This window comes from Bos mutus, chromosome 19, assembly GCF_027580195.1.
Source record: "Bos mutus isolate GX-2022 chromosome 19, NWIPB_WYAK_1.1, whole genome shotgun sequence".
NCBI lineage: Eukaryota > Metazoa > Chordata > Mammalia > Artiodactyla > Bovidae > Bos > Bos mutus.
Window position 1 is genome coordinate 8,165,566 of NC_091635.1, and position 137,133 is coordinate 8,302,698.

Consider the following 137,133-nt stretch of genomic DNA (forward strand, 5'->3'; position numbering starts at 1 on the left):
AGAGTTTTCTCATAGGAAGACCAAGGCAAAAATAATGTGATTTGGTGCAAATGGGAAAAAAAAAATGGAACTTTCATTCATGAATCTTTGCTGTTTAATGAAGGAGTAGATGATTAAGGGTGCCCTAGGCAAGGATTCAATATTAAGTTGGCTTGCTAGCCTTCCTTCCATACAGAATGTTCTACCTCCTGGATGGTCACACTCAGCAAGTGTGCTTCTCTTGGACACTGAACTGGATCAAATGGCCTGTTGTGGGCCCTCTGAGCTGCTGGAAAGGCCAGGCAGACACTAATAGACTTATGTGATGACGGGTCTTCAGTCTCTGGATACAACTACGGTATGTCTTATTCTCTTAAGGCTCCGATATCAACAAAAAACTCGTGTTCATTTTCTAAGATCACAGTCCCCAGGGCTTTGGAGGTCATCTACCATCCCATTGCGTCTCCTTTTGGAGGAATAACTGAAGGACAGACACTTGGGCCCAGTGTCACCGGGGATCTAAGAGCTACATGACATGGGGACTTCCCTGGTAGTCCAGTGGCTAAGACTCCAAGCTCCCAGAGCGTGGGGCCCGGGTTCGATCCCCCGGTCAGGGGACTAGACTGCACACCCTGCAACTAAAGACCTCATATGCCAAAAATAAAAGACCCCACAGGCATGCTGCAATGAAGATCCTGCGCTGCAACTAACATCCGGCACAGCCAAATAAATACATTTATTATTTTAATTCTTAAAAACAACATGACTTGAAATCAAAGTTTTTGCTGGTGAACTCATTTAACTTGCATTTGTTGAGTGATCACTAAACACTGGACTGCTAAGGAACTGTAAGCTGGCGTGTGACCGTGTGGCAGAAGACACGTGGGTCCACTGGAGCCACAGAGGAGGAGGCCTGACCAGCACAAGTACAGCAAGGTTCCCCAGGCCTCATTCCCATCATGGCCAGTGAGACCCACAGAATGAGATGGGACACAGACTCTCAAAAGGCAGCACCAGGAAGGCTGAGGATAAGACTCTAGCAGGAAAATTTTACCCTAGCCACATCTAGCCCAGATTTCCACCAGGACCTAGAGAAGAAGGGTTGAGAATTAATGGCCAAATTGCACACAGGCCACCTGCAATATTAATAATTGTGTGGAAAGTGCCTTTGTGGAGAGGTTTTCAGGATGGTGGCTCAGATGGTAAAGAATCTGCCTGCAATACGGGAGACCCAGCTTCGATCCCTGAGTCAGGAAGATCCCCTGGAGAAGGGAATGGCAAACCACTCCAGTATTCTTGCCTGGAGAATCCCATGAACAGAGCAGCTTGGTGGGCTACAGTCCACGGGGTCGCAAAGAGTCAGACACGACTGAGCGGCTAACACTAACACTAACTTTTTCAGGATTGGCAGAAGCCTTTTTTTTATTTTGGCCACATCTCGAGGCTTGTGGGATCTTATCTTCCTGAACAGGAATTGGACCTGGGCCCTTGGCAATGAAAGAACAGAGTCTTAACCACTCGATCACCAGGGAATTTGCAGGAGACTTATTTTTAATTATTACTGCCCCTTTCATCAGTGGAAGGACTGATGCTGAAGCTGAAGCTCTAATACTTTGGCCAACTGATGCCAAGAGCTGACTCATTGAAAAAGACCTTGAAGCAGGAAAAGACTGAAGGCAAAAGGAGAAGGGGGCGGCAGAGGATGAGATAGTTAGGTAGCATCATTGACTCAATGGACATGAATCTGAGCAAACTCCAGGAGATAGTGGAGGACAGAGGAGCCTGGTGTGCTGCAGACCATAGAGTCGCAAACAGTCAGACTCTACTTAGCCACCGAACAAAAATAAATATCAAGCACCTTCAATGTGGCAGGTACAGTCATGAGCAACACAGATCAAGTCCTGACCTCACAGAGACTAACTTTCTACAGCAGAAATGAGTCAATGAACAGATAGTGGTCAGTGCTATCAGAAAAAATGATAGCACTGGGGAGTGCTCTCTGGGGAGTGACCAAGTTAAAGGAAGGAAGCCGAGTCACCAGAAATCTATGGGCAGAAACTGGGCTGAACCAATCGAACTAGAAATGTAGGGCCCTGAGTCAGGAGCACGCTCAGCACTTTGTAAGATGCAAACAAAGGTCAGCCAGTATGGCCGTGGCAGGAGCTGAGTGGGAAGGGATGGAGGGGGAGGGGGAGCGAAAAGCAAAATCACCTCCTCCTGACCCAGAAAACCTCCCCACAAAGGCAGGCAAGAAAGAAAACAATTCCGTTGTTGACTAAGCATTAAACCAGAATGTGCTGTGTATCAGAGGCCATCCACTAAGAAGTGGCAGAGACAGGAAGACATCCCGGTCTTTCCTACAGGTGAGCAGATACATCTCATGGAAAACATGTTCGCAGGATAAACAGTGACTGCTTCTCAATCAAGAGGCCTTGGTGGCACCGTTTATCACAGGGCTCATCCTAACTGCCCTTGGTGGCTGTGCTCACTAGTTGGCTCTGTCATTTTTTTGGCCACACCGTGCAGCACGAGAAACTTCCCCAACCAGGGACTGACCCTGTACCCTCCGCAGTGGGAGCATGGAGTTTTAACCCCTGGACCATCAGTGTGTTCACTAATTGACTTTATCCAGAGAGAAATACACGCAGGCTTCTGAGCTCCCAGAGACACTGGGACATGGGTGGCTTTCACTCATCCTTGAGGGTGACATTTCCAAGAGACTTCCCTGGTGGCCCAGTGGTTATGAATCCACCCGCCAGTGCAGGGGACACAGGTTCAATCCCTGATCTGGGGAGATCCCACACGCCACGGAGCAACAAAGCAGGGGGCCGCAGCTCCTGAGCTCACAGTCCTAGAGCCTGTGCTCCACAATAAGAAAAACCACCTCAACGAGAAGCCTGCCCACCACAACTGGAGAAAAGCCCTCATACAGCAATGAAGACCCAGTGCAGCCAAAAATAAAATTAATGAATTAATTAGTTTAAAAAAGGAGATTTCCCAGGTCTGGTGAGAAGATTATTTAGCTTTAAGAAGTCACATACATTTCAAAGAGACAAAGAATCTAAGTGTTTTCCAAAGCAAATGCTCTAAGAAAAGGGAGGAGGGACTTCCCTGGTGGTCCAGGGTTAAGACTTCACTTTCTGATGCAGGCAGTAGGGGTTCGATCCCTAGTCAGGGAGCTCATATTTCACATGCCTCATGGCCAAAAAACCAGAACATAAACAACAGAAGCAGCATTGTAACAAGTTCAGTGCGATGCTGTGCTTAGTCGCTCAGTCATGTCTGACTCTTTGTGACCCTATGGACTGTAACCTGCCAGGCTCTTCTGTCCATGGTGATTCTGCAGAAAAGAATACTGGAGTGAGTTGCCATGCCCTCCTCCAGGGGGTCTTCCCAACCCAGGGATCAAACCCAGGTCTCTTGCATTGCAGGTGGGATTCTTTATTGTCTGAGCCACCAGGGAAGCCCAAGCATACTGGGGTGGCTGGTCTATCCCTTCTCCAGGGGATCTTCCTGAACCAGGAATTGAACCAGGGTCTCCTGCATTGCACGTGGGATTCTTTAACAGCTGAGCCACCAGGAAAAGGCATTAAAAATGATCTACATCCAAAAAAAATCTTAAAAAAATGAAAAGTGGGGGAGAAAGGGTATCTCTTCCGTTACTTTCTACAGGGGAATCAAGCCTCTTATTCTTTCCTTGTATTTGCCCTTATCCTAGAAAGGCAGAACATGCATTATTCTACGTGTTAAGAGAAGCCACGGGGGGTGTTGAGCTGGAGTGGGTTCTAAATGTGGGGTGGGGGTGCTCGGCGGAGACTTGGCCCTCGGGTTTGGCCAGGAGGGGATGACGGGAGCTCCAGAAGGTTGTGGATGGTGCTGATTTCCTTCATGGTTTGTGCCAGATAATCTGAAAGGTCTGCTAAACACAGCACTTGTGATAAACGTGTGCTTCTGTTTCTTGTTTGGACTGCTGTATGATGAGTGTCATGTGGTCCTTAGAGAACACATCCCTCTTTCTTCCACGTTTCTGGCATTTCTCCAGAACAACTTCTCTCACACAACTCAAGCTTCTTGTAAAAGGTGGAAGTGAAGTAAAAAGCTTTGGGAAATAAATTCTGAGCAGTTAATTAAAAAAAAAAAATTCTCTTATTTGGCTGTGCTGGGTCCTAGTTGGGGCGTGTGGGATCTTTAGTTGCAGCAGGTGGGATCTAGTTCCCTGGCCAGGGATCAAACCCCAGCCTGCTGCATTGGGAGCGTGGAGTCTTAGACGCTGGCCCACCATGGAAATCCCCTAAGGAACTATATTTTTGATATTAAAAAAAATCAAAAGTTCAAAGCACGCAGAACAAGAAAATGCTAATGGGAACCTTGGTGCAGCAAAGTCAAGCCAAGGCAGACAGTAACTCGTGTTGTCAGGACCACCAGGCAAGGCTTTGACTGTGCCCAGAGCCTGAAAAAGCAGGTGAAGAGGGACAGTACCTAGATCAGAGGGGTTTTATCCAGTTTCCCACCTGGGTCCTTTGTGCTGCGCCCTCATTTATGTAACCACTTGCCGGTAGAATACGCCATTTAAACAGCTCTCTGAAAAGAAGAAACTAATTACATACAGTTTCTTTCATGCTTGCAGCCTCAACTCCACAACACAGAATTAAAATCGACAGCTCTGGCTTCCAGGCTAGGAGTTCTTTCTCACTGGTTGAGAACCACCTGGTCCCTGGAGTTCAGACCCCGCTTGGGTGTGTCATGTTCTCTGGCTTGGTTTTGGCCATTTGGTGGGACTGTTGGTGTTTATTTTAGAGCACTGACCCTTTCTCTGACCAGCAGGCTTTTCAGAAACAAGTTCATGGAATCTTTCCTCTGCCTCTAAAGGAAGATTTATTGTGTTTTGCTCTTAAGCTTTAGCCTGGCCTTGACTCTCAGAAACGCACATTTAATTGCACATAGAACATGGGTTTATAGTGGCTTTTCAATGGAAACTTTTATCACCTAATTGCACCAATAAAGGCAACTGCTGACAGAATCATATGATAAGAATGACTTACAACGGGACTTCCCTGGTGTTCCAGTGGTTAAGACTCCAGGTAGGAGTTCAGTCCCTGGCTGGGGAACTGAGATCCCACAGGCTGCATGGCATGGCACAAGCAACAAAAGCAGGGGCTTCCCTGGTGGCTCAGTGGTAAAGAATCCACCTGCCAATGCAGGAGACACAGGTTCGATCCCTGATCTGGAAAGATCCCACGTGCCTTGGAGCTCTGCAACAAGAGAAGCCACTGCAATGAGAACCCTGAGCACCACACCTAGAGAGCAGCCCCTGCTTTCTGCAACTAGAGAAAGCTCACTCGCAGCAACAAAGACCCAGCATGGCCAAAATAACTAAACAAAATTATGAACAAACAAACAGAAAACAAGGCGGCAGCAGGCCTGCCTCCAGAGAGCTCACTGTCTGGGATATGGCATGTCCAGCCCTGGTTCTCAATCACAGTGAGCCTCTGTGATTGGCATTGATAGTGATGCCCTCCTTGAGGGCAAATAGACTCTTCCCTTCAGTATCTCATTCTTTAGATTCTCATAAAGGGAACTTTGAGGTCTGTATGTTCACAGGGCCTATACTTTGCTTTCTCCGATTGCCTTCTGCTCCTTTGGACAATGTCAAATATTTTGTCTCCCCTTTCAGTTCTCCCCAGGATACCCTCTGCAGTTTTTCTATATTCTTCAGCCTTTTCTGTAACGGTCAGTCTCAGCTCTCTGTTCCCCTTCACTCTTGACGTTGGTGTGTTTCTTCCTTACTCAAGCCTGGTTGTCTGGGCCTCTCCACCGTTCCTTCCTGGCTTCCCACTGACTCCAGTGACTGATCTTAACACTCTTGTAAGTGTTGGGTCTGATAGTAAGTATATTAGTTAGCATTTCCAAGTAGCATTTCCTGGAGTTCTGTCATGAATTCAGATCTTCTAACAATACTTTCTTTCTCCCTGAATGCTGAATCTAGAAATATTACCCTTTAAAAAGACAACAGGGGACCTCCCTAGCAGTCTAGTGGTTAAGACTTCAACTTCCAATGCAGGAGGTGTGTGTTCGATCCCTGGTTGGGGAGCTAAGACCCCACATGCCTCATGGCCAAATACCAAAACATAGAACAGAAACAATGTTGTTAACAAATTCAATAAAGACTGTAAAACTGGAACACACACACACACACATAAATCTTAAAAAAAAAAAAAAAAAAAACGGTTTCTTGAGAATTTCTGTTTTAAAGGTCGTTCTAAAAGAGACTGATAGAGATTTTCCTGGTGGTCTGGTGGCTAAGACTCCATGCTGCCAATGCAGGGGGCCCAAGTTTGATCCCTTGTCAGGCAGCTAGATCCTGTATGCAACAACTAAGAACTAGTGAAGCTAAACAAATAAATTTTAAAAAGATAGAGACACTGGTAAATGATGGCACAACTCAACAAATGATTTTTTTACTTTATTTTGAATTTTCACCATTACAAGTGTTGAATTCTGCAACATCATAGCTAAAACTCTTTGGTGTGGGATATCAATTTTACCCATAAAGGCTAGATGAAAAAAATTCAAGTTTTGGCTCTGATAGCAAATTAAAATGCATATGAACACAAGATGTTTGAAACTTAAAAACAGTTTAAGTGATAAAAGCTAGATAATTAAATGGGCTTCCCTGATGGTTCAGTGGTAAAGAATCTGCCTGCAATTCAGGAGACCGGATTCAATTCCTGGTGCGAGAAGATCCCCTGGAGAAGGGCATGGCAACCCACTCCAGTACTCTTGCCCAGAGAATCCCATGAACAGAGGAGCCTGGCGGGCTGCAGTTTGTAGGGTTGCACAGAGTCAGACACTGTTGGGGCCAGTGTGAGGAAAGCAAGAGAGACTCCATCTTGAAGCCTATCATCCATCTTAAAGACAGGATGTCAGTGGGGCCTGAACCCTGCCCAAGAGTGAGGAAACCATTGCTAGTGAAAACCAGGTCTCCTGGAGACTTCCCTCCCTACAGATGGCAAACGGAGATTGTAGATGAGGTCAGGCTGCCCCTGCTAGATTAAGCGTGGAGACATCCCCCCTTCATGCATAATCATTGTTTCCCCCCTCTAACCTTAATTGTTTGTTCTCCTAACACCCACTTGTTGTAAAACTCAGTCATATACAACAAAGAGGTTGCTAACATGTAACCAGTCATGTAGTGGGGGATATAAAACTGGCCCTCTCAGAAACATCAGGGTCCTTGCTGGGAACTGATTCCCCTTGGACCCACTGGCATAATAAACTGTACTCCACCGTCTGGAGTGTCCTCTGAGGCATGCTTTGCGACTCCGGATTCCACAGCAACAGGACTGAAGGCAGTAAGCAGCAGCAGCAGATGATTAAATCTGCACTAATATAACTCTATCCTTTACCAAAAATGAGACATAAGGAAGAATTCAACTATTTTTATGTTTGCAAGTCAGATGCTGTCAAGCAGACTGCCGTGTACGATCCGGAGGCCTTAAAACATTTTAACCTAAAGGCAAACAGAAAGATTCGGTAAATTTTAATTTTCCAAAGGTTCTCAGAAGAAATTACCAGAAGCACCCTCCAGTTTATAAGGCACAGTTGGACAATCCATTTACCCCAAACGAACTACCTGTGTTGCGAGGTAGTGACGTGAGACCGTGATCTCTGTGGTTGTACCCTCTCCATGCAGAAGCATCGCTCTTCACGTGAAGAGTGCATAAAGAGGAGGAACACTCGCCTTTCATTATCGCCAGCAGCTACCGGCTTTGTCATACATAGCATTTTAAATGCCTGATCACAATTGGGCAACAACAATGACCACACCAATATTTATTCCAAAAGGGAATCACATGCCCCATGTTGCTGTTGTTTGGTCACTAAGCTGTGGCCGACTCCTTGAGACCCCATGGACTGTAGCCTACTAGCCTCCTCTGTCCATGGAACTTTCCCAGGCAAGAATACTGGAGCGGGTTGCCATTTCCATCTCCAGGGGATCTTCCCAATCCAGGGGTTGCACCCGCGTCTCCTGCATTGGCAGGCAGATTCTTTACCACTGTGCCACCTGGTTCCCCCTTGATTCCCAACCCAGGGATTTCCATTTCGTGCTCTCCACACCAGGGAAGCTAGGGAGTTAGGCCTTGAGAAGAGAGGGAGTGAGAGGCGCCATACCACACCCACGCCCCATCTCCCCTGTCCTCCCAGCTGCCAGGGTCAGGGCCCCCACTTGTGCCGGGAGAGGAGCTGAGGAAGCTCTGCCTCAGATATGCAAGTGGAATTTGAAACAACTGGCTTGAGTTTCCACAGCCTAAAGTGACTGAACCTGCCCAAGACATTGCAAGGGACAGGAAGGGCAGCTGGCATAGAATGGTGGGGAGGTTGTGCTTAGAAAATAGAGAAGTGAGCCGAGGCTCAGTGAAAAGGCTGCGCTTAGGTTCTTGTCTGGACCACAGTTCCCCTCCTCCCCAGTCTCCCTCCTCTCTGATACCTGCAGTTGTGTCCTGAGATGGCCCTGGAGCATTTTCTGCTCCGCTTCCATTTGGAAACTTAGCAGTCAAATGTGCAGGCTCCTTAGCATCCCAAGGGAGGCAACCTCTTCTTGTCCTTTGACTTCAGACTTCCCGTTTTTCCCTGGGAGCTGTGGTTCTTAGGACAGGGAAGTAGTAGAAACCCAGCACCCAGAACTGCACATCACTTAAGACGTCTGTTCTTTCAGATAATTCATGAGAGCAAGAGAGAGGATGGCTGATGGAATAGCCATTCCCCCTTGAGGAGCCCTTCTAAGCCACAGCGGGAAGGACTCTAACCAAGAACAAGGGTCTCCAGAGACGCACAGGCGGGCTGGCTGAACTGGGACAAAGCGACTCCTCTGAGGCGCTGGATGTGTTTATGGCTGGAGTTCTGTTTTGCTCAATTACCTGATGTTTATGCAGGTGTTCTGACCCTTCCTTGACAGACTTTGGATGCCCCAGGTCTGTTTTTGTACCTCCAGTTGACTACAATAAATTAACAGTGTTAGATAAGAAAAGACAAAGAAACCTTCCAGGCCATCAAACGAAAAATGAAAAATGAGTGTACTCAGGGTTTATACTAGCTGAACCATACCTTAAGCCACGCCAGTGAACAACAGCCATATGTTCCTCCCTGATTTTCCTCAGAAAAACTGATCCACAAAGGCCAGTCTGAAACTGCTGTTCCCCCAGGCAAGAGGGATGGGGCACGGTCAGTGGGGGGGGAAAGCCCGGCCCCAGTGGGTGCTGCTCACCCTCCTGCTGCCCCCACTCACGTCTCATTCCCCATCAACAGCAGCATCATCAGAATTCATTTCCCATCTCAAAGCCCTGGTTCCTATGGAAAGAAACCAGGGATCTTTAGAGAAAAGGTCATTAGGATAAGGAATAGTTAAGGTACAGATGAACTTGGGACATCTTGTTTTGCCAGAAAGCAAGGAAGCTATCAAAGACTAATTGTGTTAGCAGATCATAGAATCTACTAAATAATTGGCCTTTGCTCTTCAAAAATGTCAAGGTTGCGAAAGATCAAGAGACTTGGAAGCCATTCCAGATTGCAGGAGACTAAAGAGACAGATAATTAAACGCAATGCTTAACCCTGAATTGGATCCTCAAGTACAATTTTTTTTTTAAATAAAAGACTTGGGATGACTGGCAAATCTTGAATAAGATCATAGACTGAAGAATAGCATTGTATCGATGTTAATTTTCTGGTATTGACCGTTGTTCGTAGTTATTTCAGAGCATGTCCTTGTTCTTAGGAAATATACACTATCGTGTGTGGCTGCTCCGTCACTCCGTCTTGACTCTTTGTGACCCCCTGGACTGTGGCCCACCAGGCTCCTCTGTTCATGGGATTTTCCAGGCAAGAATACTGGAGTGAGTTGCCAATTCCTCCTCAAGGGGATCATCCTGACCCAAGGATCGAACTCATGTCTCTTGCGTCTCCTGCATTGGGAGGCAAGTTCTTTACCACCTGAGCCACCAGGGAAGCCCCCTATACACTGTTGTATTTGCAGGTAAAGGAACAGTATGCGTGCAGATGGGAGGGAGGTTCAAGATGGAGGGGACATATGAATACCTGTGGCTGATTCATGTTGATGTATGGCAGAAACCAACACAATATTGTAAAGCAAATATCTTGCAATAAAATTTTTTTGAGTTGTATATATGAAAGAGAAAATGATTGAGCAAAAGTGGTGAAATGCAAACAATTGGGGAATCTACATGAAGGGTCTGTGGGAGTTCTTTGCCCTACTCTTGTAACTATTTCATAAATCAAACATTATTTCAAAATTTAAAAAACTTACCAAAAGGGAAAAAGGCTCACAGGAGCCGATATAAAAAATTTTCTCTCCTGTTCAAACTGTATTTTAGTGAAAGGAAAGAACTGATAAAAGAAAGTGATTTATAGAATTTCAGTAATAAGTGCAGGAGAGATAACAGAATTAGAAAACCACCATCTTTAGCAACCCCTAAGGCAATAAGCATCAATGCTAAAGCCATGAGGTGGGATCCTGGAGGGATAAGACTGCCTCCACCCAAGTTCATTGGCCAGTCCTGGCACCGCTAAATATGGTACCACCTGTGAAGAGTTCTGGCCAAAACCAGTGCACTTGAATATGACAAGCCACTGGGGGTAACCACCAGGTCACAGGAAATGCAGGGTGTAACAAACTAGGGAAAACTATACCACGAGGTCCCCACCTGCCGAGTCCGGTGGAAGATTTTATAAGACATATGAATGACCTGGTTTCTTTAGCAAATCAATGTGATTTTTTTTTAATGGAGGAAAGATTATTATGTAAATGATTAGAGGCACAATCATTAAATGTGATGTGTAGCCCTTGTTTGGATTCTGATCTGGAAAAAAAAAAACAAAACAGCTAAGCAATCAGATTAGATGATACTGAGGAATTATTAATTTTATTAAGTGGAACAGTTGCACATGATTATGTTTTTTTTTTCAAATACTCATTAAAAATGCATGTTGATGTATTTATGGGTAAAATGACATAATGTCTGGGTTTGGCTGAAAAAGAGTTGCCGGGGTGAGGGGAGGAAATGAAATAAGATTGGCAAAACATTGGTAATTGTTGAAGCTGAGTGATTAGTGCAGAGGGTTTTGTTTTTGTATTTTTTTTTTTAATATAGTTGATTTACAATGTTGTGTTAGTTTCTGGTGTACAGCAAAGTGATTCAGTTATATATATATATATATTTTTTTCATCTTCTTTCCCATTATGGTTTATTACAAGATATTGAATATTCTATACAGTAGGACCTTTATAGTAGTTTATATGGAGGGTTTTATGACATGGTTCCCTCTACATTTGCATATGTTTGAAATTTTCCATATAAAATTACTTAAAAAAAAAAAGAACTTTAGCCATCAGGGAAGCCCAGAAATCTATTACCAAATGCTAGAACTTGTTCACATAAAATCATAAATAAAGTAAAGCTCCCTCCCTATGGTGAGCTGCCTCACTGGGGAGAACAAGCTTCTTCCCAGGGTAGCCAGCACCCTATGACTGATGGGCGAAGTGGTATTAAAAGCCGGTCCTCACACCCCATAGGCTCTGAAGGGCCATCTCATCTTGAAAACTCCCCACAGGGTCTGTTTTGGCCTCTACGGAGATTGTGTTGGACTTGAATTCTCCCTCAATCCAGTCCTGCCCCTTTCCCTTCTCACCACGGGTGTTGATTCCAGGAGGACTTCCTAATGAACCTCTTCTATGATGATCTCCACTTTAGAGTTGGTTTCCCAGGGGCCTGAGCTGCCACACACCACTTTTTCCGTGAGGACTGTATCACGTAGAACATCAAGTTCTCATCACAGCCAGGCACAAGCTCATAAGAAACCTTAGTTGTAAATTGTTACACACCCAAGGCATGTCTTTATTTCCCCCTCTGATGGTTATAGATTAAAAAAAAAAAACCCAAAGATTAAAGAGGCACCCACAATATGTGCTCATGTTGCCATTTGGGCTGGAATGCCACCAAACACAAACAAAAGCAAAAACTATATATATCAGAATCAAAAATATATATATTTCATATACCATGATTCATATACCATGCCATTCATCTATTTAGTATATACATGGAGTTGTGTAAACATCATCACAATCGATTTTGAGTGCTTTCATCTCTTCCCCCCAATACCGTCTTCCTCCTGAGCCAAGTCTCGGCCGTAGGCAACCACTAATCTCCTTCCTGTGTCTATACATTTGTGTGTTGTTGTTTAGTCGCTAAGACATGTCTGACTCCTTTGCGACTCCACGGACTGTAGCCCACCAGTCTCCTCTGCCCCCTGGATTCTCCAGGCAAGAATACTGGAATGGGTTGCCATTTCCTTCTCCAGGGGATCCTCTCCACCCAGGGATCGAACTCGAGTCTTCTGCATTGCAGGCAGATTCAGATTCTTTACCTTTGAGTCAAAAAGAAAGCCCCATAAATTTACTTACTTGGGACATTTCATATAAACCGGATGATGCAACACGTGGGGTTTCTCTTTTTGCTGCACTGGGTCTTTGTTTTGGGGCATGGGCTTTTTCCAGCTGTGGTGCGTGGGGGCTTCTCTCTAGTTGTGGTGCTCAGGTGCCCTGTGGCATGTGAGATTTTAGTTCCCCAGTCAGGGGTGGAACAGGCATCCCCTGCGTGGGAAGACCGATTCTTAACCACTGGACTACAAGGGAAGTCCCAAAGTGTGGTTTTTTTTTTTGTATCTAACTTTTCTCATTTAGCTTAAAAGTTTCAGGGTTCATCCATGCTATAGCAAGTAACTACCTCATTCCTTTTTATCACTGAATAATATTCCATTCACTTCATGGGAAATAGATGGGGAAACAGTGGAAACAGTGTCAGACTTTATTCTTTGGGGCTCCAAAATCACTGCAGATGGTGATTGCAGCCATGAAATTAAAAGACACTTACTCCTTGGAAGGAAAGTTATGACCAACCTAGATAGCATATTGAAAAGCAGAGACATTACTTTGCCAACAAAGGTCCGTCTAGTCAAGGCTATGGTTTTCCTGTGGTCATGTATGGATGTGAGAGTTGGACTGTGAAGAAAGCTGAGCGCTGAAGAATTGATGCTTTAGAACTGTGGTGTTGCAGAAGACTCTTGAGAGTCCCTTGGACTGCAAGGAGATCCAACCAGTCCATTCTAAAGGAGATCACTCCTGGAGGTTCATTGGAAGGACTGATGCTGAAGCTGAAACTCCAATGCTTTGGCCACCTCATGTGAAGAGCTGACTCATTGGAAAAGACCCTGATGCTGGGAGGGATTGAGGGCAGGAGGAGAAGGGGATGACAGAGGATGAGATGGCTGGATGGCATCACCGACTCGATGGACATGAGTTTGAGTGAACTCCAGGAGTTGGTGATGGACAGGGAGGCCTGGCGTGCTGTGATTCATGGGGTCACACAGAGTTGGATGTGACTGAGCGACTGAACTGACCTGAATATTCCATTATTTTGATTTATCACATTTTGCTGCTGCTGCTGCTGCTAAGTCACTTCAGTCGTGTCCAACTCTGTGTGACCCCATAGATGGCAGCCCACCAGTCTCCCCCATCCCTGGGATTCTCTAGGCAAGAATACTGGAGTGGGTTGCCATTTCCTTCTCCACATTTTACTTGTCCATAAATCAGTTGATGAATGTTTGGGTTGTTTCCACCTTTTAGCTCTGACAAATAATGTTTCCATGAACATTCATTTATAAGTTTTTGTATGGACATATCTTTTGTTTTTCTCCAACTGTATTGAGACATGATTGACATATAAAAGTGTGTAAGTTTAAGGCGTATGATGGGTTGATTTAATATATGTATATATTGCAAAATTATTTGCATGACCTCCATCATGTCACATCATTTTCCACCTCATCACATCACATAATTGCTGTTTCTTTTTCTGTGGTGAGTGTAAGGGTATGTTTCCGTTTCACTCAGGTATATACGTAGAATTGTGAAGTCACATGGCAATTCTTTGTTTAATACTTGGTGGAACCGCCACTGTTTTCCAAAGCAGCTGTATCATTTTACATTCCCATCAAGAGTGTGGGGCAGGGGACTTCCCTGGCAGACTCTGCACTTCCACTGCAGGGGATGTGGGTTTAATCCCTGGTCAGGGAACTAAGACCCTATGTGCCATGCAGTGAGGATAAAAAGTTTAAAAAGAAATAAAAATTAAAACTAAAAAAAGTGTGTGACAGTTCCAATTTTCCCACATCCTCACCAACACTTGTTATTGTCCTTTTAAATTAGGGTCATTCTAGTGGTCCTGAATTGACGGTTCCTTGTGGTTTTGATTTACATTTCATTTGCATGTTGAGCATCTTTTCATGTGCTCATTGGCCATATTTTCTTTGCAGAAAAGTCTATTAAGATCCTTTGCTCATGTTTAAAAATTGGATCATCAGTCTTTTTTGAATCCTGTTTTCTCCTGTAGGAGAATGTTATGTCCTTCACAGAGTTGTGAAGATTCATGAGAGAACACTGGCAAGGCACACAGTTCTCAGCATTCAGCAGTGTTCTGAAAAGTTAGGGAACCTATCTCGCACCTTGCCTTTCAACTAGGCATTTTGCATTACATCACCTAGCGTAGCGTTTGTGCTTGAAGCCAGACTCAATAAATGTCTGAGAGGGTAAATGTCCCAATTCACATCACTCATTATTCAGATCTGAATCCTGTGTGCTTTGACTCCCTTGCTCTCATTTCCTCCATTAAACCTTTTCTTCCTGGAACAATTTTCTTAATTTTATTCCCCTTGCCAGCTGCTTCCTCTCCTAAAACTGAACTTGCAGCATCATTGACGCTAATTACAAGAGAACCAAAGACACCACCTCACACAGTTCTGAAGTAAGTGTGATCAACCTTTGAAGAAGCTAACTGACAACCAGTCAGTTTAACCTGTCCCCTATTGGAGCGCTCACAAAAGGTAATTGAGGCACCAAAAGAGGTGAGGGGAAAAAAAAAAAAAAAGAAATGTATAAAGAAATCCTGATTGCAGACTGTGGATTACTTAAGTTCAGTAACCTCTGATGACTCGGCATGTTCTGAGGTATGGGTCGCTTTTTCATTTTGTAGAGGACCCAGGCCGCCATCAGGCCCAAAGATTCAATGTCGGTGGAACCCCTTCTAGGGCTGTGGAGCCTCCAGTGGGCCGGACTTGGGTGTCAGAATGGAAACAATTTGACCATTCATTCCAGGAGGCTGAGTCCAACTTGATCTCACACTTAGCGCACGCTTTCGTAAACCTCAGCTTAAGCGCCTCGGGCATAATGTGAAAGGGCGGGCACAGATGAAAAAAGGTGTGACTCATTTCACTTCGCCCCTTCTTGAAGGTCAGCCTAATACCAGACACCTTGGTGAGAATATATGGGTGTGCATAGTTGCCTGATCGGGGGATTTGTTAGATTTTGCCTAACCACCGAGGGAGGTCGAGGGTGTGTTGGATTCAGAGGCGGGACCGTGGCCTGGGAGTCCAGGGTGGGCTTGGAGAGTCACTGGGGTGCAGGGACCGGCTCGAATTCATCTTCGTATCATGGGTCTAACACGGTGGTCGGCTTGCTCACTTGCGGGAGCCTGGCCTCAGGAGGGAACGAAAGCGGCCGCAGGCGGGGCATGTCGCCATGTCGCACGGCTAAGCGTCAGGGATCTCGGTGAGGGGACGGATCTTCTGACTTGAGCCCAGTGGGCGTGGCCGCCGAGAGGCGCTGGACTACGAGGTAGCCCTGTGGGCGCGCACTGCGGAGACCTGGTCTCCGAACCCGCTCTGGGCTGCTTCCGCCGCCGCCCGGGAGCATGGCAAGGCCTCGCGCGGGCCAGATGAGCCAGTCTGCGCTCCTTATTGGACAAGGGCTCTTGTCAATCACTGAGGAAACCCGACCGGACACTGAGGATGCGACCGGACTCACCGGACTTCCCGCCTCGGAGGGAGGCGGGGAGCGATGGGAGGGTGCGGTACCCAATGACAATCAAGGGCTCCGCCTTTCGCGATAGATTAGCAGATGCTTGAGCCACTGAGGCGCCGCAAGGGATATTGGCCCTGGAAAGTGATTGGTCCAATCTGCGGGTGTGTGGTTCCTCAGAATATATAACATAGGCGGTTAATGACCGGATGAAATTGTGCCGCAGAAACCCCTGAATATTTGAGTGGACATGCAAACTTTTTCATAAGAAAAATGCAAATTAAAATTTTATTGAGCTAACATTCTGACCTATGTGATTGGCTGAAGTCCAAAATTCAACAAGGTTGTCTGTTAAGGACAATGCAATGGCCCTGTTGGAATCTAATTTTCTTCCTCCAGACGCTTATGATTGTTTCCTTTCGCTTTCAGCTTGCAGAGGCTATGTGTTTGTTGCACTGACTCCCAGAAACTTCTAAGAACAAGTTCTGATTCTGCAAGTACATTTCCCGAAGGGGCTTCAATTTTCCTGATCTATAGCAATATTGATATCTGGTAGGACATATGGGTGTCAATTGAAAATGGGTTTAAGTGGACTCTTCCGGTCACTGGTGTCCCAGTGAAGCAGATGAAGTGACAGAAATCACATAAACAGAAGCCAGGGCTTATCTGGAAATGGCATCAAAGTCACCCAATGATGGTATCAAGCCAGCAGTGCTTCTGCAGAGCATCAGAGGCACAGAGCCTGGGCAACAGAACCACTACCCAGGAGTGTCATGTATGCTGGGCACTCAGAAACTAGCTTCCAAGTCACCATCAGGTGACAGAGTGATCCTGTCTATCTGTAGCCTACCCCTTTCTCACAGAGCCCCAATGAGGTCCAGTGACCTGCTCCTCTGCATGACTATGTGCTTAGGGGATGCTGGTCCCAGCCCCAGACATCTCAGCCAACCATGGTAGTCCCATCTCCTTGCTAGTGATTGGTGAAGGAATGGACACAGGACATTCTGGCCAGCTGGTGTACCTGATTCAGGGGCACCTGAATCAGTTGCCTTACTCCTAGAGACACAAGCAAGAAATGTACCTTTTCCTGCTTCTGGATGTGACATCTGAACTCCTGCAGCCATCTTGCAACCATGAGGACAGCTGGTTTGTGACAAAAGTCTACAGTGCAAGGAAGTCCAAGAGAATTATGGCTTGGGCCCTGACTCTTCTGGACCTGCAGCCATTCTGCTTTTGGACTCCTCTCATGCCCTGGTTCTCCTCTTGTTTAAGACAACTGAGTTGGACTTTTCAGTTCTTTGCAGTTGGAACATCTTAGCTGAACCAAGTGTAGAAAATTTCCTGCAATTTACTTTTTCTGCAGTCATAAGAATTTTGACTCAAGTCCCGCAAGTCATTTGTTTGTTTGATAAAATGAGAGAAGGACTGGAAGAAGGAGGCGAGGAAAGAGACATGAAGTGGCTGCATGGCAGTGCAAGTTCTGCTGACATGCATTCAGGGCGGGCAGGAAGACAGAAAACCGCCTGGTTGTGGATGGGGGGGGGGGCGGTGGTGGTCCCTGGGACACGAGAGAGGAAACAATACTTAAATCATAACATTTTAAAACAGCGGTGACACAAAAGATAAAAATAATATTTAAAAAAAGAACAAAAGTACTGACATTTGGATATAACAACAAACACAGAGAGCAGACCCTCCTGTTGTGAACTGTCAGCAAAGAAGCTAAAGCAATTACTGTGACAGACGGGGGAAGGGGCCTGGGAAAAATGCTAACAAGCAAGAGAGGAGCAAAGAAAGTTCACTGTGTTCCCCGTGGTCATTATTAAACTGAGGTTCGTAAAACGCCACTGCTGCTTTTACTTTCATGTGTTTAGTTTTATTTCAGCAAATAAAAAATATTTTCAAGAACTTTCTTAGGTTATCCCTTTAGCGTACCCTCCTTAACTCAGTTGGCTATAGATTTTTCTGCCAGGGGGGTGATCAGAAGCAGGATCTGGACAGCATGGAAGAACCGCTGTTATTGTCATCATTGTGCATTCACTGACTCACAGAACTTTATTGACATGCTAAGGTGGCCCAGACACTCTTCATGAGGTCATTCTGGCATTTTATTGAATGCTAACTGGTGGTTTTCTTTTCCTGCATGTGCACCTGGCTTCTCCAAAGGTCTTGATTTTTATTTGTTTGTTTATGGCTGTACCTCGCAGCTTGCAGGATCTTAGTTCCCTCACCAGGAATTAAACCCACATCCTCGGCAGTAAAAGCACTGGTTCTTAACCACTGGATCAGCAGGCAATTTTCCTCCACAGGACTTTAATTTCTCTAAAGGTAGGGACTGTGCTGCATATTTTATTTCTATTGACAGTGTCTAGCACGGGTCTAGGTGCGTGATAAGCACTCACAGAAATCTTAATTATATACAAAGTAAGTGTCATGGTTAAATAAGAGACACTCTTAGAGGGTCCTAACTCTGATACCATTGCTTTGTTCCAGGAGGGAAGGTGAGTCTTTGAATCAGACTTGTTTGCTTTTTTAGTGATGCTCCCCTACGCCTTGCTTCCATACAGTGACAGAAGCTTCCAGAAATTCTTCCAAGGCAGAGGAAGGTGTAGTGTTAATAGGCTGGATACTCGGGCAGCGGGACCCGATACTCTTCCTCCTTACAGCATCCCTGAATCTTTTCCACACTGTGTGCTGGGTTGGAGTGGGGCGCGGGGTGGGGGGGAGCTGAGGCTTCGAGCCAGCCCTTCTGGGCCGCTGCTTGCCTAGGATCTAATTTGGATCAGATGACAGGCTCAGAGGGGAACCCATGTCACAGCTGGGGCCTCCCCAGCAAACAGAAGCCAAAGGACTCAGGGACTTTTTTTCCTCCTTTGAGGACAACTGTCCTGACTCCTGTAACATGATATCTAAACTGTAAGATCTGAGAAACTCTGTATATGCTACATCTCTACATCTATGTATATAAGACAAAAGGAAGCCTACAAGAGTCTGAAGATAACAAGGGCGTGGGTCCCAGGTTGGGGCAGAGTCATGGCCCAGCTCTCGCAACCCAGCTGTCATGGCGTCCTGCCAGGCGGAGGCGGCCTACATGTCGTAGAGCCGGAGCTGCTCCTGCACGTCACCATCGGACATCTCGCCAAAGGTCTCCTTGTTGTCCTTCATGAGCTTGAAGATGGCAGCCAGCTGTTCCTTCTTAACTCTGTCAAGAAGAAAGGATAAAGAGGAAAAAGGTGCCCCCAAGCCAGGGAGAGACAGAGGCTTGTGCATCCCATAGAGTCAGAATAAGGAAATGAAACAAAGACAAAACCTGCTCTTAACACAGGAGCTCGTTTGGTCTTAAAAAAAAAAAAAAAAAAAAAAACGAGACTTCTACTAACTGGGGTTCTAAGTCTTGGGGTCTACCCTGGAGATTTGGGGACCCCAGGTTATCACTCAGGTTCTCGTCACTGCACTTCCCCAAAGGCCTCCCTTTAATGTTGATTACACATCTCCCCAGGGGGTGGGCCACAAGGAAGGAGACGTGTTCCACTAGGTGACTGGAGAGCCTGTGAAGAGACATGTTAGAAACAGCCTTCGTTTAGCAGGGGCCCCAGCCTCCAGGATATGATGATCTGAGGTGGGGCTGATGTGATAATAATAGAAGTCAAGGGCTCAATAAATGTGATGTGCTCGAATCGTCCCGAAACCACCTCCTCCCACCCCTGGTCCCGGTCCGTGGGAAAGCTGTCTTCCACGAAACCAGTTCCTAGTGCCAAAAAGGTTGGGGACCGCTAGTCTAGATGGCTGAGCCAAAAGTGGAGGAAGATAAAACACAATTGGCTGGGAAACAGGGGCACGTACAGACGTGTGCGCAGGGTGCTTGGCCTGAGGGCAAGGGTGCGTGTGGGGTCTCACTGCCCAGAGGAAGGGGTGCCTTTTTCCAGTTTGCACAAGGACACCTTAGAGCCAGTGGGGGCTCTGCCCCTCCTACCGGGGAACAGCCCTGGCTAGAGATCAGTTTTATGTTCACTGCACCTGGGCTGGGGGGTTGGGGGCTGGGAGTGATGTTCTGTTGTCTCTGTGAAGCTGGGCCATATCATCTGACCAGCACAGGACACCTCCCAGCAATGCAAACATGAAAGGGTGGGGAGACGCTTAGCTGCCACGGGTTGCTTTCTTGTTGGCTCTGCTCTGCTGTGCTGTGCTGTCAGCCTGGCTGGGCCCTGCATGCTGGCACGGGCTCACCATGCCAGTTTCAGGCTTCTGTGATTCCTCCCTCCACCCTGTACTAGCAAATCGGCACGGGCCACCTTCAGAGGATGTCAAGCAAACGGCAAGTCTGTTCTGGTCCCTGCAGACCCACCAGGAGGCAGGGCCTCAGTACAGCCTCTGGGCACTCTGGCTTTGCAGGGCACAGCACTGCCCAGATGGCACCTCCATCCTGCCTAGAGGGGCTCTCGATCTATGTCTGGTCTTACACTTGTCCTAACATATTCCTTCTCCAATAATCCTTTATCTCCAAACAGCAGGCTGTTGGTTTTCTGACTAGAGCAGCAGCTAGAAGCTGAAATACTGAAGTCCCACATCCAAGCCTCTCTCAGTCACCCTGGAGAAGTTATTTCTACAATCCGCTTTCCTATCCAGAGGAGAAGGAACCTGTGAGAAGTCCGCAGTATCCTACCGTCTGAAGAAAGGAATACTAGGTCAAGAAGCTGTGAGTTGAACTCCTTGGATGGAATCCAGATGTACAAGTGTGCACCCCCCAAAGGAACACACATCTTCCCATGTGTCTCTTAATGGCCATGGGCTTGCACGTCCTGGGACGTCGTACTTTGCTGGAGAGTAAAAGGCACCAATTGAGAGAGAGAGCGAGCTTGAATTTTAATGGGTTCAAAAAGATTATTTTTGAAAGATAAAGCAAAATGGAAATAATCACGCAGTAATCAAGACCATCTACTCAAAGTTTATTGGACCAAAGGCTGAATACAGAAATCCAAGCCATAAGGAGTACATGAGGTTTGGTGCCTGCAAGCCACATTCAGAAAGTGTCCAGACAAACTTCATAACCTGGAAAGAGTCACCTATTTTTTCAATCAGACCCTGGCCTGGACAAGGACATCTCTTACTACCGCTGTGTGGGGCAGGGGCTACTCACAGGAGCACATCTGCTATTTGTTACGTGGTGCTGTGTGACTCTGCCTTTGTTCCCTGTTCCTTCCTAAACCCATGAACCTAAAGTACTAGACCCGGAAGAGAAGGTCCCTGGGAATGTAACCTGCCCTGGGAACTGACATTGAACGTTTCCCAGCCTTGCATTAGATACAAAAAGAAATTTTCTTATAAACTTAGTGCTTTAAAAAATGTTTAACCAATAAATCTAAAAACTGCAGATTAGTTTGGTATAGTATAAATATCGTCAAATATAAAATTCCAAGAGACGGATCTGGGACCCCACCTGATGATCTGGTGAAATTCTGACTCATCTATGAAACCGAGGAAAAGGCAGAATTGTTACATCCATTTTCAGCGAACACTATCGTTATTGCTTCTGCTAAAGCGAAGGTGGAGATGCAGCTGAGCTGGTAAGAACATGGTGAAAAGGCCTTTTCGCAACAAGAGGGCTGGATCCAAGCCTGCTCTGAGTGGAGGGTAAGGGCCGGAGGAAATCAACAGCTGGCTCTGGCGCTTTGCTGCCCACGCATCAACCATTGTCTCCCTCACCCCCCAATCCAGCCAGCTAAAGACAGAGGGGAAGCGGGCCCTAAGGGCGAGGAGGGTAGTCGACCCCCCTGAGCACCCAGTGGGCCCAGGCAGCACCCCATCATGTGTCCATCACACCTCAATGTCTCTCTTGGTTTGGCTTCGGTGATGAAAAGCGGAAGGGCTGGGATGAAACTATACTGATTTTAAAATGATGGCATTGGTGACATTGGTGATATCTCAGGTGTAAAGGGTGTGTGGACGACAGGAACACTGAGTGACAAGGAAAATAAAAGTCCAGGAAAATCCTTCAGCTAAACAAAGCAATCCACACAGACAGGGAGGAACGCCTCTGCAAGGGATCACCCCAGGCATTGTGGACCCTCCCAGCCAAGGAAAGTCCTGGAGTGGGGGTCGACTCCTGGAAGATTTATGTAGGAAAATGCACCCCAGGAGCCCACTTGCTCCTCTCTGGGGCTTCCACTGTATCGCTCAAGTTTTAAGATGCCAAAAGGAAAAGCCTTTAGGAGGAGCCTAAGGATAACTTCATTATTCCTCGGTTCTGTAAAGAGAAATAAGGGGAAAAGATCATTGATTTCACTCATATCATCTTACTGCGGGAAAAGAAGAGGGGAAATAGGGTGAGGAAGGGAATGTTTGGAATTGCAGAAGCCAGCCCAGACGCTAGGATCCAGACCCCAGGGGAGTCACCTGCAGCAGGATGGCCCACTAACCAGAGCTAGCCGGAGACTCTCTGCCAGGCCTCCCGGGAAGCAGGTCAGGCCCCACGTGTGGGTAGTTAGGCCAAAAGCTCCCACTTGTAGGTCAGTAGGCAGGTCAAGTCCTTCATGTATGTATTTAGTTCCGGTCCCACACATGGACAGTTAAACAGTCCCAAAGAGGGTCCCAAGTGTGGGGGGACTGAGCAGGTTGGGGTCCCACACATGGGTAGTTAGGCAGGGAGGGCCCTCAGTTGGGCAGTAGGGCAGGTAGGGGCCCACATATTGGCAGTTTCACAGTAAGGTCCCACTTGTAGGCAGTTGGTCAGGGTGGACCTTCAGTTAGGTAAGTGGGCAGGTCAGGGCCCACACATTGATAGTTGAGCAGGTCAAGGGCCCCATTATAGGTAGTTGGCAGACTGGGACCCACACGTGGGTAATTAAGCAAGTTAGATCCCTCAGTTGGGTATCTGGGCAGGTCAGGTCCCTGTGTGGGTAGTTGATCAAGTAGGGGTCCACGTGTAGGTAGCTGGGCAGGTTGGGTGCTACCAGTGGGTAATTGAGCAGATAGGGGTTGCTCACATTGGCAGCTGAGCAGATCAGGGCCCTCATTCAGATAACTGTACAGGTTGGGTCCCACAGCTAGGACAAGTAGGTGGTCAGGCAGGGCAGGTCCCACTTGCAGAGTGTTGGCAGTGAGTGTCAGACTTTAGTTGGGCAGGTAGGGTCCCCCACTTAGATATTTGGGGGTTCAGGTGTCCATGTAGATAGCTGAGCAGGTTGAAGCCCAATTGTAGGTAGCTGACAGAGAGGGTCCCACATTGGGTATTTGAGCAGTCTGGACTGCACATGTAGGGGGTTGAGCAGGTTGGGTCCTCAATTAGGTAGCTGGGCAGATTGGGGCTCACTTGTACCCAGCTTAACAGGGAGGGTCTCTCAGCAGATAGTTGGCGGGGAGGTTCCCCCAAGTGTCAATGAGCAGGGCGGCCATAGATGGGTGGGCTGAGGCCTCACCTGTATTTAGTTAGGTAGGTCAGACTGCAAGGGTCAGATTCGGCTTTGTGGCCGTTCTAAGCTGGTCCTCTCACCAGAGATTATTTCCTGTCCTTGCTAGGTGGGTTTTGTCCCTTCTGGGGACAGTGGCTTCTAAGGATATGTGCTCCCCAGATGAGGCAAATGGCATGTGTGCCTTTTCTAAGAGACAAGTTGAGCACTCTACCCAAGTGAGCGCTGAGGGAGCCCTGGGGGACCCAACTTTATCCCTCTGGCGCCCTCATGTGGACATAAGCCAGCACGTGTTTCTAGAAATTCACGCTGGTGGATGATTCACGGACATGCCAGGAGGTGGAAAACAGAAGATCCATTCCCCTTGCCAGTTACGCATTTCAAAACATCATCCACTAGAGCGGTGTCCACCTCCAAAAGGGTCGGGCCAGTCCTGGGGACACTCAGAATGGAATGGATACTTGGGTCCCGGGTCTTTATTATCAGAGCCAGCTGGTCTACCTCCTGGGTTCCACTTTTCCCTGGTCCGGAAGATGGGAAGAAGGGATGGTGTACAACGAAAGGAGTGCCCAATGGTCCCTTTTTTCTTTTGTTTGCTGCCAAGCTAGAAGCCAGCCAAGCTCTCCAGTTTCACTAGTCTTGGGTGTGAGCGGTGGTGTCTTGCTGCGGGGAACAGTCAACCTGCAAGTCCCTCATTCCAGCCATTCTGAGGCTGCATGTGGCACCTCCCAGAAGAGCTGCAGGGGGAATCCATACTACTGTGTTGGCCGGCTTAGTGAATTTAAAGTCAAGAATTTGCAGCATGGGCTTTTAACCTGCTTGCTACGTGATGGGGACCCTGAATGCCAGGAAAGGAATTAGAAACAAGCAGAGTTTGGTTGATCAGAATTTAACAGTCAGAGAAGAGCACACATTTTTCACTGGCCTCTGGTTCTAGTGGTTTGACGGTATTTTTCACCCTGACAATCCCAAGGCAGTTTTCTGAACCCAACCGGGACCAGAGCTGTCTCACACCTGTCAGCTCTCCTCGTCCCCAGGGGATCTATCTAACTGTAGATGGAAAGACAAAGCCACACTTGCCAGCCTCTGCAACCCCAAGCATCACCATGCGAGGACCATGCGAGAAGAGTGGGCGTCATAGGGCCCCATGCAGTGCTGAGTGGGCTGACCACGTGCAGGGACCACGTGCAGCTGACCACGTGCAGGGAGAGAGCAAGCAGACCCCACAGGCAGACGTGTGGGGCAGCCCCGGGAGCATGCTGGGAGGGACAGTAATGAAAAGGAACATGAACTCCAGCCCCGTCCTGGGAGGACCGTGTTCACGGCCACGAAGTCCGCCAGTCCCTCCTTCTCAGCTTGGGCAGGGCGGTGATAACCAAGCCTGCACGTGAGGAGGTGAGAAAACTTCACCCCAACAGCAGCACTCGGGCAGTCTCCACCCCCACAGAACAGCACTCATCTGGAGAGCCCCAGAGATCCAGGGGGGAAAAGACCCATCCCCCCCGGGCAACAGAGTCTGCTCTCTGGACACCATGGAGGAAGGACTTTCCTTCTTCCTGCCCGACGTCCCAGCTCTGAGCCCAGGGATGGTGGCAGTCTGACCCCAGCCTGATCCTGCCATCCAGTCAGCTAACTGGCCTTTCCCTTTCTAGTGGTCCCTCACATCTGCAGCAGACACAGAATAAGGCGAGGGTCCTGGCCACAGCCTCTGCCCACAGGGGCCTTCGAGGGACCCACAGCCACGTCAAGCCCCCTCCATCCTTAATGCTGGGCTGCACACCTTTTCTGGAAAGGGCCAGGTTCTGACTCTTTTAGGCTTTTTGGGCCCCACAGTCCCTCTGCTACTACTCAGTTCAGCCCCTGCAGTGCAAAAGCTGCCACAGACCACAGAAAAGCAAATGAATGCAGCCGGGTTCCAATCACACTGGATTTACAAAAACAGGGCCGTAGCCCTCTGCCAGCCCTTGCTCTGATCATAACTACCAGCCTGACCCACAACTTGGCACAGGGTTTCTGCTGGGCACTGTTCTACTTTCTTTTGTTGTTGTTCAGTCGCTAAGTGGTGTCCGACTCTTTGTAACCCTGTGGACTGCAGCACATCAGGCTTCCCTGTCCTTCACTATCTCCCGGAGTTTGCTCAAACTCATGTCCATTGAGTCAGTGATGCCATCTAACCATCTCATCCTCTGTTGCCCCCTTCTCCCCTTGCCCTCAATCTTTTCCAGCATCAGGGTCTTTTCCAATGAATCGGCTCTCATTGGAAATCAGGTGGCCAAAGTATTGGAGCTTTCTTAGGGTAGGACTAAGGCTGCAGGGGTGAACACCACCTCCTGGGGATGACAGTTTCCCCCCAGCCTCACAAGAGGGCGCTAGTCCTCCAAGCAGCTGGTTCATTAGGTCCAGGAGGGACTTGGGCCTCCAAGAACCCCTGGGCTGTGGGAAAGGGGCCTGCTGGCCCAGGAGCCTTGAGCTGGATGAGAATGAGCCGGCCCGGGTACACAGAAATGAATTAATCGGTTATGAAGGCGGCGGAGGAGGAGAGATTTAGATCACAGTCGTGATGGGGACAGTCACAGACAGGGTGAAGGAGGCACCAAGTCAATCTCCTTACCAAAAGGATTTGCAAGAATATTTGTGGCTCAGGACCTAAGGAACTTGCTACAGGGAAGTGAGGTCAGAAGTCAGCTCAATCCTGAAATATAAAGGCAGCAAACCGGGTCACACCCAGAGGCCGCGGCGCGTGGGCACCGAGAAGTGGGAGGACACCTCCCCCAGGCTGGGCTCACCCTGCCACCCCTCCGCCCCTGGGTGAAGAGCCTTCCGGGCCAGGTTTGGAAGGATTGGCGGCAGCTCCAGGAGGGGAAAAGGGGTTCTCGTGGGCAGAGCACCTTCTGACTCCTGAGTGATGCTAGGTGGGTTGGAAATAATAGAATCTAGATCCTGGAATAACAGAGCCTCCATTCCTGACCCTAGAACCCAGCTTGCGGGAGCCAGTGGGGAGTGATCGCCCAGCCCCTCCGGGTTACCGGGCTCAGGAAACACGCCCCCATTTGTTAATAGATATGTGCCTGAACAAAAAGGACCCCAGGCCACAGGCTGGCCTGTGTCAGACCACCGGTTCTTCCCCCTGATCCGTCCCCGCTATACTGCTGCTCCTTAGGAGGGAAGCCCATGGGTCTAAGGGAAGCCCATGGGTCAGTGTAGGTGTCCGGCTGGCGACGGGCGGGGGAAGAACCTAGTCCTAAAAATGAGTTGCTGCCGTGGCTACAGCTGCCTCAGAGCTCCATGGAGCAGAACAGATAAAAAAGGACTGCTGGCCCGGTGCTGGGGCGGGGGTGGGGGTGGGGGAGCTGGAGGGTGCTGGCGGGGTAGGGCGGGGGCGCTTGGCTGCCAGGCGGATGAGCAGGAAGAATCGTGCTCTGTCCTGAAGTGATGGATTGGTTTTGTCATGAACTCTCCGTGTACCGTGAACAGCCAGATCTGCTCCAGGCTCTTCCCAAGCATCTCTCTTTCTCCCTCTCGGTGGGGGAGGTGGGGGGCAAGAAAGGGCTCGGCCGCCCTCCCTCCTCCCTGTCACCCGCTCCTCCAGAGTTTCCCAAGGGTACTGTTACGGGGAAATGGAGCCAGGACAGGGGGGAAAAAACCTCTAAAACGGAAATGGGGCAGTGGGGGCGTGGCTTGTGGGAGGCCCGCCTCCTCTCCACACTACAACGAAGGGGCCTCCCGGAGTGGCACCCGAACCCCAGAAAGCTGAGCAGCCCGGAGGAGGGCCGGGCGGCCTACCTCTGTTCCTCCTCCAGCTCCTCCTTGGTCATCATCTTCTTGTACTGGTTTCCCCGCAGCTTCCCAGGGCTGTATTTGAAGGAGAAGGCCTCGCCCCCTGCAGAGACACCCAGTAGAGCCGGTTAGCGTGCTGGGCTCTCCGGCAAATTTAGTCCCCTTTCCCTTCCTTAGAAAGGAAAGGTTCTTTCCCTTCCAAAGAACCACGTGGGCCAGAGAGGGCGCCCCGCTTCGAAGACGGGCAGACAGGGGCCCACGCCCACCCAAGGCCTGCACCTGGAAGGATCTCCCCACACCCCTTCCACTCAGGAACTCTTTTTAGGAACTTGAACCGGGGATGAGGCAGCCAGAAAGAAACCTGCGCGCACACACACACACACCAGTCCCCCCAGGCCATTTGGTTCCATCCATTCTCCCAAGGGGCTTCCCAGGCTAGTGTTAAAGAATCTGCCTTCCAATGCAGGAGACTCTGGTTGGATCCCTGAGTAGGGAAGACCTCCTGCAGGAGGGCATGGCAACCCACTCCAGTATTCTTGCCTGGAGAATCCCATGGACAGAGGAGCCTGGCGGGCTACAGCCCATGGGCTCACAGAGTTGCACACGACTGAAGCGACTTAGCAAGCACACATGCATTCTCCCAAGACCAGGCTGGGCCATCCTCAGAGCTGCCTGTCGGCCCCTCTCCCTCAAGGACTCTGGCCAAACAGCTGTTCCCCGGGCTGTTCTCCCCCTCATCCTGATCCTCCCTCCCCAATGCTGCTGTGCTCATTACATGGTCAGACAGAGGGCACTTATCTCTGGGAAGCAGGCTGTGCCCGGGCGCTGCGTTCCCTGCCTCTTCTTGGGTCCCGGGTATAGAAGGCAACAGGGACCTGCAACCCTCCTGCCGAGGTCCTGGGTCTCCTGGGCTTGAGAGTGCCTGCCCTGCCATCTAGGAGCCTCATGTCAGCAGGCCCCTTCTATGCCCCTCCTCCCACCAGTGACTAAAAATCTAAAAACAAAACAAAACAAAAAACACATCCAGCCCACAATGGGACAAGGGATGATGTGGGCTTGTCCATGGTGTGTTTAAATAGGTCATTAAAACCAGTACTTAGGGGGACCTCCCTGGTGGTCCAGTGGCTAAGACTCTGAGCTCCCAATGCAGAGGGGCCTGGGTTCAGTCCCTGGTCATGGAACTAGATCCCACATGCTACGACTAAGGCTTAGCACCACCAAATAAATAACTATATTATATATATATATATATATGGCTTCCCAGGTGGCTGGCAAAGAATCCACCTGCAATGAGGGAGACCTGGGTTTGATCCCTGGGTTGGGAAGATCCCCTGGAGAAAAGAACAGCTACCCACTCCAGTATTCTTGCCTGGAGAATTCCATGAACTGTATTCATGGACTGTATAGTCCATGGGGTCGCAAAGAGTTGGACACGACTGAACGACTTTCACTTTCATATATATTTTAAAGTACTTATTACTGAATGGGTGTTTCTGGGTTCGCCAAACCCAGGGCAGCCTTCGTAAGACCTTGTAGCTGCTTTGGAATGTACAGAAGGGCAGTTCTAGAGACCTGAGAAGGGCATACCAGGGGGTCTGGACAGAGAAAAACAGGCATGTGTGATGTGGGGAGAAGGCTGCAGGGCAGAAAAGGAAAGAGCTGTGAGCATTCTCCTGGCCGAGTGTCCAGTGGAGAGCATTCCCTCGGGAAGCAGTGCCCTTACATGGACCTTCAGCTCAGCAGGTGGAGGGCAGACAGCCTCCGGCCAGCCTGGAGGACCGAGGTTGAACAGCTTGTCTTATCTAATTTCTGTTAATGTATAAAGAATTGAGTATGGGAAACGCAGAGACCAGCAAATCACCCTCCCACACAGATGTCTTCTTTTTCAGTTCTGTTCTATGTCACTCAAATGTCAGGTATCTCAAACACCTCCACATCCTGCCCTGGGGCCACCCAGACGGTCTCCAGCTGGCGGCTGTCCCCAGTGATCAGACAGGCTGGCGTGGGCTCCAGGCAGGAAAGGGCTGCAGCCTCTGAGCCTCTCGTTCTCTCTAGGCCAAAGGAAGAAGGTTCTGGATGCAAACTCAGAACCCAGGGGTTGTCACGGGGGCGGTGTTTGCTCTCACCACAACCTGACTGACTTTGCAGGAGAATCTGGCCCCCAGGGCTGAGCACTCCCTTTACCCCACGTCTGGACAGGGTTTAATTTGCTCTTCATTCATTCAGCAAATATTGATATTCAGTGAGCTCTCTGCTGGGTGCTGGGGGCTTAGCAGGGAAGAAAGCATACAGCGGGCAAAGATGAGTAATCAAAATAGCAGAGTTTGCAGTAGGTCCTGAGAGCTCTTCAGCAAAGGACAGTGGGAGGGGAGAGGAAGGTGGGGAGAGGGCTGCTTGGAAGTTTAATGGCAGTGGGGAGGGCTGTCAGGAAGGGCTTTTCAGGTGATGCTGCAGGTCTGGGGAGACGGATCTAGCAAAGCAAGGAAGCCAGTGAGGCCGGGTGGCAGGGAGCAAGGGGACAGGAGGACATGGAGTGAAGAGCTGGGGTGCCAGGGGAGGCCTTATTACATTTCTGGTAAGGTGTAAAGAATTGGGGATGGGAAATGCAGAGACCAGCTGAATATTTTTTGGTCTTCACTCTGCACTTGGCTCTTCATTCATTCTGCAGGGCTTGCTGAATGAATGAAGAGGACATTCTTCCTCCTGGTGAGCTGGGGCTGGGGCTTGGTGCTGAGACCGGATGAGCCCACCCCCCTCCCTGGAGACCCCACTCCCATCAGCTGCTCTCCCCTCCAGGCTGAGCACAGCTCAGGCTGATGAGCCAAGGGGCCGCAGCATCATTAGGAGCTTCCAACAGCTCAGGGCTTGGACTGTGACATCCGGGGATCTGGGACCCAAGCTGAGCAATTTGGGGCCGTCGTTTGAGGAGCCGGGGTCTTTGGTGGTCAGGAAAAAACCTGCCAAGGGACAGAATCACATGGAGCTAGTCTCAGAACGAGCTCGTGGCCATGCTGGCTTCTGGCCCTCAGGAAGAGGCAACGGACAAAGAAAATGGATTAACCTCGATGTCAAGGTCATGGTGTTGCTATGTTTTAGAAACATAAAGCAGAAAAATGCTGCCAGCTGAGTACTGCTCAAGGTTTCCAACCTGTGGGGCGGGTCTGATAATGCTTCTCTCCCGAGCCGGAGAGAACAAACCACTTATAAAGGCTTTTGCTTACTCCCGTAATGGTGACAGAGGGACACACAGCCACATCCAAGGCGGCTAGACCAGGGAGGGGTTCAACGTGAGAGCCTCCCAGGGAGGGGGCCTTCCTCATGCCGTCTTCTGTGAATCCACCCAGTCACTTAGGGAAGGCACCTTGGCGAACACTAATTAATTAGCAAGCGGAACTGCTCACTGCAGAGGGCCTGGGGGCCTCTCCTGTGCGCTTCTGACAGCTGGAGCCCTACACCTCTCGGGCCTCGGCCTCCAGAGGGCTGCCAGGAGGCGGCCTGGGGGATGGACAAGGTCCAGGAGCAGCAGTCAGATAAGGAGGGAGGGCCCTGTTGACCCTGCACATGGCTAGGTGTGGGGCTGCACGTCTGAGAGTGTTCCAGAAGAGGGGTCTGCTGAGCCTCCCCTTGTCCTGGCCCCCTAGGGCTACCAGCAGCCTTGGCTTTTGCCTTCTGCATTCCCAAATCACTAATAGGATCCAATAACGTGGCAGAGACAGGCCTCAGGGCCGTGGTTCCTGCAGACGATCTGAGAGAAACAGCAGCAGCGGAAAGGGAGCCCCTAGCAAGGGGCTGATACCCCCCCCACCTCAGCCTTCTGCCCCACCCCCTTCCTCTAAAGCTGTCTGGATAGAAACCCAAGGCCCTTTCCTGCAGGGCCTCCTGGTGGGGAAGCCTCCTGGTGGGGAAGCCTCCTCAGATACCCCCTCCCCCAGTCCCAGCCCAACCCTGGCCGCCTGGCCCACACCACCAGCCCCGGTTACTGCATTCCTGCAGCCCTCTCTTTCCGGGGCCCCTGCCAGCTGTTGACTTAAAAATCACAGCAACAATCCCCCCTTTTAAAAAAGCCTGAATATTTCAAACGTACACAAAAGTACAGCGAGTAATAAGTCCTCGGTGTACATGCCATATAGATTTGACCAGTGCTGACATTTTGCTATTTTTGCTTCAGCTTCTTCTTCTTCCTTTTTTTTTTTAAATAAAGAAATAAAACATGACAGATCCAGCAGAGGCCCCACCCTGTGTTGGGTCCCATCTGTCTGGGGCGCTGGTCCCCGTGGGTACCCAGAGCAAACACATTGCTTTCCACCCAGTTAAGTCTGAACTGGTCCATTTCCTCAAGGCTCCCGGTCACTCCCTGTTTCTCCCACCGGCTACCTAGGATCTGAGGGCCACACAGGTCTGGCTGGTCAGCTAGAGCTGCTTGGAAATCAGACATTTCCTCTCCAGGGAACCTTAACCTGCAGAACCCAAGAGGCGGCCCTGAAAGTGGCTTTAGTCTCTGTGAAATAGGTCCGAGGTATTTGAGAGAAACATGAAATGCACAAAGTCGGGGTGAGAAGGGCGTTAGGCACCGCAGGAAATAGAAGGTCAGTGATGGGCCGTCTGTATTTACAGACAACTCATATTGTATAGATGGGCTTCCCAGGTGGTGCTAATGGCAAAGAACCCACCTGCCAATGCAGGAGACATAAGAGACTCGGGTTTGATCCCTGGGTCAGGAAGATCCCCTGGAGGAGGGCATGGCAACCCACTCCAGTATTCTTGCCTGGAGAATCCCATAGACAGAGAAGCCTGGTGGGCTATAGTCCATAGGGTCACAAAGAGTCAGACACGACCGAAGCAATTCAGCATACAGGCACGCATACGGTATAGATAGAAAAGCGATGGCCAAAGGAGCAAAGCAGGTGAGCAGGGAGATGGGTGCGAAGGTGGGATCAGAGAGGAGCAGGCTCCGACCTCAGTGTCAGCCAGAGGCGATAATGCCGGCCTCCGGGGGCAGCACTATGCAACCTGGAGGCCGGGTCCCACTCACCGTCTTCCTCCTCAGGCCCTGCCTGCGGTGAACCCTCCTCACCGTCCAGCTCCTGCTCCGCTTCCTGCAAGACAAGGAGAAGGGTCAGTGCCCAGGCACCCGGTTTACTCTTCGATACCGTCATTCGGTGTTTGACCCCTCGGTTAAAGTGACCTGACCCCTGGATCTGCTGTTGGGAGAGATGTGCTTGTGGACTGGAAGTGGACCTCGGGGACATGGGGCGTCTTGGGGAGAGGCAGGGGCCGCCCAGGGACAGCTTGATCACGCACAGCACCCGCACTGTCCTTTGAGCGTGGTTGGGAGGTCCTTCCTGAGAAGGGGCCACGGTCAACAGCAGGTAGAAACAGGAACGTCAGTGTGAGTGCCGGTTGTCCGAGGTGACGGCGGGGAGACTCTAGGCCAAGGAGCCATGTTTTCACCTTGACACTGTGGCTCCTTTGCCTTTTCCAGGTAGGTCAAGTGGTGGGTGCCACTTTGACAAGTGGACTGGGTGACCCCCACCTCCCACTACAGTGAGCAGAACAAAGGGCACGCGGGACTTCCCTGGTGGTCCAGTGGTTAAGCATCCATGTTCCAGCGCAGGGGATGCTGGTTCGATCCCTGGTCCGGGAACTAAGATCCCACATGCTGCAGAGCAACTAAGCGTGTACGCCCTGGAGCCGGTGTGCCACAACTAGAGAGAAGCCCCGTGTGCCACAACTAGAGAGAGCCCACGCGTCGCAACAAAGACACAGTGCAGCCAAAAAACCCCAAACAAAACCCAAAAGGCAAGAGAGGAAAGCTGGTGGGGTCTCTGGAGGCCGGGCCGGGCCGACCATCACAGAGCAGCCGTGTTTGTGCTCACAGTCTCCATCTCTGCTTCCTCCAACCTCTTCTCAGTCCCGGACCGTTTCAGATCGCATTTTCCCAAAATTGGAACTCCACCTCCCTCAGCCCAGTTCTCTCCCATGGATGCACGGACAAAATAAACAGCAGGCTGGAAGGAATGTCCCGGGATGGCCTTGGTGGAGAGGAAGGGGTGACTTCAACTTGCAGGAATGTTGGAGGATGAGAGGGAGGTGGTGGGGGAGCTGAGGGACAGAAGGGCGCGGGGAGGAGACCGAGGAAGCCCAGCGGCAGACAGGGCAGAGGAGGAGAGGGGAGCGCAGACGTGAACGGCTGCCCCACAGGGGACGGGGCAGCACAGCTGACAAGCCAGACCCAGGCCTTCAGGCTCTGAGCCCCCGGGTCCAGCGGTCTGCAGCCTCTGCAAAATGCGCAGGCAGGCTCCCGGCCAAATCAGAGCAAGCTAAGCTGGGAGACAAAGTTTGCACAAGCCCAATAGCAAGTCATGGCACTCCCCTCGTGGTCCAGTGGCTAAGACCCCATGCTCTGGGGGAAGCGGGTTCGATGCTTGGTCAGGGAACTAGACCCCACATCCCCTGACTAAAAGATCCCACATGCTGCAACTAAGACCTGACACAGCCAAAATAATTAATATTAAAAAAAAAAAAAAGCAAGTTGTAAGTGGCAAACCCAAAAGGTTTCCCTTGGGTCTCTTGTAACTCTCTTTTGATGGACCCCACAAGATGCCTCCAGGAGGAGCAGCGTGGGAGGCGGGAGCTGGTTCTTCTCCACTTAGCAGTTTACATGCAGCTCAGCACCACCTGGGGCTTCCCAGGTGGCTCAGTGGTAAAGAATCCAGCTGCCAAGCAGGAGACACGGGTTCGATCCCTGGGTCAGAAAGATCCTCTGGAGAAGGAAATGGCAACTCACTCCAGTATTCTTGCCTGGAAAATTCCATGGACAGAGGAGCCTGGCTGGGTGCAGTCCATGAGGTTGCAAAGAGTCAGGCACGACTGAGCAACTGACACACACACATACACACTCATAAATGTGGAGAAAATGTTTTCTAGAAGCACGTCCAAGATGCCATTAACCGTGACTGCCTTTGGAGAGAGGAGCTGGTGGGGGCGGCCTTTCCTTCCATCTTACCCATTTCAGTATAATTTGGATTTTCTAATAATACACATGAACTGCACTTTTAAAATGCTACACAGGGATCGCTGAACAGTGAGCCTGAGGCTATTTTACATATATTTTCCTTTAAGAAAAGAAAGAAGGGAAAAAGAAAAAAAACAGATGAATCTAATCAGAGCTGTAGCCCAGAAATAAGCCTAATATCAAGACTAGAGAGGAGACCAATTCTCCTATTGTGTGTGAGGGACACGAAGGTTAAAGGAAAAACAACAAAAAAGCGAGCACACTCCCTTTGTGAAGGAACTCACCACCCAGTAGGAAAGATATAAACCCAGATAATTGCCATGCAAGAGGGGAAATTCAAGAACTGATGCAGACTACTTTAGTCCAAAGGGAGGCAGCGTCATTTGATCTGCCAACACTCCCTTGGGGAAAGGCCGGTTTACATTTGAATTCTGCTCTTGACTTTTGAAGTGTGGTGCTTTTCAAAACTGGACTTCCCTGGCGGTTCAGTGGTTAAGACTTCATCCTCCAACGCAGGGAGTGCGGGTTTGATCCCTGGTTGGGGACCTAAGATCCCACATGCCCCACCACCAAAAAGCCAGAACATAAACAACAGAAGCAATACTGTAACACATTCAATAAAGGCATTAAAAATAGCCCATGTCAAAAAAAAAAAAAAATCTAAAAAAAAAAAAACTGGCTGTAACCCATTGGTGGGTCATGAAAGCAACTTAGAGGTTGCTACTAGTATTTTAAAAATGTGCAGCCAATGTCTCAGTGTGGTTTTAAGACTTAATAACGTTAGGAGCACAAATGCTCCAAACATCTCCCAAAATGACATTTGAAAGGTTATTTACATTTAAAATATGTTGACGTTTCTTATCCAAACTCACATAATACCACCGTCCAGTGGCTCTAGTTGGTTTCTAGACTTTGAAAAAATATTCATGGGCGGATGGTCAGTGACTAACAGGATTGCCTTTGTGATTTCAGCCCCGTGATCTTATGGGATTTGATGCACACGTGACAGTTTGGACGTGACCTCAAGGGAGGTCAACCCGGTGTCTGAGATGCCCAGAGGAGACTCCTCTAGCTGCCCTGTGTGTCTGGATTCTGGCACTTACAAAGACTTAAAATGAAAAACACAGCATTCAAATGTCAGGAAACTAAGTATAAAAGGAATTTAAATAAGTAAATACTCAACCGATGTGTTTTGTAGGTTTGTAGCATTTACACTTCTTAAGTTATTAAGACTTAAAACTGCACAAGACTTTGGGGGCACCCTGTATCCCAGAATTAAAGACAAATACTGGTGTGTGTGTATGTGTGGTAGAGGTAGATACCGTTTTAAAAAACTTCTGTGACTTTATAAACGTGGGTGCAATTTAAATAGATTTCTTATGGTGAGACTTGATGTTTGGAAAACACTGCTGAATCGGCCATTTACTCTTTTCTGCCTGCACAGAAACCCCCTTCTTTCAAAAGGTGTTCCTTGAAGCCTGTGGTCCTGGTGGGAACTGCCAGACAGGCAGTCAGACCACCCCACCCCCGCCATGCCCTGTGATGGATTTGACAGGCGGATATGAACCATGGGCCCGATTTCTGCTTGGGCACAAAGAACCTCTGGTCCCAGAGCTGAGAGCTTGGGAGCTGGGGGTGACCCAGGGTCACCGGGTGGAGAGTCCCTGGCTGTGATTTGCCCCGAGGTCATTCTACCCCAGCCTCCCCGGTACGTGAGCGACTCAAATCCTGGTTCCATGAAAGCTCACCTAAGCTGAGTTTCTGTCACCAACATCCAGAGTCCTGACCACTGTCACTGTCCACTCACATCCCTCTCTGCAAGCCCAGAACATCTCAAGTTCTGCCAGGAGGCTGTTGCCTGTTTGACATACCAGCTGCTTAGCAGCAGGGGATGGGGAGTGGGGGCTGCTCCAGGGAGGTGGTTACTTACTGGGCTTTTAGATAACAGAATAATGGAAAGGCTTCCATTATTTAAAAAAAAAAAGTTTAAAAAAATATCATTCGTTGCATTTTGCCCTTAGTTTATTAAAAGTGTGCACCCGGCAGTAAGACAAAAGTGCTGGGGACCTCCCGGGCGGTCCAGTGGTTAGAACTCGGCGCTTTCACTGTGGAGGGCACAGGTTCAGTCTCTGGCTGGAAAACTTAAGACCCTGCAAGCCATGCCCTGGGGCCAAAAAATAACCCCAAACAAACACAGCAAACCCAAAAAACCAAACGTGCTGATACCGACAACAAGAGGGGCAGGTTTCAGAAACAGAGTGACTGAGACAACCATGGAAGCCCTTCTGGAGGTGGGAGCTCTTAGCCTCAGTCCAGTGCTCTGCGCTTCAAGATGGCGAGCTGTGTGCACAACCGCGAAGGAAAAGAATAAAGTGAGACCGTGTGCAAAACGTCGAAGCCTTTGTCTCAGTAAGGACTTTACTGGGAATTCCCTGGTGGTCCAATGGTTGGGACTCAGCACGCTCACTTCTGGGCCCAGGTTCGATCCCTGGGTGGGGCTAAGGAGGAGAGCTCAGCTGAGGCCGAGTGGTGCAGGCGAGGCCTCAGGAGGGACGAGAATCCCGAGCTGGGTCTGAGAAGAGCTGGCCAGGCCTGGAACATCACAGCTTTTTCAGTGACTCCTTGGCGTCTGGTGTGACCGCAGGGAGGGTGTGGGAGGCCAGGAAAGCAGGGCCTGGATCAGAGAACTCACATGGGACAAGGTACTGAGGAGCCACCGGGAATTTAAAAATGGGGAGAAAGAAGATAAGAGCTGAAGTTGGGAGCAGTACGTGGGGATGCGCTGGCAAGACAGGAGGCAGGAGGGACTGAGTGCAGGGGTTCATCATGCTGGTCCCCCACAGCAGGCCCGAGGCCGAGACCACACCCCAGTCAGCTCACTGACCAGCGTCTTAGAGACTAGTTTATATGCTGCTGAGGCTGCTGCTGCTAAGTCACTTCAGTGGTGTCTGACTCTGTGCGACCCCAGAGACGGCAGCCCACCAGGCTCCCCCGTCCCTGGGATTCTCCAGGCAAGAGTACTGGAGTGGGATGCCATTGCCTCCTCTGCTACTTTATATACATATATATAGAGAGAGAGACTCTTTGTGACTCCATGTCCATGGACTGCAGTATGCCAGGCCTCCCTGTCCCTCACCATCTCCTAGAATTTGCCCAAGTTCACGTCCAGGGCATCCAGCCTGATGCATGATGGCATCCAGCCATCTCATCCTCTTCTCTTTCTGCCCTCAATCCTTCCCAGCATCAGGGACTTTTCCAATGAGTCAGCTGTTCGCATCAGGTGACCAAATATCAAAGCTTATATATCTAGTTCCCGAACCAGGGATTGAACCCATGCCCCATGCATTGGGAGCATACAGTCTTAACCACTGGGCCACCAGAGAACTCCCTGGGTTAATTTTCTAATTCAGCTCTTCCATCAGTGAAGGCAGGTGGAGGGACAGCCTCCTGACAGCCTCACCAAGGCCAGGAGCCCAAGACAAAGGTCCCCGAGAGGCCAAGAGGGGAGGGGTGGCAGAGGGGACGGGTAGGAGGCTGTAGGACACAGAGGGGCTTGGAAGAAGGCTTCTTGGAGCCCCTAGGAGCCAGAGGCACACGCTGCAGACAGCTCATTGCCATTTATGGCTGCCCTGGCTGATACACAGGCTCAAATGGAGCAGAGATAGGGAGAGGTGGAGCAGAGATAGGGAGAGGTGCCTACAGAGACAGATGTCTTTTTGTCTGTCTGACTCTCTTTCTGCCTAAGGAGGTGAGTCTGCCCTGGGGTCCTGCAAACAGGGTCTGTTGGACCCTGAGACCACCCACCTGAGCTGCACCAACACCCCCGTCTCCACCCCCCTCCCAGTTAATCCAAACTGATTTTAAACCTGGAAGACCAGGGCTCCACCAGGCAGGCATCGAGGAGGCCCAGCTCCCCTGTGGAGGCAAAGACTGAGATAACAGGAAGCTCTCAGGGGCCCACAGCATCCCTTGCCCTGGGCCGCAGTCTGGGACAGGCCAATCAACCGCCTGGTCTCCAGAGAAGGTTTCTGAGAGAGGCCCCGAGAACAGGCAAGACTCAGGGGCTGCCTCCCAGCTCAAGCGGATTCGACATTGCTGGCAGTCCTTCCAGGAGGATTTCATCAGGCAGTCAGGCTGCTCATCTTCGGCACTCAGAGGGGAGCATCGGCTGTGGGGTGAGCCGAGACAGCAGCAGAGCTGGCGCCAGTGCTCGGGGCGTTGGTGATGGGCGGGTGCTGGGTGGGGAGGACGGGCCGGCAGAGGTCACGGCCAGGCTGCTCTTTGCCTGCACCATCAAAACAACTCTGCCACCCCTGCCTCCAGATGAGAGCTCCAAGCTGAGGCCACTCAGGCCAGCTCCACACGTGCAGCTAGAAAAGGCTCATCCCCTGTGACAAGGAACTTAAATCCCATGCTTCAGACTGGTCCTTCTCAACCTGCCTAATTTTCCCTGCAGTCACAGCATCTTGATTCTTCATCATGGCCTGGGAATGTAAATGCCAACCTGCCGTTTCCTTTTTATGGGGCCATGACACGTGGCAGGTGGGATCTTAGTTCCCTAACTAGGGATTGAACCCGTTCTCCCTGCCTTGGAAAGCCATCTAGGATCCTCCTCTTCCTTCTCCCCACTCCTGCCTCAATCACTCAGTACCTTCATGGGCATCACAGGCACTCCACTCTCCTGCCATCATCTCTTCTGAGGATATCTTAAAATGATAACTTTATCATGTGTTTCCTTCTCAAAGCCCCATAATGGTGGTTGCCACGTTCAATCCAAGAATCCCCTGGCTTTTGAAGCTCTCTGGCTTCCAGACTCAGTGAGGTCAGTGTCTAAGAGCTTCCTGGGAAGTGCTGTCCCCTCCCACCTGCCATGCATGGCTGGTGGGGAGAGCGTGGGCTGGAACACAGGGTCATCCTTGGGACCACAGCCTCAGGTACGGATCTGTCCTTGGCTGTTCACCCCTGAGCCCTCCTCCTTCCCCTGAACAGGGTCTTCTGAGATCACTGGATCCAACTTGGACGATCTTGAGCTCAGTTATCCTACCCTCGGTCGGCTGAGCCCTGGAGCCATGTGGAACTGCTGCAGGGACCACTGCGAGGGGAGAGGGAGGAGCCAAGGGGCTGAGACCACCCCCACCACCACCCAGAGCAGTTCCACTTTTCCTCCATGCACTGGACTTCCGTCTGTATAAGACTGAGGAGGGTAAAAGGTATTGAGGCTTTTAAAACGTCTTAGAAGGTAGGCTTCCCTGGTGGTCTAGTGGTTAAGAATCCCCCTACCAATGCAGGGGACAAGGGTTTGACCCCTGGTCCAGGAAGATCCCACAAGCCATGGCGCAACTAAGCCTGTCAGGCGTCACAACTAATGAGCCCAAGCTCCAAAGCCCAAGAGCCGCAACTACCGAAGCCCTCCAGCTCGAGGGCCTGTGCTCCGTAGCAAGAGAGGCCTGCGCACGCAACGGAGAGAAGCCCCCACTCGCCACAACTAAGAGAAAGCCCGCGTGCAGCAAGGAAGACCTGGCATAGCCAAAAATAAACGAATAACTCTTTTTCAAAAATGTTAGGAGGCCCCTGATTTAATGTGGCTTCTACCCAATAGAAAACGGCCATTGATCAAAACTTTGATGAATTGCCAGTTATCCAGTTTGTGTTTGAACTCGTCTTACATCGGGGGGATCACTAGCTTACAGAGCCGTCTGCCTCTTTGGAGCATAATACATGACTTTAGGGATGCTCTGCAGGCAGGCGACACGCAAGACCCTGGGCACATAGAGAAGTAGACTCCTGCTGCCCAGGGCGGTTCTGCGGGGAGGCAGAGCCTGCCTGTCAGCAGGAACTGACAGAGTTTTCTTGTCTTTTTGTTATTATTGCAGCTTATTCAATCAGCAGGTACTTTGGGGGTGCCAGTGTCTGCCAAGTCTGTTTAGGAGCTGGGGATGTGGCTCTGGACATGGCAGGCAAGGACCCTGTTCTCACGCACTGACATCCCGCCGTGGCCGACAGCATAGGCTGAAACAAAAGATGACCTCAGCCTGGGCTGAGCGCTGAGAAGGAAGTCAGCCCAGATGGTACGCCGTGTTGGGGGAATGCATATCCGCCAAGGTGGTCAAGGACATAGAGACTTGATACGGGGGGAGGAGGAGCAACCGTGAGGATCTAGGTCGGGGAGGGTCCGCCAGCCCTGGAGTGTAGGCTGAGCAGAGGCGGGTGGCTGAAGAAAAGTCTGAGGTGGGGTCCTGCTGGGCCTCAGGGGCCCGGGTAAGAGGGTGAGGTTTATTCTATCAGCCACTAAGGGGCTTTACGCAGGAGAACGGATTTGCTACCTGCGGTGCTCATTAGAGAGGACAAGGGGGATGTCCAAGAGGCCGCTGGGATGGTGCTGGGCTGGGTGTATATATTTTGACATCCTCAGCTATTTTTAAATTAATTAATTAACTTCAATTTTTGACTGCACTGGGTCTTTGCCATGGTGTGTGTGTGTGGGGGGCACAGTGGTAAAGAACCCGCCTGCCAATGCAGGAGACACAAGAGACTTGGGTTCGATCCCTGGGTTGGGAAGATCCCCCGGAGAAGGAAATGGGAACCCACTCCAGTATTCTTGTCTGGAAGTTTCCACGGACAGAGGAGCCTGGAGGGCTACAGTCCATAGGGTCTCAAAGAGTCAGACATGACTGAGTGATTCACACACATACACACATACACATGGGTTCCCTAGTTGCCTGTGGCACATGTGGGGTCTTAGTTCCTTGACCAGGGATAAAACACAAGCCCCCCGTGCAGTGGAAGGTGAATTCTGAACCACTGGACCACCAGGGAAGTCCTGCATCAGCAGTTATTGACCGGGAGGCCTGTGTTGGTCAATGTGTTCTGGGAGGCGGCAGGGGTGGCCCGGGCCCAGATGTGAGTCCTCCACTTGATATAATGAGCATGAGATTTTCCAGCAAAAGGAAAGCACCAGGTAATCCTTGAACTCAAGGGGCAGGGGTCGGGGGAGAGCAGAGCGAGATTGAGAACTTGCACATCGCCCCAGGGCACCAGGAGTCAGGCCGCAGGATGGTGTGGTCAAACGTCCAGACTAAAAGGACCATCCTGGACTCTGACCTCAGATCCCAATTGAGGGCACATTCACAAGCCCCAAACCCTAACCCTAAGCCACTCTGTCTGGCTCAGACATCAGCCTGCCAGATTCAATCCTATCAGATTAACGGGTTTTGGCACTGTTCCTACAAATAGGATTTAGAGGACATCAAAAGCTTCATTAAAAAAAAAAAAAACACAAAAACCCCTGAGGTAGCAATCAGGCATCTACCAGACCCTCAATCAGTGAGAATTAGGTTGAATTCTTGTCTCTACATTTCAGGATTAACAGAGAAGGTCAAGGACACGGAGGAAAACCAAGGGACTGATCAAATCAGTCTGACTAAATCATACTGACCAAATCCGAGAGGGTCAGAAGAAATGAGATCATTGTGTTGGGGAAAGCCAGGCTGAAGAATTTTGAGCATGACTAACTCCAAGGATAATAACAGAACACAGATGGCCAGCATTTAAGATCTCTACCCAAGGAAGGGAAACCAGTTTTAGATCATGAGGAATAAAGATAAAGGACTGTCTGACCCTAGAGTAGGCTTACTGATTTTCATAGGAGGCCACTGGGCCAGAGGTATTTTCTTGTCCTGAGATTGATCTCAGACTCTGAGTGTTCGGCAAGTAAGAACTTGGCCAGGAGAGCGTTAATGCCGAGGTCACAGAATTAGGCCCTTGCTGAGGCCAGGCTCAGGGCTGTGTCGGCCAGATGGTTAGCAACGTCTGCGAGGATTAAACAGGGACAACCACCGGTGGTCCAGCGGTTAAGAATCCGCCTTGCAATGCCAGGGAACTTGGGTTCGATCCTTGGTCGGGGAACTAAGATCCCACATGCAGCAGAGTAAGTAAGCCCAAGTGCCACAACTAGAGAGTCCACGTGCCGCAACCAAAGATCCCACGTGACCAGCGAAAGATCCCACGTGACCAGCGAAAGATCCCACGTGACCAGCGAAAGATCCCACGTGACCAACTAAGACTCTGAGCGCCAGAACTAAGACACTGCCAAATAAGCACACGTGCACACGCACACACACGCTTGCTACCCAGGTCATGAAACAAGAGCTGATGGCTAGAAAGCAAACAGTCCCGGGCTGCAGACCTCCTTTTAGCTCAACCCCTCCGTTTTGTAGATGGGAAAACTCATACCCAAAGTTAAATGGCTTCCCCAAGTCTCCAGGGCTATTCAGAGGCAAAAATACTAGATAAGCAAGTTCCCTGAATTCTTGCATTTCGATTTCCTTCAGGCCATTCAATCTCATTGGCTATTCTTTAGCTATTCACTGCAGCCAGCAGAAAGGGACCCATGCGCCCACCTCCCTGGCGAGAGAGAAGGAATGATTGGTATCAGCATCCCAGCCTTCCTTTTTGGTTCGGACCAAGCAGCGAGGTATCAGAAGGGCAGCCAGTGGCTCTGTGCATCAGGGCCTGATAGGAGGAGGTTTCCGGACTCCTGTTCCATTTATCTATCCTCAACAAGGGCAAAACCGAGCGTGGTCAGACTCAGGTTGTTCCAGAAATGCTCTGGCCACTAGGGACTTGGCATTTCTCAGAAAAAATGTCCACCGGAGGTCTAAGTTGGTCTCAGCCCTTCCACGTTGTAGTCTGGGAAGGAAAGGGCTACAGAAGAGAAACTGTCTAAAAGTGAGCACGCTCAATGTTTTATTTCTAACTCTTTGAAGCCAGGCACTTTTTTTTTTCCTTAAGGTATGTTCTTTAGGAATTTACTTTTCCCATTAAGCAGAAAAATTTTAACTGACAGCTACATTTTTCACATGCAAACAAAACTCTATCGCTGAAAGAAAGAACAAAATTTAGCTGTTAGGAAAGCCCCAATTTCTTTCTCATATGAAAAAAATTAAATTATGGGCTTAAAGAACTTTGGGCTCCCCTGGTGGCTCAGACAGTAAAGAACCCGCCTGCAATGCGGGAGAGCTGGGTTTGATCCCTGGGTCGGGAGGATCCCCTGGAGAAGGGAATTGCTACCCATTCCAGTATTCTTGCCTAGAAAATCCCATGGACAGAGGAGTCTGGCAGGCTGCAGTCTGTGAGGTCGTAAAGAGTTCCATGGGACTGAGCAACTTTCGCTTTCAAAGAACTTTACAAAACATACCCTTTTACAAGACTAAATGTTGAACTCTGCTTTCAGCCTTCTGCGTCATCTTGTTTTGTTGATGTTCAGTTCAGTCGCTCTGTCATGTCGGACTCTTTTTGACCCCATGGACTGCAGCACCCCAGGCTTCTCTGTCCATCACCAACTCCCGGACTTTACTCAAACTCATGTCCATTGAGTCGGTGATGCCATCCAACCATCTCATCCTCTGTTGATGTACATTGTTGTAATTATTGTGCAGAGACTATTCCCATGATCTTTTTTTTAATTTTTAATATTTATGTTTATTTATTTGGCTGTGCCAGGTCTTAGTTGCGTGTGGCATGCTGGATCTTTGATATTCGTTGTGCATGGGGGATCTAGTTCCCTGACCAAGGATGGAACCTGGGCCCCTTGCATTGGTAATGTGGAGTCTTAGCCACTGGACCACCAGGAAGTCCCATTATTCCAGTTTTGTGTTCAGCTTTTTTCCCTTACTTACTTCTACCAATTTGCTAACATTTGGATTATTTCTGTCCCTCCACCCCCAGAAAACCACTAGATCCATTGCAGACTGTTTTTGTATCCCCCAGAATTCATATGCTGAACTGGGGGTTCAGCATATGAACCCCAGTTCTGAACCCCCACTTGGAGGTGGGGCCTTCGAGAGGCAATTAGGTTTAATGGGGTCATGACCTTGGGGCCCCATGATGAGATTAGGCCCTTAGTAGAAGAGGAAGACACCTGAGTGAGTGTTCTCTGTGCTGTGTGAGGACACAGCAGTCAGCTAGCTGGGAAGTGGGTTCTCATCTGGAACCGAATTTGCTGGTACCTTGATCTTGGACTCCTCAAACTTCAGAACTGGCAGAAATAAATGTCTGTTGTTTAATGATTTTTTTTTTTTTGGCCACTCCACAGGGCATTCGGGATTTTAGTTCCCTGACTAGGGATCAAACCTGTACCGCCTATGGCGGAAACATGGATTCTTAGCCAATGGACTGCCAGTGAAGTCCAATCTATAGTAGTACTCTGTGTTATAGGAGCCTGAGAGGCCCAAAGGACAAGACTCAAAGTGGTATGAACAACTGCCAGATACCTGTTTGGCCACCCACTAAATGGACTTCTGTTAGGAGAACAGAAAGTGGGGCTACATTGACATCACAAAGCTCAGGACACAAAAGAGAAAAAGAAAAGAAAATACAACAAAGAAAAAAAATTAACAAAGGTCAGGACAGATGATGGGGGATGGGATTTACCTTCTCGGTCATTCTGAGAAGGCTAGGGGCTCTGCAGCTCCCTGGGGGACAGACCTGTGGTGACAAGGCTGGTATTAAGATGGGCCCAACAGCAAGATAATGTCCGTCAGAAAGGCTAACAGGGGCCCAGCTGCATGGTGAGGGCAGACAGAGGAGGCTGTGCAGCTCAATCAAATCGGCACCCTCAGAGTGCCTGAAACACCAAGCCCTTTCCTGAGAAATTCCCCATCAGGTTCCTTCTTTCCCAGCACTGGATGTTGGAAAGTCCCAAACCTACAGAGAAGAATAATACAATGAACTCTCCTATACCCTTCCACTTAGATTCACCAATTGTTAACATTTTTCCATCTCTGTACTCTCTCTCCATACACACCCATGACGTGTGTGTGTATGTGTGTGTGGGTGTGTAACTATCTGAATCATGACATGTTATCCCTAGATGTTTCAGCATGCATCTTCCTAAGAACAAGGACATTTTTCTATATAATCACAATGTCCGCATCATGCTCAAGAAAGTGAGCATTGATACAACAAAATGATCTAATAAATCATTCATTTGAAACTTGATCCAGTTATCTCTAAAATATTCTTTATAGCTTCCCATCCCATCCAGAATCCAATCAAGGACCAGGTATTTCATTTGTCTTTCCTGTCTCTTTAGTCTCCTTTAATCTCTAAGCATCTCCCTGCCTGCTGCATTGCCCAGCAGCCTTAAGGAAGTCCCTTCTCCATTTCTGAGCAGATTGAGGGCCTGAGCACCAGGATGCCTGAGTCCTGGCTCAGAGAGAGCGATTCGACCCCTCTACTACTGAGTGACTTTGATCCTCTGTCCATGACCACTGTTTGGCATCCTATGATACAGCCCTGCTGGAATCCATGTCTCCGTTAGGTGAGAGGTCTGCAAATCCTAAATCTTAACCTGTACCTTGTGAGCTTCCCAGGTGGCTCAGTGCTGAAGAATCTGCCTGCCAATGCAGGAGACACGGGTTTGATCCCTGGGACAGGAAGATCCCCTAGAGAAAGAAATGGCAACCCACTCCAGTATTCTTGCCTGGAAGATCCAATGGACAGAGAAGCCTGGTGGGCTACTGTTCATGGAGTCGCAAAGAGTCGGACACGACTGAAGCGACTAAACGACCTCAGCACCGGAAAGCACTGCTTCCTGGCCTTACAAGGGACCAGCTTTTGTTCTTGACATCATTCCCCATAATTCTTTGTGACGGTGGGCATGCCCGCCTCCATCCCTGCCCACTTCCATACTAATCCCTCAGAGAAATGACAGGCAGTTTAATAATACGACACTGCTCTCCGCTCAGCCTCCCTGGCCTGCCTGATCTAACCCCCTTTCCCTCAGCAGTTGCTCAGCCTCCCAGCCCATCCAGGGCCTTCATGCGACTCGATTCTCCTGCATCTTGGGGTCGCTTCCCCATGACCCACAGGCACAGCGGAAGGCGGCTTCCCTGGGCTCTGGATGCTTCTCAATAATCAGCTTTGTGAGCCCGGGCAGCAGCTGCCCCGGGGCCTCCCAGGCCTCGCCAGGAAGGAAGATGATTGGATTAGAAGGGGCTTGGTTAATGGAAAAAGCAGGGGGAGGGGAGAGGTGAGTTAAGTGCTGCTCTGCCAGGCTGGGGCTGGGCCCTCCTGCTCTCCCACTGCTGCTGTTCCCTTAGTGACAGACAGACCCGAGGCTGGCTGACGGCAGCCCCAAACCCAGACGTGAGTTACTTTTCCCAGCGGGCCTTCTGGCTTGCTCTCCAAGACGGGGCAGCACGGTCATCAGAAGAAAGTACTGGGACCTGCTCTTTTTCTCCCTTGCTGCTGCTGCTAAGTCGCTTCAGTCGTGTCTGACTCTGTGCGACCCCATAGACGGCAGCCCACCCGGCTCCCCCGTCCCTGGGATTCTCCAGGCAAGAACGCTGGAGTGGGTTGCCATTTCCTTCTCCAATGCGTGAAAGTGAAGTCACTTAGTTGTGTCCGACTCTTAGCAACCCCATAGACTGCAGCCTACCAGGCTCCTCCGCCCATGGGATTTTCCAGGCAAGAGTACTGAAGTGGGTTGCCATTGCCTTCTCCGTTTCTCCCCTAATATTTATTTATTTGGCTGCACTGGGTCTTAGTTGCAGCATTTGAACTCCTAGTTGCAGCATGTGGGATCTAGTTCCCTGACCAGGGATCGAACCCAGGCCCCCGCATTGGGAGCTCGGAGTCCCAGCTACTGCTCCACCAGGGAAGTCCCTGGGACGCGCCCTTGAAAATGCCCAAGTCCATTTCCGGACAGTTTCTTAGCACAGCTTCTTCCAGGGTAATCCCACAGGCAGCAAGGCAGAGGAGTCAGGAACAGCTGATATGTGTCCCCAGCACCTGGCCCCCGGCCTTATGCACAGTCGGAGTCACAGGGGCTTGATAGCTCAGAAGAGGCTGGAGAGCTGAACCCAAAAGGGAAGGGCAAGACCTCCAAGGGAGGAAAACAGATTTAATTCTCCTGTTGCCTGGATCATGTCAGGTCAGGACGTGGAGACGAAGGACGGACACACAAGCCTCAGCTCTCATGGTCATCCGCTCGGGCAGTGCATCAGGTTCAGCTCCGAGTTTGTGCCCAACACGTGAGCTTCCATAAGGTGCCTCGTCCTTCAAACCTCTACTCACCCTCACAGGGCTCACTTTCTCCCAGGGAGAGGCAGAAACGGCTGCTTTTTAAGCCACCACGAAACCCGTTACCTAGATATATTGCTGACAGCCTAGAGGCCTTGCAGAAACTTCTTTCAGAAGCACTGTAATCTGGAAGATCAGGAGATAACTGAGCACTACTAAAGGACTTTTTAAATTTTTCATTAATTAATTTTTGGCTGCACTGCACGAGTGCACTGCCTGGCATGCGGGATCTTGGCTCCCCAACCAGAGATTGAATCCAGGCTCCTGCAGCGGAAATGTGAAGTCTTAACCCCTGGACTGCCAGGGAAGTCCGTAAAGGACATTTTAAACTTCAGTCCAGAACCTGCCTCTGGATGAAAAGGGGCCAATGTGTTCACTGTAGGAACATGGCCGATTGAGAGCAAGTGGCAGCCTGAGAATAGCCCCTACGCATCTCCTGTTCCCAAGAGAATCCTAAACACAGGAGCAAAGCTAACACATCAGCACGTGTCCAAACCCTACCTGCCAACACCACAGGTGAGGGCAGCAAGAACAGCAGGGCCTCGGTGCTCCTTGGGAAGAATACAGCAGCCCTGCTCAAGCCGGTTAGAATACACTCTAATGACACAATTAGTCACCCTCTTGTCAAGCAAAGCACCTGCTCGAAGGGGGTCTGGAACAATTATCAGCATGCCTCCACCCAGCCTTGCTGCCTCCTCCTCCCGTCAAAGGGTTCTCTCCAGTATAAACCATTGTGTCCAGCAAAATTCAGAGTGGGCACTGCAGGCACGCTGACAACGCACCAAAAACCGCTCGCTCATGGTTTCCACCGTCCCGGCCAGCCTCCCTCACAAGGAAAGGAGCCCGGGAGTCAGAACAAGGCGTTCTGATCAGGCTCTGGGCCCTTGGCGCTGGCCCCAAGGGTCCAAGGGCGCTGAAATCCTGGGAATGTGCGGCTAGCAAGTAGATTTCTAATGTCAAGAGGTGCATCGGGGAATGCCCTGGTGGTTCAGTGGTTAGGACTCTGTGTGCGCTTCCGCTGCTGGGGGCCCAGGTTCGATCCCTGGTTGGGGAACTAAGATCCTGAAGCTCTTAGTTCTACTAAGGACTACCTCTCTGGCTATTCTGAAGCAAGACTGAGGGGTCAGGACAGAGCTGCAGGACAGCAGAAGCAGGAGGGTGGGCCTGGGGAGTGCTCAGCTGCACTGCAGGAAGGCTTTATCCTGCACACCGCACACTGGCCAGGCTTATCTGCAGCTCCAGGTGAGGTGTGCAGAGCACCATGCAGTTTGAAAAGGACAACAAAAAGGACTGCAATGGTCCAGTACTTTTCTTTCAGCCCCACCCAATGGGTTTCACACATAAATGACTCAGGAATCCGAATTCCAAATTGGCCTAAAAAGAAAACGCAGTTTTCCTTCTTTAAGTATTCTATTTTATCATATTACTATCAGGACAACCGCCATCCTTGAAGCCCTGGAAACAAGCCACATACACGTGCATTTGAAATCCCGTGGGCTGGAGGGTGAGGGGTGTGTGTGTGGGGGGGAGGGGGGTGGGTGTGACCCGTGCCAGGGGAGGAGAGGCCAAGCAGAGGAAAGCCAGCCTGGCGACAACCCACAACTCCGAGGCTCTGCCACACTTCGAGGGAGAGCTGAGAGTCTGCACGCCGGGACCTTCCCTTCCTGCCGATCGAGGGCTCTGCCCTTCTTGGGGCAACCAAGCCCGAGGCTGGGGGCCCGGTTCTCGGCTCGGCCGGGGGCGCCAGGGGGCGCCGAATCGCGGGGGGAACCGGGCCCCGGGGTGGGAAGGGGCGCCCGGGAGGGCGGGTCCGTACCTGCCTCTCCTCGGCGGCCTGCTCCTCCGCCTCCGCCGGCGCCGCCTCGGGCTCGTCCGGCGGCGCGGGGTCCAGCGGCCCCTCGGGCGCGGCCGCCGGCTCCGCGGCGCAGGGTCCGGGCGGCGCGGGCTTCACGCTGGCCTCAGCCGGAGGCGCGGGCTCTGGGGGCGCGGGCTCCGGGGGGTCCGGGCTCGCGGCCGCCCCGCGCCTCACCAGCAGCCAGGCGAGCAGCAGGGCCAGCGCAGTGGCCAGCGCGGGCAGTGCGGCCAGCAGCTCGGCCGGCGCCTCCATCGCGCCGCGGCCACCCGAGTGCCCGCCCGCGGGGACCCCGAGGGAGCCCGCCTCGCCCCGCCCGCGCCCCGCCCCGGGGCGGAGTCCCCGCCGCGCCACGCCCCCGGCCCGCCTCCGACCTCCCCGAGCCCCCGGTGACTCAAGATGCTGGGGACAAGAGCCCTTTGGGAAGCGCTCTTGAGACCCAGGTAGGCCCGACACTTTAGGCTTAGGCTTCTTTTTAAAACTAGGGTGAAATACCCAGCACTCCGGGGTCCTTTTGGCATCATTTTAGCCCTTCATTTTGGAATTTTGTAATTGCATTTTGGAATTGCCAGGGCTTCCCTGGTGGCTCAGACGGTAAAGAATCTGCCTGCAATGCGGAAGACCTGGGTTCGATCCCTGGGTCGGGAGGATCCCCTGGAGAAGGGTATGGCAACCCACTCCCGTATTCTTGCCTGGAGAATCCCATGGACAGAGGAGTCTGGCAGGTTACAGTCCATAGGGTCGCAAAGAGTCGGACACGACTGAGTGACTAAGCACAGCCAGGGAATGCTGAGGGCAAGGTAAAGGCTGTAGGACAATGAAAACGGAACACCAGCTCTGCTTACTTTCAGCCACTTTCTAGACCCATCGCCAGCGCTTTTTCTCTTTGGGGTTGCCTTGATACATTCATTCTCACAGAGGACATTTCCAGATGCTGGCCCGTGCATGCCCCATTCTGGTCTGGACCCAGCAGGCCTCCACACAGGCCTCAGGGAGTGGAGGCTGCCCCCAATGACGGACTTCAAGGTCAAATTCGATTTTCTCTACAGTCTTTCTTCTTTGAATAATTCTGTAATGTAGGAGAGGGTGGAATGAAAGAAAAGACGTCTACTGTTTTTGCTTCTCCAGACCCTGAACAGTGTAGATTGGAGATAAATGTAACAGAAAACCTTTTTCCCCTACCACTCCCAAACCCTGCCCTAGTTATTTAAAAAAAAAACAGCAGTGGACAATTTGTAAGGTGCCGTGCCAAACACAGGACTGATATTGAAAAACCAGGCCCTGGGTTTTTGCTTAGGATGCATTCTTTTTTGGGAAAAGCAGTGTCTGAGTTGATAGCTGGTGTAAGATCCTGGACAGGGGGGCCTGGCGTGCTGCGACTCATGGGGTCGCAAAGAGTCGGACACGACTAAGCGACTGAACTGAACTGAGTTGATAGCCGATGTAAGATCCTGGAAGGAGTGCTTCTTTTTTAATTAAAAAATATATTTTACTTTTATTCATTCGGCTGTGCTGGGTCTTGGTTGCAGCACGCTGAATCTTGGCTGCAGGTTCTTCAGTTGTGGCATGGAGACTCCTAGTTGCAGCATGTGAGGCCTATTTCCCCCACCAGGGATGGAACCCAGGCCCTCAGCCACTGGACCACCAGGTCCAACCCACCATCACCTGTCCCAGCCAGTGCCTCTTTTTATTTTTTTATTTTTTTTTTGCAGTCAGAGTGCCTCTTTTTAAAAGGAAGATGCAAGAACACTCTCAAGCTTCCTCTTGAGCTCTAGTTACGACAAACAAGATTCCAACAGCAGGGTGAGCTTAATCCTGCAATATCACATAATGTTAGGGGGACACACAAAGGGAATTTTAGCGGAGGTTGATAAAAATGCCCACTACTCTGAAATGTGGAATGAGGTTTTTCTCCTGGCTACTAGCTTTTGACCAGTGGGGGACTTTCACCCAAAGTGTTTGGGTCTTATTTTTGTTACCTGTCTCCCCTGTTTTAAAGTGTACAGTTGACTCTTGAACAACATGCATTTGAAGTGCATGGTTCCACTTACATGCGGACATTTTTCCATTAAACAGGAACTGCAGTACTATGCAATCCGAGGCTGGCTGCAGAACTGTGAAACTTGGATACGGAGGGCTGGCTCTCAGCTTATCTTGAATTTTCCACTGTGCATAGGGAGGATTGTACCCCTAAACTCTGAGTTGTTCAAGGGTCAAGTGTATTTTTAAGAGGTCCCTTTGTGCAGACAAACTCAGTACACTCTGTTGACTTTCATATGAATAAGAATGAAAACAAGGACAAGACAATGCAAAAAACCCAAACCCAAATCAAGTTGCTTTATTTAAAACGATGAACAAGTTTCATCGCAGTCCAAGTTAAAAATGCCAAACCAGTGGCGGCTGTCCCCCAGCACTCCCAGGCATTTGGTGACAGTCCCCACAGGAAAAACTACAGCAGAACCAGCAGGCGCTCAGCGCACTTGACTTAAATGACTGAGGAGGCACCAGGTACTCGGCAGATGGTCCCAGTTCCTCTGTAGTGTCCAGTCTCCGTGGCGAGAGCAGGCGAGGTCAGTTCTCCTGCTCTCAGGAGAACAAAGGATGGGTGTGAGGTGTTCCAAGTTTCTGAACTTGAACTACAGATGAGACAAAGTTAAAAGCCATCCTGGGAGGGCTCCTGCAGTTTTGATGTATCATCATGACAGAAGCTAGGGGGGCAGGAGTGAGGAGAAACCAGACTCCACGTGGAACCATCAGCAGGACCCAATACACGTGACAAAACACTTATTTGTGGAAACGCTACATACAATTCAAGAAATCTACGGTCGCGTGTTTAAATGCCTACTTCCTAAACAGTACTTTTTACATTTACCGCAGAATCCCTGTTCCACTCCAACTCCTATCTAGCATCTTAAAGTATACAGAGGCAGAACCTCTAATAAATTTGTAAAGCACTTGTACCAGCAGTTTTTGTGCTGCTCCTTAAATACCTTTAGCTGATTTACAAAGAAGCTGTGTCCTCAGTTAAAAATACAGCTAAAATTATAATTATGTTCCTCTATGAAAATCTCATTAACTTGTACTTAGTAAGGGCTAGACTTGCTTTTCTGATCATGGAGATGGACGTGTATGGTTCTCCCTGCCCTGACCCGTCCGTAGCCCTTATGAACAGCACCCTCACAGTCTGTGAAGATCTAGGGGGTCAGGGATCTGGGTTTGTTGTCCCTGTGGTGTCTCCAACACCTAGAATAGAGCCTGGAGCGCCAACGTTTGTTGAACATTTTAATAATGAACAAATGGGGATCTACAAGTTGAGCAAAATGTGAACGATGTTCCTGTTTTTGGTGGCTCTCCCCTCACAGGTGTCACCTTCAACATCACGGCACTACGGACCTCAGAGGCACCTACCATTGTGCGACACTGGCCACCTCGGGCTGATGGTAAAGCCTTTAGTGACCTCCCTCATCTCCACAGACCCAGATGTCCTGGGTCCCTGACTCTGGTCTCACCCACCCCGATCCTCGTCTTCAGTAGTTATTAGTCTAGATCCTTTCTTCTAGGACCCAGCTTGTTGGTTTTTTAACATTTATTTATTTGGCTGCACTGAGTTTCAGTTACAGCATGCGGGATCTTCGATCTTCTTGGGGTAAACACGATCTTTAGTGGCGGTATGTGGGGATCTAGTACCCTGACCAGGGATTGAACCCGGGCTCCCTGCATTGGGAGTGCAGTGTCATAGCCACTGGGCCACCAGGGAAGTCCCCACCCCCATCCCCCTGCTATTGGTTTTAACATCAGCTGTCATCTCAGAGAATAATCTCTAAAAATAGTTTAATGTTGTATCTTTCTCCTTACTGTCCTTGGCACCACTCACAGGAGCAGCTCATGCAAGGTGGGTAGAAGGGTTGACTTTAGAACAGATGGGCCCTTGGACCCCACTTCCTGCCTCACAGTGACCACCTGGCCACACTCCACTGCTTTCTTTCCTCACCTCAGCCCTACTTTTCGTCCACAGCGGTATGTTTGCCTGGCTCAGTGACAATAAAAGGCAGCTGCTGAATCTCACCCGGCTAAGACAATGAAAGAGGGTCCCATAGTCCTTCATGGGGTGGTGGGAGCCAAGTGGTGTAACCTGTGCCACCCAGGCACTTTCAGGACAGGGGACTGCGGGCCTGTCACACAGGCTGGATCTCTTATTTCTGGATGTTGTTTATCAAACAGGAATTACCTTTGGCATCTGGGTAAGTAAAACTGGGTGGCTAGTCTCTCCAGCGGAACTTCTACTTCACCATGCCCACCACGCCCCCTGGCGGCAGGCGGCCTGTCCGGTGGTTTGATCCTTTACGCTGAAGCTGAGGGAGAAGCAGTTGGTATGGATTGGAGAGGAAAGGGAGTGTGATAGCCCAGCAGCAACACTGGGGAAAAGAAAAGCACTTTGAAGATGTCAAGAAAAGTTTTTTAAAGAGGAGGAGGAACGCCATTCAAGTATGAATGCAATCTCTGGATGATCCCTTCGGGGTCTGGATTCCTCACACCTAGAGACACTTCCTGGGCTTCCCTGGTGGTTCAGTGGTAAAGAATCTGCCTGCAATGCAGAAAACTTGGGTTCAATCCCTAGGTTGGGAAGATCCCCTGGAGCAGGGAATGGTACCCCACTCCAGTATTCTCGCCTGGGAAATCCCACAGACAGAGGAGCCTGGAGGGCTCCAGTCCATAGGGTCACAGCGTTAGACACCACTCAGTGACTGAACACTCACAGGCACAGACATGCCCTGGAGCCAGAGCGGGTGTGTGTGTGTGTTGGAGGCGTGGGGGGGGGTGGGGGGGTGGGGCGGGGGGGACGGGTAGACTGATAGTAGGTAGACTGATACTAGGAAATGGGCAGAAGTTCCATCCAATCCACACGAGTTTTGGTTGGCCTTTTAGAATGCAAAAAATTGGGCAAAGACAAAATAGGGGACCAGCCTTCTAGAGTAAAGCCACATGACCATCCCAGGGAGTTAGGAAGGGATGACTGGTCTGTAGACAAGTAAACAGGATTCCCTGATCACACCCACTTAAGGGAGGATTCTGAGAGCCAACGGTACGACTCCAGTTGATGGCCCACTCCTCTGCGCCTGCTGGCGCTGGTGAGGCTCCTCCGCCTTCACCTGCTGGTGCCCTTCCCTCCCGCAGTCCAACCTGGAAATTCACTGGATGCGTCCTCGACAGCCCCCTCTTATTTTTATAACACTTTAGTTGAATTTGGAGACAGATGAAGGCAAGCAGGTGAATCGAGAGGGCAAGAGATGGAACCTGCTGGTCAACCTCTAAGTATTTAAACCAGAGTTATTTAGAAACCTAAACAGATCCCAAAGACCAGATGCACCACCTCTGCATTTATTCCTGGCTGCTAACAGGATCACCCACCTAATGTCTCCAGGTCCAAAATATGAGGCTGTTAATTATGAAGCCTTTGAGAGAGCGAGAAACTTCTGACTCAGGGGTCACGTACGTGGTGGGAAAGATGGGGACAAATTTGTAAGAACCTGGTCCTGTTTATAACTTTAGTTCTGTGATGACAACACGTTGAACACCTTTCCTGCTCTGATCATAAACCCAACAAGCCCGATGGGTCGTCCTTCCCCCACAAAACACATCACAGGAAAATATCCTTGGAATCTCACAGCCTCTCTGACCAGAGTAAAGGTGATGAATGCTCACCCACGCACTGGGCAGTGGGTGAGTGGCGCTGGCCCCCGGCCGGGCTTCTGCTGCCAACTGCATTTCTGGACAGATGACGGCACACAGGGAGGCGGCGCTCTCGTGGTCCTTCGTTTACATAACTGGTTCACATAGGACTCAGAGTCCACTCACCACTCTTGGCGTCTCTTGCTTTCGTGCAGCCGGCCACATGCGGATGGTGGGAGCCCCTCACCAACACCAGCAAGGCGACAAGGCGTTCAGTTTTAAAGAAGCACAGAACCTTCTCACCTGATGTCACAGCGGCCTTCAGTGCTTCGCTGAGCATGCTGAATTTTTTTTAACTTCTTGACAATCTAGTCTCGGTTAGCAGAGAAAAAACAGCATTTGACCGGAGACATGAGCTTGGGCCAGAGAGGATTATCCAAATTCAAAGAAGACAAAGGAGAAGGTAGGAGCAGAAGACAGGAAGACTGAGGTGAGTGGCTGCCAACAGCTGCCACAGGAGCCACCTCAGGGAGAGCTTCAGCTTAGGGGTGAGCACGGCCTCCACAAGTGTCCCTAATCCTGTCAAGGAAAGTACAACCGCCTGTGATCAGCAGGTAGACAGCACGGCTGCTGCAAAGGGGAATGAAAGGTTACAAGCAGAACCCCCAGGGCCCCAGGCTGAAATAACGGCAGGGCCTTCTCTAAAGACTTTCCTTATAGAGTACAAATACAAAACCATACCCCAGGGGCAGATATAAGTCTACAACAATAGAAACAAGGCAAGAAGAGAAATCTAAGGCTGGAAAGGACAAGTAGGGCTCAGAAATGCATGATCCAATCTGATCGATTCATCTGATTAGGACACCCGAATAGCCCCCACGGGATTCCAACCAGACCCCAGAGAATGAGGAAGAGATGACAGAAAGGAATGTGGGTCCTCCACTTCTGTCACATTTAAGCAAGTGCCAGGCTGCTTGGAGACACAAAGAACATAACAGGGGCATCAGCTGCAGCGGGCAGGGACTTCAGACAGAGTCGCAAGAGCCTCAGGATTTCACTGTCTGCCCAGAAACCATCCCTCTTAATGCCGCCCCAGTGACGCTTCGGCTAGCAGCACGTGGACAACAGGGCTCTGGGGTTTAAAGGCCCGGGACGCAGACAGGCCTCCCGGGAGCCGGGCATGTGTGCAGCGCTGGGGTAGCCACTTGCAAAAAGGTTAGCTTGTTGATTTTACCTCAAGTTTTAACTTATTTAGATCCAATTCCGTTTTTTTTGTTGTTGTTTAATAATTTAGTCTGTTTAGGCTCGTGGGATCTAAGTTCCCCAAGTTCAGGGACTGAACCCAGACCCTTGGCAGTGAAAGCTCAGAGTCCTAAGCACTGGCCCACCAGGGAATTCCCTCCCTCAGGTTTAACACAAAAACAAAACCCCGCTGGAGACATGATTAAGATTTTATTTAAAAATCTGCAAGTGCTCCATGCAGTGGCAAACTGGGAGAAAAAGCAGGAGGCCACGCCTCAGACCCTTCAGAAGCTTGGGGACAACTTCTCAGCGTTTCGCCCTTTACTGTGATAACGAACCATCATTTCCCCACTGAGGGCAGCCACCACCCGCCAGCAGAATCAGTCTTTTCTCCCAAGGTCACAGCAAGAAGAGCAATGAGAGGAGATTCTGGTGTTCTCCAGGGAAAAAAATTTCCAAGATATAAGATGAATTTAACTTTTATTAAATAACGTCAAGGTTTCCCTTGGCACCATTCACACGGATCCTCACCCTTATGCTTAAAACAAGCCCCGTGCGCTTGCATCGGTAGCGGAGAAGAGAGCTACTGCCGCAAACACTGAGAGAGAAGCTCCCGGCCCCGGAGGTCCTCATTCTCGGGCTTTCGGGGCCCTCCCGGGTCTGCGGGACCCACCGGGCTGCCCCGGGGCCCTGCCGCAGGCTGTAGGCGCGTCCTCGCACACAGACGACAGCCACGCGCGGTCACCTGGAGGAGCTGCGCTCTTTGCTCACGCAGTCGTCCTGCGAGGTGGTGTCCCCGTTCCCCACCATGCCGCACGTCCGCCTCTTCTTCCTGCGGTGCATTGTGCCTTCGCCTTCAGAGCCGGACTCGCACTGGACGCAGAAGGAGAAAAACAGGGCATCAGTTGGAGGCAGCCAGGGACTGAAACTGGGCCCTCAGCAGTGAAAGCAGAGTCCTAACCACTGGACACCAGGGAACTCCCTCTAAGCTTATTATTTACCATCCACGGAAATTCCTAACGTGGGCTTTCAGTCTGGAGAATGCTTGAAGTTTAAATCCCGACACCACTGTCCCCAGCTGTGTGATCCTGCATCATTTACTTAACCGAATCTTCAGCTACGTCTCACCCCTAGAGACTACTCTGCGTGCGTGCGTGCAAGTGAAGTCGCTTCAGTCATCCCCGACACTTTGCGACCTTATGAACCATAGTCCGCCAGGTTCCTCTGTCCACAGCATTTTCCAGCAAGAATACTAGAGTGGGTTGAGGGGATCTTTCCAACCCAGGTATGGAACCCGCGTCTCCTACATCTTCTGCACTGGCAGGCGGGTTCCTTACCACTAGCACCACCTGGGAAGCCCAGTGACTGTTTTAACGATTAACAAATGCTTCAGAGCTATAAAAGGGGCAAACCTCACCCCACAGAAGGACTGAGGACAGTGGCAGTTCTTGGAAGAAGAAGGTGAAACACGACCCCCTCTCTTTCCCTTCTGGGGAGGAGGCACAAAGTCCCCTCTGGTTTTTCGAGGGTGCCCTGCCCTGGAGGACTGGGGAGCGAGGGTGGCCTCACCTCTGAGTCCGAGTCGGACGAGCTGGAGCTGGAGGAGCTGGAGGAGTCACTGGAGCTGTCGGAGGCGATCCCCGTGGATTCCTGCAGGTCAACGGAGTCAGCCAGGACCGCCAACTCCGGGTGCTCCTGCTTCAAGATCCTAAGGGATGAGACACGTGCTCTCAGTGTGGCGACAGCCACCCACAGAGCCCCAGACTCAGGGCTGAGCCCTGCCTCTGCTAGACGTGCCGGCACGGTGCTGAGGACAGACACGGATGCGCAGGCCGGGCACAGAGCCCCCCGCTGCTCAGGCTTCCCTGAAAGGAAAACCAGCCGCACGCGACTGGCTGCTGCCTAGTGAGCTCAAAAGCCACGCGCGCGCTGCCCACACGAGGCTGCGCGCCCCTGAGTCAGTCTCGGGAGAAACCATCTCTCTCCCTCGTACTCTTCCCTGCACCTTCCTAGCTGATGTTTTTTAATCTCTCCTTTCCACAGCACAGTGCTCAGTGATGGGAGCTGGGCTCAGTTAACGTTCTATTTGTTAAGAGCAGAAACAATAAGGTTTGTGAGAGGTAAGAAGCGTCGGGTGATAGAGTGGGTCCCCCCTCACTGGAAGGTGAAGCTGGACAGGACTGTCGGGGGGCGGCCGCCAGCCCGCCCCTTAGGGACCTCGTCTGGTGGCCACTGCAACCGAGGACAAAAGACACACTGTTCGGGAAGGCCTTTCGGAAGGACCAGACGGCAGCACACAGCGGCCTGAGGGATGGAGTCAGTGGGCCTCGGACGCCCGAGAGTCCGGGGAGAACAAAGCCACCACCCTTGCTGGCCCTCTCAGCAGGGAGGCTGAGCACTGAGCAAGCCGGGATCCCTCTCTTACCCCGAGAGCTGGTCCCTCCAGGTCAGGGTTGGGACACAGTGGCACGGGGTGGCTGGGGGTGGCTTGCACTGCCGCTGCCCCTGCTGTATCTGTTCTGTGGATAAACAGAGGAGCTAAGTCTCCAGGGCAGTCACCTCACTCACGAGAACCGAAGGTAATAAGTTCAAATGGGGGTAAAGCTTTTGGAATAAGGAAAAGAAAACAACCAAAATCAAACCCAAACAAAAATGGCTTCCTTTGCTAGAGCTAGCTTTGAGGAAACATAAAACCAAAACCAAAAAAACGAAAACAGAAAATGAGGAACAATCCCAGTTATGACCGTGTTCGTTGGGACGCCTGGCCTCGATCAAACGTGCAGTCTGAGCCTGTCACCTCAAGGCTGGCAAGCATCCTGAGAACTGGCCCTGACCTTGGACCCACTCTCTTCTACCAGTGAGGTTTTGCAGCCCCAGTTTTTCCCAGGCCTGAGTTAAACTCAGCACATGTTATAGCAGCAGTAGACTCTTGCCATTGTATCTCTGGGGTAGAAGTTGGAGCAAAAGCAAAAAATAAGAAATCAAAAATGTCTCTCACCTATACCATTTCCTTGACAACTTTGGTCTCCCTCTTACCGTCTTGTGCCAGACAACAGGGAAGTTGGTACTGCTGGCAAAGTTCTGGGTGATGGCAATGGTGGTGTCAAGATTAAGGACAACGTGCCACCAGCCTCCTGAAATCCAACAAATAAACGGTTAAACAGGAATGGGCTCTACACACAATCGCCCAATAACACAAATTTCACATAACATGTAACACAAACTTCTGAAACTGGGGATTCCTGTCCACAAGGGACAGTCTTAAGAGAGCCAGGACCCGGTGTGGTTAGCACTCCTCCTGAGGCAGGAGCCACCACCCACCTGCTTGTGCTAAGTTTCACTGGAGCCTGGCCACGCCTGCTTTCCTGTCCCCTGGGCAGAGCTGAGCCCTTCCGACAGACACCATCCAGCCTGCAGTGCCTAAAATATTTATTCTCTGGCTCTTTTACAGAACAAATGTGTCCAGCCCTGTCCATCCAAAGCTGTGACCAAAACTGTAAAGGCAGCAAGTTCTTCGGTTTCTAGGAAGAGGGTACATATCTTAAATACCCTCAATTCTAACACTTGGCCTATCAAAACAAAGCGTAATTTTCAGGTGTGGGATTTCCTGCCTCTTGGCTTTTAAGTAACTGTTTCCTGACTTAATCCACCCAGTGCTACACTGTGTCAAAAACCCCATTTATGGAAATAAGCACAAGTCACTGAACACACACAAAGACACTGGGTAACTAGTAGGAATAAAAAAGAATAGGCTCTCCAGCAGATACGAAGTTTTTCAATAGTCGTAATACACACAGGCTACAAGAAAGGTGGACAGCAGCCCCCTGAGCCGGAGATTACGCAGCAACACATCACAGTCAGAGGCAGGCCCCAGTCAGTTCACTGGGAGTCAGCCTGCGGAGGGATTTCTTTGACTCACTGTATATAACTGTGCTCAGGAATGACAGATTACTGAAATCAAAGAAAGTATACCTGGTACAAAAACAGTCTCTCCTGGTTTCTGTAAGATTTCCAGGGGTTTGAATTCGGGTGGCCAGGTTGGAAGCTGCGTCCGGGGATAGATGATGTTAAACCAGGTAATAGCTTCATCTTGCTGGTTCCCTCCTTCTTCTCGGGTCACCTTGATGAGCTCCCTAGGCGTGCTGGTAGGGAACAGGCACCAGCGCTTGTGGCCCTGAACTAAGGCATTCCAGGCACTGGTTCCCAGAGGGTCGATGTGGATTCCTGTTCCGGACCGAGGTGGCCCCATCACAAACCACCTAGAGGATGGAGCATCCAAGATGTGCAGTGTGACTTGACTGCATACATGCCACAAACGCAGCTTTCAGTTTTATACAAATGTTATTTTGAAAACTATGCAAATTCTAATATTTAGAAATGCTGAGTAAATTGTACATGGGCTGATCCCTAACAGAAAAATCACTGATGTGGCTTATTGCTGGACTTTAGCTCTTAAAATGTCCCTTACAGAGACTTTCCCGGTGGTCCAGTGGCTAACACTACGAGCTCCCAATGGAGGGGGCCCAGGTTTGATCCCTGGTCAGGGAACTAGGGACTTCCTTGGTGGCTCAGCAGTAGAGAATCTGCCTCTTAATCCAGGAGACACAGGTTTAATTGAGACGACCCCCTGGAGTAGGAAATGGCAATCTGCTCCCGCATTTTCCCCTGGGAAATCCCACGTACAGGGAAGCCAGGAGAGCTACAGTCCCTGGGGTGGCAAAAAAGTTGGCTACGACTGATCGACTAAACAACAGCAAAAGGGAGCTAAATCCTGCATGCCACAACTTAAAAGAGCCTGCATGCTGCACCAAGACCTGGCACAGCCAAAATAAATAAATATTTAAGTGAAATAAAATGTCCCTTACAGATCACTGGTTCAACTTTGATTGCATGCTTGGATCACGTGAGGAAGCTTTCAAAAATCTGATGCCCAGGCAGCACCAGGCAGGAGTCCCTGGGCAGGTATGGGAAGCCCTCTAAGTTCCATGAGCGACCATGGCAGAACCACTCACTGTTTCAGAAAAAAGATTAGTTGCTGGAGACAAGATTATAACCACATCACTGCCCAGTACTTACCTGTAAGGGGGCCTGCGCTTCTCCCCCGCATACTGGAAAAGGTCATCGGTGAAAAACTTTGGCACCTTGTAGTCTTCCAAAAGTTTCCTTCTTTTGGGGTGTTCCCCGTAGCTGCTGTCAAAGATGTAAAGGGGGCTGTCATCGCGGGTGCTCTCCATGTACTCGATGTAGTATTTCATCTTCATCTTCACCGAGTACCCGTCGTTGTCCTCGCCACACTTGAACTTCTGGTTCCGGTATTTCCTTTTGAGGCGCTCCAGAGTCCACTTCTCCTGCGCAGACCAGCCCTCTTGGGCATTCAGCAGAACCACGGGCTTGTACGGTCTTTCATATCGCTCCACAAATTCTTCCACCGACAGTTGTAAAGCGTCTGCCCTTTCCACATTGTCCTGAGGGAATCAGAAAAGACCCATCGAATTAAAAAAAGAGAGAAAGAAAAGCCCGGTGGCAGGTAAGGGTGTTCCCCAAAGCCAATTAGCAATCATAAGCCCAAGGAGCCAGATTCTAGTTCTGGCTCCTCTTAGGGAGGGGAAAGGACTTGCGTGCATTCGGGCACAGCAAACCCATCGCCATCCTACCAAGGAAGCAGGGCTTCGCGTCTCCCACTTGTGGCCTTGAACACCTAGGTTCCCTATGGCCCCGCCGCCCAAAAGGGGTGCAGGGGTGACAGGCCTCGTGGAGGGCGTCAAGGGGGTGCGGCTCCAGCTGCCCTCGGCAGGCGCGGCTGCGGCGAGGAGAAAGGAGGCCCGCGCTGGAACGGGCGCCGACGACCCCGACCTCCGCGGGGTGCGGGCGAACCCATCGGAACTCTGGGGGCAGTGCTGGGCGGCACCTCTCCGGTCCCGGGAAAGGTGCGCACAGCCCCCGGTGGATGCCCGTGGTCCGCCCGGCCCGCGATCGCGGCCCGCTCACCGCCACGGCCGCCGGGTTCAGTGGGAAGCTCTCGTAGTAGTTGTGCCGGGTCCAGTCCAACGAGTCCTTCAGCTCCGGCCGCGCACTCCTCTTGGCCTCACGGATCCGCTTCTTGCTCTTGTGGTTCATCCTGCAGGGTCACCACCAGCTGGTTCCGCGACGACCTCAGCGCAGCTCGCTTCCTGCCACCAATGCGCCGCTCCCCTCTCCGCACACACACACACACCCAGACTAGGGCGACGGCAGCACCAAGACGCCCTTCGCTCCGGCCCGGCGCCTTTAAAGTCGCCTTCCAGAAGATTCACTCCCTAACCACCTTCCGAGCCTCCGGTTGGACGAGTGGCTGCCGTCTTCCCCCACCTCCGGCCTTTCGCGATAAGCCATTGGCCTCTGCGTCTCCAGGCCCAGCCCTCACACAGACCGGATATCCGCCATGTTGGGAAGGTCAGCCCAGTCGAGCTACCTCTTCGTTGCGGCCCCGCCTCTCCCGCGTCCGCTTCCTGTTCGTCACTTCCGGCCGCGAAGGGTGTCTCTTTTGGCTCTCTTCCGGCCGGCTACCCGCCCGCTGCACCTGTTCTGTGTGTCTCGTTTGCCTGGTGTTGGGGTCTGTTCTCGCCGCGTGGTCATTTCGTCGCTCGAGGGGTGCTTCCCCCGCTTGCTGTCGGGTAGTAGCGACCTGAAGTGCGCCGGGGAGACGGCCCGAGCAGACCCGGGGGCCCTCGCGCGTGCAGCTTGGCAGCCTGGCGGCCCGGCGCCCTCCCCTGCTCCCGGCCCGCACGGAGGCCACCGACTCCTCTTCGGACGAGGGTGGCCTCCGAGGGCAAGTGGTCCGGGCCCAGCGCTTTCGGTTCTCGGAGGGGCCGGGTCTGGGAGATGAGGGGGCCGTACTGGAAGTGTGCGTCCCGCAGGTGCGTGCCAAGGCACCCACCGGGAATCGCCTTAGCGCGGTAGTGTTTCTCAGCCGGCCTGGGGCTGTAGGGAGGAGTATAGGAGAGGGGGTCAGGGGCTTTTTCATTCAGCCTTCGGGTGAACCCGCAGAGCCAAACGGTTTGCTATGAAGCCTTTTGGCAGATTAAATGTCGAGAAGGGGAACCTCTCCGTACCTAATACTTCTTGCTGGGAAAGTGACATTCTTCACATCTAATTTTTTTAATCTTGTTGAAGGGCGTGTTAACTGAGATTTATCTGGGACAGGGGATTCCAACTCTCATTAATCAAATAAAGTTTCTGGGGCCTGGTCTTGCTTCCTTTCAGCTCATGGCTGCCCCCAAATTCTCAATAGCAATTATACGTCCGGTTTTTCAAAGCGTTTTCACGTTGCAGCGTTTCATTTGATTTTAACAACAGCTGGTGGGGTAGACATTGGCAGCAACGGTTTTGAATATGAGAAACAGGTTAAGGGTTGAAGGCTGGAGTGGAATCCATTTCTGGCAGTCTCTCAAAGCCTTCGTGTTAAAATTCCCCTTTGGATTTCTTCCCAGATTGAGGAAGTGGATGAAGATACACCTTGTGAAAAGATACACCTTTACTATAAAAAAATGTTGTAATTGGGGTATTGTTGAAGATATGTCTTTTTTCTTTTAATTACCTAAGTCTGGATAACTTACACTTCAGATCAGAACTCCTTCATTGTACTCCTGGGTAAAATCCACCAGGGCAGGCATTTTTGTTTTATGTTTTATTGTATGTATTTAGAAACACTCACAGACGAGAGTGGGCCATTTCAGTGGGCGAGCGCAGCCTGAGCACTCAGATTTTTGTTGAGTGTATCGAATGATTATGTTCGGACCTTCAGTTCCTTCACCTTTGGTATCTTTACCTTTTCAGCCTATCACCCTGGGAGGGGCACCCATTACGAAACAGACTTGCAGTTTCGCGGTTAAACAGTCACTAACTCTGTATACTTTGTACTAACTAGTTTTCATTGAATTTTCCTGACATTCTATGAAGATAGTGCTTTGGAGTTGAGGAAACGGAAGCACAGGTTAAGTAACTTGAGTGAGGTTACACAGCTAGTATTGATAAATTACATTTCTCAAGTTTGAACTCAGGCAGGCTTATATCAGAGTTGTGAGCTATGTTGCCTTGCCTACCTAAATACCATGCTCATGATTCAGTGCCTCCGCAAAGGCTTTACAAGTTGCCTGCCTTCCTAACTCCAGGACTCAGCTCTACTCAGACATCATCTGAGATGTCATCCTAGAATCACCCTGTTCCTCCTCAGCGTTAGCACGTTCCTGCCTGTGCTGTCGCTCAGTTTTGTCTCTGTGACCCCATGGGCTGTAGCCCGCCAGCTTCCTCTGTCCAGGCCATTTCCCAGCAAGAGTACTGGAGTGGGTAACCATTTCCTTCTCCAGGGGATCTTCCCAACCCAGGGATCAAAGCCTGGCCTTCTGCATTGCAGGTGGCTTCTTTACCATCTGAGCCACCAGGGGAGCCCATTACCAGGTTATGCCTAGCTTAAAACCCTCCAGTATCTTCTCACTGCACTTAAATAAAAAGCTAAACTTCCTGTGGCCTACCAGGCACCACAAGTCTGGTCTTTGCTTTCCCTCTGACCTATGCTTGTACTATGCAACCCTGCCTCCAGCCCTCAGGCCCACACTGCCAGGGAGAGGGCCCCGGGGAGGCCTTGGCCTTTGCCTGAATCATCCTCTCCCTATCTTGAGCAACCACCTTGTGGTCACTGCCCACCCCCATTACTCTCACATCACCCTGTTACACTGTGCTGGTAGCATTATTACTGAAAATACTTGCTTGTTGTCTCTCCACAGTAAGATACACACATACACACACACCTATATATACACATATTCCATGAGTTACATCCTCAGCCTAAAATAGCCACTAAGCCACAAGCCACTCAGGCCCTGGATAAATTCTAGTTGAGTAAGTGAATTATGAAGAATGCTTATCACAAAAAGGAAAAAAAAGTGCTTATCACATTGTATTATAGTTTTATATTCCCTCTCCCCCACCCAAGGGGCTTCTCGGATGGCTCAGTTGGTAAAAGAATCCACCTGCAATGCAGGAGACCCTGGTTCAATTCTTGGGTCGGGAAGATCCACTGGAGAAAGGATAGGCTACCCTCTCCAATATTCTCGGGCTTCCCTTGTGGCTCAGCTGGTAAAGAATCTGCCTGCAATGTGGGAGGCCTGTGTTGGGAAGATCCCCTGGAGAAGGGAAAGGCTACCTACTCCAGTATTCTGGCCTGGACAGTTTCATGGACTATAGTCCAGGGGTTGCAGAGTCGGACATGACTGAGCAACTTTCACTTCACTTACCCACCCATAGAATGTAAACTAGAGAACAAGGAATTGTCATTTTTGTAATGGATGCCAGTGCCAGGCACTCAGTAATTGGTGTATAAATATTCTGAGTTCCAGCATGTTATTTATGGCATACAAAAAATTTCTTTTCAGGTCCTGCATCTTCAATATGGAATGTATGTTTGGCCCTGTGCTGTGGTCCTGGCCCAGTACTTGTGGTTTCACAGAGGATCTCTGCCAGGCAAGGCTGTCTTAGAGGTAAAAGTGCCCTTGAGGTTTGCAAAAATCCTAGATTATAAGTCTGTATGCTGGTTATTGGGTTTCGTTAGATATCTATTTTTAAGTCAGGGATGATGTGGCCAGTCTCCATGGCAGGTGAGTTAAAAACACTTTAAAGTGTAAGTGAAACCCATGGACTAATCTTAAGGAACCTTGGCGTGGAAGCAGTCTTTGAGGCCATCTTTCTAGGGTGTCCCAACAGGGTCATCCAGACTCTACTATACCACTGCAGCCTTTCTCGAAAAATGGCTTTCATCTTTGGAAATCTTGAGATTCGTTTTAAAATGTATCCAGTGCTTTCTCACTACTCCACCTGGCTTAAGACTGCTGAAGGCTTACAGAAGTAAACAAGTCGTTTGCAGAAACGGTACTATGCTTAAACCCAAAGGCTGAAGACAAACCAGAAGCTTAAGGACACCTCTTAACTTTTGCAAAAGCATGTAAATGAAATGAAGGCATTTGGTGCATAATTCAGGCTCAAAGTAGTGATGGTTTTTAGCTACTCAAAAAAGGTCGGGAATCTCAGTGTTGATCCTTGAACAGGAAGCATGTTTCAATCCATAGCAATAGTAATTTTATGTAAGGATTTCTTGGTATTATGCAAAGTATGTTTCTTTGCTGTTCTAAAGACCCAACTAGAAAAATCCCAAGTCATGCTGTAGACCTGTCAGACTTTAGCCATGTAAATTATTTAAAATTGGTAGTAATTTAATGGCTGGTTGTACATTCAAGTCACCCACTGAGCTTCTAGAGACCTGGTGTCGTCATTATTAGGAGCTCCTTATAGATCATGAGAACCAAGTGACTGAAGGTCACTATAGTGCTATAATGCCCTGGACATCCTGAACAATGGAACTGCTCAAGATATGCTCCCACTTGGAAATCGTCGATCCTCAAACAGCTCAGTGATTGGAGCACCCACCCTCCACAAAACTCAAAATCCACATACAACAGGTGGTTGTTCCCACACCCCAGGACTCAAGAAACTGGATTGCAGAGTCCTAGTTATCAGATCGGATCAGTCGCTCAGTCGTGTCCGACTCTTTGCGACCCCATGAATCGCAGCACGCCAGGCCTCCCTGTCCATCACCAGCTCCCGGAGTTTACTCAGACTCATGTCCATCAAGTTGGTGATGCCATCCAGCCATCTCATCCTCTGTCGTCCCCTTCTCCTCCTGCCCCCAATCCCTCCCAGCATCAGTCTTTTCCAATGAGTCAACTCTTCGCATGAGGTGGCCAAAGTACTGCAGTTTCAGTTTTAGGATCATTCCTTCCCAAGAAATGCCAGGGCTGATCTCCTTCAGAATGGACTGGTTGGTTATACACCCTCCCAATTCAAACCTGTAGTTGCAGTTGAGGGCCCTTTAAAATGCTGAAATAGACCAACTCCTTTGACCCAGTTAGAACTGTCAAGTTTAAAGGGAGTAAAGCAGTGTTGAATGGAGTTTTATAGACATGGAAAATTCAAATTTACACATTGACCCTGTACTTAAAGGCCAATGCATGAAATGAGAAATCATTTGCCAAGATCCACAACTTGTTGCAGTTCTAAGCAAAACCTTTAAACTTGTTACTAGATTGGTGCTGGAGTGAGCCTTCCAGGAATTGTGGCTGCAAAATGTGGTGCTGAAGTTACACTGTCAGACAGTTCAGAGTTGCCTCACTGCCTAGCAATCTGTCGGGAAAGCTGCCAAATGAATAATCTGCCTCAGGTCCATGTTGTAGGACTCACCTGGGGTCATGTATCTCGGGATCTTCTGGCTCTACCACCACAAGACATTATTCTTGCATCTGATGTATTCTTTGAACCAGAAGGTAAACCTTTTTTTCTTCTCGGTAGTCAATTTAACCACAGATACAATGGAATTAAAAGTGTATTAAGAAGTCTTTTCTTCCCAGACTTTGAGGACATTCTAACTACAGTTTACTTTTTGATGCAGAAGAACCCCAAAGTCAAATTGTGGTCTACTTACCAGGTAAGAAGGTAAGCCTGAATCCTGGTTTACTCCCAGTTTTATTAAAGTTAATGCAAGCGTTACTACTCATTCAGTGTCTAACTTAAGGATAAAATGAGAACATATCTAAAGTAAAACAAGAAAAGCTTGGTTTTTTAAAAGTAATTTATTTTTTTCAGTGCTGACTGGTCACTTGAAGCTTTGCTCTACAAGTGGGACATGAAATGTGTCCACATTCCTCTGGAATCTTTTGGTGCAGACAAAGAAGATATAGCAGAATCTGCCCTTCCAGGAAGACATACTGTTGAAATGCTGGTCATCTCCTTTGCAAAGGACAATCTGAATTACACCTAAAAACTGTTTTGGGACAATGTCAATACTGCTTAGCAACCTGGCAAGCTAACTGTGTGACTCAGACCACTTCAGCTTCTTGAGTACAGTGGGTTTGAAGATGGTCAGATCTGCTGGCTTTAGACTGTGATGGGTCAGTCACATAACCGTTAAGACAAAAATTAAAACTATAAGAAAAAGGACCTGGACTGTTCCTAAATTATTAAAATAGGGCATAAATTTGATTATAAGAAGGGGGTTATTCAACTTTTAACAAAGTGCTACCTTACAGCATTGAGGACAGTGGGTGCTGAACTGGCATTTCCACTTTTTAACTTAGGGGGTAAAAAAAGTCAACTACCAAACATTCACTTTCATTCTATACAGTCAGTAACATTCACAAGATAATTGCACAGGTCTTTCAAATAAATGAGAAGGGAAAAAAGACCAACACATATTCTGAGAAAAGCTAACACCAAGAAAACGTTTTAATTAAACTACAGAAACAATGGCTATAGTACAGAATATTCATGAGCAAAAAGATACACCATGTTATAAGTACTTACAAAATTACAAACCATTTGTTTGCTTCCTTAACATTTTCCATATTTTAAGTTCGTACATGAAGATGATCAGATTTACCATTTTGGGGGGGAAGAGGAAGAAAAAAAAAAAGGTGTATTTATCATCGCTAGATGTGCTCACTGTATGCTCCATTATTTATATGCAAGGCCCGGGTGACTGGAAGTGCAGTTGTCAGGCATTTTAATAAACTGGACAGCCATTTGTTTCTGCACGACAAGGCATCTTTACACAGGAGCAATCAGGAGAAAACAGGAAACAGCCAAGCACTCTGCACTGCAACACGCCACCTTAACAGCTAACCAGCATTACTCAACTGCTACACAACTGCGCCTAGTGCACAAAAATACATAAGAGAAGAGATTAGAATTGTGTTTGGTAAACAATCCTTCCCAAAAAAAAAAAAATAAAAATCAAGTCTTTTCACCTGAAAAGTCTTTATACAAATTTGGGTTCTGTTTACCATTTAGACCTGAAGGTAAATAACATATACAAATAAATTTACACCAACTTTTGTAGGTTTTTAATTTTAAGGTAGGAAGGCAATGTTGAGTCAATCTCTTGACAGCTTTAGGCTGTGTGTAATGGCTGCACACGTTTCCTTAAAAGTCAGGAGGCCACAAATTAGGTTACCAATCTGTTTAATTCCAAACAAAAAAAGTCAGCACTATATAAACAAAAAGGAAAATTTACCTCAAATATCCAAGTCAATAATGAAATCTGAAGTCGTTCACCTTACTAAATTACAAGAAATTTGAATAACAGCAAAAAAATGGCACATAAAATGAGTTTGCCACCTGAGGCAAAGCTTAAAACAAGTAAAAAGTTAGACAAAATGTTACAAAATAACCTTTTCAATAGCCAGTTGCTTGTTCCAAGGACTCTTCTGATGGACTGAGTACTACCGAGTAAGTGGTCCTTTCCCCCAAGTCCTCCTTTATGTTGCTTGTCGACACATCTAGGTTTGAAAAGAAACAAGCTCAGTTTACCTTCCATTAACAAAATCACCAAAAGTGCACATGGTTTCAATTTCAGTACTTACTAAGGATCTGGTGAAACCAGTAGGTTACAGAAAGGTTCCAACCAGCCATTATCCATTTTTTAAAGGCCCAATTAGGAAAATTTCACAAAGGTTACCATCAGCACTAAAAACGTGTGTTTAGCTTATGTATTCTTGGCCAAATGACCAAGGTGAAAAATGGTAAGGGGGGAAAAAAAAAGAAAAAAAAAAAAAAAAAGGAGGGGGGGAGGGTTGGGCTGTATCCAAACAAAACAATTAGTCAGTATATTTTAAGTTTTTAGTTTTCAAATGAAACCATTGGCATTTTAGAATGCTTTAACATCTGAGCTACTTAGGGCCCTTTCCTTTTAAAAAATAGGACCAAACAATTTGAGAGTTAAAGACACACTATCCTTTCCCCACCCAGTGCAATCAATACCTGTAAACTTTTGATTCCAAAAGTTCATTGCTTCTTTTTCGCAATTCGTTTGCCACATCCATTAGAATATGAAGTCCCAGTCAGTACAACAATAGTTGAACTGATTGTTTTCTCTAAGAGGATAGTGCATCTTTAACATTTAAAGACAAACCTGCTCCAATACACGCCCACAGAAACTGGTCCCTGGAGGATCAGCCAAATCAGTTAAAATCTGCAATACTGGCCAATATTCTTTTATCAAACAGGAGACCGCAGCTTTAAAGGGGAAAATGCAGACGTTGGATAAAAACAGCAAGAAATAGTCATTTTCATTAATAGGTCTCAAAACAGTTCATGAAACAGCCATTATCTAAGCTTTATACACATCCTTTCTGCAGACCCCTCTTCAGTATAACTCCCAAAGCTGAGTTAGCTCAGAGCAGTACTCCTAACATCAGGAGCCATTTTTATGTTAATACGGAACAAAACAACTACTCCAAACCCCATTTCTGAATTCGGGCCGTGAAGTCTCGGAGTCGCGCGAACCTTACCATTTGCTTAAGAGGACACCGCTCCTTCCTCTTCCGGAGACTTGGGAGGACTCTTGGATCGCGACCTGGACTTGGATTCCCTCTTGGACACGGGTGGAGGACTTCTGGACCTAGACCTGGATCTGGACCGCGAGCGAGATCTGGAGACCGACGAGGACTTGGACTTGGATCTTCGCGCCGATCTGGACTTGGAGGTGGATCGCGATCTTGAGCGAGTGCGGGACCGGGACTTGGAGCGGCTGTAGCGAGATCGACTCCGGGACCTGGACCGGCTCCGACTCCGGGATCTGCTGCGGCGACGCCGCCTAGGGCTGCGGACAGGGACAGCGGCGCGTCAGGGTTCGGCGGCCCCGCCCGCGTGCTCCCGCCCGCCCAGGCCGCCATTATCTCGCCGCCAGACGCCCAGACGCCATTTCCCTGGTCGCGAGGCCGGGTCCCCGCCCTCCCGCGCCCCGCCGACTCGGCCCGACCGCCACCACGTGTCCCCGTAGGCCTTTGTGATGCAGCCAGGCCCTCCCGGAGCCCCGGCCGCGACTCCCGCCTGCTTACCTGCGGCTCCGACGTCCGTAGCCGCCGCCCCCGTACCTGCGGGGCGGGGGGCCCCGGCGGCTATGGTGCGAATCCGGGGGGCGGCCGTAGCGCGCCATCTGCACCCGCAGCTCGCGGCCGTCCAGTACGGCTCCGTCCATGGCATCCATGGCGTCCTCGGCGTCGCGCTTGTCGTGGAAGCGGACGAAGGCGAAGCCGCGGGACTCCTTGGTGTAGCGGTCCCGCGGGATGTACACATCGCCGACGCGCCCGTACTTCTCGAACACGCGCCTCAGGGTGTCGGGTGAGGTGCGGTAGGTTAGGTTATCCACCTTGAGAGAGGTCATGCCCTCCACATCGGGAGGCGGGCGACCGTAACTCATGGCTCTGGAAAGTCGGGCCGGGGCTGCGCGCAGACGAACTAATGCCCCGGCTGGCCCACGCGCTCGGCTGCAGCGGCAGCGGTTTCCTCAGGTTAGCTCGGCTCGACGCCGCGCCTCTTTCCTGGCGGTTGGTTTCCGCGTGCAGACGTTTCGAAAGGCCGAACTGGAAAAGTCCACAAGAGAAGGGCCCAACCGACTCCACCAGAGAAGCAACTGGGCCGGCGGTGGCTGCAGCGCCCGTTTATATCCCTCCTCACAAAATGGCGCCCGCGCCACCCGGAAATGAATCTTCTGATTGGCTCATCTCACCCCGCCTCTCAACGTCCCTGCCGCGCGCCCCGCCCCTGTCCGGCGCGCTTGCGCAGAGTAGGCGGGCGGGTCGAAAAGCGCGGAGTCACTGCTGCTGGGAGGGGGAGCGGGATTGGCCGACAGTTGGAAAGCCCGCGAAACGCTCCTTCCGGCTGCGAGGCCCGTTGTGACAGGAGGAAAGGGAGGGGCTCCCCTGCTGGGCTCCGCCTTCTTTTCGTGCCACTTTCTAATCTCGCAGCTTTTCTGCTGGAACCTCCGCCTTCTCTGTTCAAGGGGTATTCCTTCACCTTGCCCCTCTGTGTTTCTGTCTCCTCAGACCGGCTTCGCGGCCTACAGGCTTCCTTCCTCAATTCCTGACTCCTTCGCTGGGTTCCACTTTTTAGCCCCCGCCTTTCCGGAGCCTTCGAGGTCCTCCCTGCTCCCTCCGAGCGGATGCGGGAGCCCTAGCCGCGAACTTGCGCTTCCCCGGCCGCCCTGGACTACAATTCCCAGCGAGCCCAGCGGCCGGCGTCTCGGCTGCGGTCAGGTGACTGGGTCGCCTGACCTGAGGTGAGTCAGGGCAAGGCGGCGGGGCCGTACCGGCTGCTGCATCTCGCCCTTGACTCCTGATTCTCTCTTGGCTCCTCAACTTGGAGCAGCAACGTTCTTTGCTCTTCTCAGGGTGTTGGGTCCTTCCCTACTCAAATCGTGTGCTAGGAAGGTCCTAGCTAAGCCTGTGGGGAGAACTTCACCCTAAGCCCCGGATTCTACTCCAAGACCTGGAAGTTGACAGCTTGGCTGCCCTGCTCCTGGATCTGCCTCCTCTCACCATCTCATTTCTTCTCCCAGGATTGCAGTGGGTTCGCCTGGAGGAGAGCTGAGTGACTGCCCTGAGCTACTGCTGACCTCCAGCAGAGTTGAACCAAAATGTCCCCGGAATCTAAAAAGCTTTTCAACATCATTATTTTAGGAATTGCCTTTATGTTTATCTTCACCGCCTTTCAAACTTGTGGAAATGTAGCGGTGAGTTGGACTTTGTTCTCTCTCCCTCCTTTGCAGTGCTTGTCATAATGCATTCCAAAAATGATCATGTTATGTCTAATAGTACACTTAAGTTGCACCTTTTATTTTGTCACCTAACACTTCCTCGTTTTCCATGATAAGATTTGATTTCATGTGTCAGACATCTCTTAGTGGGGTCATTTATTTCTCTGATCTGATTTGGAGTTTATATGTTGACCTATTTATTTGTTATCTGTATTAAGGACTATATTAGTACTTGGACAGTTTAGGGAATAAACGTAAAGCCTAGTTATAGATGATCTTCAGCCCTCCCCACCTGACCTGCCTGCCATTGGTTTGCCTTCCGTTCTGTAGTCCTTTCCCTTCTCTCCTGTTGGGATTTCTGTATTAAGTATCCAGCATCTTGAATTTTTACTTTATTCTCACTACTTGGAGACAGATTTTCTGAGGGGGAGGGAGATTACAAAACGTTTTCATTGATTAGTTTTATTTTCCACACAGCAAACTGTCATCAGGAGCCTAAATAGTACAGATTTTCACGGCAGTGGATATACCAGGTATTGTACTGTATGATTGGTTCTACTTTGTATATCCTACAAGTTGCTTAAAAGTCACGGACAACGTAAGATACTGTGATTGGATTGTTTTTTCTTCTCTGTATCTAGACTGTTTAGGGGAACATAATGTGGTAAAGATGATGAGTTTAGTTTTCGAGTAGAATTAGACAATGAGGTTCAAAACTTAATTGCTGTGGTATTTTAGGAAATTGCTTCTATGTGATCAGCTTCCTTGCTTAGGTTAATGTGTGTAAAGCACTTAGCAGAGTGGCTGGCATTTAATAAGCACTCAGGTATTGTCATAATTACATCTTCCCAATCCTAAATAGGATGTTTTATAAGACTCTTGAAATATTTGTTGGTCTTCCTGTTTTTCTAATTTCATAATTATTAATATACTGTCATCAGGAGCTTTTAGATTTCAGTTAAGGTGTTTAGTAGCAATTTTACAGGTGGAGAAAATGAAGTGAAAGGCTCTTCATAGGTCACTAGTACATTGTGATTGAAGTTGGGACTGTAACTCAGTATAAACACAAACAGATTTCTTAATTTCTCTATGGTTAAATGTTAGATTGTGGTCAGCTCCTCCTCCCACCCTCCCCAACTCTTCTTATTTGGTTCTTTGTTATCTAACCTAAACCTGATCTTATGTATAATACTTGAGAGTATAAGAATGTTAAGGTCCATTTTTCTAAGTGACTAAAGACGCTTACTCCTTGGAAGAAAAGTTATGACCAACCTAGATAGCATATTCAAAAGCAGAGACATTACTTTACCAACAAAGGTCCGTCTAGTCAAGGCTATGATTTTTCCAGTGGTCATGTATAGATGTGAGAGTTGGACTGTGAAGAAAGCTGAGCACCAAAGAATTGATGCTTTTGAACTGTGGTGTCGGAGAAGACTCTTGAGAGTCCCTTGGACTGCAAGGAGATCCAACCAGTGCATTCTAAAGGAGATCAGACCTGGGATTTCATTGGAAGGAATGATGCTAAAGCTGAAACTCCAGTACTTTGGCCACCTCACGTGAAGAGTTGACTCATTGGAAAAGACACTGATGCTGGGAGGGATTGGGGGCAGGAGGAGAAGGGGACGACAGAGGATGAGATGGCTGGATGGCATTACCAACTTGATGGACATGAGTTTGAGTGAACTCCGGGAGTTGGTGATGAACAGAGAGGCCTGGTGTGGTGGGATTCATGGGGTTGCAGAGAGTCGGACACGACTGAGTGACTGAACTGAAGCGTAGCACGCCAGGCCTCCCTGTCCATCACCACCTCTCAGAGTCCACCCAAACCCATGTGCATTGAGTCGGTGATGCCATCCAACCATCTCATCCTCTGTCATCCCCTTCTTCTGCCCTCAATCTTTCCCAGCATCAGGGTCTTTTCAAATGAGTCAGGTCTTCACATCAGGTGGCCAACATATTGGAGTTTCAGCTTCAGCATCAGTCCTACCAATGAACACTCAGGACTGATCTCCTTTAGGATGGACTGGTTGGATCCGCTTACAGTCCAAGGGACTCTCAAGAGTGAGCCATTACGTTGAGTTAAATGAATTCTGGTTTAAACAAGTTATAGCTACATGATTATTTATAGCAGTGAGATTTCATGCCACTGCCAGGAGTTGTCAGCTAAATCTGTAGGGCAGACTGGTTGATAAGGGCCTCTGGAATCAGATTCCCAGGGATGAGATTCTGGTTCCACCATTGACTAGCTGTCCAGCTGCAGTTTTGACAAGTTACTTGACCCCTCTGTATTTCACTTCTCTTTTCCATAAAAAATAATATGTTCTTCATGGGGTGTGTTAGCTGCTATAATAATTCACTGGTATATTAAAAACCATATTGTCCAAGGCAGACTAATTATTTTCATTTGACAGGACTTCAGTATTTTAAACAAGTGAAAACTTTAATGTGACATTTAATGTAAGGATGTAGTTATAAATTCTGACTAAAGACTGAGTGGTTATTGCAAAAACAAAAAACAAACAAACTGTAGACTCTAATTAGGTTTGAAAAAAATTGAGCTTTGAGACAGTGTTTCAAGAGTTTTGTTTTTTTCCCTTTTGTGTGTTACGTGTGCAGCATGGCAATTATTTATGGAGTGTTCTCTGCTTCAAATTTGATTACACCATCAGTGGTTGCCATTGTAGGACCTCAACTCTCTATGTTTGCTAGTGGTTTATTTTACAGGTAAGTAATCCCATTTTCTTTCATTTAATTAGAATGCCTTCAGCTTCTTTCAAGCACATAGTAAACTTGTGCTTTGAACTTGCTGACTTGGTTGGAATAGATTATAGGTAGTGTTTTAGAGGTTTGGCTCTCTACTTGATGCTTAGCGGTACTGTTGTTTTAAAGTGATGGGATTTGTGTATATTTGCTTTTCTTTTTCGACTAATATATATAATATACAAAAATCTCTTTCTATAGGCTTGAAAAGAACTCAGGTAATAATCTTATTTTGTGTCAAGTAGATTAATGGGAATTAAATTTCTTCTGGGCTACAGAACTGTAGTCCCACTGTGTGCTGAGCTTTTTGGCGAAGGCCAGTTGCAAACCTTTATTCAATGCCTGAGTTCACAAATTTGAAATAGTAAGTTAAGAAATGACACTTGTCCTCTTTTTTCCAACACTGGAGAAGCCCTTTACAGCTTGAATTTTGAAAGAAGAGATCCCTCAGAATTGATTCCTAGAAGGCATAATTGACATTCTGTTTCAGGTATTGTTTGACTGTAATACGTTGACCTGTTATATTTTAGCATGTACATTGCCGTTTTTATCCAGCCTTTCCCGTGGTCCTTCTACACAGCCTCTGTTTTCATTGGAATTGCTGCTGCTGGTAAGCATTTTGATTTCTATTTTCTGAGTCTAAGAGTATTGTTTATATGTTTAATATATAAAGCTAAATGCTTTCATTCCCTTGATAAACTTTTGATTTGAATTTTAGTACTTTGGACAGCACAAGGAAACTGCCTGACGATAAATTCAGATGAGCACACTATTGGGAGAAACAGTGGAATTTTCTGGGCACTCTTACAATTTAGGTAATAATTTTATGGCTCCATCTTTCCTATAATTTTTTTTTCTTTGGTCAGACCATTTTTTTAGATCCCGATTGTTTTGAGAACTCAGATCTTCTTTTTACATGAGTTAAGTTCCTAGGTACATGTCATAGAGATTTAAAATTTTATGGGATTACTTAAAGATCCATGGATCTACCTCATTGAAATTTATGATTAGCAAATGGAAAATAATATTAACCATAATGTATATAGCATCTGCTATACTTTAGGTGGCTCAGTGGTAAAGAAACCGCCTGCCAATGCAGATTGGGTTCAATCCTGTGGAACAAGTGTATGACGCCCACTCCAGTATTCTTGCCTGGAGAATACCAGTGGACAGGGGAACCTGACAGGCCACAGTCCACAGGGTCACAAAGAGTCAGATAGGACTGAAGTGACTTGCAGGCATGCATACTTTGTACATACCTTATATACTTCTGGACTTCCCTGGTGGCTCAGACGGTTAAGCGTCTGTCTACAATGTGGGAGACCTGGGTTCAATCCCTGGGTTGGGAAGTTCCCTGGAGAAGGAAATGGCAATCCACTCTAGTAATATTGCCTGGAAAATCCCATGGACAAGGAGCCTGGTAGGCTACAGTCCATGGGGTCGCAAAGAGTTGGACACGACTGAGCGATCTTCTTCACCGTACATACTACTGGGCTCTTTAATCTCAATAATAGTTACAGTCTCCTGTGATAAGAAGGCATTATCTCCATTCTACAGATTAGATAACAAAAGCTTAACTAAAAGTTAAGTAACTTATCCAATCATGTGGATTCCAAAGGCCATGTCCTTCCCACCCAGTTATGCTACTTGACAACTGTTAACAATTAAATTTTCAAACAGAGACTAACTCTATGGACACTGAAGGATACAGCATGTTATATATTTCCACAGTAAAAAGCAACAACAGGCATACATGCTATCATGGAATCTGTCCTGAGGATTTACCCTCATATCCTAAATGCCTAAAATTTTGGCTTTGGTAAGGCTTAACCAAAAAAAGAAATGCAAAGAGGCAAAATGGTTGTCTCAGGAGGTCTTACAAATAGCTGAGAAAGGAAGGGAAGCTAAAGGCAAAGGAGAAAAGGAAAGACACGGCCATTTGAATGCAAGTTCCAAAGAATATCAAGGAGAGATAAGAAAGCCTTCCTCAGTGATCAGTGCAAAGAAATAGAGGAAAACAATGGAATGGGAACGACTAGAAAATTAGAGGTACCAAGGGAACATATCTTTGCAGAGATGGGCACAATAAAGGACAGAAATGGTATGGACCTAACAGAAGCAGAAGATATTAAGAAGAGGTGGCAAGAATATACAGAAGAACAATACAAAAAAGATCTTCATGACCCAGATAATGACAATGGTGTGATCATTCACCTAGAGCCAGACATCGTGGAATATAAAGTCAGGTGGGCTTTAGGAAACATTACCAGCACCCATCTCACACACTAGCAAAGTAATGCTCAAAATTCTCCAAGCCAGGCTTCAACAGTACATGAACCATGAACTCCCAGATGTTCAAGCTGGATTTAGAAAAGGCAGAGAAACCAGAGATCAAATTGCCAGCATCTGTTGGATCATCAAAAAAGCAAGAGAGTTCCAGAAAAACATCTACTACTGCTTTATTGACTATGCCAAAGCTTTTGTGTGGATCACAACAAACTGGAAAATTCTTAATGAGATGGAAATACTAGACCACCTGACCTGCCTCTTGAGAAATCTGTATGCAGGTCAAGAAGCAACAGTTAGAACTGGACATGGAACAACAGACTGGTTCCAAATCAGGAAAGGAGTACGTCAAGGCTGCATACTGTCACCCTGCTTATTTAACTTATATGCAGAGAAATCCTGGACTGGATGAAGCACAAGCTGGAATCAAGATTGCTGGGAGAAATATCAGTAACCTCAGATATGTAGATGACACCACCTTTATGGCAGAAAGCGAAGAAGAACTGAAGAGCCTCTTGATGAAAGTGAAAGAGCAAAGTGAAAAAGTTGGCTTAAAACTCAACATTCAGAAAACTAAGATCATGGCATTCAGTTCCATCACTTCATGGCAAATAGATGGGGAAACAGTGGAATCAGAAACTTTATTTTTTGGTCTCCAAAATCACTGCAGATGGTGACTGAAGCCATGAAATGAAAAGATGCTTGCTCCTTGGAGGAAAAGCTGTGACCAATCTAGACAGCATATTAAAAAGCAGAGACATTACTTTGCCAATGAAGGTCCGTCTAGTCAAAGCTATGGTTTTTCTAGTAGTCATGCATCAATGTGAGAGTTAGACCATAAAGAAAGCTGAGCGCTGAAGAATTGATGCTTTTGAATGGTGTAGAAGTTCAAAGAATTGATACTTTTGAACTGTGGAGAAGACTCTTGAGAGCCCCTTGGACTGCAAGGAGAGCCTACCAGTCCATCCTAAAGAAAATCAGTCCTGAATATTCATTGGAAGGACTGATGCTGAAGCTGAAACTCCAATACTTTGGTCACCTGATGCAAAGAACTGACTCACTGGGAAAGATCGAAGGCAGGAGGAGAAGGGAACAACAGAGGATGAGATGGTTGAAAGGTATCACTAACTCTATGGACAGAAGTTTGAGTAAACTCCAGGAGTTGGTGATGGGAAAGATCGAAGGCAGGAGGAGAAGGGAACAACAGAGGATGAGATGGTTGAAAGGTATCACTAACTCTATGGACAGAAGTTTGAGTAAACTCCAGGAGTTGGTGATGGACAGGGAAGCTTGGCATGCTGCAGTCCATGGAGTTGCAAAGAGCTGGACACAACTGAGCGACTAAACTGAACTGAAGGCTTAACAAATACGAATATCGTTTTAAGGGTTGTATGTTAAGAAACTGGAGTGTAAGTGAATGATTTCTTCCCTGTTGCTGTTTAGTCACTCAGTCCTGTCTGACTCTTGTGACCCCAAGGAATGTAGCCCTGCCAGTCTCATCTGTCCATGGGATTTCCCAGGTAAGAATACAACAAAGGAGTGGGTTGCCATTTCCTTTTCCAGGGGATCTTCCCGACCCAGGGATAGAATCTGTGTCTCCTCCATTGGCAGGTAGATTCTTTACCACTCTGATTTTTTTCCCTAGGAAAGTGCTAAATAAAGTATTTGATTAGATGCAGATAACTAAATCATTGATCTTTTCACCAGTTCTTTAAAATACAGAATTTTAGAGGTAGAGTAAACTTGTTTTCTGGGTGTCATTTTCAGACTCCAGTACATCACATGTTTCAAAGTGAGTCAGGTCTTTGGAAGCCGGTTCTGAATCAGGTTGCTGTCACAATGGAAGGAGACTGAGTTCCCTCGGTCAGTTGAGTTTTTCAGAAAGAGGGTGAAGTCGATACTTTTAAATGACTTAGGGCAGGTAGATAACTTCGTTATGTAGGCCTCTCTCTCTTTTTTTTTTTTTTAACAAGGAATGGAAAAATTATTTTAAAGCCCATAAATATGAAAATAACTTCCCAACATCCTCTCCCTCCTTTTCTTCCCCCAGCTTGTTCTTTGGAAATCTCTACATATATTTTGCTTGGCAAGGGAAAACTCAGATATCAGGTTTGTTTTATTCACTGTGCTTTATTCAGATACGTTCAAAGCGAAATAGCAGTTCCATGAAAATTCCCAGTATGCTTGGTTCAGATTGTTCTAGTGAACGTTGGTACTCTTAAGTCCTCTCAGATTTTTGCTTTTAATATCTTCCCTTGGATTATATTATTATACTAGGATTTACAGCTTATGACTGCACTTCAAGTAGGATCTCAAAGTGTGGGAGAAGGTTGTGCATGTGTGGGTAGACTAATCAGTTGTCAAAAGAATTTTTAATTCACTTGTTTTGTCTATACTCTGATTAAAAGAATATGATTAAGTTCTTATGCTGTTTTTCTTTTGGCTTATTAGTATTTCTCTAACTGAAAGACAGGTGGATGTATCCTATTTATCTCTTTGTCCTAGGTTTTTACTGATGCAGTAAAATAAAATTAGTGATAAAGTATGTAAATAGTTATAAACAAAATACTGAACATGATACTGACTCTGGAATTGTTTGTGTGGCTAGTGCTATCTACTTTCATCTTCGTTTTTCTCCCTAGAGAGTGACCGAAGAACAGTGTTTATCGCCCTAACGGTGATCAGCCTTGTGGGAACAGTACTTTTCTTTCTCATTCGGAAACCAGATTCTGAAAATGTCCTGGGAGAAGATGAATCTTCTGATGACCAGGACTTGGACATCAACGAGTAAGAAATTGGAAACATTCCTTTTATTTTAAGCTATATTTTGAATAGATACAGTCTAGAAATTACAAACCTGTTATAGGCCTAACTGATATCCAGTATTGGGCAGACATGAGGGGAAAGTTTTAAAGCAAATAAGCAGAGAAAGAAGATAAAGAGGAGCTGTCAGGGAGGAAGAAGGGAAAGGAAGATAGACAGAGGTGGGGGAGGTAGCTAAAAGGTTTGTGGAGGGATTTTAGTCTCATCCCAGGTCACTTCCTGTATGACCCTGGACAGTAGCAATGTTCCCCTGACTTTCTCTGGGCCTCAATTTCCTCCTTCGGTTCAGCAGACATCTTCTGTGTTTTAATGTTTGAGGATATAGGCTCATAAAGTTAAATAGAAAATAGTCCTCAGTCACTTTCTTGGATCCAGGCTTAAAATTTTCTGATCATGTGGTACAAGTGAGTGGCAAGGCCACCAGCAGTCGTCATAGATTAGCCGTGGTTACACCCACGCTCTGGATTTTGCACTAACCTGTGATGGTAGTTTCCACTGACATAATCCCTGCAGGGAAATAAGTTCCTAGTCCTGTTTTTCTAAAAGTTGTGAATAACCTTGAGCATATTTCTTATGTATTTGGCTCTGCTGGGTCTTAGTTGCAGTATGTGAAATCTTAGCTGCGGCATGCAGGATTTTTAGTTGCAGCATGCAGGGATTTTTAGTTGTGGCATGCAAGATTTTTTAGGTTCTTTAGTTGTGGCATGTGGGATCTAGTTTCCTGACCAGGGATTGAACCCAGGCCCTTTGCACTGGGGGCATGGAGTCTTGGCCACTGGACCACCAGGGAAGTCCCATTTATTATTACTTTTTCTTTTTTTTACAAAAGTTTATTTTTAAATGTATAGCAGGCTCTAAAACAATACTTCATTCTAGCTATAGGTGGCAACAGATGTTATAGCTGGAAATCCAGATGTTTAGACAGGAATGGAATTAAGGGCCTTTATTTCCTCAGGCACAAGGAATAGCTTTGCTTTTTAATAGATTTCTTAATTCCACTTGTGGCCAGGGAGCCATTCCCCGAGACCTCTTCTTTCCGTTTTTGGTTGAATGTCTTATCTTCCTCATCCATCCTCTCGGCCTGGTTCTTGGGCTGCTTCAGCGGCTGATGGTTGCCATCTTCAAGGCCAGACGTGGCGCCTTCTGCCCCTTTCCCAGGTCCTGCCACTGAAAGCAGGGGCCTGTTTAAGTTGTAAGTGAAACTGTCTAAAACCTTGCAGGTGATTTCTCTGCAGGTCGTCATCTAGATTTGAAGAAAGGGGAATAAGAAGTCTTTACCACTCTTGTGCTATGTGAATTGATAAATTGTGAAGCTTGCCTTACAGAATTTTATCTGTTGTTAAAAATTTTGCATTGAACTTTCTGTGCTGCCTTTTTAAACCCCCAAAAGGGCATAAAATTCTCCAGTCACAGGATCATTAACCATTCAGAATTTGCACTGTTCCAGGCAAAAGAGAGGTGTTTATATGAATATACATATGTATATATATCACATATTTTTAAAAGCATAAACCAATGGATATTGGAGAAGTGGTCTCCAAAGATGAATGACACAAACTTAACAAAAATTCAACATTCATTCAGCAAATGTTAGGGGCTGTGAAGACAAATACAGTCCATCCCTGTGTTCATGGAACTTCGTTGCTAGACAAGGGATCATGTACCTGTCATAAGGTGCAGTGCTGAGTGGTTCTGCTCCACCTTGTTGATCTTTCTCTCCCTGAATTGTCTTCCCAATCTTGAAACTTCTATGTCTTTATTCTATAAAGAGCACCATGCATGCACTAGCCATCTTCCAAAAGGTAGGAAAGAAGTAATGAGCAAGACAGAGAAGTCCCTCTTCTTATGAAATTTAGTTGTAGATGGGCTGGTAGTCACCATGCATGTTAAGAAAACAGCAGAGTAAGTTCTGCCAGACAGTGAGAGAGGGGGAGGTGGTGGAGAGCTGGGTGGTGAGAAGGTGTGAAGATCAGCTGATGTCTGTTGCAACAAAGGCCAGGTGTGGAAGGGAGTGTGATGGCTACCGGAGGGCCCGCGGGATGTGCACAGTGCAAGTAGGAGCATCTGCATCGGACAGAGAGATGACTGCATCAGGATATGGCGGGAGTTTGGATTTTGTTCTTGGTGTGATCAGAAGGCACTGAGGACATGCGTGGGGTCTGACTTTAAAGGTACCATAAAGTGGAGTCCACTCTGAATGATTTACAGCAGAGTACTAGCTGAGTTGATTATATTTCAATAGTCTATAGCCTACACATCAGTTCCTACTTATTTGGGGCCTGGAGTGTGAAATAGTATATCCACCCTGGTGGCTCTGTGGTAATGAATCCACCTGCCAAGCAGGAGGCGCAGGTTCAATCCCTGGGTTGGGAAGATCCCCTGGAGAAGGCAATGGCAACCTGCTCCAGTATTCTTGCCTGGGAAATCACAAAGGAGCCTGGCAGGCTACAGTCGTGGGGTCACAAAGAGCTGGACACGACTGAGCGGCTAAAACACCACCACCCGATCTTATCCAAGTACCAGGTGAGGGTAGCATCATTAAATAGAGTCTACAGAGTATTCGCTTCCAGGGATGGCATGAGGTGTGGGTTTTTTTGTTTTTTGTTTTTTTAATTTATTTTTAATTGAAGGATAGTTGTTTTACAGCGTTGTTTTGGTTTCTGTCATACATCAGCATGAATCAGCCATAGGTATACATATGTCCCCTCCCTCTTGAGCCTCCCTCAGGCTTGAGTTTTTATGGTGGGGGAAAATGTTTTCCTATTGGTTAAAACATACTACCTTTTTTGTGTCAGTAATTTAAGTCACCTGCTCTCCTTTAGATTTTTTCTTTCGGTTTGTTTGTAAACGATATCTTTTCAAGATCTAGGAGTAGACTTGGCTGATAGGATAAGAAGTGTAATTTCTTACAGACTCTCTTACCATGACCTGCAAACACTTACCCTTAAGTTACTATATCTTGTTTCCTTCTCACAGGTAAGTGATAGTGGCCCTGTTTTATAAATGAAAAAGTAAAAGAGAAATGAAGCCACTTGTCTAAAACCATACAACTAATAAGTGGCAAAGCAGGACTCCGCCTCAAAGCCCGCGTTTTTAACCAGTCGGTGATACTGCGCCCAAACCCGTGTAGCCGGTGACGGTGTTGCTTTTAACACTGAAGGACCACAGTAATTTTTTACGTAGTTGGAGTGGTGGAGAATTGAGCCCTCACGATTTGCTTTTACAGTTTAGAAACAGCAAGGTAGAGGAGACTTTTGTCCTGCCTGAAGTATCATTTCTTTCTTTCCTTTTAAACTTTTTTTCCTTTTTTTGTCTGGGTTGGGTGTTTGTACAGCTTGTGGGCTTTCTCTGGTTGTGGCTAGGGCTTTTCATTGCAGTGCATGGGATTTTCTTGATAGGCTGTAGAGTGTGCAGAGAAGTACCATTTCTGAAAAAGACATGCATGACTCTGTGTCATAAATTTAATGTGAGAGAATCATGTTCTGTGGTTAATAAAGGGCCACCCAAGTAGCACTTTACCCACAGTCTCTGAAGCAAGGACACCTTGGAGCAGGGAGCATTGAGGCCACTGAAGTGTTTACCAGACCACATAGAGCACAGAGCTTTTACAGACTTAAATGAAAATATGATCATTTTTTGGTTTGTTCTCTTTTTCAGTTTTCTGGGGAAAACTTTTTTCTTTTTATCTTTTCAGGTCTCCCCAGAGCAACATGACAAAGGCAGTAGATGCGTTTAGTAAGTATTTTCTGTATCTGAAGTGCAGGAACTGTTCAGGAATAACTTTCCCCGTTTCTCTGGTAGCTTTGCATTGACAATACCCCAGTATTTTCACATTTCTACGTATACTGCTCTGAAATCCGCTTGTCTTCTCAATAAGTATCTCTTACATGAGGCCTGTGAGGGATGGAGAATAATTCAGTGCCCTACCTGAGTGCATGTGTGAGGGAGGTCTGAGGAGGAGGAGGCAGAGGTTTAGGAGTTTATAGGAGGAAGTGAGGACACAGACCATTTCTTCAAGCATTGCTTGTCACTCCTTAGAATAGAGCAGAGGCTCGGGTAACCCAGTATCATGTAAAACCAATTATCCTCATCTGTTGAGGGCTTTTCCTGGCTAAACCTCTCGATGTGTTTTATTTTGTTCTCATGACAAATCTGTGAGTATCATATAATACATATGTATCACTATCTCCATTTTATAGAAAAGAAAACTGAGGCTTTGGCAAAATTATTTACTCAAGGTCAAACAAGGAATTTCCTTCTTGTTATGAGAGGCCTAGAAAGACATGTTGGCTTCTTTGGTGAACATGAAGTCAGGCAAAGGGAGGGTGATGACCTTCAGGCTTATGGGCTGGTTCATCCAGCTTCAGTAAGACTTGATGCAGCCTCTGTGCTCTGAACCCCCGCCGCCCTGGATGTCTCTTAATATTAACCAGATTCAGGATATACTTTCTAGATAGTTGTATCAGCTTTGCCTCAACTTCTCTGTAAAATGAGACACTAACACAGTGAGGGCCTCATGCTTTTTATCACGGAGCTGGTTGGTTACATAGTGTAGGGTTTGGTAGTAATAGGATATTGGGCTGTTAGGTTTGAATGGGGAGAAGGAAGGGAGCAGCTAATAAAGATAAGACATATAAGGTGTCACAGGGCAAGAAAATTTAAATTTGGGCAATGGTTCCTGGCAGTTGGGGAGCAATGTGAAGTTAGGAGGTGGCAATGAAGCCAAAGGCAAAGAGAAAGGGAAAAGAGTGTCCAGGCTTTAATTTGCTTGCGAGCCAATGTTTCATTTATTAATCATGATATTCCTTCAGTTGATGCTATAGTAGGTATTGAGTAGAAAGGATTCCTGCTTATTTAAAGGCACTTAAGTTCCTCAGCTCAATGTATATGTTTAATGCAATTCTAGAAAATTTCAGTGAGAACTTTTAAATTTATTTTTCGGTCCTGATAAAAGGTTCCTCTGGAAGAATAAACATCTGTCAATAGCCAACAAAATTCTCAAAAAGAACTTTCCCTAGTAAATATCAAAACCTATTATGAATTCATTTGAAAACACTGGAATACGGGCAGCACTGGAACTGAAGTCTGGACGCAGGTCTGCGTTCATAAAGGAGCATGGAATACTGTAACAGAGCCTTAAAGCAAGGCCAGACAGCCGACTGCATGGGAGAAGTGTGAACTTGTACTTCCCGTCTTATACTAAAATTCCATGTAGATTAAATGTAAAAATGAAACCATAGTAGTAACTGCAAGAAATTAATTTGGTAGAGGAAAGCCTTTCACAGGTCTGTCAAACAGTAAGGGGAAAGTATGCTCTTTTTTACCTAAAATATAAAATTTTGATCTCTCACAGTAATCAAATGAAATTAAAATGGCGGGGAAAATATTTAAAGTATATGATAAAGGGTTATGAACCAATAAGAAAGGCATGCGTTAGAACTGTGGTGTTGGAGAGAAGACTCTTGAGAGTCCCTTGGACTGCACAGAGATCAAACCAGTCAGTCCAAAGGAAATCAGTCCTGAATATTCATTGGAAGGACTGATGCTGAAGGTGAAACTCCAATACATTGTTTTTTTTATTTTATTTTATTTATTTTTTAGTTTTTTAATTTTTTTATTTTTAAACTTTACATAATTGTATTAGTTTTGCCATATATCAAAATGAATCCGCCGAAACTCCAATACTTTGGCCACATGATGTAAAGAACTGATTCAATGGAAAAGACCCTGATGCTGGGAAAGCTTGAAGGCAGGAGAAGAAGGGGATGACAGAGGGTGAGATGGTTGGAAGGTATCACCGACTTGATAGACCTGAGTTTAAGCAAGCTCTGGGAGTTGGTGCCAGACAGGGAAGCCTGGCGTGCTGCAGTCCATGGGGTTGCAAAGAATCAGACACAACTGAGCAACTGAACTGAAGAAAGGCATAAGAAAAAAGTTATAAACAAAGAAAAGTTATTAAGTCTATAAGAAATGCAAATTAATAAGTTTTCTATTAAATTTCCAAAGATAAATAATTCTCAGTATATAGGCTGTAGGTACTTAAATACATAAGACCACATTGTTAAGAATATAGTCCTTGTATTACTTTCTGAAGATAGATTTATTAGTAAGAATCAAAAGCCTTAAAAATGTTTATCCCTTTACTCCAACAATTCCACTAATAGGATTATCCTCAGGAAGTAAGAATTTTCCCCAAGATTTAGTTACTATTTATATTAGTGAGAAATAAAAATAATTTAAATATTCAAGTACAAAGCAGCTATCCAGTAGATTAGTGTAGCCATTAAAATGATTACTACAAATGTTAGAAAATGTTTGCTTTGTTAATATGAAAATAAATTGTAAAACAGTGTAAATAGTGAAATTTCTTTTTAAAAAGCATAAAGCCTGGGAGGAGACTCATTAAGGTGTTAGATTATGGTTATTTTCCTTAATAGAATAACTTTATTGAGATGTAATTCACATGGTATACAGTTCACCCACTTATATAATTCAGTGGTTTTTAGTATATTCAGAGAGTTGTACAGATATCACCATAGTCAATTTTAGAACCTATTCACGTAGTTACCTGGTCTAGTGGTTAGGATTCAGTACACATGTGGCCAAAATTTAAAAAAAAAAAAAAAAAATTAGAACCTAATGATCACCCCCAAAAGAATCTCTATGACCATCAGCAGTCAGTTCCCATTTTCTTCCCATTAGTAATCACTTTCCATTTCCTCTCCCAACCCCAACCCCAGCCCTAGTTATCCAGTAATCTACTTTCTGTCTACAGATTTGCCTATAACTGGACATTTTGTGTAAGTGGAATCATAGGACTAGTTGGCTTCTGTGACTGGATTCTTAGCATCAGTTTTTGTGTGGACATTGTTTTCAGATTTCTTGGCTGTATACCCAGGGGTAGTGGGCTTGCTGGGCTCTGGTGTCTCTGTGTTAAATCTTTTAGGAGCTACCAGGTTGTTTTCCAAAGTGGCGGTACCATTTTACATTCCCACTGGCAATGGACGAAGGTTCCAATTTCTCCACTTTCTAGAGTTATCTTTTTGATTATAGCTATCCTACTAGCCCCTGATGCTTCAGACAATAAAGAATCTGCCTGCAATGTGGGAGCCCCGGGTTTGATCCCTGGGTCGAGAAGATCGCCTGGAGAAGGAAATGGCAACCCACTCCAGTATTCTTGCCTGGAGAATTCCATGGACAGAGGAGCCTGGCGGGTTACAGTCCAGAGGGTCGCAAAAGTTGGACACGTCTGAGCGACTAACACTATCCTAGTATGTGTAAAGTGGTTTTTCGTGGCTTTGATTTGCATTTCCCCAATATCTAAGATGTTGATCGTATTTTCATATGTTTATAGGCATTTCATCTCTTCTTTGGAGAAATTTCTGCTCAGATCTTTTGCTCATTTTTTAATTGGGTTATTTGTATTATTATTATTTTGGCCACACCGTGTGACTTGTTCCCCGACCAGGGATTAAACCCCAGCCCTCAGAATTGGAAGTGCTGAGTCTTAACCAGTGAACTGCCAGGGAATTCCTCGTCTTTTTGTTATTGAATTGTAAGAGTTCTTTATATATTATAGGTGAAAGTCCCTTATATATATAATTTACAAATATTTTCTTCCATTCTTTAGGTTGATTTTTCTCATTTTCTTGGTAGTATCTTTTGAATCTTAGAATTTTAAAATTTTTTATGGAGTCTGATTTATCTACTTTATCTTCTGTTGTGTGTGCTTTTGGTGTCCTAGGAAGACTCCAAGTCACAAAGATTTATTCCTGTATTTTTTTGGTAAGAATTTTATAGTTTTAGCTTTTACATTTTGTTCTGTGATCCACTTGAGTCAAGTTTTATGGATGTTGTGATGCAGGACTCCAGCATCATTCTTTTGCACGAGATCAGTCATTCTAGCACCATTTGCTAGAAATACTATTCTTTCTCCCGTTGAATTGTGTTGGCACCCTTCTTAAAAACCAAATGACTGTGAATGTAGGAGTTTATTTCTCAATACGCCTGTTCTTATGCCAGTACCATGCTGTGTTGATTATTGTAAATTTTGAGTCTTCATTTTTGTTCTTTTTCAAGATTATTTTGGCTGTTATCAGTCCTTTGAATTTACATATGAATTTTAGGATCAGTTTGTCAATTTCCTCAAATGAATTATATTGGGTTTTTTTTTTGATAAATGATTTTTTTTTTTAGAAGTTTTAGGTTCACAGCAAAATTGTCAATATACAGAGATTTCCCATACATGTCCTGCCCTCACCCATGCGTAACCTTCCCCGTTATCGTTGTCCCTCATCATTGTGGTACTTTTGTTAACAACTGATGAACATATAGTGACACAGCATCATCTAGAGTCTGTTGTTTACATTAGGGTTCCCTCTTGGTGTTGTACGTTTTATAGGTTTGGACAAATGTATGAGGACATGAATTCACCATATAGGATCATACTAGGTTATTTTTCTTTTTAGGTTATGTTTTAAAATTTCCTTTTGTTAGCTAAATCTTCTGATTACTCAAAAGCAAATATGCTTTGCTAACATGATTTTTCTAATTAAAATATTGTTTTAAACTTTATTAATCAAGTATTTTTTTCTGGAAGTATATGAAAATGATTGGTGAAAATATCTGACTGATTTTCAGTTCAGTTCAGTTCAGTCGCTCAGTTGTGTCCGACTCTTTTCGACCCCAAGAATCGCAGCACGCCAGGCCTCCCTGTCCATCACCAGCTCCCGGAGTTCACTTAGACTCACGTCCATCGAGTCAGTGATGTCATCCAGCCATCTCATCCTCTGTCGTTCCCTTCTCCTCCTGCCCCCAATCCCTCCCAGCATCAGAGTCTTTTCCAATGAGTCAACTCTTCACATGAGGTGGCCAAAGTACTGGAGTTTCAGCTTTAGCATCATTCCTTCCAAAGAACACCCAGGGCTGATCTCCTCTAGGATGGACTGGTTGGATCTCCTTGCAGTCCAAGGGACTCTCAAGAGTCTTCTCCAACACCACAGTTCAAAAGCGTCAATTCTTCAGCGCTCAGTCTTCTTCACAGTCCTAGTCTCACTTTATTTTAGTGAAATTCAAGAAAAAAGCTATCCTCTTTTGTATATAGAGAAATTCAGGACAGAGTGTCTGTGACTGATGTGTTTCCTAGTCATCCACTGAGTAGGAACTGAAATCTGGATCCACCATTAGTTTAGGATCCTAGATAAGTGGCCTTAAGTTATGAAATGTGAGCAGGTTCAAAGACAGTTAAAATGTGCAGCTTTTAGAAATGCATTTTCCACTGTAGATTTCAACGAAGTTAAACAATAAAAATTAAAAATTAAAGGGATCAGAAACAAATGAGCAGAACTAAGGTTTCAGTCCTCAGATCCAGAGACTGAGAATCCAGGAAGTGGTGGTATCCCAGCTTGGGGTGGTCAAAAACCTCTGGGCTGATTCTGACCTTGAGTCCAGCCTTAACGCTGCCCTGGGAAAGTTGCTTAGGGAAATTAGCATTTTGCCAACTGTTGACTCCCTAATCTTTAATCAAGTCTGTTGGAATAGTCTGTTGTTTTGTTCTGTTTCTTTTCTCTGTTTCACGTTTTATTTGTTTTCTTGAGAGCTGGAAAAGGTGTTAGAGAAAACACAACTCTAGAATATATTTAAACAGTTGAAATCAACATTTTACTTATAGGGCAGGTTTAGTTCATATGTTAAGCATTTTAATCTGAATCATTAACCTGTGTCCCAGTGTCTCTGTTTACTGGCATTATTGACAAGTAATAATGAATTGGTTGAATGAATATTTTAGAATTTTTGTTCGGTTGATTAAAATCTAGTTTAGTTCAGTTCAGTCGCTCAGTTGTGTCCGACTTTTTGCGACCCCATGAATTGCAGCACGCCAGGCCTCCCTGACTATCACCAACTCCGGGAGTTCACTCAGACTCATGTCCATCAAGTTGGTAATGCCATCCAGCCATCTCATCTTCTGTCATCCCCTTTTCCTCCTGCCCCCAATCCCTCGCAGCATCAGAGTCTTTTCTAATAAGTCAACTCTTCGCATGAGGTGGCCAAAGTACTGGAGTTTCAGCTTTAGCATCATTCCTTCCAAAGAAATCCCAGGTCTGATCTCCTTTAGAATGGACTGGTTGGATCTCCTTGCAGTCCAAGGGACTCTCAAGAGTCTTCTCCAACACCACAGTTCAAAAGCATCAATTCTTTGGCGCTCAGCTTTCTTCGAAGTCCAACTCTCACATCCATACATGACTACTGGAAAAACCATAGCCTTAACTAGACGGACCTTTGTTGGCAAAGTAATGTCTCTGCTTTTGACTATGCTATCTATGTTGGTCATAACTTTCCTTCCAAGGAGTAAGCGTCTTTTAATTTCATGGTTGCAGTCACCATCTGCAGTGATTTTGGAGCCCAAAAAAATAAAGTCTGACACTGTTTCCACTGTTTCCCCATCTATTTCCCATGAAGTGATGGGACCAGATGCCATGATCTTAGTTTTCTGAATGTTGAGCTTTAAGTACTCCTAATTTTTTTTTCTTTTTTTGCAGAAAAGTCTCTGAAGTTATGTGTCACCAAGGAGATGCTCCTTCTTAGCATTACAACTGCTTATACAGGTAATGGAGTTAATTACAGTGTTGGTTTTCTGTAACTGTGTAATGACAGTAAGTGTCGAAAACAATAACTGTGTTACTTTCTCACAATTCTGTACATTGACGTGTCTCAGCGAAATGGTTTTTCTGATGGTCTCAGTTGGGGTCTCTTGTGGTTCTTTAAGTTATAGTGCTAAGGTTCTTTAAGTTATAGGGCTAAAACTTCCAAGGTAGTTTCATTTGCACGTCTAAAGGGGTCTAATGCAAGCTGGATCTCACCTCTCTCCATGTCTCAGCATTTGCGTGACCCCTTCCCATGTTGGTGAAAGCAAATCACAGGGCCAACCTAAATACCACCTAGGGGAGGGTTCTGTACAAGGGATTGAAAAGCAGGAGGCTTGATTCATCTCAGCCAATGATTTTAGGACAAAATGGAGCACTACAGAAAATAATCATGAGTAAATCTTTGCCACATGAGTATGAATTAAGAGAATTTTCAATAAAACAGAATGAATTCTGTGGCTTCCAGTGATAATGTGATGTGGTAATAGGTGAAGTAGGCTTAGGTCTTAAGGAAATCTGTTTCCTTGTCAAAAGTTGCGCTGATATGTCAGTTATTACTTTTGCCTTTACAGTTGACCCTTGAACAGTGAAGGGATGGATTAGGTGTGCTGACCTCCCCTGTGATCAGAAATCTTTGCGTGACTTCAGTCAGCCATTTGTATCTGTGCTTCCTGGTCTGCACAGTCGACCAACTGTGGACCCTGTAGTATTACAGGGTCCTGCACAGTTCAAACTGGATTTGTTCAAGGTTCAACTCTCTGCGCCTCATAGGTATAGGTAGAAACATCTTATTTTTAGGTCAAAGGGTGGTGTCAGAACATCTTCAAAATTCAGGTAAGATTTTGTGACATTAAGGAACCAGGTCTTCTACTGATTTGCTCTAATTTTTTACCCAAATTTTAAAAATTTCTTTTCCTGGAAAACATGTTTAATTAAAACTTTTTCCTTTAAGCAAAAGTAGATAGTAGGTATTAGTCTTGCCACCATATGTTCCTGTTCCCTTGGAAAGCTATTAATAAGGATAATGAGTACTTTAGTGTCTCTGTTACAAGTTTATGTTAATTACGTCCTCTGTCCACCCCCTTTTTGTGCAGAGTGACTGTTTTAACATAAGGCTGTCTTTGCTTATTTGGGTTGTATGTTCTAATCTGAAATATGTGACAATTGCCATCTCGTGGCTAATTCCTTTTCATCAGTTATGTCACGTGGAGTAGCATTTCAGTCTGAGTGAATTTTGTTTTATACATGCATAGCTCAAATACTACAAGACATGAAGACGTGAAGAAAAAACCAGGAAAGGTAGACTGTGTTTTTTCAGTACAAAATCCAGTGCTTTGTTATCTGCAGTTGGTTTACTCTAAGGATGTAGAGACTTGAATGCAAAGAGCTGATTATGGGACTTGAGTATCTGGATTTTGGTACCCATGGCAGATACTGAAGGACAACTGTAATTTAAATCTGACTCTTTTCTAAAGGTCTGGAACTGACTTTCTTCTCTGGTGTATATGGAACCTGTATTGGCGCTATAAATAAATTTGGAACAGAAGAGAAAAGCCTCATTGGACTTTCTGGCATTTTCATCGGCATTGGAGAAATTTTAGGTTGGTTTAAAAAAATTTTGCATTAAATCAGTTTGTTACAGTTATAATGGAAACTTTAAGTATATTTCACTTCTCTGTCCTTGGATTTCTGTTTCTTTGCTTATTTTTATCCACATGGGTATGTCTGGTTTTTCTTTTATTATCACTGTTCTAAAACTAAATTATAAAACTTTTGCCAAGTAATTCAAGACAAAGCCATAAGTAAGAAAACAAAGATTTTTGCTTTTTGTTTCCTGGATTTTCCTCTTAAAATACTTAGGGAAGGTGTATTAGAATCCCTGAATTTCTTGTTCTCTGGATCTCTGACACCAGTTGTATGTCCAGCAGTACAGTTCAACTCTGACACTAACTCCTAGAGTTAGCAGCAGACCACACAGGTTCAAGGGTACAATCCTGCAAGGCCAGCCTCACTTCAGACGCCAGTCCAAGTCCTGAGTCCCCAGGCCATCTTCACTTCTGTCCAGCTTGGCTATACATTCAAGGATTCCTACAACACCCCTGGGAAATGCTATGAAAGGAAAGTGAAAGTGAAGTTGCTCAGTCGTGTCCGACTCTTTGCAACCCCATGGACTATAGCATACAAGGCTCCTCTGTCCATGGGATTTTCCAGGCAAGGGTACTGGAGTGGGTTGCCATTTCCTTCTCCAGAGGGAAATGCTATGCTTACTGTTAAAGTTTATTTAATAAAGGATGCAGATGAACAGCCAGATGAAGAGCTACTTAGGGCAAAGCCCAGAAGGACCCCTGGCGTAGGAACCTCCATCCCCTTGGAGTCTAGGATGTGGTACCCTCCCGACACATGATGGAGTCATCGCAGGAAGCTCTCCCAAACCTGTTGCGTGGGGATTTTTATGCACATCTCATCATGGTGGATTAAATCATGGCAGACTCGATCTCTAGCCCCTCTCCCCTCCCCTGAGATGGGGGGTGGAGCTGAACATTCTAGTTTTCTAATTAAGACTGGGTCCTGGCAACCAGCCTCCATCTTGACTAGAGCCACCCCCACAGTCCTTCAGGGGTCAGCATTAACTCAGGTGTGGTTGGAAGGGGTTAGTTAAGATAACTAGAGACACTCCTTTCACTGAGGAAATTCCTAGGGTTTCAGGAGCTCTGTGCCAGGAAGCGGGGAGAGGAGACAGGCTAAGACCACACCTCTGTTTTGATTATGCCACCAGTCACTCCTGCAGCGGTGATCCATGCAGTAGTGGATGCTGTGTAACATGTGAGGAGCTTCCCAAAACTTTCTGTGCCTCCACTGTATGAACAAAGCATGGAGCTTATATTTTTGGGGAAGAACACATGCAATAAAAAATATCTGAAACTTAGAATGTCAAAATGATAAGCACTATAGAGAAAGGACGGAGAAGCAATGGCACCCCACTCCAGTACTCTTGCCTGGAAAATCCCATGGACGGAGGAGCCTGGTGGGCTGCCGTCTATGGGGTCGCACAGAGTCGGACACGACTGAAGTGACTTAGCAGCAGCATGGACAAAGGAGGGTGGGGGGTTGGTGTATTTTTTTGTTCCCTATAATTAATTTTAGAACATTTTCATTGCTTTTTTCCAGTCAACTGCTAATCTACTTCCTCTGTAGATTTATTCCGGGGACATCTCATGTGAATGGAATCATATAATCTGTATTTTTCTGTTGTCCCTGGCTTCTTTTACTTGACACAGTGTTTGCAGGGTTTTTCATGGTGTAGCATGTATCAGTACTTCATTTCTTTTTTCTTTTTTACTTCATTCCTCTTTATTACCAAATAATATTTAGTCACGTGGATCTACCACATTTTTATTCATCCATTCATCGTGTCATGGACGTTTGGGTGGTTTTTGCTTTTTGCCCATTATGAATAATGCTGCTGTGAACACTAAACCTAGGACTGAAATTGCTGGGTCAGGTGATAACTCTGTGTTTGACTGATTTGTCTAATAACAGGTCCTATTTTCCTGTTCCTTTGCATGCCTGGTAATGTGGATACTAGCCATTGTGAACTTTACCTTGTTGGGTGTGGGATGACTTTTACATTGCTGTTCCTGTTCTTGAGCTTTGTTCTTGGATGCGGTTCATTTACTTGGAAACAGTGTGACTTTTTGAGTCTTGCTTTTAAAGTGTGTTGGATGGAACCAGAGTAGTGCTCAGAGGAGGGCTAATTATCTCTCTCCCCCAAGGGAAGACCCTTTCGTGAATACCCAGTGAATAATAAGATTTCCGGTCTGGCTGGTGGGACCAGGTACTCTGCCCAGCCCAGGGTAGGGCACTAATGCCACTAATCCTTTTGGAAAGCTCTTTCTGATCTCTGCTACTCACATCCTGTGCTGATCAGCTTTCCTTTTTGATGCCCTGTTTTGGAAACTCAGGCACCTTGGTCTCCCCAGCCCCTGAGCTCTGTCTCCGTGACTCAGGGAGGCTGTGGGCTTCCTCCTGCCTTCCCTCCCCTTCTGCCCCTCTTCCCGGTCTCCTTCCCCTGTCCTCCCCGCTCTGCTTCCGCCCTCCCCCTTTCTGAAGCCCCCGGCCTCTCAGTCAGCTGGGGCAGGTGTGGGCCTCGCCTCATTTGTTCCCTGTCTCTCTGAGATCACTGCCCTTTGTCACCTGAGAATCTGTGTCTTCAAAACCGTTGTGCCATATTTTTGGTTTTTTTTTTTTTTTTTTAGACTGGGGGTAAATTCAGTTCCTGTTATTCTATCTTACCTAGAAGTCTGTCCTGATTTTTATAATTTCCTTTGTTTCAACAGTTATTTCTTACTTTGTATATTCGTGCTTGCTTGCTTTATTTTATTAAATTCACTATTTGTCCATTTATTTTTTCAAAACTAAGTTTTTGATATGTTAACTTGGCCTTGGATTTTTTTGTTTGTTCATTGATCTTACAGGTGGAAGCCTCTTTGGCCTGCTGAGCAAGAATAATCGTTTTGGTAGGAATCCAGTTGTGCTGTTGGGCATCCTGGTGCATTTTATAGCTTTTTATTTAATATTCCTCAACATGCCTGGGGATGCCCCCATTGCTCCTGTTGAAGGCACTGACAGCAGCGCTTACATCAAACCCAGGTACAGTGGCGGCCCTTTTTCTAGTAAGTTAAGGAAGGGCAGGAGGTAAAGGATGGCTTGGAATTTAGAATGGAGCAGTTAGTCCTTTTCTGTAAGTCTGTTATAAGGTCATTTGTCATGTGTTAATGGAGCCAGAATGAGTTTGAATAGAAATCCATAGAGAATATCAAGTTATTTTTGTGATTGTTGGTTTTAACCTTTCTCCCCACTAAATCTTTTTCTTGATCTGTGAAGGATTGCGTAAGTGTCTGATTTGAATTTTTATCTCTGCTTTTTGAGCATTGAAATCTCTAGACGTTTTTGGACTTCAGGGAAGAGCAGTGAGGAATGAGGGGTGATCTGTCTGCTGGATCGGCCGCCCAGCCCTTTCACAGTGGTTATGGGAGTTTTGCGGGTGTCATTTTACTGCACTCAACCCTCAGATTCATTTTCAGCGTAGGCATTTATGTCTGGACCCCCAAGCCAAGGGCAGCCCCATCCCAGACACACTGTTTGCTTCCCTGATGGTTAATAGACTAGAGTTCGCTAGACTGTGAAGGTGACAGCATTTGAGTATAAGTTCTTTGTAAATTCCATGTTTATTCATTCTTGTTTCATACACTTGTTTAAACTGGAGAGTAAAATGTTTTTGTGGGTGAGTTGCTGTTACATTTTAAACAACTCTAACAAATATTATTATTAATGCTCACTCTCAATTAATTTTATTTTAATCAGCAAAGAAATTGCCATCTTCTGCAGCTTCCTGTTGGGTCTTGGAGACAGCTGCTTCAATACTCAGCTGCTTAGTATTTTAGGTTTTCTCTATTCTGAAGACAGCGCCCCGGCTTTTGCCGTCTTTAAATTTGTGCAGGTAAATTCTTCTTTAAACTATGTTTAAAGGCGGGTCTTTTTGAAGTGCTGTAACTTCATTTTCTTAATGTTTCTTAAATAAACGTCTAGGAGATCCTTTAAAAGGATTTCTGATCAGAATGAGGAGATAATAAGTACTGTGATCTTTTTTGTCCCATCACTTGTATAAGAGATTTTACATTCCGGCCTCTGCGGCTCAGACTTCTTTCAGTAGATACTAGAGTTCATGGTGTTCACAGGTAACAAGTGTGCTTCTCACTGTGCATGCACATAATTTTATCACTCCAGTTTTTTTTTTTTTTTTAACAAAATACTATTTTAAATAGCAGACTGTAGCTTACTTGATTATTCCCAGCTCTCAGTGGGACTTGATGGTGCATGTTTGTGAGCTAGTGACTAAGGAGGTGCCCTCTAGATGCAGAAAGAGCAGGGAGCAGTGACAAGAAGCCTTGGGTCCAAGCTGTGGGGTTCGTTGTGGAGTCGGCTGGGTCACGTGTGCATGTTTCATGATCTGTTTTGTCTTCTTTATTCTTAGTCCATTTGCGCAGCCGTGGCATTTTTCTACAGTAACTACCTTCTCCTTCATTGGCAACTCCTGGTCATGGTGATATTTGGGTTTTTTGGAACTGTCTCCTTCTTCACTGTGGAGTGGGAAGCTGCTGCCATTGTAGCCCGGGGCTCTGACTACCGAAGTATTTGAAGAAGGGTGCCAGTGAGAGGAGGCCGCCTCTTCAGACCCTCGGCTGAGCGGCAGGGCCGGGCAGAGGAGGCCGCTCTCATCTTCACCATACCTTGGAGGCTGTTAGAATGGAAACTCCGAGATCTAAGACTGCTAAATCTGCCAGAGTTGGTATTCAGGTTTACAAATATTGTTTAGAAACTAGTGAAATAAGGGAACTTGTCCTGTCAGTCATGATGTTCGAAGATGTTGTTTTTCAGTTCATCTGTCTCACGTTCCTTATGGTCATGTTGTAAATGTAAATGTTTTCTTCTGCCCCCCGTTCTCGTTGAGAGATCATGCTTTGATCGAAACTACTAGGCCATATGTGTATGAAGACTCGTATGTCGTGTGAAGACTCCTAGGTGTGTGGCTGTGTGTTACTATGTAGTAACAGGGAGCATGTGCCACCCCATGTGTGTCTGGGAATGACGTTTAAGTAAATCATGTAACACTGAAATGGAATCTTTGAAAAGATTTGCACATTTTTGATAATTTTTCTTGTAGTTCCTAGCAAGAGGGGTACTAATCAAGTATTATGAAATGAGGTAAAAATTGTCTTAAGTTTTAAAAATAGGAATCTTACATTTGTAAATGAACAGAAACACACTTAAGAAAAAAATACACATTTATTGATGGAGGCTTTTGCTAGTAATTTTTCTAGAGGATGCAGTGCATAAAAAACAAACAAACCCAGAACACGTGGTGAAGTCTAAGCTGTGGCGGCAGGCTGTTGTCACTAAGAAACACCATTCCATACGCATGTCTGGGAATGGAGTCTAACTGTTTGGGGGAGATGTTTAGAATGGAAATGTTAACTTTAATCCATAAGAGCTTTAAACAGTTACTTTAATTGAGATAATTCAGAAATCATAAAATTCATCATTGTAAAGTATACAGTTTAGTGGCGCTTCAGTACATGCACAAGATTATATAGCTATCACTACTGTCTTTTCCAGAACGTTTTCATCACCCCGAAAGAACCCCCCGTGCCTACTGGTAGTCATTCGCCATTCTCTTGCCTGGCACCGGTGGTCAGTAATCCGTTTCCTGTCTCTGTGGATTTGCTTCTTCTGGATATTCCCTATCAATGGGAAAGCTCACTTTTAAAATTGAAAATTAACTGAACAAATCAAGAGTTTTATGGCAAAGTAGATTTAATCAAGAAGACAAACAATATTTTGCTTTCCTTTATTTTTTAACACCTGCTTAGTAATTTTATGGAGTGTGAGTTTTAGACTTGATGGCAATTGCAGGGAATTGTGGTTAGCTGGAACCCTTAGAGAAATTGCATTTGTATGGAACACTGAACTCTTTTGCTCCAAGTTGTAAAATTGTGGTTTTCTTTCTTGAAGTTGAGATAAACTCAGTTGATAGTTGATTTTATATAAATTGTAAATGCTGTTTCAGAATTAATGCAAATGAATTTATTATCTCTTTAAGCACATTATTGTCTACTCAGATGTATTTGTTTTCTATCACTGTATGACAGATTACTCCAAAACTTAGCCATTTCCCTTGTGGTTCAGATAGTAAAGAATCTGTCTGTAGTGCAGGAGACCTGCGTTTGATCCCTGTGTCGGGAAGATCCCCTGGAGAAGGGAATGGCTACCCACTCCAGTATTCTTACTTGGGAGAATTCCTGGACAGAGGAGCCTGGCAGGCTATAGTCCATGGGGTCACAAAGTCAGACGTGACTGAGCAACTAACAGTTTTTTTCACTAAGCACATTATAGTTTACCCAGATGTTTTTGTCTTCTATCTCCGAATGACATATTACCCCAAAACTCAACCACTTAAGACCTACGTATTCTCTCATAGTTTCTGCGGGTCTCGGTATGGCTGGACCAGGCCCTCCAGCCAGCCCAGGCTTTGTTACAAGGCTGCCGCCAAGGCGTGACCCGGAGGAGGACCTGCTTCTCAGCTTAGTCTCATCCTTGTCAGGAGTTGGTTCCTCACAGGCTGTTGGACTAAGAGTCTTAGTTTCTCACGGCTGTCCTCATCAAAGAAAGCAAGTGAGAAAAGCCAGAGGGAAGTGCCAGCAAGTCATAAGTCACCGTCTTTTATCACTTAATCTCGAAAATGACATCTCATCACTTTTGCTGTATTCTCCCTACTAGATGCAAGTTACTAGTTCCCGGCCACACTCACGGAAGGGGGTGGGGGTTACACCAGGGAGTGACTAGAACCAGGATCCCCAGGACCGTCTCGCAAGGCTGCCTGTCTCACGTTCAGCTGGGAACTGGGCCCTGCATTCCTATGTTCCTCACTCTGCCAGGCTCGGGCTCCCTTTGCTTATGATAGGTCTGTAGAATTAGGCTGCAGAGGTTCAGTAGCCTCTGTTAATACTACTGAGTGCATTCTCCCAGGGCAGCCGCAGCCTCTTATCACAACTGGTAGGATTCCTGGTAACTGCTTTCACAAGGGAAAAGAGAGTGAGGGGAATGTGTCAGGAACACGACTTCTGGGCCGCCTCCCTCCTGTTGTTATGTGTGATGTTCTTCACCTTAAGTTCTGTACTCACATTTTGTGTTTGGGTGGGTTTCGTTTTGTTTTTTTACTCAGTCTTTATGTCTATAAATAGTGTTGGCCTTGGTGGGCTCTTTATTTGACTGATAACAGCTCGTTTGAATTTGTATCATTATTTGAATTTGAAATGTGGTATGAAATAAAGAATTTAATTTTTACGCTTGTTTTATGTACTCTCTCAAATAATTTATGCTTCTGGGTAAGTAAGTCTTCACTTTGTCTCACATGGGTGTGTGTGTGTAAGTATGAGTGTGCTGTTCTTTTGCTGCAGATTTCTGTATATTGAAATTTGGCTTAGCCCTGGAGCAACCTTAATTGAGTCACAACTGTTTTACTCTGTGTGAAGGCGTCCCCCACCTACCTCTTCTGCCCTATACCCGAAGGCTTGAATACCTTAAAACCTAGGCTTTGGCTGTTTACACTGAGGCTTGCTTTCCTCTGGGAGTTAAGTTCTCAAAATACAAAAAAAAGTTGCCAATTAAAAAAATAAAGTGAGGACATAAGAGAAACTGAATCCTTGGTAGGAATGTAAAATGGTGCTGCCTTTATGGAAAACAGTAACGTAGTTCCTAAAAAAGTCAAACTAGAATCACCGTCTGATCCACCAATTTCATGTTTGGGTATGTACCCCAAAGAATTGAAAACAGACTTGAAGGAGGTATTTGTACAGTTATGCTTGTAGCAGCATTGTTCACAGTGGCCAAAAGGTGAAAACAACCCATGTCCATCAGTAGATGAATGGATAAACAGAGTGTGACCTATACATACAACAGTATGCTGCCTGCTGCTGCAATAGGGGGCTTCCCTGGTGACTCAGCAGTAAAAGAACGGCGACAAAAGGAGAAGGGGGCGGCAGAGGATGAGATGGTTAGATAGCATCACCAACTCAATGAACTTGAGCAAACTTGGGGAGATACGATCTGCTGGAGGAGGGCTTGGCAACCCACACCAGGATTCTTGCCTGGGAAATCCCATGAACAGAAAAGCCTGGCGGGCTACAGTCCATAGGCTTGCAAAGAGCTGTCTGTACATGACTGAAGCTACAGCACGCACGCATTGGGAGATAGTGGGGGGAGCCAGGCGGTGGCGGTCCATGGGGTTGCAAAGACTCGAACATGAGTTAGTGACTGAACAAGAACTGTAATAGGAGCAGAGCCGGTGCCCCAGAGGGCGGGGTCGGGTCCTGTTCAGTCAGCTTCGCCAGGGTCTCTGGGCCTTCCAGGCCCTCTGGTCTCAGGGTGGGCAAGTGTTCTGGGGGCCCAGGGAAAGGCTGAGGGCTGGGTCTCAAGAGCTCCAAGGCCCTCCTCATGGCTGCTTGCAGGCCAGGCCCAGGCCTTGAAGCAGCAGCGAAATCTTCCCCTCTCACCGTCTCCTAATGGCAGCAGCTAGCTGTCTCCACGGGTCACAGTCCAAGGAGGCCCCAGCAACTGGAATATGTGGACACGGTCATTAAGGTAAGAGCTTCATGGAATTCCCTGCGGGGCCAGTGGTTAGGACTCAGCACATTCACTGTCGTGGCCCAGGTTCAATCCGTGGTTAGGGAACTAAATTGCTGTAAGCCTCAAGGTGTGGCAAAAAAAAAAAACACTAAAATTGTGCGGCCCTGCATGATATGTCTCAGGCGACCCCAGGACTACTTGTAAATTGGGAGATTTGCTAGCAGGAATCAGGGGTACTCTCAGGGTTTATTACAGTGACCTCGTAAACCAGGTCATCAGGGACAAAGACCCTGTGGGGAGTCTAGAAGAATCCAGGTACAAGCTTTCTTAGGCTTTCTCTCTCCCTTCCCTGAAGGTCACCCAGAGCTTCCTCTTGCCCCTTTGCCCCTGCATCAAAGATGTAGCAGCATGTGCGATGTTTCTGACCAGGAAAGCCTGCTAGAGACGCACCCAAGGGTTTTACAGGGGCTGGTTGCAGGCAGCCTCTGCCTGGCATTTGCCAGGATTTTAGACTTGAGGAGAGAAAGCAGGTGTTTGTTTAGCATAAACCACATTGTTCGGGACTTCCCGGGTGGTGCCATAATAAAGACTCCATCTGTGATGCGGGAGACTTAGGTGGAATCTCTGGGTTGGGGAGATCTCCTGGAGGAAGAAATGGCAGCCCATTCCAGTATTCTTGCCTGGAGAATTCTGTTGACAGACGAACCTGGTGGTAGTCCATGGGGTTGCGAAGAGTCGGACACAACTGAGCGACTAACACTTTTCACGTGTATAATTGAATCACTTTGCTATACAACAGAAACTCATGCAACATTGTAAATCAGCTATATTTCAAAAACATTTTTTTGATTAAAAAAGTTAATTAGGGACTTCCTTGGCGGTCCAGTGGTTAGGAATCCGTGCTCCCACTGCAGATAGCACAGGTTCCATCCCTGGTTGGGGAACTAAGACCCTTCAGGCTGCAAGGTGCAGCCAAAAAAAAAAGTTAATGTCTAATTACATAATTAGCCAAGATGTCTCATTAACATAAATACTTGGGCTTGTTTCATTGGTACTTTTGGTTTGGTTTTCAGCAAGTAAAACATGGTTAAACAACTCCTTACAACTCAACTCATACTACTTAAGAAAAAAATTGTATTTTCTAGAAGATAAGGACACATAGTCCATGAAAATGGTCTGACTCTTGAAATTTTGTGTGATTCTTTTGGCTTGTTTCTTTATAAACTTTTTATTTTATTCAATTGTAAAAAGGTAGATTTCTCCCCCAGCCCCACTCCCATTGCTTTTGGAATCTTAGTTCCCTGACCAGGGATTGAACCTGGGCCCCAGTAGTGAAAGCCCTGAGTCCTAATCACTGAACCACCAGGGAATTCCTGACTTTATGTTATTTTCATTTTCAGTTTTTGTTCTTTTAAAGCAGACTTCATTTTTTAGAGCAATTTTGAATTCACAGCAACGTGAAGGGAAAGGTTCAGAGATTTTTCTTATCAACGTGCCCCACCAAAGTGGTACATTTATTGCAATTAATGATCCTATATTGACACCTTGTCATCACCCAGAGTCCTTAGCTTCGGGACCTCCCTGGTGGTCCAGTGGCTAAGACTTCAGGCTCCCCATGCAGGGGGCCCAGGTTCCATCTCTGGTCAGGGAACTAGATCCCACATGCGCCACTAAGACCTGGCACAGTGAAAAAATAAATACTTTTTTAAAGTCCTTAGTTTACATTAGGATTCACTTCAGTGTTGTACGTTCTGTGAGTTTAGACAAATGTATAATGACTAGTATCCCCCGTTATAGTATCCATCATATGGTGTAGTTTGACCGCCCTAAAATTCCTGAGTTCTTCCTGTTCTTCCCTCCCTCCCCCAGAAACCACTGACTTTTTTTTTTTTTTTTTACTGTGTCTATAGTTTTGCCTTTTCCAGAATGTCATATAGTTGGAATCATACAGTATGTAACCTTTTCCAGATTGGCATCTTACATTCAGTAATACGTATTAAGTTTCCAACATGTCTTTTCATGGCTTGATAGCTCATTTCTTCTTAGCACTGAATACTATTCCATTGTCTGGATTGTTAAAAAACAAGACATCAAGCCCAAATAGAGTGGCTTATGGTAAGTTCCACGTCCCCAAACGGAGACTTAATTTCAGTTTCAGCTCTCCCAGAAATGGAATCTTAAACGAGTCAATCAGGAATTGCCTGACCAATACTAGTTAGGTAATCTGCCTGATATTGACCCCTGCCACCCGCTAAAGAAAAATAAGCTGTCAATAACCGATTTGCTTTTTGGCCTAGTATAACTTCCTTGTTCCTACTTCCTCTGTCTTTCTCTCTCTTTTTTTTTTTTTGGCTGCGTTGTGCAGCTTGTGGGATCTTAGTTCCCTGACCAGGATTGAACCCGTGCCCTGTGCAGTGAAAATGTGGCATTCTAACCACTGGACCGCCAGGGAATGCCAAAGTCCTTCATTTTGTAAAGCTCCTCAGACCTCCTTTCTATCTGCTAGATTTGCATGCTGCCTGTTTCAAACCAGTGTTTGCTCAAACACTTAAAAAGGTTTACATGCTTTGGTTTACCTTTTAACAGGATGTACACAGTTTATTCACTTACCAACTGAAGGACATCTTGGTTGCTTCAGGTTTTGACAAGAATAAAGCTACTCTAACCATCTGTGTACAGGGTTTTGTGTGGACATACGTTTCAACTGTCTTGGACAAGCACCAAAAGAGCACAATTGCAGCATTGTATTATGGTAAAGAGGATGCTTAGTTTTGCAAGAAACTACCAAACCATCTTCCAAAGCAGTCGTACCGTTTGCCTTCATCCCAGCAATGAATGAGAGGCTCCTCTTGCTCTGAATCCTCGCCAGCATTTGCTGCTGTCAGTGTTCCAGATTCTGGTTGTTTTCATAGGTGTGCAGTGGGATCTCACTGTTTTCAGTTGGGTCAACAAAAATGGCTTCCCTTGGTGCTCAGATAGTAAAGAATCTATCTGCAATGCAGGAGACCCCAGTCAGGAAGATCCCCTGGAGAAGGAAACAGCAACCCACTGTAGTATTCTTGCCTGGAGAATGCCATGAACAGAGGAACCTGCTGGGCTACAGTCCATGGGGTGGCAAAGAGTCAGATACAACTGCAAAGAGTCAGACACAAACTTTCACTTCTTCACTTTCAACAAAAATCAGTCCATAAGAAAGAAAATGGAAATGTTTATTCAAGCCAAATTTGAGGATTTTATAAAACCCAAGAGAGCATCTCAGAAAGCTCTGAGAATAGTTCTGCCCATTAGAAGTCAAGACACAGGTATATGAGTTGTTTTTATTTTTATTTTTTCCAGACACAAAGGGCTGTAGTTCAAATGATGTATTAATGACAGCCTACACAATCCAGATCTGAGTGTCATCAGATCATGATGGCTTCCTGTGGCATTTTATAAGATAAAGAAGGAATGTTGTCTTCTAAGGAATTGCCTTGTTGATGCTAGGAGAGTGCTGCTCTTTTGAATTGAGAAAGTACTCCTGCTGCTGGGGGAGGCTTGGTTGATGCCCAATGCAGATGCACAATGCACAGGAGCGGGGAGAGAGGAGGTTCAAGGGCAGAGGAAATTTTTCATGTTTAAATTTTCCTGGTTCTGCCATAAAATATGAATTTTACTTTGCAGTTGCTTTTCCTTGATGACATAAAATGTGGAACATCGTCTTAGGTGCCTGTTTGCCACTTGTATATCTTCACTGGTGAGATGTCTGTTAAATTCCTGTTCTTTTTATATTTTGGATAGTAGTCCTTTATCAGATGTTGAGCTGCATGGTATATGGGATCTTAGTTACCTGACCAGGGATCAAACCTGTGGCCCCCTGCGTAGGAAGTGCAGAGTTTTATCCACCGGACTACCAGGGAAGTCCCTATCAGGTATATCTTTATATTTTCTCCCCGCTCATGGCTTATCTTCTCACTCTCTTGAGCGTTATTTCTTTTTGTTGGTCCATAATACACTAAATTTTAATTACTGGGAAGCACATTTTTGTTGATCTGGTAACTCAACAAACTATGTTTCACAGTGGCTTTCAAACTGAGAGTGTTTTCAACTTTGTGCACAAATGGTCTGAAGATGCCATCACCTCTTCCCTGGTGCATTTGGTTGTGACTGGTTGGTTTCCTGAACTGCTATTAAATCTAGAAGGTTTGATGTATTTATCGTGAGTAGTTTTGCCCTAACTCTGTGTGAGCTGAGATGGATAATTTTAAGGAAAAACTGACTGCTGTTTTATAGACATCAGATCCACAAGAGGCTCATTTAGGTATTTCTTTCTAACTTCAATTCATTGGTCCTCCTTTCTTATTTTCTTCCCTAAATGTTGTCAAATATATCCCAATTCTTCAGTCTTCTTTGTTTATATTCTAAGTCTGTTTGACTTTTTAAAAAAATGATTTTATTCTATTTCACATTTTAAAAAGGATCTTTGGGGATAATTGTCACATGAACTGAAAAGCAGTCTTTGGATGAGTCATCCCACAGACCCCGGGAGGGAAGAAGCAGATTTGTTTTTTCTCTACTTATTTTGTGTGGTTACCACTATTTGAACAAAAGAGGAGGTAGCAAATGTTTTCAGTTCACGTGCTGGGGAAGGAGATTATTGGTTAGATGGTGCTTTCAGAGGGAGCCGTGCCGGGGGTCTGGGTTTGATCTCCGCAAGGCAGCAAGACAAAAACTGTAAATGCAGGTACAAAGTTCATTACTAGAGATATAGCACAACAACATGCGAGAGAGCACACAGAAAAAGAGTTTGTTTAGTTAAGATAGAAGCAATGTAGAGATGGACACCCAGAGAGAAGGTGTGGGTGTCCCGCTTAGGGAGGAGGAGCACAGAAAAGTACCAGGCAAGTCATTTTTATAGGGCAGTTCTTCCAGGCCTTTGTTTACCTTTAGCCAATTATCTGGTTTATTTTTCCACACCTGACCTACCCTGGGGCCCATCCCTGGGTGCGCACACACCTATCAGCCAAGATGGTACCCTAAGTGAAGGCTGATGGGAGGATCAAGACTCATTATGGCCTGGCGTTATGTCCTGAGTTTTGACCCACAAGGAGCCTTTCTGCACATGTGTAGTGTCTCCCTTCTTCCAAAAAGGGGGGAAGTGGAGATCCCTTAATCTTTTACTCAAACAGGGTTTTGCCCCCTCTTTGTCCTTACCACGGCCATTGTCACAAAAGGTGTGCAGGGTCTGGCTACTCACCGCTCAAAAGCCAATAAACAGGCCAGGCTGGTGGAAAGGAAAGTTAGCTTTATTTCAGACCCCGGCAACTGCGAGGGGCGGGGGCGTAGGGGGCAGCGGGGGTGCTGTAGGTGGACGTGTGTCCAAAGGCCAACTCCTCCTCACTGGCAATGAGTAGGGCAAGAGCGTGTCTGGACAGAAAGAGGGGTTACGTGTAGAAACAGCAGGGTCAGCTCTGACAGTCACCTTCAAATTGGTCATCGGTGCTCTGACCAGAGTCATCTTGATTGTTTTAGGTACAGTTTATCTTCAGTTCCAGGGTCAGTTTGTTTTCCGTTACTTTGAGGCCAATTCTTGGAATTGTGGCAGTTGTATGTCACGGCTATAGCCTGGTCATCATATAGTTAATTTCTTCCGCCTGGTGAGGGTTTCACTATGAGACAGCTCGCAGGATATGGTTCAGAATACTATCTATAACCCTTGAGAAGGCACTAAATCCCCTTGACGATGCATAATGACCACATTATTATTATTTGGTTTCCTTTGTTTCTGCACTTCTCAGTTCTCTGATTAAACTTATTCTTTGGCTAAAGTTGTCCACAGACAAAAGGCAGACAAGAGACCTGTGGGGGTGGGGTGGGGGGTCAGGCACCGCACGGTCCCACTCTGTTTCACTATTATCTTGACTGTTGCCACGACTATTACCTTAAGGTGTTTACAAGCGACAAAGACTGGCTATCTACCCTGCTTCTGTTGTTATCTCCATTTCGGTGGGCAAAGGGAGGCTGATTGTGAATGCCTTAATGGGGGCCTATCTATCTCTTGTCCCAGGAAATGCAAACAGTTGTTAAGTATCCAGCCTGAAGCCCACGTCTTTGTGCCCCAAGAAAGAGAAACAGGAGGCCAGTTGTAAGTGTCTAACCTGGAGCCCACCGCTCTCCTGCCTCATACTGGGTCTCCTCCTGTAGGAACACCTGTAGCTACGCCTTGGGTGCCTGCTTCTGTGGGGAAATGCCTTGTTTTGTGTCCGAAACTTAAGACTGCAGGTCATCCCTGTGGCAGCAGCAAACTTCTGTTGCCGAAAAACCAGTTTTATCTCTTGGTTGTTGAGCCAAAAGACACAAGCAAGCCAAACAGTAGGAGAAGGAAGGATTTATTGTTTGCAACAAGTAAGGAGAACACCAGGGATATTTCCTGAAGCTGTTTTTCTCTGAACAGCAAAATCTGCGAAACTTTCAGCTAAGGGTGCGGGCTATTCATGAAGGGGCTGGAGAATTCAGCCTAGAATGGGGCAAAAGTCAACAGAGTCCAAGCTTTAGCTGATTGAAGTCACGAGGGTCAGAAAAAGGTCAACATCATCGTTGCTTAGATTCCTATCAGTCTGGGATCTGATCATATAGTTACCTTCCTCCGCCTGACCGGGGGCCTTAGGTCTTGCAGGATTCAAAGACGCATGTCAGATGGTAATGTATATCCCTTGAGGAGGAACTGGGACTCTGTTTTACGCTGAGCTATTGTTTCCTGACTGCTTTTCCTTTATCCGTGCATTTCCTCACTTCCCTAATTAGTAATTTCTTGAATTTGCTCTTTGGAATTCGAGGAGGCCCAGGAGACTAAAGCCTTTTTCTACAAACAAGAAAGGCCTTTGTACCCAGAAGGCCTCATCGGGTTCTGCTCCACTTCCCTTTCACTTAGTGACTGAAAAAAAAAAAAAAAAGCACAACCTAAATTTTATTTTTCTTACAACCTAAAAATTGAGAATCATGTTTTATTTGGTGGACAAACCTAGACAGTGTATTAAAAGGCAGCGATATCCAAAGATTTTAGAACTCTGCCAGGAATCCAGGGCAAAGGCCAGATAGATATATTTTTTATTATACCACAGTAATGCATCGTATTAATAGGATAAAGAACAAAGCTACGCGACCATTCACATTGCAGAAAAAGCCCTTGACAAAACCCAACACCATTCATACTTAGAAACAAACAAAAAGTAAACACCTCTCATTAAGGTAAGAATAGAGAACTTCGGTATGAATGGAGCATTTATGCACAAGCCCGTAGCTAATACATTTGGTGTGAAAAAATGAATGTTCTTTTCCTCAGATCAGGAGAAAAAGAGAGGCAAAAATGTAGGGCTTCCCTGGTGACACAGTGGATAAGAATCCACCTGCCAATGAAGGGGACACGGGTCCGATCCCTGACCCAAGAAGATCCCACATGCCTTGGAGCAACTAAGCCCTTGCAGCACAATGACGGAGCTGCGTGCGGCGACAAGAGAGGCCACCACGATGAGAAGCCCACACGCTGCAACTAAGAGAAGCCCCCACTCGCCACAACCGGAGAAAGTCCGAGACAAGCAATAAAGACCTAGCAAAGTCATAAATAAACGAATAAACAAAAAGGCGAAGAATACACTTCTGCAGTAAGACCAAAAAAAAAGTCGTCTAGATTGATAAAAAACGAAACTGTCAATCAGTGATGAGTTACTCTTGACTGTAAATACACACACACAAACCTACTAGAACTAATGCGTTACGCAGAGCCCAAGACACAAGCTCAACACTCAGAAATCAATTGTTTCTATATACTAATACTGCTGCTGCTAAGTCGCTTCAGTCGTGTCTGACTCTGTGTGACCCCATAGACGGCAGCCCACAAGGCTCCACCGTCCCTGGGATTCTCCAGGCAAGAAAACTGGAGTGGGTTGCCATTTCCTTCTCCAATGCATGAAAGTGAAAAGTGAAAATGAAGTCACTCAGTTGTATCCGACTCTAGCGACCCCATGGACTGCAGCCTACCAGGCTCCTCCATCCGTGGGATTTTCCAGGCATGAGTACTGGAGTGGGGTGCCATTGCCTTCTCCATACTAATACTGAGCAATCTGCAAAGAAAATTAATGCATTTCTCATCACAATAGGAATAAAATACTTAGTAATAAATTTAACCCCCAAATGCAATTTTTGTTTTCTGGAAACCACAAAGCGTTGAGGAGAAAAATTAAGGCTGTAAGTAACTGGAGCAAAGTTCCACAGTCATGGATTGGAAGACTCGATATTTTTAAGATGGCAGTTCTCACCTCATTGATGATAAATTCAATGCAATCTCTATCAAAATCCCAGCTGGATTTGTGTGTGTGTGTGAATCGACAAGTTGACTTTAAAATTTGTAGAGAAATGCAAAGGACCTGGAATTGGCAAAACAGATTTTTGGAAAAGAAAAAGCTGGGACTTCCCCTGGTGGTCCACTCAGAAAAACTGCAGTTAGGGTTCAGGCCAGCTCAGCCAAGTTCAGGTGTGGGCTGCATGCTCTCCCTTGAATTCTGTGTGGGTCCGGGGCTGGAGCCACTTCTGTTGTCTGTGCTTTTTTGTTTTGGCCGTGCCTAGTTGCTCAGTCGCTCAGTCGTGTCCGACTCTGCGACCCCATGGACTGCAGCACGCCAGGCTGCCCTGTCCTTCGCCATCTCCTGGGGTTTGCTCAAACTCATATCCAACGAGTCGGTGATGCCATCCAACCATCTCATCCTCTGTCGTCCCCTTCTCCTCCTCCCTTCAATCTTTCCCAGCATCAGGGTCTTTTCCAATGAGCTGGCTCTTTTTCATCAGGTGTCCAAAGTGTTGGAACTTCAGCATCACTCCTTCCAATGAATATTCAGGGTTGATTTCCTTTAGGATGGACTGGTTGGATCTCCTTGCAGTCCAAGGGACTCTCAAGAGTCTTCTCCAGCACCACAGTTCAAAAGCATCAGTTCTTCGGTGGGATCTTATTTCCTGACCAGGGATTGAACCATGTCCCTTGCATTGGAAGCATGGAGTCTTAACCACAGGACTGCCAAGGAATTTCCATTTCTATGCCTCTGGGTGAAAATTATTATCCTCCTGCAGCCTTACCTCTAGAATAAGAATTCACATTTATGTGACCTAATTTTGCAGAGCTCTTTCAAGGACTTCTCTTTTTTAAATGTATTTATTTGCTTGAAAAAATTTAAATTAATGTATACTTGATTCACAATGTCGTGTTAGTTTCTGCTGTATGGCTAAATGATTTCGTTATACACACACATGCATTCTTTTTCATAATCTTCTCCATTTTTTTATCAGTATATTGAATACAGTTCCCTGTGATATACAGTAGGATCTTGTTGCTCATTCATCCTGTATATAATATTTTGCATCTGCTAATCCCAAACTCCCAGTCCTTCCCTCCTCCACCCTCTTCTCTCTTGGCAACCACAAATCTGTTCTCTATATCTCTGAATCTGTTTCTATTTGTAGATAAGTTCTTTTGTATCATTTTCTTAAATTCCACATGTAAGTGATATCGGTATGGTATTTGTCACTCTCTGTCTGACTTACTTCTCTTAGAATGATAATTTCTAAGTCCATCAAGCACTTCTTCATGGAGACTCCCAAGAACTCAGCACAGAAGTTAGGAGAGAGGGGATCAGCATCTAATATTGTGACTCGGAACTGAATTCAGAGAGATGGAGGCTTGCCCAGGAGGGCAGGGAAGTGGCACAGCCAGCTCATAAAAGGCTTCTTACAACTGCACTTGGCCCCATGGCCTCTCAACAGAGCCTTTGCCCAGGTGCTCACTAAATTCTAGTTGGATTAACTAGAATTCTACAAGTTGAATTAAGAACGTATCTGGGACATCCCTGGTGGTCCATTGGTTAAGGACTCTGTGCTTTCACTGCTGAGGGCCCAGGTTCAATCCCTCATTAGGAAACTAAGATCTCACAAGCTGCAAAGGCACAGAGCATCTTATTCAGTTATTTTGTTGTGGTGGGTCTTAGTTGCAGCATGTGAACTCTTAATTGCGGCATGTGGAATCTAGTTCCCTGACCAGGGATTGAACCTGGGCCCCCTGCTTTGGAAACTTGGAGTCTTAGCCACTGGACCACCCAGGAAGTTCCACAAAAGGTATCTCTTTTTCTTTGATCCGGTCTAAGAGAATTTAGTTACTGAACGCATCAGAGTGGCTTGTTGAATTGCTGCTTTATCAAGACGTGGGGAGTGTCCCATTATGCGGCCAGGGTTTATTGAAGTTCCAATGTTTGGGATATTTATTACCAGGTGAGAAGAGTAGGTTAGGAAGATTTCAGAAACCTCTAGGAGGGAGTAAATTGTTTAAATATCCCAAGTGCATCTGAAATTAAAGCACAGGGCTGAGATGCTCAAGCGGGTAGAGTGGCCTGCGGGTCCCAGCACTTGCTGACTCCAACTCGTTTGTCTTTCTCTCCAATATCCTGCTCCTCCGTGCAGATTTCTCACCACTTGTCTCTCTGTGTTATTGCAAATGGCAAAGCATCCACAGTTAAGCCGATTTAAACCCAGTCGAGCCTGCAAGCATTAACACTTATGCTCGAAAATGGGGAAAGTGACAGAGCCTGTTGCCGAAAGGTCTCACTGCACGCTTTACCGGTGTCGCCAGGGGGAAAGAGATGAAAAACGGCCTTGAGGGGACTGCAGAGTGAATTTCATTCCATGCAAAGAAAAATGAGATTTAAAATATTTCGAGGCAATAAAGTACCTTCAAGTGCCTGCACTGGGCAAATAAGCCAGACTCACAGGTGTTGGGGAAAATCAGAGGAGGGAGCAGGGTCTGTGCCAAGTTGGGGACTTCAGTGCCACAGAGGTTCACTGTCTTCCAGTTGTGCGGGGCCTCAGAGTCGCTGGGAGCCTTGACCTCGTGTGTCCCTGTCACCATGGTTTTCAGTCTCCTGGGTGATCTGAAAGCATGTCTTTTTTTTTTATTATTATTTTTTCGATGTGGACCATCTTAAAAGTCTTTATTGAATTTGTTGCAATATTGCTTCTATTTTATGGTTTGGTTTTCTTGGCCGTGAGGCTTGGGGGATCTTAGCTCCCCAACTAGGGATCAAACCCACACCCTCTGCCCTGGAAGGCGAAGTCTTAACCAGTGGACCACAGGGGAAGTCCCTAATAGACTTAATTTTTAAGAGCAGTCTTAGTTGATTGCAAAATTGCGTGGAAAGTACAGAGATTTCCCATATGCCTTCTGCCTCTACAGATGCACAGCCTTCCCCACTATCAGGATCTCTACCAGAGTGAGACATTTACGAACAAACTCCGACCTTATCCCCCAGAATCCACAGTTTACGCCAGGGGCCGCTCTTGGTGGTTCTGTGAGTTTGGACAAAGGTACCAGGGCATGCATCCAGTACTATCATATCATATAGAGCAGTTTTGCTGAAGTTTACTTTTTAATGCAGATTGCAGACCATGGGGAACACTTTTCATGTCAGGATCAGCTTGGTGCGATTTCCATGCAGCTCCACCCAGCATCTATAACTTTGGTCAGTTATCTATTTTTTAAAAAATATTGATTTGACTGTGCCGGGTCTTAGTTGTGGCGTTCGGGAACTTTAGGTTGCAGCATGCAAACTCGTAGTTGTGGCACGTAGAATCTAGTTCCCTGACCAGGGATCAAACCCCGGGCCCCCTGCATTGTGAGCACGGAGTCTTAGCCACTGGATCATCAGAGACGTCCCTGGTCAGCTGTCTAGTAAATGTACATTGTTTGTTCTGAGGCGGAACAAGTGAGAGACTTGCAGTAGGTCACTGTAAAATCCTCCCAGCTGTATGAAAAATGTTTAAGTCATGCTCACTTATTGAGATAAATTCAGCAACTACCAAGCACCCACTATGGTATGTGTGCTTGTGCTGAGTTGCTTCGATCATGTCCGACTGTTTTTGACCCTATGGACCGTAGCCCGCCAGACTGCTCTGTCCATGGGATTCTCCAGGCAAGAATACTGGAGTGGGTTGCCATGCCCTCCTCCAGGGAATCTTCCCGACCCAGGAATCAAACCTGCATCTCCTGTGTCTCCTGCATTGCAGGTAGATTCTTTACCTACTGAGCCACCAAAAAAGCACCCCCGCCCCGCCCCCACCCCGCCCCCCACCTACAGTGTATTAATACACCAATACACTATGGTGTATTAAGGAGCAAAAGTCACAGTGCTGCCCTCCTAGAGTGCTCAGTCTACACAGCATCATTTAGAGATCAGGGCACGTGTTAACTACAGACAAGGGGTAAGCCAGGATTTGCCCATGGAATACAACAGAACTTTCTTATGAGAGGATGCACTTGGCTTGCAGGTCCTAGCAGGCCCTACAATAAACCAGTCCGAGCAGAACTCCAGATGCCAGACCATGGGGCAGATGTCCTCTTCCAAACTTCCTTCTGCCCTCCTGGGGTTGATGCTTGCCCCTACGGGTAGGGAGAGTAAGGACGACAAAAGGGAAACCCAGGTTCTGGTTCCTGTTGGGGGTCTTTAGGCTGGCCACTGGCACTCCCAGACAGGGTTTTCTCATCTGATAAGGAGGGTTTGGACACAAGGGCCTCTGGGATTTCTATTTGCCAGGACAGATTCTTAAAAAAAAAAAAAAAAAAAACCCACACAAAATGTATTTATTTATTTGGCTGCTCCAGGTCTTAGTTGCAGCATGCGGGATCTTAAGTTGCGGCAGGTGGCATCTAGTTCTGACCAGGGATTGAACCTAGCCCCCCTGCATTGGGAGTGCAGAGTCTTAGCCACTGGACCGCCAGGGAAGTCCCTGCCAGTACAGATTCTGCTTGTCATGAAGATGGGGGCCCTATAAGACCAGGTCCACTTCAGTTTGTTTTCATGTCCTTTGTCAGCCAAATACCCCTAGTCCTTAGCTAGAGCTTCAGGTGAATTCCAAATGCTTGGTCAGAAGTTTCAGCCATGGCCCTGTGGCCCCCTAGTTCTTACTGCTTGCCACATTCATAAGTTCCAGGTGGAATGCATCTCTTTCCAGATAGGGAGTGTGCAGGAATTACTGTGCTGGTTTCAGTCTTGAAGGAAAGAAACCTCAAGGAGATTGTGCTCCTGTCCCCTTGTGCCCTGCAGAGGGCGTCCCGTTCTTGCAAATGCACCCTGGTGGTGGTTGCCTCTTTTCGGTGTGGCTGGAGACCAGACCCGGGATGTGAGAGGACTCGAACTGATGCCATATAAACCTGGACTCAGCCCTTGAACGAAGCCCCTGCTGCACTGACTCTCCTCTTCGTGCACTTCTCCTCTGAGCTTCGAAGACATCCATCCTTGTCTTGTGGGCTATGCTTTGCATTCTGTGATATTCCTATTTAAGTCCCTGCATTTGCAAACGGTCCCTCTCTTTCATCTCCTCTTTCAAAGGCACTGAGAACTCGATTCATGGAAAATAGAAAAGTTTTCCAGTTATTACTCTTTTGAAAGTGGCTTTGCCTAAAAACATAACATACAAGCTCTAGGAGGAGAGATTCATTTGGCCCTGTTGCCCTTGACCTAAGAAGAAAACGCACAGGAAGATTGCGGAGTAACAATTAAAACCAATACATAAATTCATTTTTAACCAAGCTTTAGAATTCCTAGGAAGTACAGTAGAATAGGAATGTATATAGCCTTGGTGGTGGTGGTTTAGTTGCTAAATCGTGTCCAACTCTTTGTGACCCCATGGACTGTAGTCCGCTGGGCTCCTCTCTCCATGGGATTTCCCAGGTAAGAATACTGGAGTGGGTTGCCATTTGTTTCTCCAGGGGATCTACCCCACCCAAGGACTGAACCCAGGTCTCCTGCATTGCAGACAGATTCTTGACTGACTGAGCTTCCATGGAAGCTGTATATGGGTTTAGAACCATTTATCCATAATATCGCTGCTGGCTGCTACAGGGAGGCTTGGGGTCTAAATGGTGGCGCAGAGAAGGGGCCCCAGTGCATCCTCACGGGACTTCCTTACTGTGCAGCAGTCACAGCTGGGGGTGCAGAGGGGAGGGTGGTCGCAGTGCCTTTCCCCAGTCCTCTGTGCTCTCTGTGGTCCCCTGTGCCTTTCCCCATGAGCACTGTACGTACCCCTAGGCTGGCTCCAGGGGTCACTTTCCTAATAAGGTTACTTGCACAGGGTTCAAGAAGAGGACAGATATATTTTGGGGGACTGCCATTTGGAGAAGACTCTTGAGAGTCCCTTGGACTGCAAGGAGATCCAACCAGTCCATTCTAAAGGAGATCAGCCCTGGGTGTTCTTTGGAAGGAATGACGCCAAAGCTGAAACTCCAGTACTTTGGTCACCTCATGCGAAGAATTGACTTATTGGAAAAGACTGATGCTGGGAGGGATTGGGGGCAGGAGGAGAAGGGGACGACAGAGGATGAGATGGCTGGATGGCATCACCAACTCGATGGACATGAGTTTGAGTGAACTCCGGGAGTTGGTGATGAACAGGGAGGCCTGGTGTGCTGCAATTCATGAGGTCACAAAGGGTCGGACATGACTGAGCGACTGAACTGAACTGAACCATTTGGAGAGTGTGCATTGGGGTGCAGCTGCAGCTGGGTTTCTGAGCTATCTTCCCTCCCAGGACCCTCTGAAAGGTGGACCACTTCTCTCACACCTGCAGGCTCCCTCTCCACCTACAGCCTCCTTCCTCACCTCAGTCTTAAACACAAAACCAACCGAAGATCCTTTTCCTCAAGACCACTCTCCCTGGAACACCATCCATTTTCCTCCGCTCAGAAAGGCGGTCTGTGTCCCTGGTCTCCCACTGGGTTCTGCACCGTCTCAGTCTGGGCCTGCCTCCTGAGGGGCTCCCGTGACCATGACCTTCACTGCTGGATGGAGCCCCTGGGATTCTCCATCTCTTCACCACATTTCCTGGGTTGGAGGCTTCCTTGCCCTCTGGCCGTGGAAGAGATTCCCACTGGGAATACGTGGACCACCAGGGGTCTGTACTGGGGAGAGTGGCTCTCAGCTTGACCCCTCTCCAGCTACCTGTCGATTTTGAGAAAGGTACCTCTTCTCTGACTTCCCTGGTGGCTCAGACGGTAAAGCATCTGTCTACAATTCAGGAGACCCAGGTTTGATCCCTGGGTTGGGAAGATCCCCTGGAGAAGGAAATGGCAATCCACTCCAGTACTATTGCCTGGAAAATCCCATGGACAGAGGAGCCTGGTAGGCTACAGTCCATGGGGTCGCAAAGAGTCGGACATGACTGAGCGACTTCACCTCTTCTCTGGTCCTTGGGGGCTTCGAGGGCTGTGGAGACCATCAGATTGTGGGGTTCAACATGTGTGCTGTGACTTTTATGGCTAGGGGGTCCTCCCAGGGAAGGGGAGCTGGACTTCCCTTTCCTCTCGCCTCTGCTCTTTCATTGACGTTTATCTGTTTGACTGCATCAGTTCTTCGTTGCAGCACTCAGATCTTTGTTGCTTCATATGGAATCTTTCACTGTGGCCCACAGACTCTGAGGCATGTGGGCATCTTAGTTCCTTGTGTCTCCTGCATTGCAAAGTAGATTCTTAACCCCTGAACCACCAGGGAAGTCCCTTCCGATTCTGCCTTGAGGATGAGACCAGAGGGTGGGGAACGAGGCCCCAGGTTCCCGAAGCCCTGGGGTCTTTTATTCAGCACAGCCTCACCCTTCCTGTGTGACTGAGGTTTCTTCCTGGGAATCTCCAGTGCTGGAGAACCAAGCCCCACGCCCACTGGAGGGCGGGCGCAGCTCTGCTGATGAAATTCTACGCAGATTAATGAAAACAGGGGAAAGTGTTTCTCCTGAACTATTCTCCAGCTTTCAGAAAGCAAAACAATCAATGCAGGATCTTGTTATGGAATATCAGAGCCTCTTTCTGAGGGGTGGGCACATGCTCCAAGACAGGGGTTTTTTTTTTTTTTCCTTTTGGCCAAACCCTAAGACCCCCCTGGTGGCTCAGATGTTAAAGAATCTGCCTGCCAATGCAGGAGACATAGGTTCGATCCCTGGCTAGGGAAGATACCCTGGAGCAGGGAATGGTTACCCACTCCGGTATCCTTGCCTGGTAAATCCCATGGACAGAGGAGCCTGGTGGGCTGCAGTCTATGGGATCACAAAGAGTTGGACACAACTGAGCGGTTAACACTTTCACACTTACTGTCCTCTGACCAGGGGTCGAACCTGGGCCCCCAGCACGGGAAGCTCAGAGTCCTAACCACTGTCCACCAGGGAAGTCTCATCCTAGGGGTTTATTGTTGGGGAGAAGTGGGGCCCCGGATGGCTCTGATTGGCTTCATCTCAGGAAGCCTCAGGGATGCTCCCTGTCTCATCAGATGTGTGGAGTTAGTCCTTAACACCAGAAGAGAAGTGCCTTTCTGGGGCAGGTCTGTAGGGAAACGCCTTAGAAAGTTCCCTCCATGTGGAATGGACAGCCTCATATTTTTTTTTTTTTTAAAGACAAGGGTCCTCTTTTAGGGCAGCTCCCTCAGAAAGACCAAGGACAGAATCTGTATAACCCAATCTTGGACATCCCATCACTTCTGTGCTTTATTAGAAGCAGGTCCCCTGGTGCAGCCCACACTCCAGGGAAGGAGACCCCAGAGGACATGGAGGTGAGGATCACAGGGCCACCATGGAGGCTGCCTGCCTATGGGAACGTATATGTGTCTGGGGGCGTGTGAGTTTGGTTCTGCAGGAGCTATTAACACCCGCAGATTTATAGGTCAGGAGCGTTCTGGCTATCTGAAAGAGATGGGCCTGCTCGGTGGCCCATTAATTTATTTGACTTTATCATATTGTACACTTTGCCAACAACTTGTTTCTGCCTGCGATACAGCGTCCAGTTAAAATTCACAAATTGCAGATTTGTAAAATGGGAGGTTGCAGCATGGATAAGAAAATGCCAGCTCTGAAACATCAGATGAAGCGTTGTTTGCCAACCGTTGTAGGTTTGTAGATGGGAGCTCTGCCTGAAGGATGGGCAGGTGAGACTTCACCCCCAGGGCAACTAAGCCAGACCCTCATGAATGCAACCACAGGACGGTGCTCAGCCTGGAGACGTCAAGGTCCTAGACGGAGGGTTCTCTCCATTGCCAGTGCTGGTAAAAATGACTTGGCGAGGCTCAGCTCTGACCACAGGGGTCAACCCCCCTGAGCTGGCCTAACTGGGAAGGAAACTGGGGGAGGGTGAGCAGGAATAAGGCTACTGTCTTCCCTTTCCTGAACAAAGACATATTTTAAAGCACCTTAGAATCCCAGGAATTTACAGGGCCCTCAGTCCCATTCCATTCAATTAAAGGTAGCCCTAGAATGACTGGGCTTCCCTGGTGGCTCAGATGGTAAAGAACTCACCTGCAATGCAGGAGATCCAGGTTCGATCCCTGGGTGGGAAGATCCCCTAGAGAAGGGATTGGCTACCCACTCTAGTATTCTTGCCTGGAGAATTCCATAGACAGAAGAGACTAGCAGGCTACAATCTACGGGGTTGCAAAGAGTTGGACATGAGTGAGAGACTAACACTTCCACTAGAATGCTGCTGCTGCTGCTGAGTCGCTTCAGTCGTGTCCGACTCTGTGCGACCCCATAGACCACAGCCCACCAGGCTCCCCTGTCCCTGGGATTCTCCAGGCAAGAACACTGGACTGGGTTGCCATTTCCTTCTCCAATGCATGAAAGTGAAAAGTGAAAGGGAAGTCGCTCAGTCGTGTCCGACTCTTAGCGACCCCATGGACTGCAGCCTACCAGGCTCCTCGTCCATGGGATTTTCCAGGCAAGAGTACTGGAGTTGGGTGCCATTGCCTTCTCCAAAATGACGACTTTAAAAAATTGTTTATTTGGCTGCACCAGGTCTTAGTTGCGGCATGTGGGATCTAGTTCCCTGACCAGGGATCAAACCCACGCCCCCTGCCTTGGAAGTGCGGAGTCTTAACCAATGGGCTGCCAGGGAAGTCCCTACTTCTGCTTCTTTATCTTTTCCTCCTTCTCCCATGATCTATTGCCCCACTCCCCCTGGCTCTTCTGGGCATGTGATGTGGTAGAAAGTACATGGATGTGGGACAGGACAGACCCTTTGTGATTCTGGCCTCATGACTTGCCAGTGGTCAGACCTCAGTTTTCCCTTCTATAAAGTGAGGACAATATCGCCTATTTTGTGAAACTGTGTGAAAATTCAGTTATTTACACAAAGAGTCTGGCAGAATTACAGACGTGTGAAGTATCAAGCTTCCCCTCCCTTTTCCTACCCCCTAAAACAAAACAAAACAAAACCCTGAACTTCTAATATTGAATGCTGATTGTTCATTTGGGCTTATTGTGGAGGAGCATTTCTTTCTTCTTTTTTTTCTAATTTTTAAATGCACTGTGTAGCATGTGGGTTCCTAGTTCCCCGACCAAGGATCAAACTTGTCTCCCCTGCAGTGGAAGCATGGTGTCTTAACCACTAGACTGCCAGGGAAGTCCCTGAAGGGGCATTTCTTTTGTGTGGAAAGTGAGGGACACAGGAAGGTTACGCGTGTGTGTGTGTGTGTGTGTGTGTGTGTGTGTGTGTGTTGGTGAGGCTGGGAGAGTGGCGCTAGGAGAAGGAAAGGACAGAGCGCTGCTCTGATTTGCATTTCATTCCAGGAATGTCTCCCTGCAAGTGACATGCTAGGGATACAGGACATTGATGAAATCCCCTCCCTGGAATAGCCCTAAGCAGCTTCCCTGGTCCCTTGTGCGGGCACAGTGGCAAAGGAGCCATACAGAGTGTTATGGACTGAGTGTTCCTGTCCCCACACTCACAAGTTGAAGCCTCAATGCCCCTGTGATGATAATGGGAGATGGGATCTTTTCAAAGTAATTAGGGTTAGACAAGGTCACGTGGATGGAGTCCCCATGATGTGATCAGTGTTCTTACAAGCAGAGACATCAGAGCTTGCTCCCTGTCTGTACCCTGTGAAGACACAGCAAGGAGGCGGCTGTCTATAAGCCAGGCAGGGAGCCCTCACCAGACCCCAACCGTGCTGGCACCCTGACCTTGGACTTCCAGCCGCTAGGTCTGTGAGACAATAGATTTCTGTTGTTTAAGCCCCCAAGTCTATGGTGTTTTGTTATGGCGACTGAGCAGAGAGCCTTCCAAATGGCCCCTCTGGGAGCTTCTGCCTTGCCCGGTGGCAGCTGCTATCAGTACTATTACATGGTATCATTTTCTGCTTGAGGCTGGGACCCTTGGATCTACGAGGATGCATCCTTCTTAGGGAGAGGTTGTTGTTCAGCAGAGGTAGGAGGTGAGGAGACACTATTGGGTCATAGTCCCTGACATTTGGTGTTGGTTTAGTCACTAAATCGTGTCTGACTCTTGCAATCCCATGGGCTGTATAGGCCACTAGGCTCCTCTGTCCACGGGATTCTCCAGGCAAAAATACTGGAATGAGTTGCCATTTCCTTCTCCAGGGGATCTTCCCAGACCAGAGATCGAACTCAGGTCCTCTGCGTTGCAGGCAATTCTTTACTGACTAAGCCACCAAGTCCTTTGGCGGCCTCCCAGGATTGGGAGAAAGGCACAAAAGTTGATTAAGACCCAGGGTGAGGTCAGATACAGGAGTCTTTGGGCACTGATTGGATTATGTTCTTTCAGTGGCCACCTGCAGGTTTTGTCCCTGTAGAGTCCTAAAGGCCTCTTGGGGGCTCAGTTACAGAGGATGGCCACTCATCTCGAGGAGAAGTCCTCCCAGCCTGGGGGTGCTGCCCTCATCATTGATCCCTGTGGCTTCAGCAAGGACCCCCAGAGAGTGGTCTGTCTGTCCAGGCTCTGGCCCTGCACCCCAGAGCACTGCCCAGCCCCTGTTATCCTAGGGCCTCAGAAGATCCAGGGGCCAGGCAGCCCCCCAGCCTGCTGAGCCCTGGGGGACATCAACGCCCACCCTCACACAGACACATCAGCACTGCACCTCCCTCAGAGATGTTCCCTTTGTTGCTAAACTTATTTCTGCCTTGTCTGTGTCCAATTATGCTTATTTTCTTCCACCACTTGCCTCTGCGCAGGGGCGGAGAAGGGAACAAAAAAGGGAAACTGATTTGCTCTCATTGTGTCCACAGAATGCACATTTTCTTTGTGAGACTGAAACGTCTGGGAGTCTGAGCTTTGAAAGCTCATCTTAAACGGTCTAATTGTCTGATCTCAGTCCTGGTTTGGCGTCTTGCGTTTGGCATCTCGTGGATTTGAATTGGGAGAGACAGTGGAGGGGGTGCTGGGGGATTGCCTAACGGGTGGATATTTTTAGCAAATCGAAGTTTGCTTTTCTGGGTCAATTCTTTCCTCTCTCATCACCACCTCCCAACCTGTGGCATCCGGTCTTGTCACTTCCCATTGCGTCTAGGACCTGGGGCGAGGCTGCCCCGGTGCTGCTCAGTTACAGGATGGATGGCACAAGTCTGACAGTGTCCCTGGAGAACCCAAACCAGGGGCTCTGCCCAGCCCTGTGCCCAGGGAAGAGGATGCATGTTGATTGAGTCCCTGTTTGTGCCAGAGACTAGGGGACAGGGGCTTCATATAAGTCAGCATTTCTCAAAGTGGGGTCCTCATGAAGCCTGTGAGTTTGTCTTTTTCCTTCTTTTATTTTGATTTATTTATTTATATTTTTGGCTTCCCCAGGTGTTCGTTGCTGGGTGCGGACTTTCTCGAGTTGCGGCAAGCAGGGGCTACTCTTTGTTGCCTCGCCTGGGCTTCTCATTGCAGTGGCTTCCCTTGTTGCGGAGCACAGGCTCTAGGCTCCTGGGCTTCGACAGTTGCAGCGTGTGGGCTCTGTCCTTGTGGTTCCCGGGCTCTAGAGGACAGGCTCGATAGTTGTGGTGCGTGGGCTTAGTTGCCCTGTAGCGTGTGGGATCTTATTCCCCAAGCCAGGGATTGAACCTGCGACCCCTCCATTGGCAGGCAGATTCTTCACCACTGGACCACCAGGGAAGTCCTGGAGCTGGAATTCTTGAGCGGGAGAATTTGGCCGGTCACACGGATCGGGAATTGCTGCTCTTGCTTTGGCCTCATTGAGTCAAGTGGGCCCTCTCTGCTCCCTTATTGATGGGGCCCCATCCCATCCACAGCATCCTTGGGAATACTTCCTGTTGGACCCAGGCGAGTGACTGGATGGGTCCTTTGGTACCTTTAGGTTTCAAACAAATGCAAATGAAGGGCGCAAATGAAGCTGCTCCTGGGGAGAGGGGCTGAGGGCCCTCATGAGTAGGAGCTGGCGGCCAGCTGGCCCCTGTTAAGAGGGTTGCGGGGAGATTTGGGGTGAGCTCTGACCAGGGTGCAGCCAGGGCCTTCAGGATGGTCTCACCTTGACTCTTGCCCAGTGACTCAGTGGTAAAGAATATGTCTGCAATGCAGGAGACTCAGGAGACACGGTTCTATCCCTGGGTTGGGAAGATCCCTTGGAGGAGGGCATGGCAACCCACTCCAATATCCTTGGCTGGAAAATCCCATAAACAGAGGAACCTGGTGGGCTACAGTCCATGAGATCACAAAGAGTCGGAGCCGACTGAAGCGACTGAACACGCACTTACACCTTGGCTCGGGTCTGTCCTGAGCTAAATGTGAGGACCTGGGCTGCTGTTGGCCCACTTCGCTGCCCCCTCCCCTTATTACAGAGCAGCAGCAGCAGCAAACCCACCTCCCTGGGAGCCTCAGCGCAGAACCACCCTAATTATGAGGTGAGAGAGCCTCAGCCCTGCCTTCAATATCTCTAATTATAGCTGAGGCTCCAAGGAGCATTCACACTAATCTGCTCAATGCACACACACTCCCCACCCCTCCCCCACCTCAGTTTCTAACTTTAACCCCTTTGCTTCTGGAGGCGGGGGGGTGGGGGGCAGTTTTCTGAGCGGGCACCTGTTGGGGACTGAATTGTGCCCCCCTCCCTGTGTTTACATGCTGAAACTGTAGCCTCCAGCACCTCAGGATGGGACTACTGGGAGACTGATCTTTACAGTGATTATATTATATTAAAATGAAGTCATGGGGACTTCCCTGATGGTCCAGTGGTTAGGGCTCCTCTAGTCCACTCCAGGTGGCATGGTTTCCATCCCTGGCTGGGGAACTAAGATTCTGCATGCTGTGTGGTGCAGCCAAAAAATTAAATAAAAATTTAAAAATGATAAAATAAGATGAGGTCATCAGGGTGGGCCCTAACCCACTATGACTGGCATCCTTTATAGGAAGAGGAACTGAGAACATAGATGGACACAGAGGGAAGACCCCCCCTCCCCCGCCGAGGGTCCTGCTAGCCAAGGAGAGAGGCCTCAGAAGAAATCAGCTCTGCCCACACCTTGATTTCAAACTTCTAGCCTCCAGAATTGTGAAAAGATAAATATTGGTTAACACCTCACCCTGGGCTTCCCAGGTGGCTCAGTGGGTAAAGAATCTGCCTGCAGTGCAGGAGACACAGGAGATGCAGGTTCGATGCCTGGATTGAGATGATCCCCTGGAGGAGGGCACAGCAACCCACTCCAATATTCTTGCCTGGAGAATCTCATGGACAGAGGAGCCTGGTGGGCTATGGCTGTCCACAGAGTCGTGAAGAGTTGGACATGCCCGAAGCTACTGAGCACGCATAGCACCCCACCCCACCCCGGCCTTTTGTTTTATAACAGCTCTGGGAGCCTGATCCAGGCCCTAGGAGGGGAGACAACCTTACAGCTAGTGAAGCAGGAAGGGCGTTCCTTCCGTCTGAGGAGGCTCCACAGAGATGTCAGGCTCCAGGCCCCGCCTGTGGTCAGCTGGTCACATAGAGCTGGGCCTTCTCCTCTGGCCTGGCCTCCCAGTCCAGTGACATTGGAGGGAGGGGCTCAGTTATGTATCTCGGTCGGTCTACGCATGCAGGTGTAACATGTGCTCATGAGGACACATTCCATATACCTGCTCCTCTACGTGTTTGGTGTTGGGTGTGTACAGACGGGAAAGATGGATCAAGTATCAAGACTGAGCGTCAAGACTGAATCCCCCTCCTTCCCATGAAGCATGTAATGTATCCTTTCTTTCTTTTTTTTTTTTAAATCAACTTTATTGAAGTATCACCTGCAAAATTCAAATGCATGTTTTAGGTATACCAACAACATACTCACCTTGTCATCAACACTAGAATCAAGATATAGAGACTTCCCCCCCCAGCCTTATAGAGGTGTAATTGTTGAATAAAATTTTGGTATTTTTAAAGTGTGTGCATGCTAAGTTGCTTTAGTTGTGTCCAACTCTGTGCAACCCTATGGACTGTAGGCCACCAGGCTCCTCTGTCCATGGGATTCTCCAGGCAAGAATACTGGAGTGGGTAGCCATGCCCTCCTGCATGGGATCTTCCAGATCCTGGGACTCTTGTGTCTCCTGCATCGGCGATGGTTCTTTACCACTAGCGCCACCTGGGAAGCCCTTTTATATGCTACTTCATGGTGATTTGATATACGTATGTGGCTCAGCTGGTAAAGAATCTGCCCTCAATGCAGGAGACCTGGGTTTGATCCCTGGGTTGGGAAGATCCCCTGGAGAAGGGAAAGGCTACTCACTCCAGTATTCTGGCTGGAGAATTCCATAGACTATGCAGTCCATAGAGTTGCAAAGAGTCGGACACGACTGAGCGACTTTCACTTCACTTCACATTGTGAAAGGCTTCCCACCATCGAATTAATTAGTGCATCCATCACCTTACATATTTAATTGTTGTGTGTGTGTGAGAACACTTGAGTTTTACTTTCTTAGCAGATTTTAACTATACACCACAGTATTATCAGTTATTGTTGCTGTTTACTTGCTAAGTGTGTCCAGCTCTTTTGGGACCGCATGGACTGTAGCCTGCCAGACACCTCTGTCCATGGGATTTTCCAGGCAAGAATACTGGAGTGGGTTGCCATTGCCTTCTCCAGGGGATCTTCCCAACCCAGGGATCAAATCCACGTCTCCTGCATTGGCAGGTGGATTCTTTACCACTGATTATCAGCTCTAATCCCAGTGTATTGTGAGATGCTCAGACTTACTGGCCTTCTTCATCTTGTAACTGGAAGTTTGTACTGTTTTTAGCAACCTCTCCCTGTTTTCCCCACCCCTCAGCCCCAGCGGCCAGTCTTCCACTCTATTTTTATGAGTTCCTTTTTTTAAGGTTCTGCGTATGAGTGATACTACGCAGTACTTGTTTTCTTTCTTTTTTAAAAGAAAAATTTAATTATTTGGCTGGACTGAGGCTTAGTTGTGGCATATGGGATCTGATTCCCCGACCAGGGATCAAACTCCAGCCCCCTGTACTGGGAGCACAGGGTTTTAGCCACTGGACCAGCAGGGAAGTCCCTTTGTGGTTTTCTGTCTGATGTCTTTCACCTAGCACAGTGCCCTCCAGGTTCATCCATGTTGTCACAAATGGCAGGATTTCCTTCTTTTTTGGATTGTTTTTTGGCCATACCGAGTGCCATGTGGGATCTTAATTCCCCGACAAGGGATAGAACCCAGGTCCTCGACAGTGAAAGTATAGAGTCCTAACCGACGGACCATCAGGAATTCCCAGGCTTTCTTTCTTTTTAAAGGCTGAATGATATTCCATTACATATGTATTATTTTCTCTATCCTTCATCTGTCAATGGACACTGAGATTGTTTCCCTGGCCTTGGCTATTGCAAATAAGGCTGCAATGGACATGGCAGTACAGATAATTCCTCCAGATAGTGATTTCATTCCCTTCATGTGTATCTCCAGAAGCGGAATTGCTGGATCCCATGGAAATTTTTACTTTTTCAAGGCACCCCCCGTGCCGTTTCCCATGTGCCTGCACCAGCTTACTTTCCCACCAACAGTGCACGGAAGCTCTTCCTCCACATCCTCACCGGCACTTAGCTCTCGCCTCGCCTTCCTTGCTTTCTTCAGTTTTCCTTTCGGCTGCACTGGTCTTCATTGCTGAGTGTGGGCTTTCTCTAGCTGCAGTGAGCGGGGCTGCTCTTCACTGCGGTGCGCGGGCGTCTCGTCATGGTGGCCTCTCGTTGCAGGGCATGGGCTCTAGGGCACGCGGGCTTCAGTGGTTGTGGCTCATGGGCTTGGTTCCTCCGAGGCATGTAGAATCTTCCCAGACCAGGAATCGAGCCTGAGTCTCCAGCACTGGCAAGTGGGTTCTTAGCCACCGTACCACCAGGGCAGTCTGGCTGTTGATTTTTTGATGTTAGCCGTTCTAACAGGTTTCAGGTGGTATCTCACGGCAGTTTTGCTTGGCATTTCCCTGATGGTTAGTGATGTTGAGCTTCTTTTTGTGTCCCTGTTGCCCATTGGTATGTCTTCTTTGGGAAAATGTCCATTTAGGTCCTTTGCTCATTGTTATTTTATTTCTTATTTTTATTTTTGGCCGAGCCATGGGGCACATGGGATCTTAGTTCCTTGACCAGGGATGGAATCCATGCCTCTTGCAGTGGAAGCATGGAGTTTAACTGCTGGACTGCCAGGGAAGTCCCCCTTGGCGCATTTTAAAATTGGATTATTTGATCTTAATTATGTTGAATTGGCTCATAGTGTGTTTCAGGTCTGCTATATCCTTCTAATTCTCTGTATATTCATTCTATTAATTTTTGAGAGCTTGATAATGAAATTCCAACTGAAAAATCTTAATTTGTCTACTTGAAAAAATTGTAATATATGGTGGAACCATATGTAACCTTGTTCTGTATTTTCCAAATCTCCTGTAAATGTGTTATCATATTTTCACAGTTTAAAAAATAAAAGAAAAAAAATTTTTTTTTTTTTTTTTGCTATTGAGTTGTATGAGTTCCTTGTTGTTTTTTTGGTTTTTAACTCCTTAGTGGATACATGGTTTGCAAATATATTCTCCTGTCTCAGAGGGTGCCTTTTCATGTTGTTGCTGATTTCCTTGGCTGTCTAGAAGTTATTCTATATTTGTAGAAGCTTTTCAGATTGACATCGCTCCGCTTGTTTATTTTCTCTTCTGTCCCTTTCGCTTTTGCAGCGTGCTGTTTCTAGCAGGATGTCAGAATATCAATCAGTGTCGGGTCAGGGCAGGAGCCGCCGCACTCGGCTCGTGTTTCCTTGGGCATGGCCGTCCTGGGTCATCTGTTCTGTGATGTCAGAGACGGGGGCAGAGTGCTGTGGCGCCGCTGGCTGGCTTCCGGTGCCTGCAGGTCTCTGGGCCTCTGAGTCATGCTGTTGCCCCCCCCACCCCCCCAGGTCCCAGTCATGCCCGCCGGCCACGCTCATTGTTAGAGACCTTCAAAAGGTCACTGCCAAGTCGTGATGTCCTAGATACATTGTGGGTCAAGATGAGAAGCAAGGTGAGTCTTCCCCTTGGGAGGGGCACAGCCCAGGGAAGCCACCCTCAGGAGGAGTCATGGGCGCTGGACTGTATTATGGGGAGGAGAGATGGGGGCTGGATGCGGACATGTGCTGTGCTGTGCTTAGCAGCTCAGTTGTGTTTGACTCTTTGCAACCCCATGGACTGTAACCTGCCAGGCTCCTCTGTCCATGGGATTCTCCAATACTGGAATGAGTCGCCACGCCCTCCTCCAGGGGGTCTTCTCGATCCGGGGATTGAACCCAAATCGCAGACAGAGTCTTTACCATTGAGCCACCAGAGAAGCCGGGATGTGGAGATAAGTCACCAGAAAGACGTCCTTTGGGACAGATTGGAATATGCAGGCCTAGAAAAGGGAAGGCCTGGAGACAGAGGCTGCGGTCAGGCCCCCAGGGCCTGGCGTGCCCACTTTACTGTGGGTGGGGAGCAGGATTTCTGCTCTGGGGCGCCCCCATCATGACCATCCTGGGTGGATTATGCAGACTGTTTAGTCCTTGCCTGACTCCTGGGACGCTGGACAGTTCTCTGAGGGTCTGGCTGCCTACAAGGCCTCTCTGGGCATTGACCCATCTGGACACTGCAATCTTCACCCAAGCCAGCCCCGTGACTATTTTGCCAGAGGGGTTCTAAGTTTTTAGACAATTTGTTGCCAAGGGAACCCATCAATATTGCATAAACTGATTTCTGTTTTGGATGGAGACAGTTTTTATTGGATTTCCACTTAATCCCCATCTTTGTGGTTCCCCTGTGTCGGGGGTTCCAGAGATTGCCCCCACATTTAATGATTCACTAGAAGGACTCACAGGTCTTAACATAGAGTTGTACCCATGACCAAGGCTTATTACAGCAAAAGGACACACAACTGAATCAGCCAGGAGAAAAGACGCAGGTGGAGTCTGGAGAAATCCATGCACAGGCTTCTGATGGCCCCTTCCTCCTATAGGGGTGGGGGTGCAGACCATGCTCCTTCCCCAGCAATAAATGCAGTAATATGTGCGCAGTGTGTCTGCCCATTACAGACTGAGCCCCTAGGGTTTTCACTGGGGAATGGTCACAGGGGTGTCCATGCTGAGCAACCATCAAAGTTTCAGAGTCCTCTGAGCATGGCAGATGGTCATCACAAACTACATCGTTTGGACAAGCAGGGCAGGCACAGTGAACCCGCCTTCTCAGCCAAGGAAGGAAGGGATGGTTCAAGTGCCAAGTGCCCAGAAGCTGGCTCAGACCAACTATTTTTTTTTTAGAGTAAAATAAATGGGGTTTTTATTCACTCAGTTTTTTTTTTAATTGAAGTGTAGTTGATTTACGATGTTGTGTTAGTTTCAGGTGTACAGCAAAGTGATCAGTTCACTCACATATAGCATACATAGAGTCATGAAAGTGAAAAGTCGAAGTGTTAGTCACTTAGTCCGACTCTTTGGGACCCCATGGACTGCCTGCCAGGCTCCTCCGTCCATGGGATTTCCCAGGCAAGAATACTGGAGTGGGTTGCCATTTCCTTCTCCAGAGGATCTTCCCAACCCAGGGAATGAACCTGAGTCTCCTTCTTATCAGGCAGATTCTTTACCACTGAGCCTCCTGGGAAGCCCCCGTCCCTGATGTGAGGATAAGGCTGAGACTAGACAGGTCACACCTGTGGGACAGGTGCCGACAGGTGGGGCTGAGTGCAGCTCAGGAGCAGGGCGGGATTTTCTGAGATGGCTCAACGTGTTCCTGGAAAGTCTCACAAAATGTCTCTGACTTCTATGATGTGAGGGAGAGAGACCAGGAGGGGGCGCACTTCCATGCCCACCCTGCCCCAGGGCAGCTGCAAGAAGGAACGAGCTGAGGGGATGGGGCCCCAAGGAGAGGTGGGGGCCGGGCCTCACAGGGGGTGGGGGCATATGTGTGCCCTCCAGGGTCCTGTGAGAGACTTCATGCAGAGGTGACAAGCTCCTCTTTCCTCAGTGTCAGCTCACTGGGCCACCGCTTTCTCGAGTATTCCAAACAAGACCCAATTCATTATCATCTTACACATTGATTTGTACATATTAAAAAAAAAGGGCCCTCAGCTCGGAGAATTGCTGGGCTCTGGGATGACTGATGGCTTTATTAGCTTGCTTCAGTTTTATATTTATCAAATTAAACCAGCAGCCAAGGGGCACTGGCTTAAGATTCTTTCTCAGCAGTTGGAGAAGAGAAGATGGGGGAAGAGACAAGGCTTATGACCCATATTTCAAGAGGAAAGTTTTAAGTACCTACAATAAATAACAGGCTAGAGGCCCTCACAGGGGCTTGGTGGGTCACAGGTCTGGGTCAAGGGCTGTCTTCACGCTGGGAATCCTGGGGCTCGGTCCCCATCCTCCACTTCTTCAGTGTTTGCCAATCAGAGCAGCATTTATTTGGTGTCTGGTCCACAGCTTGCTCTGTGCTGTGTCTACAAATATACAAGAGCCTGGAGGAACCAGTGGCCCGGGCTTGAAGACGAAATCTGGGTTCAAATCTTACTAGCTGTGTAGTTGGGAGCAAGCTGTTTATTTCATTTAAAAAATCGAGGTTTCAGTTCAGTTCCATTCAGTCGCTCAGTCGTATCCGACTCTTTGAGACCCCATGAATTGCAGCACGCCAGGCCTCCCTGTATGATTCACGTCAAAATCACCCCTTTTGAGTATACGATCCAGAGGGTTTTTAGTATATCCGTAAGACTGCACAACTATGACCATTATCCAGTCTTAGATATTTTTATCACCCTACAAAGAAACCCCTACCCATCAGCAGCCACTCCCATTCCCCTCCCACAAGCCCACAGTAAGCATTAATCTGTGGCATGTGGGATCTTAGTTCCCTGACCGGGAATCAAACTTGAGCTCCCTGCACTGGAAGCCTGAAGTCTTAGCCACTGGATCTCCAGGGAAGTCCTTAATCTACTTTCTGTCTCTATAGATTTTTCTTATGTGACTGGCTTATTTTAACTTAGCATAGTGTCCTCAAGGTCCAACTCCATTGTGGTGTGTGTCAGAACTTCCCCTTTAAGGCCAAATAATATTCCATGGTATGTATAGACCACATTTTGTTTATCCATTCATCCATTGATGGATGTTTGGGCTGCTTCTTTTAGCAATTGTGAATAACACTAGTCTTTGAGATTCTACTTTCAATTCCTTGGGGTATATACCCAGAGATGGAATTGCTGGATCCTGTGGTGATTCTATTTTAATCTTTTGAGGATCATTCCTTCTTAAGGCTGAATAAATAGCATTTCATCACATGGATATGCCACAGTTTATCCATTCATCCATCAACAAGCAAGCTTGAGCTGTCCCCCCTCCTTGGCTGTTCTGAATCGCACTGCTATGAAAGTTTGAGTACTGGCTTGTGGGTGTGGCTGTGTGCTCTTGTTTCTCTTGGGAATAGCCCTAGGAATGAAATTACTTCATCCTTTGAGTCTCGGTTGGTTTGTTCCTGAAATCGTAGTTGTGACCTTGCAGGCTTCACATAAATGGATGAGATATATACCTGGTGCAAGGTGGGTGCCCAAGAAATGGAAAATATTAATAAGACAGACAAGAGATCAGCACTTTCTGTGTATCAGGCCCCGTGAGAAGTTCTCAGGTGTAACCTTCACTTTATTTGTTGAACCATTTAAAAAATTGAAGTGTAGTTAACTTACAATGGTGTGATAGTTTCAAGTGTAAAACAAAGTGATTTAGTTATATAGACATACACATGTATGTATATACCAGTGAACCAGTGAAGCTGCTCAGTCGTGTCTCACTCTTTGCAACCCCATGGACTGTAGCCTACCAGGCTCCTCCATTCATGGAATTTTCCAGTCAAGAGTACTGGAGTGGGTTGCCATTTCCTTCTCAAGGGGATCTTCCCAATCCAGGGATCGAACCCAGGTCTCCCACGTTATAGGCAGACGCTTTACCGTCTGAGCCACCAGGGAAGCCTGTATACATACGTATATACATGTACATGTACATATACATATATATATATTCTTTTTCAGATTCTTTTTCATTATAGATTATTATAAGATACTGAATACAGTTCCTTGTATTATATAGAACATGCAATTTTTTTTTAATTTTTAAGTTTTGGGCTGTGCTGGGTCTTCATTGCTGTGAGGGCTTTTTCTCTAGTGCAGAGTGGGGGCTACTCTTGGTTGCGGTGCGCGGGCTTCTCGTTGCAGAGAACAGACTCCAGAGGACGAGCTTCAGTAGCGGCAGCTCTAGAGCACAGGCTCCATAGTTGTGGCGCACAGGCTTAGCTGCTCCATGGCTTGTGGGATCCTCCCGGACCCGGGATCAAACCCATGTCTCCTGCATTGGCAGGCAGATTCTTTATCACTGAACCACCAGGGAAGCCCAATAGGTGCAATTCTTACTCTAGAGATGAGGAAACTGAAGCTGAGGGTAACTTGCCCAGGATCACAGTTGGGCTGTGAATGCCGACTTGGAGCACAGGCCCCTCTAACTCCAGACTCACACTGTGAATGAGGGGGCAACTCGTGGGATCTTAGTTCCGTGACCAGGCATTGAACCTGGACTATGGTAGTGAAAGTACCAAGTCCTCACGACTGGACTGGACTGCCAAGGAATTCCCAGAACGAGGCAGCTGCGATCTGGGACTGAGCAGACCACCGCCCCCAACCTGCAGACTCTGCTGCCCTTTAGGTGCTCAGACTGCTCTTCAGGTGAGCAGACTCACTGCTTCCCTGAGCTGCCTGTCCCCTTGCGGGCCGGAGCCAGGCCATGCCCATGCTGTGTGCGTCAGTTCAGTCCAGTCGCTCAGTCGTGTCCGACTCTTTGCGACCCCATGAACTGCAGCACGCCAGGCCTCCCTGTCCATCACCAGCTCCCGGAGTTCACCCAAACTCATGTGCATCGAGTCGGTGATGCCATCCAGCCATGTCATCCTCTATCGTCCCCTTCTCCTCCTGCCCCCAACCCCTCCCAGCATCAGAGTCTTTTCCAATGAGTCAGCTCTTCGCATGAGGTGGTCAAAGTATTGGAGTTTCAGCCTCAGCATCAGTCCTTCCAATGAGCACCCAGGACTGGTCTCCTTCAGGAAGGACTGGTTGGATCTCCTTGCAGTTCAAGGGACTCTCAAGAGTCTTCTCCAACACCACAGTTCAAAAGCATCAATTCTTCGGTGCTCAGCTTTCTTTTCAGTCCAACTCTCACATCCATACATGACCACTGGAAAAACCATAGCCTTGATTAGATGGACCTTTTTTGGCAAAGTAATATCTCTGCTTTTTAATATGCTATCTAGGTTGGTCATAACTTTCCTTCCAAGGAGTAAGCGTCTTTTAATTTCATGGCTGCAGTCACCATCTGCAGTGATTTTGGAGCCCAAAAAAATAAAGTCTGACACTGTTTCCAGTGTTTCCCCATCTATTTCCCATGAAGTGGTGGGACCAGATGCCATGATCTTCGTTTTCTGAATATTGAGCTTTAAGCCAATTTTTTCACTCTCCTCTTTCACTTTCATCAAGAGGCTTTTTAGTTCCTCTTCACTTTCTGCCATAAGGGTGGTGTCATCTGCATATCTGAGGCTATTGATATTTCTCCTGGCAATCTTGATTCCAGGTTGTGCATCTTTCAGCCCAGCGTTTCTCATGATGTACTCTGCATTATAAGTGTGCATGCTGCTGCTAAGTCGCTTCACTCGTGCCCGACTCTATGCGACCCCACAGATCGCAGCCCAACAGGCTCCCCCGTCCCTGGGATTCTCCAGGCAAGAACACTGGAGTGGGTTGCCATTTCCTTCTCCAATGCATGAAAGTGAAAAGTGAAAGTGAAGTCGCTCAGTCGTGTCCGACTCTTCGAAACCCCATGGACTGCAGCCCCCCAGGCTCCTCCGTCCATGGGATTTTCCAGGCAAGAGTACTGGAGTGGGTTGCCATTGCCTTCTCTGTAGCCAGGAATAGCACAGGGAGAGGGCTTCTCTGATGAAGAATTCGCTTACAATGCAGGAAACGCAGGAGTGGAGGGTTCGATCCCTGGGTCGGGAAGATCCCCTGGAGGAGGGCATGGTAACCCACTCCAGTATTCTTGCCAGGAAAATCCCATGGACAGAGGAGCCTGGTGGGCTACAGTCTATGTGGTCGCAGAGAGTCAGACATGACTGAAGTCACTGAGCATGCACGCAGCACAGGGAGGCTGACCCTGGGGGTGATACTCAGAGTGAGTGGGGACTTGCACAGGGAAACCAGATGGGGAGGGAACTCTTTGGATGGCATGGGAGTGACTATTTCATGAAGGGAAGGGGGCCTGTAAAGTAAAAGTGGGGTGAAGAAGGCAAAATGAGAGATGGCTCCAGCTGATCACATGTCAGGGTGGGCTTAGAAACTTCCCTGTCCCTGTACATATTCACTCATTCAAAATTTCTCTGCTGGATGTAGGGACTTTCCTGGCAGCCCAGTGAGTAGTTATGACTCCGAGCTTCCAACGCAGGGGACTTTGGTTAGATCTCTGGTCAGGGAACTAAGATCCCACTTGCTACACTTGGCCAAAACAAAAAACCCTTCTCTACTGGATGTAACTTGTATTAGATACTGTCCAGGACATTTGGGGCACACTGTTGAAACAAAGAGATAAAAAATCCTTCTCCTGGTTGGGAGGAGTGCATCGTTACCCTCCCACATCTGCCGCCTCCTCACACCTCTCAGGGATCTAGAAAGGGTCACTGCTCTCCCACCACAAGCTGCGGCATGGAGGCAGAAGCGGAGGAGGACTGATGAAGTGGGGAGGGAGTCACGAGGGGGCATGTACCCCTTGCCGCACTCCCAGGTGTTGAGAGGTCGTTGTCTCTCAAGGGGATGATCTCACATGGGGTTGGATGCTAGGAGATCTTGCTAAAAGGGGACAGATTCCAAGCTGGTCTGAGACAGAACTTGAAATCCTCTGAGACATGAAATTCTGCATCAGCTTTGCCTGAGCAGAAACCAGAGAGAGGAGCCTTTGGGCAGTTGTTCTTTTGAGATGATCCAGGGGTGTTTGGGGAGCAGAAGGGGAAAACCGAGGCAGCTGGGTGGTTTTCTGTGTCAACAAGCAGCTCTTGGAGGTGGGGAGCTTTATTCCTGGGGGCTGCATTCTCTGAAGGATGCCTGCTCAAGTTAGTCTCCCAGGACCCTGGACCAGGGTTTTGAAAGCAATGAGTGAGCTGGGCTCTGAGGTCTGCCAGGCTTGAATTTGGAAGCTAGATCTGCAGTGAACCCTTGAGCAAGATACTTTACCTCTCTGAACTTCTGTTTCCCCATCAGTGAAGTGGAGTGTATGCATGGCGAGCATCAAGCTTTGCAGTATCTGGCAGTGGTGGCCCTTTTCAGACAGTATGTGGTTATAACAAATAGCCACACATGTAGTGACTGAAACCTACACAGATGTATCATTTTGCTGTTCTGGAGACTGAGTGTCCAAAATGCATCTCGTGGGGCTAAAGTCCAGGTGACAGCAGGGCTGTCTTCTTTCTGGAGGCTCTGGGGAGAATCCATTTCTTTGCCCTTTTCAGCTTCCAGAGGCTACACGCATTCTGTGGCTTGTGGCCTCTTTCTCCATCTTCAAAGTCATCAGTGTCTGGTCGAGTCTTTTTCATGCTGCCTCCTTCTAACATATTTAAGGACCCTTGTGATGACATTAGGCCTACCAGATAATCCAGGATGATCTCCTTATTTTAAGGATCCCTGATTTACAACCTTAATTCCACTTGCAACCTTGATCTCCTTTTGCCATGTAGCATAACACATTCACAGGTTCCTGGGATCTGGATATGGTCATCTTCAGAGACCATGATTCTACTCACCCCAGATAACTGCTACCGTATTCCTACAGTGACCTGTGATGCATCTGGGGAACCTGTCCAGAAAGAAAAGGGGTCATTTTTTTTTTGGCTATGCCCCATGGCATGCAGGATCTTAGTTCTCTGACCAGGGATTGAATTTGTGCCCCCTGCAGTGAAATCTCAGAGTCTTAACCACTGACTGCCAAAGAAATCCCTTTTCTATTTTTTTTAAAGGGGTTATTTTTTTTTTTAATTGCCCTACTAAAGAAGATTTAAATAAAATAGCCATGTAGCCATGGTGACGGGCTTCCCTGGTGACTCAGATGGTAAAGAATCTGTCTGCAATGCAGGAGCCCTGGGTTCGATCCCTGGGTCAGGAGAAGGAAATGGCAACCCACTTCAGTATTCTTGCCTGGAGAATCCCATGAACAGAGGAGCCTAGTGGGCTAGAGTCCATGGGGTTGCAAGGTGTTGGAAATGAATGACTAACATTTTCACTTTCACTTTCAGCCATGGTAACAAGATTTAGAATCCCTGAATCATTTCTAGGCACTACTAGGTGCTCAATAAATGGAATCTCATGATCAAGTTAAATGACGAGCTCGCCTTTGTCTCCAGTGCTGGGATGGGGTCCACTTGGGAGGGTCCCCTGTCTAGTCCATCCCAGGCTTCCTTGCCTGTCCATGCACACACACACACACACACACACACGCACAGACATAGACATAGCCGTGAACTTCCCTGAGGAATAAGAAAATAAAATAGCTGTGCTCCCGGCTCCCACAAGCTGTGCGGCAGAATGGCCTTCCGGCATAAATAAAAATAAACCCCAGACGCTGCTTTTCCATCGGAGGATTAACCTAAATGTTGTGAAACAGAAAGCATGAAATATGCATTGGAGCAACAGCTCTCCCCGCGCCTCAGCCGCCCTGGCCGGCTCGCGGCTGCTTGTTCCTGCCTGGCAAGGCAGCTGATGATTTGTGCAGGGTGTCGGTAAACGTGTTATGACATTATTAATGCTCTGCTCCCCGGCAAAGGACAATGGCCTATTGCCTCTTAATGTGCTATCTGCAGCGGCAGTCGGAGCACATTAAATGGGGATTTCAGACACCACAAACCTTGCGTTTCTTTCTCTTCTCTTTCCACCCCAGGCCCCTGTGAGCTCCCAGAAGCCACCTGGAAGCCTTGAACAGGTGGGTATGTGGTCAAAGCTGTGATGTCTCTGGAGGCTCCGGGGGGGGTCCATGATGGGCCAGGGAAGCCCCCAGGGAGCCCCTAGAGCCACTAGGACTCTTGTCCTTCCTGGGGCAGAACTGTGTCTTTGCTGGGGTTGGGGCCCTGGCCTCAGGGAAGCTGGACTGAGGGGTGGGCAGGGCTGGCAGGCTGCCTGCTCTGCCTTCAGGTGACATCTGCAGGGGGATGCTGACATCAGACCTCCGATGGATCCTATCGTTTTTGTACAATGTTCTAAAATGTTGGGCTTCCTTTGTGGCTCAGCTGGTAAAGAATCTGCCTGCAATGCGGGAGACCTGGGTTTGATCCCTGGGATAGGACGATCCCCTGGAGAAGGGCAAGGCTACCCACTCCAGTATTCTGGCCTGGAGAATTCCACAGACTGAATAGTCCTTTGGGCTCGCAAAGAGCTGGGCATGACTGAGTGACTTTCACTTTCATTTTCACCTAAAATATTGAGGAACTTCTCTGGTGGTCCAGAGGTTGACTTAGCACTTCCAAGACGGAGGCTGGGGTTTGATCCCTGGTTGGGGAACTAAGATCCAGCGTGCCTCTCAGTGTGGCAAAAACAAAA

General features: G+C 47.6%; 5 protein-coding genes across 19 annotated transcripts; 2 read left to right on the forward strand and 3 right to left on the reverse strand.

Annotated features, from left to right (window-relative positions):
• Positions 1-17,762: 17,762 nt before the first annotated feature.
• Positions 17,763-49,343, reverse strand: MXRA7 (matrix remodeling associated 7). Of its 3 annotated transcripts, XM_070389131.1 has the most exons (5): positions 49,006-49,343; positions 32,124-32,187; positions 27,098-27,194; positions 25,926-26,006; positions 20,834-22,152 (listed from the first exon to the last, which is right to left on the reverse strand). In XM_070389131.1, the coding sequence occupies exons 1-4, from the start codon at positions 49,294-49,296 to the stop codon at positions 25,973-25,975; spliced, it is 486 nt and encodes a 161-aa protein (XP_070245232.1). In that variant the 5' UTR covers positions 49,297-49,343; the 3' UTR covers positions 20,834-22,152; positions 25,926-25,972. The 3 variants fall into 3 exon arrangements, with proteins under 3 accessions (XP_070245231.1, XP_070245232.1, XP_070245233.1); XM_070389130.1 differs by lacking the exons at positions 20,834-22,152; positions 25,926-26,006 and adding an exon at positions 17,763-19,110; XM_070389132.1 differs by lacking the exon at positions 25,926-26,006 and having other exon boundaries at positions 49,006-49,342.
• A 2,015-nt stretch (positions 49,344-51,358) lies between these two features.
• JMJD6 (jumonji domain containing 6, arginine demethylase and lysine hydroxylase) lies at positions 51,359-62,224 on the reverse strand. 3 transcript variants are annotated; one of them, XM_005908008.2, is made up of 7 exons: positions 61,942-62,223; positions 61,030-61,418; positions 59,926-60,212; positions 58,952-59,087; positions 57,523-57,661; positions 56,699-56,826; positions 51,359-55,290 (listed from the first exon to the last, which is right to left on the reverse strand). In XM_005908008.2, the coding sequence occupies exons 1-7, from the start codon at positions 62,068-62,070 to the stop codon at positions 55,254-55,256; spliced, it is 1,245 nt and encodes a 414-aa protein (XP_005908070.1). In that variant the 5' UTR covers positions 62,071-62,223; the 3' UTR covers positions 51,359-55,253. The 3 variants fall into 3 exon arrangements, 2 of the variants coding, with proteins under 2 accessions (XP_005908070.1, XP_070245234.1); XR_011467882.1 differs by lacking the exon at positions 51,359-55,290 and adding an exon at positions 58,379-58,472 and having other exon boundaries at positions 61,942-62,224; XM_070389133.1 differs by lacking the exons at positions 51,359-55,290; positions 56,699-56,826 and adding an exon at positions 58,379-58,467 and having other exon boundaries at positions 57,525-57,661.
• A 35-nt stretch (positions 62,225-62,259) lies between these two features.
• On the forward strand, positions 62,260-67,977 carry METTL23 (methyltransferase 23, arginine). Of its 8 annotated transcripts, none has more exons than XM_070389136.1 (5): positions 62,260-62,385; positions 65,364-65,468; positions 67,067-67,304; positions 67,389-67,473; positions 67,624-67,977. In XM_070389136.1, the coding sequence occupies exons 2-5, from the start codon at positions 65,385-65,387 to the stop codon at positions 67,796-67,798; spliced, it is 582 nt and encodes a 193-aa protein (XP_070245237.1). In that variant the 5' UTR covers positions 62,260-62,385; positions 65,364-65,384; the 3' UTR covers positions 67,799-67,977. The 8 variants fall into 8 exon arrangements, with proteins under 8 accessions (XP_070245237.1, XP_014337772.1, XP_005908071.1 ...); XM_014482286.2 differs by lacking the exon at positions 62,260-62,385 and adding an exon at positions 62,448-62,545; XM_005908009.3 differs by lacking the exon at positions 62,260-62,385 and adding an exon at positions 62,467-62,888.
• Positions 67,978-68,231: 254 nt separating this feature from the next.
• Positions 68,232-71,448, reverse strand: SRSF2 (serine and arginine rich splicing factor 2). 4 transcript variants are annotated; one of them, XR_011467885.1, is made up of 5 exons: positions 70,875-71,448; positions 70,326-70,636; positions 69,947-70,050; positions 69,207-69,314; positions 68,232-68,689 (listed from the first exon to the last, which is right to left on the reverse strand). XR_011467885.1 is itself a non-coding variant. In XM_070389134.1 (3 exons), exons 1-2 carry the CDS (start codon positions 71,234-71,236, stop codon positions 70,333-70,335), a joined length of 666 nt encoding a protein of 221 aa, XP_070245235.1. In that variant the 5' UTR covers positions 71,237-71,447; the 3' UTR covers positions 68,232-69,314; positions 70,326-70,332. The 4 variants fall into 4 exon arrangements, 1 of the variants encoding a protein (XP_070245235.1); XR_011467883.1 differs by having other exon boundaries at positions 68,232-69,314; XR_011467884.1 differs by lacking the exon at positions 69,947-70,050 and having other exon boundaries at positions 70,875-71,447.
• A 185-nt stretch (positions 71,449-71,633) lies between these two features.
• MFSD11 (major facilitator superfamily domain containing 11) lies at positions 71,634-99,987 on the forward strand. Its single transcript, XM_014482282.2, has 14 exons — positions 71,634-72,094; positions 72,374-72,547; positions 73,049-73,104; positions 75,188-75,295; positions 75,862-75,941; positions 76,050-76,146; positions 79,668-79,726; positions 80,260-80,404; positions 84,135-84,175; positions 90,979-91,044; positions 92,559-92,684; positions 95,559-95,733; positions 96,448-96,583; positions 97,118-99,987. Exons 2-14 carry the CDS (start codon positions 72,452-72,454, stop codon positions 97,280-97,282), a joined length of 1,350 nt encoding a protein of 449 aa, XP_014337768.1. The 5' UTR covers positions 71,634-72,094; positions 72,374-72,451; the 3' UTR covers positions 97,283-99,987.
• Positions 99,988-137,133: the final 37,146 nt, after the last annotated feature.

Coding starts and splice junctions, on each gene's coding strand:
- MFSD11 (XM_014482282.2), top strand. CDS start 72,452: ATGTCCCCGGAATCTAAAAAGCTTTTCAACATCATTATTTTAGGAATT. Junction 76,147..79,667: donor TGGGCACTCTTACAATTTAG/GTAATAATTTTA, acceptor TTCTTCCCCCAG/CTTGTTCTTTGGAAATCTCT. Junction 95,734..96,447: donor AGCGCTTACATCAAACCCAG/GTACAGTGGCGG, acceptor TATTTTAATCAG/CAAAGAAATTGCCATCTTCT.
- METTL23 (XM_070389136.1), top strand. CDS start 65,385: ATGTATGTTTGGCCCTGTGCTGTGGTCCTGGCCCAGTACTTGTGGTTT. Junction 67,305..67,388: donor TGTATTCTTTGAACCAGAAG/GTAAACCTTTTT, acceptor TTTTCTTCCCAG/ACTTTGAGGACATTCTAACT. Junction 67,474..67,623: donor TCTACTTACCAGGTAAGAAG/GTAAGCCTGAAT, acceptor TATTTTTTTCAG/TGCTGACTGGTCACTTGAAG.
- SRSF2 (XM_070389134.1), bottom strand. CDS start 71,236: ATGAGTTACGGTCGCCCGCCTCCCGATGTGGAGGGCATGACCTCTCTC. Junction 70,637..70,874: donor TACGGACGTCGGAGCCGCAG/GTAAGCAGGCGG, acceptor CCCTGTCCGCAG/CCCTAGGCGGCGTCGCCGCA.
- MXRA7 (XM_070389130.1), bottom strand. CDS start 49,296: ATGGAGGCGCCGGCCGAGCTGCTGGCCGCACTGCCCGCGCTGGCCACT. Junction 32,188..49,005: donor AGGCCGCCGAGGAGAGGCAG/GTACGGACCCGC, acceptor CTTGTCTTGCAG/GAAGCGGAGCAGGAGCTGGA. Junction 19,111..27,097: donor GAGCTGGAGGAGGAACAGAG/GTAGGCCGCCCG, acceptor TCTTCTTGACAG/AGTTAAGAAGGAACAGCTGG.
- JMJD6 (XM_005908008.2), bottom strand. CDS start 62,070: ATGAACCACAAGAGCAAGAAGCGGATCCGTGAGGCCAAGAGGAGTGCG. Junction 60,213..61,029: donor AAGCGCAGGCCCCCTTACAG/GTAAGTACTGGG, acceptor TCCATCCTCTAG/GTGGTTTGTGATGGGGCCAC. Junction 56,827..57,522: donor CGTCCGACTCGGACTCAGAG/GTGAGGCCACCC, acceptor TTCTGCGTCCAG/TGCGAGTCCGGCTCTGAAGG.